Source organism: Genypterus blacodes, unplaced genomic scaffold (assembly GCF_046128005.1).
Source record: "Genypterus blacodes isolate CSIRO-AG114 ecotype Tasmania unplaced genomic scaffold, CSIRO-AGI_Gbla_v1 ptg000022l_1, whole genome shotgun sequence".
Classification (NCBI taxonomy): Eukaryota; Metazoa; Chordata; class Actinopteri; order Ophidiiformes; family Ophidiidae; genus Genypterus; species Genypterus blacodes.
The window spans coordinates 5,786,674-5,923,049 of record NW_027466835.1 but is presented as its reverse complement, the minus strand read 5'-3'; the positions used below and the strand labels follow the sequence as shown (position 1 = coordinate 5,923,049).

Sequence of the window (136,376 nt, the reverse complement as noted above, 5' to 3'; positions counted from 1 at the left end):
GGCCTGGAGAAGTTGGATGACTTCCTGGATGCTGTGGAGAGGCTGGCCGTCACCTCGCTGCATGTGGTCACAGAGATGAACCAGGTGGTCAAGCTGCCCCAAGAGATCAGCATTCAACATGTGCAGGACGTCATTACAGCTGCTCGCCTGGTCTGCCCGCTCCTCCTGCAGTTTAAGAGGGATGCAAAGGTTTTCTTCAAACCCAGCCTTCACAACGTGGAAGTGCTGAATTATCAACTGGACAAATACATACACACAACCCAGATGATTTGTGAGAAGATGGAGAAAAGGTAACTTGCCAGTTAGTGACACTCTACTTTTATGTGTACATCATAATGACAATTTCTGTTTTTTTGGTTCTCTTGTAGCTCTGTCACTCACAACTCTTCCCAGAAGATTCAAACAACAGAGGTTGAGCTCAATGAAGATTTGTCAGAAGAGGACATACAAACGATGCAGAGTCACATCAACCAACTTGTTAAAATCAGGTAATATGAGGATACATTGTGCAAAAAATAATTGTCAATAATAACACTTTTCGTAATCCTGCAAAACAAAAAACAACTCACAACTCACATATGAGAATATCCTCTTGACTTCTTATAACCTCATTTGTTCTTTTTTTTTTGGTCTTCTTCAGGATGGATGAGCACTTTAGGTTGGTGTTCTTGTTCCAGGAAGTCTCCTGTACCGGCTTCATCAAAGAGTTCAGTGAGCGACAGCCCACAATGCAGCAGTTTATGAAGGAGGTAGAGGAGAACGCCGTTCAGCTGGACAACATGAAGAAGGGGGCAAAGATCTCCAGTGTGGCTGGCAGCTCAGTGGGGGCAGTTGCAGGTGTGCTTTCCATTATTGGCTTGACATTGATTCCTGTAACAGCTGGCGTGTCTCTCGCTCTGACATTGACTGGTGTTACCATGGGAATTACCAGCGGAGTCAACAGCGCAGTCACAGCAGCCACAGAGATCGGAGTCAATATGAAGCATCAAAAGAAAGCCAATGAAGTTCTCCAGAGCTTCATGAAGGATGTGGATGTTCTTCAGAATTGTCTGGAGGAGGTGTCCAATCATATCATCAATACAACTGGAAAGGGCACCGATTCCATTGTTGATGCTGCTTCTGCTGTTAGGATGTTGAAAAAAGAAGAGGTGATGGCAAGGGCCATGAAGTTGGCAGTCCAGGAAGGTAAAGCCTTCCGTAACGTGTCCAAGGTGGCCTCAGACATCCCAGATGTTGGACGGGTAGTAGCCAAAGGGCCACTTGCTCTCACCAGGTCAGCACGAGCAGGTTTCATTGCCCTCAATGCTCTCTTCCTCGGCATGGACATCTTCTTCATCTGTAAAGACAGCATCAGTCTGGCCAAAGGCTGTGGGAGTGAAGTGTCGCAGTTCCTCAGAGCCAGAGCTGCACTTTGGCATTCAGAGATGGACTCATGGCAGAAGATCCATGACTCCCTGTGTGAAGGCCTGCTGACATCAGAGAAGAACCAAATTGTCCTGGAGAAACCATTTTATGCAGAGGTGAGAGAAATGAAGAAAAGTAAAGAAAGAATCTGGCTGATGAAATTTTGGTCTTTTAGATTCCCAAAGAAAAGCAGTACGAAACACTAAAAGTCTTTACTGATTTTGCCCCCTGGTTTTCTTATTGAATAATTTGCTGCTTGTCTGTAAATCCCTCAGTGTGTGTGTTTGACCACATGAGACGTCTCTGTAGCTCTTATACAGAGCTGATTGATTTTGCTTTCCTGCTACATTTGTACCATTACATTACATTAAGAGCATTTGGCAGATCCAAAGCGACTTACATTACAATACATTACCATTACCACCCTTCACAGAGGGGGGAGCAATTGAGGGTTTGGTGCCTTGCCCAGGGGCACCTCGGCAGGGACTCGAACCGGCGACCCTCCAGTTCACAAGCGGAAGCTCTACCCACTGATCCACCGCTTCCCCATTGTGCCTCCTCAATATGTACCATAACGCTTGTTATAAAATAAATACACAGGGTTAATTTGTCTGTTTTGTCTTTATGTGTGCTGGGTCTTTGAGTCGGTAGGTTAGGGAAGGAGTCACATTCATGGCCATTTAGGTTGATTGCGATCAGGGCCAAAGTTAAACCACAGTTACACCTATAAACAGCACCCATTACCTTTTCAAATGTTTAATTTTTTAATAGAGAATAAAACAATTAATTCCACCCTAAACTCTATATCCCTCCACATAACCAGTAAAGGGTTTCTTAGTAATAAGGTTAGATAACAGATTATCATTTTTTAACTCTGACCTCAAAGTTGCAATCCTGATCGTGTCCCTTTAACTGGTGTGTTCATGTTTCAAGTATCCCTGTTGAGGGCAACATAGAACGCTGCTGCCAGGAGGTGTGACATTAAATACAAATTTAAAGTTGAAAGTCCAAACCTCTGTCCAGCCGATTAAAGGCCTGTACCAATCACAACTCGGGGTTTAAGCTCAGGTCTGATTTTTCGATCTCACCTCTGTTTGCACACTATTGCCACGGTAACTTTAGCTTGACCTTCTCTGGGGTCTTTGTCCTTTTTGTTCTCTTTTTTTAACCTGAATCACAAGTAATATGGAACGGATCGTTGACTACATCTGCAGATACAAGAACAACAATTTTCTTACTGCCACTTCTGCTGAGCACATCGATTCACTTGAGACCTTCCATGTGCGTGACAGTGACATCTTTGTCGTCACTTATCCAAAATCAGGTAAGCGAGTCAAATATTCAGCCTTGATGACTGAACTAATGCATTTTTGTTCGTTGGATCAGACTCTGGATGATGCTATGGTGATGTGTCAGAATTTAACACTCTTTCTTATCACAGGCAGCGTGTGGACTCAACAGATAGTCATCTTAATCTGTGAGTTAGACGGGGGACACAATGATTATCCCAACAACATGGAGCAAATGCCGTGGCTGGAGTACCCAGAGGGTCGGCTAGATTACTCTCGGCGACCCTCTCCACGGCTCTTCATCTCCCACCTCAGCCCTGCTCTCATGCCTCAGGAACTGAAGGAAAAGAAGGGAAAGGTGACAGGGCATAATTGTTGTTCATGTTTGCTCAGAGATTGCACCAAATTGAGGCTAACACAGACGTTTGTAAAGATAAATGACAATGTTGAGCCATGGAGGCAACCTGTGTGTATTGTTCCATGGGTAATTTCTGCTTGGCTCCCTTCTGGCTTTGACAAGGATCAGGCCTGATAAGTACGCGACAAGTAAACACGAGAGAAAGAGATCATTAAGGATCCCTGTAAATTGTGGCTGCACTTGAGCTTAAATTGCCCATTCATGAGATCAATCTGATTCAGAAGGAATTCTCGCATTTGGAGTTTGGAGTTCAAGGTGCTATGGGCTGATAATTTACTAGTTTACTAATTTACCACTCACAGGTTTTGGACACTGATCCAGTGAGGTTCTAGCTAAAGAGTAAATGCAAGGTAATCAGTGATCAAGGTAAAGTGTGGGCAGGTGATGATCTAAAACAAGGGTGTCAAACTCATTTTAGTTCATGGCCATATTCAGGCCAATTAAAACTCAAGTGGGGAGGAGAAGTACAATCATAGCAAAATAACCTATAAATGGATGTCAATGGACAACTCCAACTTTTCCCTATGTTTTAGTGCAAATGTTTACTTTTATTTAACTATCTTTTTCAAGTAAAACAAATTTTAACAAATAAGAGAAGAAAAAGGTAAAATGTTCAAAGACATTTCCAGAACAAACACGCAGCATTTACTGAAAAGTATCAAGCTGGAAATGAACATAAAAGAGAGATTTGGATACTGCTGTGGAAAGCTGGGGAGAGCAAATCGATCAAGAAGACCAACTTGAGAAGATCGTAAAGAACGGAACGCCGTTCACAGACGGAGATTACATGAAAGAATCATTTACTAAAATATCAGAGAATCTATCCATGGAAATTCACCCTCTTTAAACGCTGATCTGACGCTGATATGTAAATGCTGCATTTAATGGCGGGATGGCGTCACTTCGCGGGACACAAAATCGACATGCGTTGTGGGAAATGTAGGTTACGGACAATGTGCGCTTGTAGCGATTATTTTGCCTTCGCGGGCCACATAAAATCACATGGCGGGCCAGATTCGGGCTTTGAGTTTGACACCTGTGACTGTTGGGGTCAATACAGGTTGCACACAGCATGTGCACAGTGCAGCCACCAGTAATCAGAAACTATACTACACACATTCTAATGTAGATGTGGTTTCCTTGTCAGATCATCTATGTGATGCGGAACCCAAAGGACACCGTCGTCTCATTTTACCACTTCAGTCAAATTTGTGCAGATCTGGAGAATCCCAAAACCTTTGGTGACACCTTGGAGCGCTACCTGGAAGGGAACGGTAAACGACCTCAGCTCCACCTGGATAATCAAAATACACAATCCACTGTGTTATGAAGTTACAAATGGAAATTTAATACTAGTTAATGTTTAGTTTGAGAAACAAACAAAAACAAAAAATATATAAAGATTGATATGCAAAACAGTTTTTGCATCCTTGTACCACTGTGACCAAATGAAGAGACTGTGACTTGAATGTCTTCACAGCCGGTTTCACAGTTGATTTTATGGAAATGCTGAAATGAGGGAATACATTGTCTTTACACAGTTCTAGCAGGACGCTGGTTTGATCACATCAGGGCGTGGAATGACACCAGAGACCAGTACAACATCCTCTTCCTGACGTACGAGGAGATGGTTTTGGTAAGATCTGCATTACAAGATGTCAGATACTTTCAAATCCATTCAGTGCTGTGTATAAAAGGGACATGCTCATCCATCATCCAAACTTGAACTAAATTCAATTGTTTGCTTTTTATGTCTCTTAGGATCTGAGGGCAGCCGTGATTAAGATCTGCAGTTTCTTAGGAAAGAACCTAAGTGAGGCAGCCATCAAGGAAGTTGTTCACAAATCAACATTCAAGATAATGAAGGAAGACAAAAAAGCCAACTATAGGTTTGTGCCTAAAGAGAGGCTAAGTGGAGACTTCTTACGCAAAGGTAAGGCAACCAGTTAGCTGCAGATCCTGTACATAGACACATATTAGACTAAATGGCTTGTTTTCCCTGTGCAGGTAAGATTGGTGACTGGAAGAATGTCTTCAGCGTGGCCCAGAGTGAAAGATTTGATCAAATATTTCAGGAGCGAATGGCTGACATGGATCTCAAGTTCATCTGGGACTCAGCAGAGCAGAAAGAGGAACCATAGATGCTTACAATCATTGTGCCATTCCTAGAAATCCAAAGATCACCTGCAGGGTTTTCTGGAGCTTGTTTAAGGTCTTAGGTGCTGTAGTCCGGGAGGGAATTTCACTGAAAGCTATGCAACAAATAAAATTAATACACATTAGTAACTTTAACAACACTTGTTATTGAAATAGAATACGTATGACATACTTGCACTTTAATTTAAGCAATGATTTGTTATATCCATTATTACTACTAACAAACAGAAAAATCATATTTACCTGCAATAAATAAATGTATGACCTACTGAGAAGATAACATGCAGAAAAGGTGAAACTGGAAATAAACACAATGAGATCATCACTACAAAAACACGTTCCTGTTTAGGACACTCGAACAATTTGTAATGTATAAATAAATAAATATATACAAATAAAATACCACTCTCCTCCTCAGAAAAGCGTTGTGTTGTTGTTAGTTTTTACCTAATACAGGCCAGGTTCAGCTCCTTGGTTGTATTTGTACAGTCTGAACACTCAGATAGTGCTGACACGAGACCACACTTTGATCTCACAGCTGGTTCCGGTCCTGATCATGTTCCTTTTGACTGATATGTTCATGTTCCCAGTAACCCTGCAAGGTGAAGCAATAACATCCTAGTTAAAGTTGAAAGTCCACTTCAATGTCCAGCCGGCTGACTGTCCGTACGAACTTGATCCTGTTTTCTCTGTGCAAATATTCCTAATTTTGTTTTACCTGAATCACAAGTAAAATGGAGCAAATCGATGACTACATCTGCAGATACAAGAACTACAATTTTGTTCTTACCGTGGGTGCTTCTGCTGAGCACATTGATTCACTTGAGACCTTCCATGTGCGTGACAGTGACATCTTTGTCGTCACTTATCCAAAATCAGGTAAGCGAGTCAAAAATTCAGCCTTGACGACAACTCGTGCATTTTTGTCTGTTGGATCGGCTTCTGGATGATTCTGTGGGGACGTGCCAGAACTAAATGTTCTGTCTTATCACAGGCACCGTGTGGACTCAACAGATAGTCATCTTAATCTGCGAGTTAGACGGTGGACTCAATGATTATCCCAACAACATGGAGCAAATGCCGTGGCTGGAGTACCCAGAGGGTCGGCCAGGTTACTCTCTGCGACCCTCTCCACGGCTCTTCAACTCCCACCTCAGCCCTGCTCTCATGCCGCCGGAACTGAAGGAAAAGAAGGGAAAGGTGACCGGGCATGGTTGTTGGTCATGTTTGCCCAGAGATTGCACCACATTGAGGCAAACACAGACGCTTGGAAAGCTAAATGACAATGTTGAGCCGTGGAGGCATCCTGTGTGTTTTGGTCCATGAGTAACTTCTGCTTGGCTTCCTTCTGGTTTAGACACGGATCAGGCCTGATAAGTATGCGACAAGTAAACACCAGAGAAAGAGATAGTTAAGGATTGCTGTAAATTGTGGCTGCACCCAAGTTTAAATTGCCCATTCATGAGATCAATCTGATTCAGAAAGAATTCTCACAATTTGACCTAGAGTTCAAGATGGTGTAGGCTGATGATTTATTAAACGAGTCACAGGTTTTGGACACTGATCCAGTGAGGTTGCAGTTTAAGAGAAAATGCAAGGTCATCAGTGTGGGCAGGTGATCATCTTAATGACTGTTGGGGTCAATTCAGGTTGCACACAGCATTGTGCACAGTGCTGCCACCAGTGGTCAGAAACTATACTACACACATTCTAACGTAGATGTGGTTTCCTTGTCAGATCATCTATGTGATGCGGAACCCAAAGGACACCGTGGTCTCATTTTACCACTTCAGTCAAATTTGTGCAGAGCTGGAGAATCCCAAAACCTTCGGTGACACCTTGGAGCGCTACCTGGAAGGGAACGGTAAACGACCTCAGCTCCACCTGGATAATCAAAATCCACAATCCACAGTGTTATGAAGTTACAAAGGATAATTAAATCGCAGTTAATTTTTAGTTTGGCCAAAAATACTAAAACAGAAATATATAAAGATTGATATTCAAAACAGTTTTTGCATCCTTGTACCACTGTGACCACATGAAGAGACTGTGCCTTGAATGTCTTCACAGCCGGTTTCACAGTTGATTTTAAGGGAATGCTGAAATGAGGGAATACATTGTCTTTACACAGTTCTAGCAGGATGCTGGTTTGATCACATCAGGGTGTGGAATGCCGCCAGAGACCAGTACAACATCCTCTTCCTGACGTACGAGGAGATGGTTTTGGTAAGATCTGCGTTACACAATGTCAGATACTTTAAAATCCATTCAGTGCTGTGTATTAAAGGGACATGCTCATCCATCATCCAAACTTGAGCTAAATTCATTCCATTTGCTTTTTATGTCTCTTAGGATCTGAGGGCAGCCGTGATTAAGATCTGCAGTTTCTTAGGAAAGAACCTAAGTGAGGCAGCCATCAAGGAAGTTGTTCACAAATCATCATTCAAGACGATGAAAGAGGACAGAAAAGCCAACTATAGGTTTGCGCCTAAAGAGAGGCTAAGTGGAGACTTCTTACGCAAAGGTAAGGCAACCAGTTAGCTGCAGATCCTGTACATAGACACATATAAGGTTAAAAAAAATTGTTTTCCCTGTGCAGGTAAGATTGGTGACTGGAAGAATGTCTTTACCGTGGCCCAGAGTGAAAGATTTGATCAAATATTTCAGGAGCAAATGGCTGACATGGATCTCAAGTTCATCTGGGACTCAGCAGAGCAGAAAGAGGAACCATAAATGCTTACAATCATTGTGCCATTCGTAGAAATCCAAAGCTCACCTGCAGGGTTTTCTGGAGCTTGTTTATGGTCTGAGATGCTGTGGTCCGGGGGGAATTTCACTGAAAGCTATGCAACAAATAAAAATAAAAACACGTTAGTAACTTTAACAACACTTGTTATCGAAATAGAATATGTATGACATACTTGCACTGTAATTTAAGCAATGATTAATTCGATCCATGATTACTACTAACAAACGTAAAAATTATACTTACCTGCAAAGGCAATAAATACATGTATGACCCACTGAGAAGAGAACAGGCAGAACGGGAGAAACGGGAGATAAACACAATGAGATCATTACGAAACACGTTCCTGTTTAGGACCCCCGAACAATTTGTAATGTATAAATAAATGAATGAATAAGTATAAATAAAATACCACCCTTCTATTCAAAGGCTGTCAGTTTAGAGTTGTTTTTATTACCTAATCGAGCAACGTTCAGCTCCTCGGTTGTTTATATACAGTATGAACACTCCGATAGCGCCGACACTAGTGTGTACAAACACACGACTTCTAATGAGATTCTTAGTAATAACGTTACATGAAGGATTTTATTTTCACTCTGACCTCACAGCTAGTTCCGGTCATGCTCGTGTTCCTTTTTGCTGATGAATGTTCATTTTCCCAGTCTCCCTGCTGAGGGCAGCGTAGTACGCTGCTGCTGCCAGGAAGTGTGGCAATAAAAACAGATTTTAAGTTGAAAGTGCACTTCACTCTGCAGCCGACTGACGAGTCACAACTCGGAGTTTAAACTCAGCTCTGATTTTTCGTTCTCACCTCTGATTGCACGTTGTCGCGGGACGCTGTCCTTTTTTCTTTCTGCAAATATTCCTAATTTTGTTTTGACTGGATCACAAGTAAAATGGAGCGGATCGATGAGTACATCTGCAGATACAAGAACTACAATTTCGGTTGTTCCACTACTGCTGAGCACATTGATTCACTTGAGACCTTCCATGTGCGTGACAGTGACATCTTTGTCGTCACTTATCCAAAATCAGGTAAACGAGTCAAATTTTCAGCATTGACGACTGAACTCGTGCATTATTGTTCGTTGGATCAGACTCTGGATGATTCTGTGGTGACGTGTCACAATTTAACGCACTTTCTTATCACAGGCACCGTGTGGACTCAACAGATAGTCATCTTAATCTGTGAGTTAGACGGTGGACTCAACGATTACCCCAACAACATGGAGCAAATGCCGTGGCTGGAGTACCCAGAGGGTCGGCCAGATTACTCTCTGCGACCCTCTCCACGGCTCTTCAACTCTCACCTCAGCCCTGCTCTCATGCCGCCGGAACTGAAGGAAAAGAAGGGAAAGGTGACAGAGCATGGTTGTTGTTAATGTTTGCTCAGAGATTGAGCCAAAGATGAACTAATAGAATAGATCCATGGCAAATACTATACTGCAACAACTTCACTATGAATAATGATAAAAAAAAAAAAAAAGAGCCATTACAATCACTTTAGGGGAATAATAAAATAAGAGGAATTATACGAAAACACAAAAAAGTGTAACAAGCAGTGATAAAGGAGAAGAGGAAATGGGTCACATGCTCACAAACTTGTCAAACAAGCACGAATTGTATGTAATTATCAATATGAATATATTCCTCTCCATCCATGAACAGCTTCGTTGTAGTGTCAACACTGATCAGGCCTGGCTTATACACAAGTAAACAGGAGGAAATCTTACTGACTGTTGAGGTTCTTTCAAGGTTGCACATGATATTACGCACAGTGCTGCCACCAGTGGACAGAAGCTATACTACACACATGCTAATGTAGGAACTGTGCTCTGTGCAGTATTAGTAACGTAGCTGTGGTTGCCTTGTCAGATCATCTATGTGATGCGGAACCCAAAGGACAATGTGGTCTCATTTCACCACTTCAGTCAAATTTTTGCAGACTTGGAGAATCCCAGAACCTTTACTGAAACCTTGGAGCGCTACCTGGAAGGGAATGGTAATGACCTCAGCTCCACCTAGATAAGGGAATACACAACCCACTATGTAACTAAGTTTATGGTGGACATTAAGTCCTAGTTAATGTTTAGTTTGGCAGACAAAAAAACCCAATATTGGATTAAAACTGACTAAATGAAAACTCAAATCATCTTATGCAAGTTAGTTCTCTCATCTACTGTATACTTTACATACACACAGTATACTAGTCAAATGTATTCTCATTCTTTTTGGCATGCCAATATATTTTTCACCCAAAGCAATACAATAAGTTACTCAAACAGGGGTGGCCCCATAAATAATGCAGGGTTACAAGTTTAGTGTGGGCATGACCACAGGTTTGAGTCTGCAATGTGTTTGCATGCATGTACCACTGTGACCACACAGAGACCGACTTGTCTTCACAGCCGGTTTCAACATTGATTTTATACTGAAATGAGGGAATACATTGTCATTACACAGTTGGAGCAGGACGCTGGTTTGATCACATCAGGGCGTGGAATGCCACCAGAGACCAGTACAACATCCTCTTTCTGACGTACGAGGAGATGGTTTTGGTAAGATATGCGTTACACAATGTCAGATACTTTAAAAGGGAGATTGTCACCAATAATCCAAATTTGAGCTAAATTCACTTCCATTTGCTTTTTATGTCTCTTAGGATCTGAGGGCAGCCGTGATTAAGATCTGCAGTTTCTTAGGAAAGAACCTAAGTGAGGCAGCCATCAAGGAAGTTGTTCACAAATCAACATTCAAGATAATGAAGGAAGACAAAAAAGCCAACTATAGGTTTGTGCCTAAAGAGAGGCTAAGTGGAGACTTCTTACGCAAAGGTAAGGCAACCAGTTAGCTGCAGATCCTGTACATAGACAAATATTAGGCTAAATGGTTTGTTTTCCCTGTGCAGGTAAGATTGGTGACTGGAAGAATGTCTTCAGCGTGGCCCAGAGTGAAAGATTTGATCAAATATTTCAGGAGCAAATGGCTGACATGGATCTTAAGATCATCTGGGACTCAGCAGAGCAGAAAGAGGAACCATAGATGCTTACAATCATTGTGCCATTCCTAGAAATCCAAAGCTCACCTGCAGGGTTTTCTGGAGCTTGTTTAAGGTCTTAGGTGCTGTGGTCCGGGGGGGAATTTCACTGAAAGCTATGCAACAAATAAAAATAAAAACACATTAGTAACTTTAACAACACTTGTTATTGAAATAGAATATGTATGACATACTTGCACTTTCAGTTAAGCAATGATTTATTATATCCATTATTACTACTAACAAACAGAAAAATCATATTTACCTGCAAAGCCAATAAATACATGTATGACCCACTGAGAAGGGAACAGGTGAAACGGGTGAAACGGGAAATAAACACAATGAGATCATCACTATGAAAACACGTTCCAGTTTAGGACCCTCAAACAATTTGTAATGTATAAATAAATATATACAACTAAAATACCACTCTCCTCCTCAGAAAAGTTTTGTTGTTGTTGTTTTTTACCTAATACAGGCCAGGTTCAGCTCCTTGGTTGTATTTGTACAGTCTGAACACTCAGATAGTGCTGACACGAGACCACACTTTGATCTCACAGCTGGTTCCGGTCCTGATCTTGTTCCTTTTGACTGATATGTTCATGTTCCCAGTAACCCTGCAAGGTGAAGCAATAACATCCTAGTGAAAGTTGAAAGTCCACTTCAATGTCCAGCCGGCTGACTGTCCGTACGAACTTGATCCTGTTTTCTCTCTGCAAATATTCCTAATTTTGTTTTACCTGAATCACAAGTAAAATGGAGCAAATCGATGACTACATCTGCAGATACAAGAACTACAATTTTGTTCTTACCATGGGTGCTTCTGCTGAGCACATTGATTCACTTGAGACCTTCCATATGCGTGACAGTGACATCTTTGTCACTGTCACGCATCCAAAATCAGGTAAGCGAGTCAAAATCAGGTAAGCGAGTCAAAAATTCAGCATTTACGACAACTCGTGCATTTTTGTCTGTTAGATCGGCTTCTGGATGATTCTGTGGGGACGTGCCAGAACTAAATGTTCTGTCTTATCACAGGCACCGTGTGGACTCAACAGATAGTCATCTTAATCTGTGAGTTAGACGGCGGACACAGCGATTATCCCAACAACATGGAGCAAATGCCGTGGCTGGAGTACCCAGAGGGTCGGCCAGGTTACTCTCTGCGACCCTCTCCACGGCTCTTCAACTCCCACCTCAGCCCTGCTCTCATGCCGCAGGAACTGAAGGAAAAGAAGGGAAAGGTGACCGGGCATGGTTGCTGTTCATGTTTGCTCCGAGATTGCACCAAATTGAGGCAAACACAGACGTTTGTAAAGATAATTGACAATGTTGAGCCATGGGGATCAGGCCTGATAAGTACACGACAAGTAAACACGAGAGAAAGAGATCATTAAGGATCCCTGTAAATTGTGGCTGCACTTGAGCTTAAATTGCCCATTCATGAGATCAATCTGATTCAGAAGGAATTCTCGCATTTGGAGTTGGGAGTTCAAGGTGCTATGGGCTGATAATTTACTAGTTTACTTATTTACCACTCACAGGTTTTGGACACTGATCCAGTGAGGTTCTAGCTAAAGAGTAAATGCAAGGTAATCAGTGATCAAGGTAAAGTGTGGGCAGGTGATGATCTAAAACAAGGGTGTCAAACTCATTTTAGTTCATGGCCATATTCAGGCCAATTAAAACTCAAGTGGGGAGGAGAAGTACAATCAAAGCAAAATAACCTATAAATGGATGTAAATGGACAACTCCAACTTTTCCCTTTGTTTTAGTGCAAATGTTTACTTTTATTTAACTATCTTTTTCAAAACATATTATGAACAATCTGAAATTTCTTAAGTAAAACAAGTCCAATTTCAGCAATAAAGTATAATGACAATACAGTATAACAACTTGTCACTCACTTGAGAGAAATAATTATAATGAATAATAATGTGCTTGGTATATGGAGAGAAATTAAAGAAAAATTATAACAAATAAGAGAAGAAAAAGGCACAATGTTCAAAGACATTTCCAGAACAAACACGCAGCATTTACTGAAAAGTACCTTAGCTGAAAATGAACATAAAAGAGAGATTTGGATACTGCTGGGGAGAGCAAATCCATCAAGAAGACCAACTTGAGAAGATCGTAAAGTACGGAAAGCCGTTCACAGATGGAGATTACATGAAAGAATCATTTACTAAAATATCACAGAATCTATCCATGGAAATTCACCGTCGTTAAACGCTGATCTGACGCTGATATGTAAACGCTGCATTTTAGTGGCAGGATGGCGTCACTTCGCAGGACACAAAATCGACATGCGTTGTGGGAAATGTAGGTTATGGACAATGTGCGCTTGTAGACGTTTATTTTGGCGGGCTGGATTCGGGCTTTGAGTTTGACACCTGTGACTGTTGGGGTCAATACAGGTTGCACAAAGCATGTGCACAGTGCAGCCACCAGTAATCAGAAACTATACTACACACATTCTAATGTAACTGTGGTTTCCTTGTCAGATCATCTATGTGATGCGGAACCCAAAGGACACCGTCGTCTCATTTTACCACTTCAGTCAAATTTGTGCAGATCTGGAGAATCCCAAAACCTTTGGTGACACCTTGGAGCGCTATCTGGAAGGGAACGGTAAACGACCTCAGCTCCACCTGGATAATCAAAATACACAATCCACTGTGTTATGAAGTTACAAATGGAAATTTAATCCTAGTTAATTTTTAGTTTGGCCAAAAATACTAAAACAGAAATATATAAAGATTGATATGCAAAACAGTTTTTGCATCCTTGTACCACTGTGACCACATGAAGAGACTGTGACTTGAATGTCTTCACAGCCGGTTTCACAGTTGATTTTATGGAAATGCTGAAATGAGGGAATACATTGTCTTTACACAGTTCTAGCAGGACGCTGGTTTGATCACATCAGGGCGTGGAATGACACCAGAGACCAGTACAACATCCTCTTCCTGACGTACGAGGAGATGGTTTTGGTAAGATCTGCATTACAAGATGTCAGATACTTTCAAATCCATTCAGTGCTGTGTATTAAAGGGAAATGCTCCTCCATCATCCAAACTTGAACTAAATTCAATTGTTTGCTTTTTATGTCTCTTAGGATCTGAGGGCAGCCGTGATTAAGATCTGCAGTTTCTTAGGAAAGAACCTAAGTGAGGCAGCCATCAAGGAAGTTGTTCACAAATCAACATTCAAGATAATGAAGGAAGACAAAAAAGCCAACTATAGGTTTGTGCCTAAAGAAAGGCTAAGTGGAGACTTCTTACGCAAAGGTAAGGCAACCAGTTAGCTGCAGATCCTGTACATAGACAAATATTAGGCTAAATGGCTTGTTTTCCCTGTGCAGGTAAGATTGGTGACTGGAAGAATGTCTTCAGCGTGGCCCAGAGTGAAAGATTTGATCAAATATTTCAGGAGCAAATGGCTGACATGGATCTCAAGTTCATCTGGGACTCAGCAGAGCAGAAAGAGGAACCATAGATGCTTACAATCATTGTGCCATTCCTAGAAATCCAAAGATCACCTGCAGGGTTTTCTGGAGCTTGTTTAAGGTCTTAGGTGCTGTAGTCCGGGAGGGAATTTCACTGAAAGCTATGCAACAAATAAAATTAATACACATTAGTAACTTTAACAACACTTGTTATTGAAATAGAATACGTATGACATACTTGCACTTTAATTTAAGCAATGATTTGTTATATCCATTATTACTACTAACAAACAGAAAAATCATATTTACCTGCAATAAATAAATGTATGACCTACTGAGAAGATAACATGCAGAACAGGTGAAACTGGAAATAAACACAATGAGATCATCACTACAAAAACACGTTCCTGTTTAGGACACTCGAACAATTTGTAATGTATAAATAAATAAATATATACAAATAAAATACCACCCTCCTCCTCAGAAAAGCGTTGTGTTGTTGTTAGTTTTTACCTAATACAGGCCAGGTTCAGCTCCTTGGTTGTATTTGTACAGTCTGAACACTCAGATAGTGCTGACACGAGACCACACTTTGATCTCACAGCTGGTTCCGGTCCTGATCTTGTTCCTTTTGACTGATATGTTCATGTTCCCAGTAACCCTGCAAGGTGAAGCAATAACATCCTAGTGAAAGTTGAAAGTCCACTTCAATGTCCAGCCGGCTGACTGTCCGTACGAACTTGATCCTGTTTTCTCTCTGCAAATATTCCTAATTTTGTTTTACCTGAATCACAAGTAAAATGGAGCAAATCGATGACTACATCTGCAGATACAAGAACTACAATTTTGTTCTTACCGTGGGTGCTTCTGCTGAGCACATTGATTCACTTGAGACCTTCCATGTGCGTGACAGTGACATCTTTGTCGTCACTTATCCAAAATCAGGTAAGCGAGTCAAAAATTCAGCCTTGACGACAACTCGTGCATTTTTGTCTGTTGGATCGGCTTCTGGATGATTCTGTGGGGACGTGCCAGAACTAAATGTTCTGTCTTATCACAGGCACCGTGTGGACTCAACAGATAGTCATCTTAATCTGCGAGTTAGACGGTGGACTCAATGATTATCCCAACAACATGGAGCAAATGCCGTGGCTGGAGTACCCAGAGGGTCGGCCAGGTTACTCTCTGCGACCCTCTCCACGGCTCTTCAACTCCCACCTCAGCCCTGCTCTCATGCCGCCGGAACTGAAGGAAAAGAAGGGAAAGGTGACCGGGCATGGTTGTTGGTCATGTTTGCCCAGAGATTGCACCACATTGAGGCAAACACAGACGCTTGGAAAGCTAAATGACAATGTTGAGCCGTGGAGGCATCCTGTGTGTATTGGTCCATGAGTAACTTCTGCTTGGCTTCCTTCTGGTTTAGACAAGGATCAGGCCTGATAAGTATGCGACAAGTAAACACCAGAGAAAGAGATAATTAAGGATTGCTGTAAATTGTGGCTGCACCCAAGTTTAAATTGCCCATTCATGAGATCAATCTGATTCAGAAAGAATTCTCACAATTTGACCTAGAGTTCAAGATGGTGTAGGCTGATGATTTATTAAACGAGTCACAGGTTTTGGACACTGATCCAGTGAGGTTGCAGTTTAAGAGAAAATGCAAGGTCATCAGTGTGGGCAGGTGATCATCTTAATGACTGTTGGGGTCAATTCAGGTTGCACACAGCATTGTGCACAGTGCTGCCACCAGTGGTCAGAAACTATACTACACACATTCTAACGTAGATGTGGTTTCCTTGTCAGATTATCTATGTGATGCGGAACCCAAAGGACACCGTGGTCTCATTTTACCACTTCAGTCAAATTTGTGCAGAGCTGGAGAATCCCAAAACCTTCGGTGACACCTTGGAGCGCTACCTGGAAGGGAACGGTAAACGACCTCAGCTCCACCTGGATAATCAAAATACACAATCCACAGTGTTATGAAGTTACAAAGGATAATTAAATCGCAGTTAATTTTTAGTTTGGCCAAAAATACTAAAACAGAAATATATAAAGATTGATATTCAAAACAGTTTTTGCATCCTTGTACCACTGTGACCACATGAAGAGACTGTGCCTTGAATGTCTTCACAGCCGGTTTCACAGTTGATTTTAAGGGAATGCTGAAATGAGGGAATACATTGTCTTTACACAGTTCTAGCAGGATGCTGGTTTGATCACATCAGGGTGTGGAATGCCGCCAGAGACCAGTACAACATCCTCTTCCTGACGTACGAGGAGATGGTTTTGGTAAGATCTGCGTTACACAATGTCAGATACTTTAAAATCCATTCAGTGCTGTGTATTAAAGGAACATGCTCATCCATCATCCAAACTTGAGCTAAATTCATTCCATTTGCTTTTTATGTCTCTTAGGATCTGAGGGCAGCCGTGATTAAGATCTGCAGTTTCTTAGGAAAGAACCTAAGTGAGGCAGCCATCAAGGAAGTTGTTCACAAATCATCATTCAAGACGATGAAAGAGGACAGAAAAGCCAACTATAGGTTTGCGCCTAAAGAGAGGCTAAGTGGAGACTTCTTACGCAAAGGTAAGGCAACCAGTTAGCTGCAGATCCTGTACATAGACACATATAAGGTTAAAAAAAATTGTTTTCCCTGTGCAGGTAAGATTGGTGACTGGAAGAATGTCTTTACCGTGGCCCAGAGTGAAAGATTTGATCAAATATTTCAAGAGCGAATGGCTGACATGGATCTCAAGTTCATCTGGGACTCAGCAGAGCAGAAAGAGGAACCATAAATGCTTACAATCATTGTGCCATTCCTAGAAATCCAAAGCTCACCTGCAGGGTTTTCTGGAGCTTGTTTATGGTCTGAGATGCTGTGGTCCGGGGGGAATTTCACTGAAAGCTATGCAACAAATAAAAATAAAAACACGTTAGTAACTTTAACAACACTTGTTATCGAAATAGAATATGTATGACATACTTGCACTGTAATTTAAGCAATGATTAATTCGATCCATGATTACTACTAACAAACGTAAAAATTATACTTACCTGCAAAGGCAATAAATACATGTATGACCTACTGAGAAGAGAACAGGCAGAACGGGAGAAACGGGAGATAACGCAATGAGATCATTACGAAACACGTTCCTGTTTAGGACCCCCGAACAATTTGTAATGTATAAATAAATGAATGAAAAGTATAAATAAAATACCACCCTTCTATTCAAAGGCTGTCAGTTTAGAGTTGTTTTTATTACCTAATCGAGCAACGTTCAGCTCCTCGGTTGTTTATATACAGTATGAACACTCCGATAGCGCCGACACTAGTGTGTACAAACACACGACTTCTAATGAGATTCTTAGTAATAAGGATTTTATTTTCACTCTGACCTCACAGCTAGTTCCGGTCATGCTCGTGTTCCTTTTTGCTGATGAATGTTCATTTTCCCAGTCTCCCTGCTGAGGGCAGCGTAGTACGCTGCTGCTGCCAGGAAGTGTGGCAATAAAAACAGATTTTAAGTTGAAAGTGCACTTCACTCTGCAGCCGACTGACGAGTCACAACTCGGAGTTTAAACTCAGCTCTGATTTTTCGTTCTCACCTCTGATTGCACGTTGTCGCGGGACGCTGTCCTTTTTTCTTTCTGCAAATATTCCTAATTTTGTTTTGACTGGATCACAAGTAAAATGGAGCGGATCGATGAGTACATCTGCAGATACAAGAACTACAATTTCGGTTGTTCCACTACTGCTGAGCACATTGATTCACTTGAGACCTTCCATGTGCGTGACAGTGACATCTTTGTCGTCACTTATCCAAAATCAGGTAAACGAGTCAAATTTTCAGCATTGACGACTGAACTCGTGCATTATTGTTCGTTGGATCAGACTCTGGATGATTCTGTGGTGACGTGTCACAATTTAACGCACTTTCTTATTACAGGCACCGTGTGGACTCAACAGATAGTCATCTTAATTTGTGAGTTAGACGGTGGACTCAACGATTACCCCAACAACATGGAGCAAATGCCGTGGCTGGAGTACCCAGAGGGTCGGCCAGATTACTCTCTGCGACCCTCTCCACGGCTCTTCAACTCTCACCTCAGCCCTGCTCTCATGCCGCCGGAACTGAAGGAAAAGAAGGGAAAGGTGACAGAGCATGGTTGTTGTTAATGTTTGCTCAGAGATTGAGCCAAAGATGAACTAATAGAATAGATCCTGTGGCAAATACTATACTGCAACAACTTCACTATGAATAATGATAAAAAAAAAAAAAAGAGCCATTACAATCACTTTAGGGGAATAATAAAATAAGAGGAATTATACGAAAACACAAAAAAGTGTAACAAGCAGTGATAAAGGAGAAGAGGAAATGGGTCACATGCTCACAAACTTGTCAAACAAGCACGAATTGTATGTAATTATCAATATGAATATATTCCTCTCCATCCATGAACAGCTTCGTTGTAGTGTCAACACTGATCAGGCCTGGCTTATACACAAGTAAACAGGAGGAAATCTTAATGACTGTTGAGGTTCTTTCAAGGTTGCACATGACATTACGCACAGTGCTGCCACCAGTGGACAGAAGCTAAACTACACACATGCTAATGTAGGAACTGTGCTCTGTGCAGTATTAGTAACGTAGCTGTGGTTGCCTTGTCAGATCATCTATGTGATGCGGAACCCAAAGGACAATGTGGTCTCATTTCACCACTTCAGTCAAATTTTTGCAGACTTGGAGAATCCCAGAACCTTTACTGAAACCTTGGAGCGCTACCTGGAAGGGAATGGTAATGACCTCAGCTCCACCTAGATAAGGGAATACACAACCCACTATGTAACTAAGTTTATGGTGGACATTAAGTCCTAGTTAATGTTTAGTTTGGCAGACAAAAAAACCCAATATTGGATTAAAACTGACTAAATGAAAACTCAAATCATCTTATGCAAGTTAGTTCTCTCATCTACTGTATACTTTACATACACACAGTATACTAGTCAAATGTATTCTCATTCTATTTGGCATGCCAATATATTTTTCACCCAAAGCAATACAATAAGTTACTCAAACAGGGGTGGCCCCATAAATAATGCAGGGTTACAAGTTTAGTGTGGGCATGACCACAGGTTTGAGTCTGCAATGTGTTTGCATGCATGTACCACTGTGACCACACAGAGACCGACTTGTCTTCACAGCCGGTTTCAACATTGATTTTATACTGAAATGAGGGAATACATTGTCATTACACAGTTGGAGCAGGACGCTGGTTTGATCACATCAGGGCGTGGAATGCCACCAGAGACCAGTACAACATCCTCTTTCTGACGTACGAGGAGATGGTTTTGGTAAGATATGCGTTACACAATGTCAGATACTTTAAAAGGGAGATTGTCACCAATAATCCAAATTTGAGCTAAATTCACTTCCATTTGCTTTTTATGTCTCTTAGGATCTGAGGGCAGCCGTGATTAAGATCTGCAGTTTCTTAGGAAAGAACCTAAGTGAGGCAGCCATCAAGGAAGTTGTTCACAAATCAACATTCAAGATAATGAAGGAAGACAAAAAAGCCAACTATAGGTTTGTGCCTAAAGAGAGGCTAAGTGGAGACTTCTTACGCAAAGGTAAGGCAACCAGTTAGCTGCAGATCCTGTACATAGACAAATATTAGGCTAAATGGTTTGTTTTCCCTGTGCAGGTAAGATTGGTGACTGGAAGAATGTCTTCACTGTGGCCCAGAGTGAAAGATTTGATCAAATATTTCAGGAGCAAATGGCTGACATGGATCTTAAGATCATCTGGGACTCAGCAGAGCAGAAAGAGGAACCATAGATGCTTACAATCATTGTGCCATTCCTAGAAATCCAAAGCTCACCTGCAGGGTTTTCTGGAGCTTGTTTAAGGTCTTAGGTGCTGTGGTCCGGGGGGGACTGAAAGCTATGCAACAAATAAAAATAAAAACACATTAGTAACTTTAACAACACTTGTTATTGAAATAGAATATGTATGACATACTTGCACTTTCAGTTAAGCAATGATTTATTATATCCATTATTACTACTAACAAACATAAAAATCATATTTACCTGCAAAGCCAATAAATACATGTATGACCCACTGAGAAGAGAACAGGTGAAACGGGTGAAACGGGTGAAACGGGAAATAAACACAATGAGATCATCACTATGAAAACACGTTCCAGTTTAGGACCCTCAAACAATTTGTAATGTATAAATAAATATATACAACTAAAATACCACTCTCCTCCTCAGAAAAGTTTTGTTGTTGTTGTTTTTTACCTAATACAGGCCAGGTTCAGCTCCTTGGTTGTATTTGTACAGTCTGAACACTCAGATAGTGCTGACACGAGACCACACTTTGATCTCACAGCTGGTTCCGGTCCTGATCATGTTCCTTTTGACTGATATGTTCATGTTCCCAGTAACCCTGCAAGGTGAAGCAATAACATCCTAGTGAAAGTTGAAAGTCCACTTCAATGTCCAGCCGGCTGACTGTCCGTACGAACTTGATCCTGTTTTCTCTCTGCAAATATTCCTAATTTTGTTTTACCTGAATCACAAGTAAAATGGAGCAAATCGATGACTACATCTGCAGATACAAGAACTACAATTTTGTTCTTACCATGGGTGCTTCTGCTGAGCACATTGATTCACTTGAGACCTTCCATATGCGTGACAGTGACATCTTTGTCGTCACTTATCCAAAATCAGGTAAGCGAGTCAAATATTCAGCATTGACGACAACTCGTGCATTTTTGTCTGTTGGATCAGATTCTGGATGATTCTGTGGGGACGTGCCAGAACTAAATGTTCTGTCTTATCACAGGCACCGTGTGGACTCAACAGATAGTCATCTTAATCTGTGAGTTAGACGGCGGACACAGCGATTATCCCAACAACATGGAGCAAATGCCGTGGCTGGAGTACCCAGAGGGTCGGCCAGGTTACTCTCTGCGACCCTCTCCACGGCTCTTCAACTCCCACCTCAGCCCTGCTCTCATGCCGCAGGAACTGAAGGAAAAGAAGGGAAAGGTGACCGGGCATGGTTGCTGTTCATGTTTGCCCAGAGATTGCACCAAATTGAGGCAAACACAGACGTTTGTAAAGATAATTGACAATGTTGAGCCATGGGGATCAGGCCTGATAAGTACACGACAAGTAAACACGAGAGAAAGAGATCATTAAGGATCCCTGTAAATTGTGGCTGCACTTGAGCTTAAATTGCCCATTCATGAGATCAATCTGATTCAGAAGGAATTCTCGCATATGGAGTTGGGAGTTCAAGGTGCTATGGGCTGATAATTTACTAGTTTACTTATTTACCACTCACAGGTTTTGGACACTGATCCAGTGAGGTTCTAGCTAAAGAGTAAATGCAAGGTAATCAGTGATCAAGGTAAAGTGTGGGCAGGTGATGATCTAAAACAAGGGTGTCAAACTCATTTTAGTTCATGGCCATATTCAGGCCAATTAAAACTCAAGTGGGGAGGAGAAGTACAATCATAGCAAAATAACCTATAAATGGATGTAAATGGACAACTCCAACTTTTCCCTTTGTTTTAGTGCAAATGTTTACTTTTATTTAACTATCTTTTTCAAAACATATTATGAACAATCTGAAATTTCTTAAGTAAAACAAGTCCAATTTCAGCAATAAAGTATAATGACAATACAGTATAACAACTTGTCACTCACTTGAGAGAAATAATTATAATGAATAATAATGTGCTTGGTATATGGAGAGAAATTAAAGAAAAATTATAACAAATAAGAGAAGAAAAAGGCACAATGTTCAAAGACATTTCCAGAACAAACACGCAGCATTTACTGAAAAGTACCTTAGCTGGAAATGAACATAAAAGAGAGATTTGGATACTGCTGGGGAGAGCAAATCCATCAAGAAGACCAACTTGAGAAGATCGTAAAGTACGGAAAGCCGTTCACAGATGGAGATTACATGAAAGAATCATTTACTAAAATATCACAGAATCTATCCATGGAAATTCACCGTCGTTAAACGCTGATCTGACGCTGATATGTAAATGCTGCATTTTAGTGGCAGGATGGCGTCACTTCGCGGGACACAAAATCGACATGCGTTGTGGGAAATGTAGGTTATGGACAATGTGCGCTTGTAGACGTTTATTTTGGCGGGCTGGATTCGGGCTTTGAGTTTGACACCTGTGACTGTTGGGGTCAATTCAGGTTGCACACAGCATTGTGCACAGTGCTTTTTGGGACACTTCTTCTCAACCGTGTGGCTGTCTTTGCTCAACACTACAGAGAAGTCTTTGTCGACACGTGCAGCCAGCTGGTTTCTCTTCATCCGACCGCGTTAGCACAGGAAAAGCCTGAGATCCCCATGGAGTTGAGAAGGAGATGTAAGGCTGGGGTGAAACATCGACAGAAGAAACGGAGATACAAACCGTGTCTCCCTTTGATCACCATGGGGAACGTAAGATCGCTGGCTAACAAGACGGACGAGTTAGCGGTCTTGGTGAGGACGCAGCGGGTGTATCGCGAGAGCAGTGTATTGTGTTTCACGGAGACATGGCTCCACGAGGACATCCCGGACTCTAACGTGCGTGTCGACGGCTTCCATTCTGTTCGGGCGGACAGGATTCACCGAGAGAGTGGCAAGAGAAAAGGTGGTGGGCTTGCTATTTTCATTAACAACAAATGGTGTAATCCTGGAAATGTCACTGTGAAAGAACGGTTGTGTAGCCCAGACATTGAATTGCTCGCTGTGAGTCTTAGGCCGTATTATTTGCCGCGTGAGTTCTCACATGTTGTCCTGTTGTCTGTTTACATTCCTCCTTCGGCGAGCGCGTCGATTGCGAGTGACATCATCCACTCATCGGTCGCAAGATTCCAAAATCAACACCCGGACGCCTTCATCGCGATATCTGGGGACTTCAACCACTTGTCTCTGGCAGCGACACTTCCCATGTTCAAGCAGTTTGTGGACTGTCCAACCAGAGACAACAAAACACTGGACCTGCTGTACGCCAATGTTAAGGAGGCATACAGCTCCGTGGCCCTTCCACCACCGGGAAGGTCCGACCATAACCTGGTCCATCTGCAGCCCATGTACAAGCCTCTTATCCAGCGTCAGCCTGTGACTACAAGGACAGTGAGGAGATGGTCACGGGAGGCTGAAGAGGCGCTGCAGGGCTGTTTTGAGGTTACCGACTGGGACGTGCTTTGTGACTCGCATGGAGAGGACATTGATGATCTCGCGGACTGTGTAACAGAGTACATCAACAGCTGTGTTGTTCCCACAGAAACTGTATGCTGCTTCCCCAACAACAAACCTTGGGTGACCAGAGACATCATGGCTGTCTTGAATGAGAAGAAGAGAGCCGTCCGGGTCGGGGATAGGGAGGAGATGAAGCGCGTCCAGAGGCTGCCCCCAACAGGGCAAGGACACCTACAGGAGGGGGCTGGAGCGAAAGCTTCAGCAAAACAACCTGAGCGAGGTGTGGAGCGGCATGAAAACCATCACTGGCTACAAGTGGACGGTAGCCAAACAACAGAGGGGGACCAGGTGTGGGCCAACGAGTTGAACCTATTCTTCAATAGATTTGATGAGAGGCCCATTAACCACTCCGCCAGCTCGTCAGCCATCGACACCCCTCAACCCTCCAGCCACGCTGATTCCCCTCCCCCACCATTCCTCCACAACAACACAATACCAGCTATCCTCCCCCTGGCACCACCTCCCCCCACCAACACTGAGACCACTGAGCCCCCGGCCCCCCCAATCATCATCATCAGCCACACCCAGCCTCCCCCCATCAGTATCAGCCACACCCAACCTCCCCCCATCAGTATCAGCCACAACCAGCCTCCCCCCACATCACACAACACTTCTGTCTCCTCCACCACACCAGGCACACCCTTCTTCACAGCAGAGCAGATCAGGAAAGAGCTGTGCAGACTCTGCCCCGGTAAGGCTGCAGGTCCCGACGGAGTCAGCCCAAGGGTCCTGAAAGTATGCGCAGGCCAGCTGTGTGGAGTCCTGCACTATATCTTGGAGTGGAGGCAGTGGCTCAGTGGGTAGTGCTTCCGCCTGGGAACCAGAGGGTCCGAGCCCCTGCCGAGGTGCCCCTGAGCAAGGCACCGAACCCTCAATTGCTCCCCCCTCTGCGAAAGGTGGTAATGTAATGTAAGTCGCTTTGGATAAAAGCGTCTGCCAAATGATCGTAATGTAATGTAATGTATCTTCAACCTAACCCTTAGCTTGGAAAAGGTCCCGGTGCTGTGGAAGACATCCTGCCTGGTTCCAGTCCCGAAGAAGTCACGTCCCAGCACCCTCAACGACTACAGACCTGGCGCTGACGTCCCACCTGATGAAGTCACTGGAGAGTCTGGTACTGTCATTTCTGGAGCAAAGGGCTGACATGGATCTCAAGTTCATCTGGGACTCAGCAGAGCAGAAAGAGGAACCATAGATGCTTACAATCATTGTGCCATTCCTAGAAATCCAAAGATCACCTGCAGGGTTTTCTGGAGCTTGTTTAAGGTCTTAGATGCTGTGGTCCGGGGGGAATTTCACTGAAAGCTATGCAAAAAATAAAAATAAAAACACATTAGTAACTTTAACAACACTTGTTATTGAAATAGAAAATGTATGACATACTTGCACTATAATTTAAGCAATGATTTATTATATCCATTATTACTACTAACAAACTAACAAACAAAAATCATATTTACCTGCAAAGCCAATAAATACATGTATGACCTACTGAAAAGACAACAGGCAGTACGGGTGATAGGGGAAATAAACACAATGAGATCATCATTACGAAACACATTCCTGTTTAGGACCCTGGATCCATTTGTAATGTATGAATAAATAAAGAAGTATAAATAAAAAAACACCCTTCCACTCAGAAAAGCATTTTTTGTTGTCAGTTATTTTTTTTTAACCTTATGTAGGCAACGTTCAGCTTCTCGGTTGTATTTGTACAGTATGAACACTCAGAGTGCTGACATTAGTGTGTACTAACCACAATTACACCTATAAATGCAACCCATTATCTTTTCAAATGTTACATTTTTTAATAAAGAATAAAACATGTCCACCCTAAACTCTATACACCCCACATAACCAGTTAATGGCTTTTTTATGATGTCCAAGTTTGAGATGGATGCAACCATATTGCAGCCTGGATTTGGACCACGGTCTAACTGTTGGTGTCCCCTGCTGTAGATAATGTTCTAATGAAGCTTTCTTAGAAATAAGGTTATATAGCGAATATGTTTTTCACCCTGACCTCAAAGTTGCAAACCTGATTGTGTCCCTTTTACTGGTATGTTCATGTTTTAAGTAACCCTGTTGAGGGCAACATAGTACGCTCCTGCTGCCAGGACGTGTGGCATTAACACAAATTTAAAGTTGAAAGTCCAAACCACTGTCCAGCCGATTAAAGGCCTGTACGAATAACAACTCGGGATTAGCTCAGGTCTGACTTCTCTCCGGGGTCTTTGTCCTTTTTGTTCTCTTTTTTTTTAACCTGAATCACAAGTAATATGGAACGGATCGATGACTACATCTGCAGATACAAGAACCACAATTTTGGTTGTTCCACTACTGCTGAGCACATTGATTCACTTGAGACCTTCCATGTACGTGACAGTGACATCTTTGTCGTCACTTATCCAAAATCAGGTAAGCGAGTCAAATATTCAGCCTTGATGACTGAACTAATGCATTTTTGTTCGTTGGATCAGACTCTGGATGATTCTGTGGTGACGTGTCAGAACATAAAGCTCATTCTTATCACAGGCACCGTGTGGACTCAACAGATAGTCATCTTAATCTGTGAGTTAGACGGTGGACTCAATGATTATCCCAACAACATGGAGCAAATGCCGTGGCTGGAGTACCCAGCGGGTCGGCCAGGTTACTCTCTGCGACCCTCTCCACGGCTCTTCATCTCCCACCTCAGCCCTGCTCTCATGCCGCCGGAACTGAAGGAAAAGAAGGGGAAGGTGACCGGGCATGGTTGTTGTTAATGTTTGCCCAGAGATTGCACCACATTGAGGCAAACACAGACACTTGGAAAGCTAAATGACAATGTTGAGCCGTGGAGGCATCCTGTGTGTATTGGTCCATGAGTAACATCTGCTTGGCTTCCTTCTGGTTTAGACAAGGATCAGGCCTGAAAAGTATGCGACAAGTAAACACCAGAGAAAGAGATAGTTAAGGATTGCTGTAAATTGTGGCTGCACCCAAGTTTAAATTGCCCATTCATGAGATCAATCTGATTCAGAAAGAATTCTCACAATTTGACCTAGAGTTCAAGATGGTGTAGGCTGATGATTTATTAAACGAGTCACAGGTTTTGGACACTGATCCAGTGAGGTTGCAGTTTAAGAGAAAATGCAAGGTCATCAGTGTGGGCAGGTGATCATCTTAATGACTGTTGGGGTCAATTCAGGTTGCACACAGCATTGTGCACAGTGCTGCCACCAGTGGTCAGAAACTATACTACACACATTCTAACGTAGATGTGGTTTCCTTGTCAGATCATCTATGTGATGCGGAACCCAAAGGACACCGTGGTCTCATTTTACCACTTCAGTCAAATTTGTGCAGAGCTGGAGAATCCCAAAACCTTCGGTGACACCTTGGAGCGCTACCTGGAAGGGAACGGTAAACGACCTCAGCTCCACCTGGATAATCAAAATACACAATCCACTGTGTTATGAAGTTGCAAATGATAATTAAATCGCAGTTAATGTTTAGTTTGGCCAAAAATACTAAAACAGAAATATATAAAGATTGATATTCAAAACAGTTTTTGCATCCTTGTACCACTGTGACCACATGAAGAGACTGTGACTTGAATGTCTTCACAGCCGGTTTCACAGTTGATTTTAAGGGAATGCTGAAATGAGGGAATACATTGTCATTACACAGTTGGAGCAGGACGCTGGTTTGATCACATCAGGGCATGGTGTGCCACCAGAGACCAGTACAACATCCTCTTTCTGACGTACGAGGAGATGGTTTTGGTAAGATATGCGTTACACAATATCAGATACTTTAAAATCCATTCAGTGCTGTGTATTAAAGGAACATGCTCATCCATCATCCAAACTTGAGCTAAATTCACTTCCATTTGCTTTTTATGTCTCTTAGGATCTGAGGGCAGCCGTGATTAAGATCTGCAGTTTCTTAGGAAAGAACCTAAGTGAGGCAGCCATCAAGGAAGTTGTTCACAAATCATTATTCAAGACAATGAAAGAGGACAAAAAAGCCAACTATAGGTTTCTGCCTAAAGAAATTCTAAATGGAGACTTCTTACGCAAAGGTAAGGCAACCAGTTAGCTGCAGATCCTGTACATAGACACATATAAGGTTAAAAAAAAATTGTTTTCCCTGTGCAGGTAAGATTGGTGACTGGAAGAATGTCTTTACCGTGGCCCAGAGTGAAAGATTTGATCAAATATTTCAAGAGCGAATGGCTGACATGGATCTCAAGTTCATCTGGGACTCAGCAGAGCAGAAAGAGGAACCATAGATGCTTACAATCATTGTGCCATTCCTATAAATCCAAAGATCACCTGCAGGGTTTTCTGGAGCTTGTTTAAGGTCTTAGGTGCTGTGGTCCGGGGGGAATTTCACTGAAAGCTATGCAACAAATAAAAATAAAAACACATTAGTAACTTTAACAACACTTGTTATCGAAATAGAATATGTTTGACATACTTGCACTGTAATTTAAGCAATGATTAATTCGATCCATGATTACTACTAACAAACGTAAAAATTATACTTACCTGCAAAGGCAATAAATACATGTATGACCTACTGAGAAGAGAACAGGCAGAACGGGAGAAACGGGAGATAAACACAATGAGATCATCACTACGAAACACGTTCCTGTTTAGGACCCTGGATCCATTTGTAATGTATGAATAAATAAAGAAGTATAAATAAAATACCACCCTTCTACTCAGAAAAGTTTTTGTTGTCAGTTTTAAGTTTTTTTTTTTTAACCTTGTATAGGCAACGTTCAGCTTCTCGGTTGTATTTGTACAGTATGAACACTCAGAGTGCTGACATTAGTGTGCACGAACCACAATTACATCTTTAAAAGCAACCCAATTTTCTTTTCAAATGTTACATTTTATAATAGAGAATAAAACAATGAGACAATGAGATCATTACGAAACACGTTCCTGTTTAGGACCCCCGAACAATTTGTAATGTATAAATAAATAAATGAAAAAGTATAAATAAAATACCACCTTCTACTCAAATGCTGTCAGTTTAGAGTTGTTTTTATTACCTAATCGAGCAACGTTCAGCTCCGCGGTTGTTTATATACAGTATGAACACTCGGATAGCGCCGACACTACTGTGTACAAACACACGACTTCTAATGAGATTCTTAGTTATACCGTTACATAAAGGATTTTATTTTCACTCTGACCTCACAGCTAGTTCCGGTCATGCTCGTGTTCCTTTTTGCTGCTGAATGTTCATTTTCCCAGTCTCCCTGCTGAGGGCAGCGTAGTACGCTGCTGCTGCCAGGAAGTGTGGCAATAAAAACAGATTCTAAGGTTGAAAGTGCACTTCACTCTGCAGCCGACTGAGTTTCAACTCAGCTCTGATTTTTCGTTCTCACCTCTGATTGCACGTTGTTGCGGGACGCTGTCCTTTTTTCTTTCTGCAAATATTCCTAATTTTGTTTTAACTGGATCACAGGTAAAATGGAGCGGATCGATGAGTACATCTGCAGATACAAGAACTACAATTTCGGTTGTTCCACTACTACTGAGCACATTGATACCCTTGAGACCTTCCATGTGCGTGACAGTGACATCTTTGTCGTCACTTATCCAAAATCAGGTAAGCGAGTCAAATATTCAGCCTTGATGACTGAACTAATGCGTTATTGTTCTTTGGATCAGATTCTAGATGATGCTATGGTGACGTGTCAGAATTTAACACTCTTTGTCATCACAGGCACCGTGTGGACTCAACAGATAGTCATCTTAATCTGTGAGTTAGACGGTGGACTCAACGATTACCCCAACAACATGGAGCAAATGCCGTGGCTGGAGTACCCAGAGGGTCGGCAAGATTACTCTCTGCGACCCTCTCCACGGCTCTTCAACTCCCACCTCAGCCCTGCTCTCATGCCGCCGGAATTGAAGGAAAAGAAGGGAAAGGTGACAGAGCATGGTTGTTGTTAATGTTTGCTCAGAGATTGAGCCAAAGATGAACTAATAGAATAGATCCATGGCAAATACTATACTGCAACAACTTCACTATGAATAATGATAAAAAAAAAAAAAGAGCCATTACAATCACTTTAGGGGAATAATAAAATAGGAGGAATTATAAGAAAACACAAAAAAGTGTAACAAGCAGTGATAAAGGAGAAGAGGAAATGGGTCACATGCTCACAAACCTGTCAAACAAACATAAATTGTATGTAATTATCAATTTGAATACATTCCTCTCCATCCATGAACAGCTTCGTTGTAGTGTCAACACTGATCAGGCCTGGCTTATACACAAGTAAACAGGAGGAAATCTTAATGACTGTTGAGGTTCTTTCAAGGTTGCACATGACATTACGCACAGTGCTGCCACCAGTGGACAGAAGCTAAACTACACACATGCTAATGTAGGAACTGTGCTCTGTGCAGTATTAGTAACGTAGCTGTGGTTGCCTTGTCAGATCTATGTGATGCGGAACCCAAAGGACAATGTGGTCTCATTTCACCACTTCAGTCAAATTTGTGCAGACTTGGAGAGTCCCAGAACCTTTACTGAAACCTTGGAGCGCTACCTGGAAGGGAATGGTAATGACCTCAGCTCCACCTAGATAAGGGAATACACAACCCACTATGTAACTAAGTTTATGGTGGACATTAAGTCCTAGTTAATGTTTAGTTTGGCAGACAAAAAAACCCAATATTGGATTAAAACTGACTAAATGAAAACTCAAATCATCTTATGCAAGTTAGTTCTCTCATCTACTGTATACTTTACATACACACAGTATACTAGTCAAATGTATACTCATTCTATTTGGCATGCCAATATATTTTTCACCCAAAGCAATACAATAAGTTACTCAAACAGGGGTGGCCCCATAAATAATGCAGTGTTACAAGTTTAGTGTGGGCATGACCACAGGTTTGAGTCTGCAATGTGTTTGCATGCATGTACCACTGTGACCACACAGAGACCGACTTGTCTTCACAGCCGGTTTCAACATTGATTTTATACTGAAACAAGGGAATACATTGTCATTACACAGTTGGAGCAGGACGCTGGTTTGATCACATCAGGGCGTGGTGTGCCACCAGAGACCAGTACAACATCCTCTTTCTGACGTACGAGGAGATGGTTTTGGTAAGATATGCGTTACACAATGTCAGATACTTTAAAAGGGAGATTGTCACCAATAATCCAAATTTGAGCTAAATTCACTTCTATTTGCTTTTTATGTCTCTTAGGATCTGAGGGCAGCCGTGATTAAGATCTGCAGTTTCTTAGGAAACAACCTAAGTGAAGCAGCCATCAAGGAAGTTGTTCACAAATCATCATTCAAGACAATGAAAGAGGACAAAAAAGCCAACTATAGGTTTGTGCCTAAAGAGAGGCTAAGTGGAGACTTCTTACGCAAAGGTAAGGCAACCAGTTAGCTGCAGATCCTGTACATAGACACATATTAGGCTAAATGGTTTGTTTTCCCTGTGCAGGTAAGATTGGTGACTGGAAGAATGTCTTCAGCGTGGCCCAGAGTGAAAGATTTGATCAAATATTTCAAGAGCAAATGGCTGACATGGATCTCAAGTTCATCTGGGACTCAGCAGAGCAGAAAGAGGAACCATAGATGCTTACAATCATTGTGCCATTCCTAGAACTGAAGAAGCGTTTAGGATGAGAGGTGAAACGCCTTCAAACCTTTACCAGTAAGTCCAGTTGCCTGAGATTAACTTTCCTTGTGCTATTACTAGAAATCCAAAGATCACTTGCAGGGTTTTCTCGGTCTTGTATTAGGTCTTAGGTGCTGTGGTCCAGGGGGGGGGGGGGATTTCACTGAAAGCTATGCGACAAATAAAAACACATTAGTAATTTTAACAAGACTTATTGAAATTATGTATGACTTACTTGCACTTTAATTTAAGCAATGATTAACTATCCATGATTACTTCTAATAAACTAATTAAAAAGTATATTGACTTATTAAGGCAATAATTACATATATAGCCTACTCAGTAAAGAACATTAATGATGTGGACCGAGGTGGAACAGAAGTCACCGTTATGCAAGTCCTTTCTGTTTAGGACCCTGGAACACTTTGTATTCTTCAATCTGTCCCAGCTAAATATAAGTAAAATACTACCCTTCTATTCAGAAATGTGTCTTTGTTGAAGTAGTAGTAGTTTTACGTTTTTCCCCTAATAGAAGCTCATCATCTCATCGGTTGGATGCTTTTTAACATGCCTGTTAAGATGTTTTCTGATTTTTTTTTTCCAGATTTGTTAGCGGAAGAAAACAAATAAAATGCAAGTTGAGCAGTCAGTAGCTTTATTGACTGTCAAAAGGACTAATGTTGAGTTTCTTTATATGCTGCAGGCCGCTTTGGTCTCCACGTCTCAATTTTCTTCATCTAGAAGGAGGGAGGACAAAAAAAAAAGTTGTTAGTAAGAGCGGCACCAGAACAGAACAGAACAAGGCCCCTGTGCAGGATGCTACCAAAGCTTCGATAAGCTCACGAGTGGGAAAAAGCAGCAGCTCGCAGTTGAACCTCACCTTCTTCCTCCTCATCCTCCTCATCCTCTTCTTCCTCCTCCTCTTCATCAGAGCTGAATGTCCCGTCAGGCAGGCTGTACACTCGGATCACTTGCTGTTGGGACACCATAAACATCAAATATTAACACATCGTTCCAGCTTTGCAGCGCGGTGCGTTATGGCGCCAGTCCCATGCAGAAGGCGAGCGCTCACCTTGTTGGGGTCCTTTAGGATCAGGTATTTGCCCTCGTCCAGCTTGCGGCAGATATCGATGACGCAGCGGAGGATGCCCCAGGCGTTCTCCATGCTCAGGTTGATCTGGCTGGCAAACTCGTTGGGCTTGAACTGCTGCGTGCCAAGAATGACATGACGAGCGGAGTCCTTTACGTGGTACCGAGATACGTACCTGGAGGTGGGGAGAGAAAGAGGCGTCAGAGGAGTAATACAGAACACTTTAATGCCCACAGAAAGCCTCCATTCAGTCTCATCTCATTCTTAGGGATCGACTTGTTTGCATGCTTAATCTTTCTATTTACTAAAATGTTAAGATTTCCTCATTTTCTTAACTTGTTTTCTGCTCAACTTTACACTATGAAAGACATTTGCTTTGTATTCCCTCGCCTACCAAATGTGGCGAAATGGTCTGTGTATAAAGCCACTTGTGTGTATTCCTCACCCCAGCTTGAGATACTCTGATCCGGCCAGCATGGCACAGCAGGTCCAGCGGGCCAGTTTGTAGCTGTTATTCTTCAGCTCAGTGGCCAGGACGGCTCCCCTCTGAGAGTCCAGCTTCTGACGCCAGTCCACGCCGTTACAATACTGATGAGGGAAAGAGAAGATCAGTAAGACTAAACCGAGTACCGATACAAAACCTGCAGACGGCACGTGTGTGGGTTTAATATTCCCCACGACAGATCTGCGTCCCCTCATCCTCCCTCTTACCCTGGAGTCCCACTCGTTGAGGGTCTTGACGTTAATGAATGACACTTCTCCGTTGGCACCAGTCATTACGCCGTCATGCTCACAGCGGACGATCAGGTCGATGTCCTCCCCAAGCTTCCAGTGACGGTACCTAGAAACAAACAGCAACACATTAACTCAACTGATTAACAGCTTTTATACCAGCATATGGGGTTGAATGATGATGATTCTGTCCATTACATTTACATTACATTACATTACGATCATTTGGCAGACGCTTTTATCCAAAGCGACTTACATTACATTATATTACCACCCTTCGCAGAGGGGGGAGCAATTGAGGGTTCGGTGCCTTGCTCAGGGGCACCTCGGCAGGGACTCGAACCGGCAACCCCCCGGTTCTTAAGCGGAAGCTCTACCCACTCGACTACTGCCCCTGTCCATCAGGGGAGTACAAAAGCATAATCCAGACACACCTTGAAATGTGCCATTTACGGTCACAGTCAAGGTGCAATACTAAAACCAACAAATAGAGGTCAGTGCCAACCTGTAAGCAACAGACGCCACCTCACTCTTGTCCATGTCCTCCTCCACAAATGGATTGTTATTGGGGAACTTGTGGCGCTCTCCACCCTGAGGAAACAAGATGTAGACAATAAATCAATGACCCAGGCCGTGAATATCTGTAGGTTATTCAAGTGTGGTGAAATACATAAGGTTTAGTTTTTATTCTGTAAAACAATAACAGCAGAAATTCATGTGCTCACCATGCGTAAACACTGCTGGCTAAAGTTGTGGTTGATGTATGTGGCCTCCATCGCCAGGTTACGGGGAGAGTTGAAGGAGTTGCCTTCATCCTGGGGTGGCTCGTTTGCCGTTTCACTCACTGTCAGTAAATCTGAGCAAAACAGTTACCAACTTTAGTGCGTTCATTGTTCAACAACATCACGTTATATCCGCAATTTTAATGCGAAATGAAGCAAATAGCGATGTTAAGTTAGGGGTCGATATATCTTACGAAGCCTCACCAAAGTCAGAGTTGTCCCTCTTGTCAAAAAAGAGCTTGTTCCCCACTCTCTGCACAATGATGTCCCAAGAGTTGACAGAACGTGTGCAGCACATCAAGGTGGCCAGGATGGCATCGGTGGCAAACACATTACCCTGAGTCTTTGCCAGCTGGAGAGAGAGAGCAGGCGGTTATATTGGTTGTCAAGCGTCAATCAGACCTGCCTGTCGAAGACGCGACTGTATAACTTGTGTGTACCTTGCGGATGACGGGGTCATCGGTGGTAGTGACCGTGTGGAAGATCCTCTTGATGCTTTTGAGCTGCTTCTCATTGCGGGTGGTGATGCGGTCGAAGGCCTTGTCATAGTACTCCACAGCACCGCAGCACTCACTAGACAAGATGACAAGTTCAAAATGTAATCCCCACTGGATTAAAACCCGATGATTGCTCATGAGGAGGCGGGTGTCTGTGCTTACATGTCAAGAGGGTCGGCCACCTCCATATATCTCATCTTCATCAGTCTGGGGAAGTCCATTTCCTCCTTCACCTCCCAGTCACTCCTAACCTCAACAGATGAATCTCTTGGCTTCAGCTGGGCCACATTGAAAGTGTAGGGTGATCAGTGTAGGGAGGGGGAGATATGCAAACAAGTACATTAGATAATAATTTAAACACTGGGACAAGGTTAAAATCTTAACATGTGCACGAGAACAACAACAACACCTTCTGAACGCCTCAAGTCTTTATAAAGGCAAATTAACGCGTTATACTTCACAAAATCAGTCACTTAATACACACCTGGGATTTCTGGTCCCACTTCTGACGCACACCAAACTGCTTTTGGAACTTCTTCTGCAGGCGCATCCGATCCCTGGAAAGACAAGAGTTAGAAGTTGAGTTAAAGCTACAGCCATTGCAACTTTGCTATTCCTGGACCAAGCTCAGCTGTAACCTCAAATATAAACAAAAAATAGGAACACTGCTCACCTCTCCTTCTGCTTGGCGCTCTTAGGCAGCGTCTGCATGTTGAACTGCGTCAGGTTCCTGCGGTCCTTGTCCCTTCGCAGATTTCGCTGTTAAAACAACACAGACACCAATAAGCTCTTTAAACAAACAGAAACCTTTGAGGCACATGGTGACTTTTCATTTCTAGTGTGGAGTCTTTGCGTGGCTGTGATCGGTGGTACCTGAGCAAATCTCATGCGGTTCCTCTGGTAAGCAGTCTTCTGCGTCTTGGCAGTGTCGACCAGCTGAAAGCTCGTCTCATCCTCCTCGTGAAAGTAGGCATACTGACTGCCGCCTCCAAACTGAGAAGAGTACTTGTCTGAAGACAAAGCAGACAGTGAGAGTTGACAACATTCCATTCACAAGACGCATTGTATTACAATACAACTGCAAATGAAGGTAGATTGGGTTTTCAGCCCATCCAGACTTTCTCACTCACTTGTGTATCTCTTGTCTTGATAAGTTGCACCGGTCCAATCAGCAACCTGACAAGAAACATTAAGATCAGGAAAGTGAAGCAAACTCGATGGTGGAGGTGAGAAATGTTAGAAGAGTGCCGTTAGAGAACACACACCTTTCCCAGGCGGTCTCCTTTGCTGAAAGGCTGGTAGGGCATGTCTTTGAACTTCTCTGGTACAGCACATGGTCCCCATCCAGATGGGTTGTCCTGGATCACAGGAGCGTTGAACTTCGCCATGATCTGAGTTGAGGGTGATAATGACAGAATTATTCACAAGTACATCCAGAAGCAAATATCTCATGTTCAACAAGTTACTTTTCACATTTGCAGGGTCTCAGAGAATGAACAGCACGGTTTTCTCCATCAATGCACTAACATGATAGCCACTGATCAGCTTGCGCAGTGGGCTAGTCATCATTGACCCCTGAACATCCTCTACTGTCCAGGTCTAGTACCTGTTCAGCACAGTACACTTTGTCTGCTCGCGTGTCGATTGACACTTTGTCTTCCTCTTCAGAGAAGAGCAGGCATGGCAAACAGCATTTGTCAGGGGCTCAGAGAAAACCAAGTAACTTTCTTTTGTATTGTTTATTTGGAAAACACAAAACTGCAAGGTCAGATGTACAAGCTACTGTACATTCAATGTTTCTTTCACCAGCGCCAGGCTCTAACGCTACAAAAAATAAATGAGCAACGCCAACAAAAAAAGTGATGTCAACAAGCTAATTACAGGGATGTTATTCAAACTAACAGATTTACAACAATGATGTCACAATACACCACTAAATTGTAGCTCTTATGCTGTTCAGACCTGCAGTTCATAGAAATGTAGATTTTTGTTCATATAGTCGGATTTAACAGCGGATCATAACTTGTAAACAAACGTGCTTGCATACCGTTTGCTAGAATTATCTAGGAATTTAACCCCCAACCTGGAGAGTTCTCTTTGCCTGGACAAAGTCACAGACAACAAACCAAACAAATACGATACACCAGCAGCGTGTGTGTATCATTGCTTTTCTTGCTATTCTCTGGTCGAATTACCAAAGTTTTGTTTCTCAGCAATACATTAAATTTGAGCGAGCACCAAGGCTTTGTCTAGAAAAACAACGTCCCGATGCATCTCATCAGAAGTTGATGTTATTATTATTTATATTCCATTTCCCAAGTGCAGCACATACAGAAACACATGGTGTGTTGATAAACCTAGGATTAGGAGCGTTCATCTTCAGGACATTATTCCATAATTACTTAAAAATGTAATTTGCTATATTTCAGTTGGGTTTGTCTATTAAATCAGTCAATCATTCATTCATTTCTGCATAAAGCAACTCTCATATCATCCGCAGTACCTGGTTGCATGTGTATTGCTGAGAGAAAGTCAGTCTTAAAGGGGAACATTGTACCACATATTGCCTCAGTGCTACGTTGTATGTCGATGATCCTCTTGTTTCGGGCCCAGCCGACATCTGCTTTGTGAGGCGCAGCTAAATAAGGTAACTGCTAGCCAACGTTTACTTTCAGCGTTGCCACCTCATGCTGAGAGGAACATCTAGTTAATATCTACAGAGTATAAGTCCAAATGGCTGGATTTGTAATCAACGATATCGCACAGTAATGAGAGCACGACTACGCCGCTCCCTTTCTCCTCGTCGGTGCTAACGCTAGCAAACCGGCGAGCCTGCCAGGTGGCGGCGCAAGCTAAGCTATGCTACATAGGCGGAATGTTATATACGCTCATACGTGTTCAGCAACGGTTTCTCCACACCAACGATCGAAAACGCGTACTTCTAACACATCTTTACAAATGTAAATGTAACCTTACCGTCAGCGATGAGACACCTTTTGCAGCGGCTGTTTCAGCTACTCGCCCAGAGGTGCAAATCCTTGCGAGAGCCCCGGTGTGAAAGGAAGTGGCGCACTGCCGTAAAGCTGAACGTTGTTCCTGCCGTATTCCATGTGAGGTGGTCATAATGGCGACAACAGTCTACGTGTCGTAAACCTGCCAGCTTTATTGCAAAGGCAGAATGCGGCGCCGATTCTGAGCAAAACTAAACAGATTTTTTTTTTTTTAATTAAGAACTTTTATGAGACAAATACGTATGCTCCCGTACAAAGGGATAACACAACAGTTCAGTACATCTCCTTAATAATGTTTTCACGCCAAAAATGGTTGACTGCAAGCAACCCATTGGAAATCTCCCCTACAAGAAGGGTTGAAACAAACTAGGTAAAACAACAGAATAAAAAGTATTCAAAACAAGACCAACAAATTAAAAGACTGTAACAAAAGCTATCAACAAAGCTATAAACACCAAGAGGATTTGGAGATATGGAATAAACGGACAGGATAGTTTAAACATTTCAGAAGCTTATGTAAACATTAAACCGAGGTTGTGCAAACAACAATGTGCAAGTTGAATAAACTCTAGAATGTGAAGGTGACCAATATTCTGTCTGACCTTAAATCTCTTAGTAAAGGTTGTGTAAACTCTCCTGCCTTCACAGTGTACACAAATAATTGCATATGAAGATATAAACACAACCATAAGGAAAATTGTAATGACACTGTTGCCTCTGCTGACTCAGGTTATCTCAGTGAATAGAACACTTGCACTCCGTCAAATGGTGCAGTGCTAACCACCTCATCTCATCAAATGTCAGGAAAACACTGTTGAACAACACTGCCTGAGCAAAAGATGGCTTGAATATCATTGACTACATACTGCTTGCAGATGAGTCAGCTGGGCAGGTGAGACAGGAAACAGCCAGCTGGGGTGGAGCGAAAGTGAATCCTCATGGCTGGCAGGGTCTGGAATGGCAGGAGATGTTAGTGCAAAGTCAATAAACAGGACATTTAGATAACACATGTGTACAATAGTACGCCCAAAGGTAATGTGCAATACCAATGCACCTATCTGGTCATTACGCCCTGCAATTGGTGGTGGAGTTAGTGTGATGTGCCATATGGATTTATTGATTCTTCACTTATTTATTTAGCGCATTTTAAAGTGTCTAATTAAAACTAAACTCATGAACTGTTTACTATGTTTCTAGAAATCCCTTGTATCCTTTGGTTCCTACCTTTACTGTAAATGTACCTCGGTGGCTGCATGGGATTTTTGCAAGTACTTTAGTGCAGCTAAACTGAGGCCAAAGACAATTTCTCTAAGGGGACAATAAATGTTAATTAATTTCCTGAAGAAAATGTGCTGATTGCTATTGTGTGTGGGCTGGTTGCTACAGTGTTTTGGGCAGTTGCTCTCCCAATAATGACAGGAGAAGAAACAATGAATTCTTGATTGATTATAATTTTATTTAAAAATGTATTTGTGCTTGGTAATGTAAGCGTCTAGCTGTAGTTCTACGAGGGAGACTCGTAGGTCATGTAGAGTCCATCACATTCATTCTATACTCTCTCCAATCAAGTCAGTGTCTGCCAGTTAACCAGCTTAGCCACGTCACCATTCATTCAGCTGCCTGTCCATTCACATGCATGCTCACCTTTTTGCCATTTTCTAACGTTCGTCTCTGCTGCTTTCAGTGTGCCAACAGATGCATTTTCATCCCTCCTCCTCCTCTTCACCGCCACCAGTTTGGTCCCTATACTGCTGTCCGGGGGTAGGCTCCTTGTCCCGCCGTCTACTCTGGCAGGATCTTTGGAGCCATTAAGGATTGAGGACATGCCACAGCTTCCACAAAATGGGGGCTATGCCAAAGAGACCCTTTCTTGTCTTTCACATATATGCCAGTAAACAACTTCAAGTGCAAGTCTCTGAGTCCCTATGGTAGGGCTAGGTTCCATCTCATTCTCCAATGTGCAATCTGTTGACTGGCGCTGTTCCTTGTTCCTTTGAGATGCTTGGTCATCTTCAAGGTCTTCACTGAGGTGCCGATCCAAGCCTTGGATTAGGCGGATCCTGCCCATTGTCCCTCCCATCTCTCTCATTTTCCTTAATTTAGTAACAATAAATGACTTTCAACCTGCCATACCACCACTGTTATGATGATTCACTCTCTCTTTGACAAACTGGTGGAGGTTGAGTCTAAAGGAAAAGAGGAGAGAGAGTGATGTGTTATCACGAGAGCAAATATACATAAATGTGTTCAACAACAAATTTTGTTAATGTATATCTCTCTAATTATCACCCCCATTTTTAATTTTAGACAAGAAACCAGTACGTTGCGTTCTCTTACCACATATTGGTAAAACAGGACGTAAGCGGTTTGCTTTCTCTCCTTATAAACCGATGTACCAGTCGTCTCTGTTACACTGTTATCACTGCAACTTTGCCACCTGTCTGTCTGGACATCTCCATTTTCTGCTGGACAGGCCACATCACAGATATAATGACCTAAGAAATAGGATAACCCTGTTAGAGAGGAAGTCATTTGGATAGAATATGAGAAGTGTCTCCAGCGTGAACCTTACCTGAATCTATGTTACAACCAAAATGGCTGACTACGCTGACTAGCTTGTAATATTTGCGTTCCCCATTTATGGAACTAGTGATCCTTATTGTCCTACTCAGCTTTACTGGGTCATTCACCTTTTGCGGAGTCCAGTATTGTGCTATTCTGAACCGCTTGAGATGAAGGACCAGTACTCTGTAGAGTTAACATAACAAAACAGGAGTTAGGAGAAGGGCTACAGGAAAAAGATGCTCAAATACATGAAGAGGAAATTAGGTGGGATCTTAGGTGAATAGACTCCTACAACCTGGTTCTACCACACTTACACTGTACCACCATACAGTACACACTTTGCTTGACTGAGTCATGGTACTGTAGGTCAATTTCAAATTTCAAATTTCAAGACATTGAGAAGCGTTTTAGACCTACATCACTACAGGCAGGGATTCTATTTGTGATGAAACTGACTTACTTTGGCAACGTTATGGGTGATGACTTCAGAACAGATCTATCAGAGCCACATTTACAGTGATACTCCAACTCTGTCATCTGCAAAAAGAGGACAAGAAATATGACATATATTCTATTATTATTATTATTATTATTATTATTATTATTATTATTATTATTATTAATAATAATAATAATTCTCTATCCTCAATTACGACAAATAACAATGACTATAAAATAAGTCAATAACTTTCAGGTGTCACTTACTTGCATGTGCTGCTGCAGCAGCTGAGCGACTCTATGTTTAGCCTTGATGCTCAAGGACAGATTGTTGTAGTCCTCCTCCTTAATGTTCACGTCACCACACCTACACAGAATGGGACAATGCACATTAAAACAATGCTGATGTCATCATACACCACTAGATGGCACATGGGTCTTTCAACAACTCTATTACTAGAGCACATCTTAGTGCACAAGGATGTATTGATTCCTACTACAACATCTAAGCCTGGTCTGGCCTTTCAATGGTCAAATTTGACAAACACTATTGAATCTGCATTTATTTGTTTATTTGACAGGGATAGTGCACAGTTTCTTAGCTGTACCAGAATAAGATATAAGATAATAATCTGTAGTCTCTGGCCAGGATACCAAGAATGAGATCTGTTAAGAAAATGAACATGGTAGAATGAAAACACAGAATTACAAGACTATACATATTTACTATTCAACAACATTTAGGCACATTAGTTGTTTGCATTTATGCATGAAGTGTACATGATTGGGTTGATTTTAGCCATGGTTTCCTTTGCGTTTGTAGCTTGGTACTGAGCTCCCAAGAGTTTGTTGGTCTTACAGAGAAGATCTGCCTAACTCACTAGATCTGTACTGCGTCACACAGTTGCTCTATCTATCTGTCCTCCCATTATCGTGCAGTGATAAGTACCAACTTAATGTGGGAGGAGCCTGATCATTTATCACTTTGTACACTAAAGTAGCATGAGCAAGGCACACAAAGCTGGTGGAAATGGAACTGAAAAGGAAAAGGAAAAAGAAAAGGACTGCCCGTGTTGAAGACTTGATGAAGTCCATTAAGGATACAATGATAACCATCCCCCGGGGATATTTACAGCTTTAAAGGCCATGGTGCGTATGCAGTATGTATGTGTTTTGCTGTGTATTCTTACCCTTTACAGGTCCTCGTGTTCCTCATTTTAAAAGCAAATTGACTCTCAACAGGACAAATGTAGGTCTCTCCTATCGTGGATGAAACAGATTTCAGTCTTGGAGACAGTGAGCTTAACTGCTCCAGAAAACAAATGAGGAATTCATGGGCATCCTATGATGACAATAGAGGAAAAAACAGAACAAATAATCAATACATGGAGCTCTTTATTAATGAAATCAGTTTGATTGACAATGTATAGTAAACTTGCCTTTTGTCCATTGTCTTTAAACTGCGGAGATTGGGCCGATATTACCGTCTTCAGTTTCGTCAGGGCCTCAATTTTTTTGTGGGTGCTACTTGACTCATGCAGTCTTTTAATGTTCACAAATTCTCTGAAAGGAAATGAGAAAGAGGAAACCTTTTTACCACTTAAGTGATTCAGTATGTCACTCACTATTAAAATGGAAACTGGGTTGATGTGTTGTTAAATACTTACTTCAGTCCAGCTGCAGGAACACAACTCCACACCTTCTCCTGATTAAAAATGTCCATGCAGAAGGCTTTCAGAGCAAGGAGGCTCTGCAGGATGGAGTTCATGTAACAGGTAGATGACAGGTTGGGGAGCCCAAGAGAGAGAAGACCTTCCTGAGGGTTGGTGGTTGTATGGGTCATATGGCTGCCAATAACTTTACCACCACCAATTTTGGGAAGTTTGTCTCCCATCTGGTCCTGTGTGGTGGCCGAAGTAGTTCTATCAGGCTTGGCCTGAGGGTGACCATCCATTCTGGTCAATTGGCCGCCAACTTTATGATCCTGTGTGGTGGCTGGAGTAGTTTTATCAGACCTGGACCGATTTCGACCATCCATTCTGGCAAAAAGGCCCCCAACTTTAAGATCCTGTGTGGTGGCTGGAGAAGATTTATCAGACTTGGGCCGATGGTGACCATCTGTTCTGGCAAATAGGCCTCCAACTTTCAGGTTCTGGGTAGTGGCTGGGGTGGTTTTATCAGGCTTGGCCCGAAGCCCACCACCTGCTTTGGGAGGCTTTTCTCTCACTTTAAGGTCCTGGGTGGTAGCTGGGGTGATTTTATCAGGCGTAGTCTGATGGTGACCATCCCGTCTGGAAGATAGGCTTGCAACTTTAGGGTCCGTGGTGGTGGATGGGGTGGGTGCAAAAGGTTTGGACAGATTGTACCCACCCTTTATTTTAAACAGGTGGCTCACATCAGGTTTATTGGAGCTGCAGGAACAAAAATGACAAGGGCACAATTAATATGTACACTAATATAACAGACAGGATGGTCTAAAAACATAAACTGGTGAAATGTAGGGATGAAATTATCAATTAATTTAATTTAACAACAGCACTTCTTATTCTCTTGCTGTCTGGGAAGATGATGCAGATTAAGTTCAAATATGTATTTGCATTCAATAAAAAAACAATTGAAAAACATAAACATTGAAATCTGAACAATATCAAAAGGAAATCTCATGAACTTACTGCAATCTGTCCTGTATCAGCATTTGTGTGTCATTCCTCCTCCTCATATACATTGTCATGGATGAAGTGGAGGGTTTGGGGTTCCTTTTTTTAGCTGCACAGCTCTGGTAATAAAACAAAAAGGGTCAGAGAGAGTAAGTTAGTTTAACCACTATTCTGCTTATTACAAAGATACATTAAGATACTCCCAGCAAAACTAAATGCTGAACATTAGGGCTTAATTGTATGATTAGATTCAACTTTATTGTCATGGCCCGTCACAAGTACAAGCAACGAAATGCAAAATATATATACACACAATGTATACAGTAAATATAAGGAATTGTAATGTTATTAGTTTCAAACATTCTATCATAAAGTATAATGTATCAAACTGCAGAATCCAGTGTATTAAGGTATTGTCAAAGCATTACATTTACTGTAAAATACCCCCTGTTGTGTTGAGTGTGTCGAACGATTGTGTACATACAGTGAATGTGTCCTTTGCTCAAAGTCTTCAAGTAAGTTTTTTTTTTTACACGTAGGTTGCATGCGTATGATCTGTGTGTCAGTGCCATGTGTCATGTCAGATCACCTATTTTCACCGTTATTTTTATTCTGTAATGTTGCTTTACCGTCCTTTTTTTGTCATAAACTCACATTTCCTCCACAATTGCAGAATGCCCTTCTCAGAAGCGACATGCTGAGTATTTCTCATTCAAACACATATTATAATAAATAAGAAGACACCTAATGAATATAAAGTTTTGACATAGAAACATCTGAATTAATCACCGTCATCATTCTTAATACTCGCGCGCCTATGATGTCATGGGAACACCCAATTACGAACACTAACACACAAATTGCTTTATCTCGTCTCCACCTGATCAAAATCCAGACACCGAGCGTTTTTATTGGCGTTGGTAATTCGCGCATGTCACATACAGAAATCGAGCGCTCCTCCACACAGTGTATGCGCTGACCGGCTGCAGTTCATTAGCTCTATGGGAACGTCACTCGTAACCTTCGTCAACAACTAAGATTCTTTCATTGTTGACGCTGACAGCTTTTTTTTAATCTACAACTATTTGTTATCTTTTACTATTGATTGCTATCAGCCCTGTGACTACGTCAACCCTATGTTCTCCAAATGCTGTATATAATCATTGTCTGTGAAGGTTCTCAGTCCAAGTATCCAAAGAAGGTTTATTCATCATTTCTGACGATTCATCATTTCTGATTTCTGATGGATTCCAGGATTCAGCCGCTATGGAGGATTAAGTCGTTATCAGGGTCGTTGATACTCCTGATTATTCCTCCTGGCTGCTGTATCGATAGTCGTTATTTGTTGCAGTCTACTTTCTGCTGTATTAGTATATCTTATTCTCCCGCCCACTATATGGCACTCAACTAGTTCAGACATCTTTAAATCAACAAAATGTTCAGCATATGTAGGATTTAATACAGGGCTTTACCCTTTCAAATACACTGGAAAAATGGTCACACACCTTTCATGGCATCTGATTGCAAAGCATCTCACCCCATACACCATAGCAACTGCCCTAGCAACATTGCAGCAATTGGCAATAACAGCGTATTTTCTTCAGGAGATTCAATGTAAAGCAACTATATATATTATATATTATATATATATAATATAATATAATTGAAACAGACCGAATCATTTGACAAGTATCATAATCAGTCCACCGGATGGCAATAAAACCCCATTATATGCAGTGTGTCAAGGGGACAAGAAGAGAAGTTAAGTCACACTGCATATTTATTCATTTACATAACTTCCACTTTGATGGACGTGTTGGTTGGAGACCCTGACATTGACCCGACATTCCAATGCTCAATTTCTTTCACGAGTCTCAGTCCAGTCCACAGCTTCTCGCCTCAAGTCAAGGGCAACACAGCATACATACATCAATTGCATAAATTTAAGCTTAATGATTATAATTTACAAGTTCCTCAAGTACACAGAAGTATGTGAGCTGTATGAGTTGGATAAAAGGCAGTGATTATTACGCACTTGCCAGCTACTTTATATGAGTGTGGCTTTGAACTGTTCATTATCTCAAAAGAAGCGGGATCAAATCTCATTATTGTGAGAGGTGCACCCAGGCAGAAGGTTATGTGGAGAGTGCAACACCTCTAAGATCTTCCTCTACTGCATTTATCTAACCATAGAAAGGCCAAGACTGAGGGGAATACAAAGTTAATGGACTTTCCTCCATCCGACTTTATTTACTACTTTGGTTCAGCCTATGTTCTTGCAGCATTCTTCTTCTTCTTCCTCCTCTTCCTCTTCTTCTTCCTCTTCCTCTTCTTATTGGTTTCGCACACATTTTGGCACTCAACTACTTCAGCTTACTTTAATTTAGACACTGCTTTAACACCAAAATATTCTGCATATTCACGTTATTGGAATGAGAATAACTTTGGCGATGATATGCTATATATTGATATATTTAGCATTGTTGCTCTTCAAAAAACCCATTAAAATACATAGGAAAAGGTTTAAAAATTCTTCATGATTTCATCAATGACCTATTCCAAAAAAACAGCCTGAGCAACCACCTCACACACCACCACAAAGTGTCTCTATCACGACCTCATCAAAGATTTCATTGAGTAGTATGACTGTAGTATGATGTCTTGAAGGATGTTAGAATGTGATTGAAATTTCAAACATCCTTCGAGAACTCATTGATGACATCATACCTCATACATCATAGCAACAGTCCTAGCAACCACCTTATACACTTTTCAGCAGTGAGCTACTGCAGCACATTTTGTTCAGGAAATGTATTTCTTGTACATTTACAGAAGCCCATAAACACACCCAGCATAGAAATCAATTACATTAACAGACCATCAAGCCTCAGAGTACTCCATCTAGCCTCAGAGTCCATGTATACTAGTGTGTGCAGCTTTGAGTCATTCACAAGTCAGTGTAATTTAATCAAATCAAGTTTATTTGTTTCGCTAATCGACTTTCCAGGCTCACACAACAATAGTTCCCAAGCTAGATCAAAGCTCTTGAGGAAGGCAAGGGAAAACTCCTTCAAGAACGGCAGATCAAGGAAAGTTTCTCTCCCCTCAAAGAACCAGGTGTGCGACGGGAGGCACTGACAGACCAGCAGGCCGGAATGCAAGATACAGACACTCTTCAAGGGCCCGGTGACAGAAGCATGTTTAAATGGATGAAGAGGCTACCATACGGTGTAGCTTGTGGTATATGTATTCATTAAACACACCTACACACCTACACACACTCACACACATGGTCACAAAAGAGCATTAGATGTATAAATAAGAAGCATCTCGCTGTGTGTGTGCTTAGAAATGTAATTGAGCAGCTCATTTATTGGCAAAACCTGAACTCAGTAGTCCAAACACACTGATCTCCTCTCTGCTCTCACAGGGGAGGTCTTGAGTGGGGTTTAAACTAATCCCTCGGTTCAATTAAGACGTTATGAATGCAACCAAAAGGTCACCACATCTGATTAATATACATAAAGATGACTGGAGTCTCATGCTATATATAGTCTACAAACATCAACACTGGTTGCACATGTCACTGAGGGATCAGCACAGTGATGAATGAAGCTGATATCTAAGCACATCTGGACACTTCAGCCTCAGCTTTACACATCTGCAGTCATTAACTAGATTATAAAGTGTTTCCCTTTGACCTGATAAACCTCTAAACTGAAATAGATCCCACACATCAGAGCAGAATCCTACCAGATGATGAGCAAAGCACCGTCTTCTTGCATCTTTACATGACATTGTGAGAGTGATTTTTGGACCAGCGCTGACAATAGATGGTAAATGTAGCTGTGACTGAGGATATACTGTAAGTAAAACATGTGCCACCGCAGCAAACGTATAGCACCAGTCACAATAAAGTTTTCATGTGTATGACAATGTAAACAATGAAAGAATTTTCTCAAGAAATTTGCAGAATTACACAAAATTTTAGCTTCATATTCATGTTGCTCTGCATGGAAGACAGATATTAAATTGGAAACAATAAGGGAATATTTAGTCAATGTGAGTTATACAACAGATCAAGTTTAGTTCATGAGACATAGAATGTTTATTGGAAACATAATACAGCATAAACGGGTTCATGCTCTCTTCTAGCACATACCAGCTCCACATGTGGATGCAGAATTCCCATAAGGGATTTCCCTGAAGTTCTATTTGGAGAGATGGCATCCTGTCTGTTAGGATGAAAATTAACAACAATGTGGGATTTCAGAGTTCAATGCCGTATCTTGAAAAATACATGAAGTGGTATTTTGCAACAACACTGCGAATTTGGTATGAAAATCTAAATCTAAAACCTTTTTTTAAGATTGTGGATTTAAGGTAATATCAAACTTGATGCTACTTGGGGGCAATTTCTATCTTTAAAATTTTCATTTTCACCCAACCTCAGTTTGATCAAAGAATTGAGATCGCACAATATTAAACATTTACATAAATGGACTTATCTGTTTTTTCCCGTAACAGTTTAACATACTGTTAAAACTATGATCGCTGTGTGTTGAATGTCGAGCTCTTTCCAGCAATCTGGGAGAAAAACACATTTGTTTATTGTGTGTTTATGCTTGAAAGTGACTGAGGTGAGAAAATACTGCCTTTGCAGTTACACAGCATGATTGATCTGTGCAAGTCCAAAGGTCTTTGCGAGAGAATGTAACCAAGTCCAAGACCAAGTCCCTGTGATGGATAATTGAAGACCAGAGAAACTCTGCTAAGAAATAATATAAACAGTTATATACATATATCATGACATTTTGATTCATGGATTTTTTGGGGATAACTAAGACAAAAAGTCAGCACCTTCATTCCAACACCTCCTTTATTTTCTACTCATTAGATTGCTCATAGTGGCACAGATACAAGCTGCAGCAGCACAATGACAAGATGCAGTGGGTAATATACAAACTACACACCAATCTGCAAAGCAAGTACATTCAGTAGAGTTAGGCTGTACATTTTCTCTTGATGGTCTGCAGTGACTTTAAAACTACTTAGTGACAGGAAATGTAAAACATGGCAGTTAATGTTCCACTGGGCAAATGTGCTTCTACTTAAATCAGCCACTAAACATCTTGGTTTGAGCTGCTTGACTCATTTAGCACGAGTAGTGAGGAAATCACTAATATTCACAACAATGCAAAAGCCAAATCTACATTCTGGCTGCAGTGATGACAGGTCATAATTCAAATAACCAAACCATTACTATAATTCTATATTTCTGGTCTATTTGAATGTGATAAATGTGCCAAGGGACAATTTGATCCGTAACAGTGAATGCTTAGCTACAGATCCAAACTGAAAATCACATTTAGATGAAGGAGGGAGCCATTAATGTACAGTAAAAGTGTGTGGGATGTGTTCTTACCGTTGTGTTGCTGCCAAACAAGTGAACAAGCTGTTAACCAAGTCTTGTTCACTTCTGAGTGTTTCCATATTGTCTGTGGGTGTGTGTGCATGTAGGCAGAGAATTGCACTGATTCATAACGACACCGGCAGCAGACCCATCAAATGACTATAAACATCTCCACGCACAGCAAGCACAGGTGGGCTATCGCTGGAGCGAGGCAGAATTCTCACAGACAGTGCAAACCAACCATATTCACACCCTGATACACATGCACAAACACTAGTAAACAACTTAGTCACACAGAGAAGCAAGCAAACCCCTTCTCAGCACTGCTCGCTCTCTATTTTCATCAAACTGTGAGCCCCAGGGGCCTGGCAAATAAAGCATCAGCAAGGCAAATCCCTTTTTAATGTGCTTTTAATGACGGTTTCATAGCCCTCAGTGGATCTTTGAGACATAGCGTGCGTGGGTGTGCAGGCTACCAAACAGCCTTCGAGAGGAACAACACAGCACTGTCGAGCACAGGTTTCCCTGTATTTACAGCCATCTAAATATAGTGTGGTGAGTACTGGAGTGTGCGGTGCAGTAACAATCATGAATGAACACTGAGTAGGTGAACCTATGAGGAACAATGTGGACTTTTAGGGTTTACGTTTACATTTATCAATTTAAGTATCATTTTATTCTTGCTTTTGTGAGACTACAAAATGCCTTATTCAGGTTTATTGCAGCAACTCGTTTGTCCTGTTTTTATATTGTTGTATTGTTTGTGTAATATCACTCTAAGTCATCTTACTTTTAGATCAAGCAAACATTGGCAATAGCTGGATGGATCTGGGTCCATCTGAAACACAGAGATACGTCATCAAAAATATAATTCCCATTAAAACATACATGTAATTACAGTGAATTCAAATATACAAAATAGTACATAAATTCCACTTAATTTGATATATCACTTGGGGTCCAGAAATCTATGTCCTTGAGAGCCTTTGTTTACAGTTTATTTATCTTAGCTGATCATTTATCACATAGGTCATCACAAGAGAAGATGTAATCACGGCGTACCCCAGCTATACCACAAATCCACTGATTAAATATAACAGCGCCCCACAACGCCGCTCCTGTCAGGGCCTGGACATACACTGAACAGGAGCAATATAACATCTGTAACACGTGAAGGCAAACAAATCCTTTCAAATTGAACGCCATATAGTCAAACTTCAGCAAATGATTGTCACATTTAGGAATAAAAGGCTACAAGTACAAAGATCAACACATACTGCGTTATTAAAAGCGAATAAAGGGACTTGTACAAACGGCAATGCATATGTACACTTTATAAACACTCATGCATGCTGTATGTTGTTTCAAACTATAGTGAATCTTTTCTAAGGCCTGCCTGACTGACTGACTGACTTTGTTAATCTTTACAATATATGTATATATATTCTCTCAGGGGCTCCTTGCGTCCGCAGCTGTGGGCTCTGGATTACAGGCAGGCCGCCGTTTGTCATAATACCAAGTTCGTGTCATGTCACTCAAAATGTCCACTCCACGTCTGGCATCACAGGTAACTTATCTCCAGCGATGTGCTCTGTTCCAGCGGCTCCTCTGGCAGGGGTTTGATGCTTCCATTTTTGGCTCCGTTCATTAACAGTGGGACAGCCAGTGTGGACCCATTGACAGGGTCTTTCCCTTTAACGTCTCCAGCTTTGTCCCTCCTGTCCGGCGAGGACATCTCTGTTCTTCCTTTGTCTGAGAACGGAGACTGCGAACTTTGTGGCTGCAAGCTTCCGTTACCAATCTGAGCGATTCTGTAAATCTCTGTCATCTCTGAGATATCCTCCTCTTCGTCCTCCTCTTCATCACGTATTACCCTTCTCAGACTCTCCCTGGGCATCAGCACCCTCCTTCTCTCCTCCTGCTGCTGTCGCTCCATTGGCTCGTGGTTCTCTACCTTCCTTGTGGAGCGGCAGAGGGCTTTACGGAAACCTCTCTTGAAGTTGTCTGACAAGAAGCCATAGACGATGGGGTTTGCACAGCTGTTTGCGTAGCCGAGCACGACCACAAAATAGTAAATGCCCTGGTACTTTGTGGGCAGTGGCACCAGCAGGTTGATGATGTTGAGGCCGTAAAAGGGCAACCAGCAGAAGACAAAAACAGCCACAACAATCACCACCATCCGCGTGACTTTTCTCTCTGACTTCCTTCGTTTGGTAGAGGTTGCGTGGACCTTTTTACCTGAGCTACGGATCTTGAAGACAATAAGCAGGTAACAGAGGCAGATGATAAGAAGTGGGAAGAAGAATCCTACTGTGGAGGTGTAGATGATGAAGGCTGCACGCCAGATGTTAGCTGGCTCGGGCCAGGCGATGTTGCAGGTGCCTCCTGTCTTCTGGATATTGGCGAAGACGACCACTGGCATTACAACTAGAAACGACACCGCCCAAACAGTGCCGTTCACAACTTTGGCCACCTGAGGGCGCCTCCACTTAGAGGAATGGATGGGGTGTACCACGGCCAGGTAGCGGTCGATGCTCATCACGGTCAGGCAGAAGATGCTGGTGAACTGGTTGATGGAGTCCACAGTCATGACCAGACGGCACAAGGAGGGTCCAAATGGCCACGACTGCAGCGAGTTCTGCACGGCCAGGAACGGCAGACTGAGCATGAAGAGCTCGTCAGCTATGGCTAAATTAAGGATGTAGATGTTTGTGACGGACTCTATCTTGGAGTAGTGCAGGACGATGTGAATGACTAATGTGTTGCCACCGAGGCCAATGACGCAGACAATGATATATATGAGTGGGATGAGCACCCCCTCCACACTGGGGCCTGAGGAAACATCTAGCATGCTGGAGTTGGTGCAGTTGTCCAGAGTCTCGTTGAAAATAGAGTCATTCAACATGAGCAGAAACAGAGGAGGGCTGAAGGAGGGGCCCGCCAAGCTGCTGTTCCCCCACATCTCCTCTGTCATCTGCAGGCCGGGGATCGAGTAGTTGTCCATGGATGCGCTCCCTCCGTCTCAACGTCCTTCAGCTCCCGCCCATCTGTCCTGTGGAGAAAAATAAATTAGTTATCGCGCTGAAGAATTCGTTGACCTTTTCCCTGCGGCTTCATTACCGGAGAGACTGTGATGAATAATGAAAAGACATTGTCCATTGTCAAGACATCACTGTAAGAATGTGCCTGTAATGTGCTGCCGGTGCACTAGAAGAGAAGCAGAATAATCTTTACAGGATTTTCACTTTTGTAACCATCACATATACTAAAAATAAAAGACAGCGGGTAAAGATACAAAGACTAAACTTAAGAGTGGCAGAGGCAAATGATGGGGAAATTAGTTTGACAGGAAACAATTAAAGCGAGATGAAGCCCAGTGTGTGTGCAGGCGGACGGGTTTGACTGGGGCTTCTATATTTGGCGCTGTTGATACGCCAAGCAAATTAAACAGCGTGTTCCCATGCACACAGAGGCTAATCATTGACATTTCATTGACAGCAGAGCACTCCGGCTCATACGAGCCCAGCAGAGAGCAGCAGAGAGGGCTCTGACACAAGGGGGTGTGAGTGACGAGAGGGATGACAGGTGGCTTAGAGCAGCTGTACGACAGGACCACACCAGGCAAACATCTGCAGTACGCTGGCCGCTGACGTCCATGAAACCCACACTGGGAACATAAGCAATAGCTTGCACTCTCACCCCCCTATTCACACACCCCCACACACACACACACACACACAGGAGCAGCCTCCACTGGAAAATAAAACCTACTAGAAGTGAGAACAGTGTCTTTAAGCCAACCTTGGTTTACTTCAGGCTTAGATTGGCCCGGCTTAGCCTTGGTGGCCGTGTGAGTGTAGACCAGCAGCTGATTCTCTCTCTCTCTCTGTCTCTCTCTCTGGGCTCGGGTGTTGTTTAACCTTTGCTTTGTTATTATATCCCTACTTTGTAATTTATTCTTCCCCATCTTTGGGACATCTGGCTGTTCAAACAGAGGGAATTTCTCTTTGACTTTCCTCACCTGAGGTTTTTTCTCCTGTAGTGGTTCGTGAACCCTTTGTTTTGCACGCACTTGTTAAGCCCTTTGAGATCCCGAATGGGTTATTGTGCCTTTCAAATGAACTTGACTTGACCGAACTGTACCTTTGTTGCGAGACTGTTTGCAATGGGAGAATTCTTACTCCTGTGATTGTGTCATCAAGGTTTCCCCCCAAACGTTCCATGGTGATAAACAAAAAATTGAGGCTGAGAAATATGAACCATAAAGGTGTGTCTACGTTTGAAGTGTGATACAGATGATACAGCCATAAAAGCAGATAGAGGCTTGTCATTTCATTTCACTCTTCATTAACTGCACTGTGCGCCTGAACCGAAAGAAAAACTGGCGAGCATCGTTTCAAAGAAAATATCGCTGCCCTGAAATGGATTTCTTATTTCTTTACTTTTTCCAGCTTGTTTGATGTTGCTCTCTGAAAATCAAAAGTGAGCCCCGCACAGATGTGGCCAAACTCATTGATAGAGTCTATCGATTGTCCCCTTGGTGAAGGCAGGCAGAAGGTTTTCAGTTTGTTGGCATTCAGGGGGTTCAGTACAAAAGGAAGATTTAAGACGTAACAGCAAGATTTATGTCTTAATGAGACATCTGAGACGTATTACGCGTTAGCACGGTGCTCTGTTCCATTAATCATTTTCCAATATCTTTAATTCCTTGTGATTGTGGACATTTCACATTAAACTTATCAATTTCACCATGGAAACCAGAGACAGCGAGAGAGGGAGAGAAAGAGAAAGAGAGAGAGAGAGAGAGAGAGAGAGAGAGAGAGAGAGAGAGAGAACCGGAGAACTAGAGATCAGCACCATAAATCAAACAGGAGCAAATAACAGCCAAGCACAGCAGGACAGGAGCGGATTCTTCTTCCTCTCCTCCCAGGAAACAATTTGAAAGGAGAAATATCCTGCACATCCATGAACAAGAGATAAAATAATGAAATATATCAACATCAGGCTCAGGCTTTTATTTTTGCTTGGTAATTTTGATCTGTCTGTAGTTTGCATCTCCCTCTGTTATATCTATATTTATATGCGTATATATGTACTGTATGTGACATTTATAGAAATACATCTAATTAACTAATCCTATAGGTCCTGAACTGGCAGAAGCTTAGATTTTGATGAGTTCTTTATCCCCCTGACATGTTGACATCAACGTGTAACACATTTGAATCGACATTTGAAGCCTCCAGTTTGCCTCCATTTTGTTGGTCCTCACAGATCATTTGGACTCATTCGTATCAAATAGGATTTATCATTTAACTACTATCATCTGGGAATTGGTCATTTTTGATGTCACTCATTGAAAGAAACAGACTCTGATGGACACAATCGATAATAAGTAGATGCATTAATGAGCAAAATAATTAATAGTGACAGTCCCAGGGCACACCAGAGTAGCGGGTGTGTGTGTTTTGCACATTAAAGCCTTGAAAGTGTTTCCAAATGGAGCTCATGGTAATCATGATGTGATTTTGGTGGCACTTCAGGTTGAGATAACTAATTAATTAATTCAATCTTTGGTGAGAGTCTAAGCATTATATGCTTTGACAACTGTAACATTCAGGGTGAATCCAGATCATTTCCCTGACAACATCTCATGAAAAGCAGACGGATACACACTGCTTAAAGCTGTAATGTTTCATCAGTCTTTCGTAACAACCCTTTCATCTGCACCATTCATTTTATTTGTCACAACTCATTCAGCCGCATTGACTACACCGGGACCTTTTGCACCTCTCGAGCCTTTTCTAAAGAGGGAAAATCTATTCAGTTGGGAAATTGAGGTTCTGAACTGCTGCTGTGGGGAGGAAATTATGTGATGGAAGTGTCTCCTCATCTGTCCCTTCTCTTTCAGTGACAGAGGAGGAGGAGGAGGAGCCACGTTTGCCCACTTAACAATCTGTCAACCATGTGATTGCGTAAACTACAGTCAAGAGATTTACAATCACAGGGATCAATATCTCTCTGTGATCATCTGTACTGATTGCAACATTAGAGGCTGCGGCTGGTCGGGGGTCACATTCCCAATCACTCAGAATATTTGGTATCACCTGGCAACATAAAAACAAAATAGGCTATCGGTGCTAAAATCGCAGATATATATCTGAAGCTTTTGAAGTCCATCTGAAGTGTTTGATTGGATGTATCAAGCACTTTTGGGGATAGATATGAAGATAATATTCTCAGGTCAAAGGACGTTGCAGATTTAACTTCTTCCAATGCCAATATTAGCTATATTGCATTAAATGAGCTCACGTCTTAAAAAGCAGTGACCGGTGCTGACAAAAACATACACGCCCCAGCTACACACACACGCGCACGCACACACGCGCACGCACGTACACACACATGCACACGCACACGCACACGCACACACACACACACACACACACTACACTACACTCCAGAAGGCGCAATAAAACACAATAAACACTACATCACATCCGTGCTTTGAATCCTCACAGACAGCTTCATTCTGTCAAACAATACAGCTGATATACACGAGAACAGTCATAATCTGAACTAACCAAACAACATGTGAGGACTCTAGACGCTGCAGAAGTACTTTCATGAGTCGGAACAAACGTCCAGCTATCAGGGTTGCTGAAGGTGAAAGCGGCCTTATCTGCAACACAAGTGAGTGACGGTAAATCACTGTTTGTTGTAAGGGATTGAGGGAAAAGGACGAGGCGTTTTCAAAAACATTCACAGAGAGACGTACTTTATTGTGTACAAGTAATTACGTCTTACATCTCAAATACAAATGTGTTCGGGACATGAACGATGACAAACACGCCTCCCTGGATCAGCAACATTCATATTGACGGTTACGGATCCATCATCAAACTCCAACTGTCATTATATTAAACACTTTTTTCACCTTTACGCGTGTAAACAACAGTAATTCCACACCACTGTGGGAGATTTACTGATTGTTGTAAAACAATGACATTTACATTTTGAACATGAACATTTTTGTGCAAACAAAGCCATAATCTGAGTAAATTTAATCTCACACTTGAACAGCCACAATCTCAGGCTTCATTTAAAGCGCTATTATCCAATTTGTGCTTGTATAAAATGAAAACATGTAAGAAGTGTCACTCAAATATGTTTTTTCATCCACACTGGCTTCACATAGATGCAGTCTGTAGCAAATATACTTAAGTTTGTGAGCTTGTTTCATACTATAAAACCTGGTTTTGTGTATTTTGTGTTGTTTTACCGCCACGTCAACATCATGCAACATCAAACCCCCAACAAACTCTCATCATGTTATTAAAAACGTCTCTTTCTTCTAATCAGGATATAAATTGCTGAGCTGAATCTCAGTTATGGATTGAGTAGATTCCTACATATTAGATACACAGAGAATAAAGGCATAAAGGATAGGTAAAGACACAATGTAGTTATCTCACACAGCTCGCTGCATGGACACACATGTGGAGCTGCCGAGCGCTGTGCGGCACTGAGCTGAGCCTCCATCACAAAGGTCAGCCTCTCTGACAGCTGGGCTCAATTGAAAGGTTCGCTCCATTTCAGGGAGGAGCCTTGACCTCCTCACACAGGCCCGCTTCACTGAGGCAGGTTCAGGCGCTTTTCTCTGATAATAGTTTCAATTTTGGTGTGAAGCAAAAATGAAAAGACACAGGGGGTCAAAGTGTGAAGGAGAAAACTCCACTTTCCACAAAACCAATTAAAGTGGAGCCATTGGGATCTCTGGGTTGGAGGCTTGGGTGAGAAGCCGAGTCAGGGTCATGGCAAAGGACGTTGCTCAAGTTGTTTGTACAGCGTATTTACTCAGTTTCTTTTGTATTCTCCCTCTTGAAAGCCCGGACTGAACGTACTGCAGTTTGCAGAGCGTTTTTGCCAAGCACATGCGCACACACACACCCACACACTTGTGGAGCTTTGAGGGGAGCTGAATGGAAAAACATGAAGTTCATTTAAGGGAAATATTGAAACCGTACACAGAGACGCAGATACTGTGAATGATAAGAGGAACTCTTTTGCTTTTCACTTTGAATCCTGAAGGGTAACGCTTGGAGGCTTTTTCTATTTAGCACTCAGGAACCAAGACAAGGAAATAAACACGACATTATCCAAAATCTGCATCCGTTTGTGTGCTTGTTTGATGAGCTGATTGTGTTGAAACTTGGTGCTGAAATGGACAAATCTCACATTGGTACGGGACTAAATCTTTCATTTCCTCTCTCTGTTAGGCTCTAATGATAATATGTTTCATTTATTCATTCTATCCTCAGGTTATTTTGTAAACAATGCAGTCAAAGCTGATTTGAGTGACGCTTTCCGATCATTATACCGTTAATACATTAATGAATCTCTAAATTATTACTTGCCTTGTTTGTTCAGTCCATATGCAAATCAAAGTCGTGGATGCATGTCGCACCATATGCCTGTTTTCAAGAGGCAATCAGACAGTGTTAAATTGTGTCCCATGTTTGATTCAAGCAAACAGCACGACCCTCAAACATCTCTACTCTAGTCTGAAGATAATTTCAATCGTCTGTCATGGCTGCAGGTGATAATATTGTGAAAAAACTTATGAGACTTCAGCTTTTAAAGGCCATAATATCTTACATTGCCCTTGTTTCTATAAATACATGGCATCATTAGAGTTGCCTTCCCTTGTTTCTGTCAGGGTTTCGTGTTGGAGGAAGATTGCTTTTGGCCTGACCTGAGTTTCTGAGGAAATTCTAAGGAAAACTATGAATAATTTAGCATGAAAATGAGAAATATGAGAAATACATCATAAAAAAAGGCTTGAGCTGATCCCAAGTGAAACCACCTACAGTTGTTGACACTTCAGTACGCGTGCCTGCATGTGTGACCACTCTTCCAACCTGCGTGGGAAGAGTTGTTTTAACCCTTAAAAGTGGCATATGTACTTGTTTGTGTGTGGGCACGCTGCTGAAAAACACAGGTGCCACCAAATCTGTTACAGACATTATTCACTGAGAACTCGCCGGCTTTGAATACATCAGGGGCTCATGGCTCAGCATGTTAATCGATGAATATTTAATAATACACCAATGCCATTAATTTCAACCTCCTCTCCACACACAACAGGGTGCGCTCGGCCCTGTGGGCGCTGTGCTGACGCCTTTCCGTAGCTCATGAAGAGCAGAGCGCACCTTCATTTCAGGGATGGGTTAGTCACATCCCAGCAGCCACAGGCACTTAATGAAGGCAATAGATACACTGAGACTGACATCCAATTCTGGATTCAGGTTGAAGCTTTGCTGGCCAGACTCGCTCAAGTGTTTTGTATGGGTTAGATGCCAATCTCACAGAATGAAGGAAAATCCCATCAGAGCGAGGAGAAATAACATCTGTATAATGTTTTCCCTTACTGTTGCTTCAAGAGGACACAGATAATGAAGACAGGGACAGACGCAGTAAGAACGCTCCATCCTGCTTTAAAGTCTGTCTCTAGATAGTCCTTTTCTAAATGCAGCCTCTGGTGTGAAGCCCTGCCTGGCTCTACCTGCTCTCTGCAATTCCAGGCCTTTGAAAAAGCAATTTAGCTTCAAATTAGGCTGCAGCTTGTGCTGATTAACTTGCCACCTGTGGAAACAGTGTGAGTGTGTGTGTCTAATTCACTTTGAGAATTGATGAGGGCAATATATTTGTTACTAGAATGTGAATCTATTTCCTGTGCTGGCAACAAAAAACTAACAGTGTTATTACATTACACAACAAATAAGGGCTGCAACTAATTATACTTCTTCATATTTTTCCCACTTTATCAGTAATAATTACTTGCTAGAATGTCAAAAATGGCTTCTAATTTTGTCTGATAAACCCAAACTAGTCAAATTTTCCGACATCCATCTGCTTCCTAACACATAACAAAATACAATATTATTATTGTATTTGAGAAAATTGAGACAAGTTATTCCCCACGAGTCGGAACATAATTTTGGTTCCCTTCATTGAACAGAACAAACCATATCAAACAGGCATGACAACCCACGTTTCCCATCAACATCTAAGTAATAAATGACTTTAATCGCGCGGGGGGTTTTGTATTTAGAGTTTCACAGGTTTGATTCCCATAATTGCCTGGTATGCTGTTTTTAAATGTGACCTAGGGCAAGACGCTGAAGCGTACACGGTTCATTACAAACCACTTGATGAATAAAGAAATTAAAACCTGGTTTTCTGAACTCGCGTACACACACACACACACACACACACACACACACACACACTTCCTTTCTTTCTATGCCTATCTCTCACTCCCTGACACACACAAACACACCAAAACACATTTGATACAGGTGATAAGTGGCCCTTTTTTGTGCGGAGCTGCGTTCACAGACCCTCGTCACTCTCTCCTGGTACGACATTTGGCATCACCAGAACCACCCGCTGCCCCGCACTCGTCTCAGACACACACGCACACGCACTTCTTTCAACTCACCCGTGTGGCTGATGCACTTTTCTCACACCGAGACTTCCGCCGGTCCGGTCCCACGAAGAGGATTCAGTGGTGAAATAACGCAGCTATGCTTCATGTATCCGTCTCCCTGCTCAGGTTACGTGTGTTTTATGTTATTGTTGGAGTGTGTGTGCGTGTTAGTATGAGTGTGTGTGTGTGTGAGAGAGAGAGAGAGAGTTTTTCCTCTGGCCGATGCTGGACGGTCTGATGCACTGAAAGCCACCAGCAGCATTATAACACTGGTGCTCCCTCAGTCTCTTGCTTGTAACTAGGTAACAGCTCAGCCTGCTGCACGGAGTCAAGTAGGAGGTGTTAAAAATCCTAGCATGGTGTATGCGCGTGTGTGTGCGCGCATGTGTGTATGCTTGTGCCTACAATCGGTCATACACTCTTATCATAAAATGTCAGTTGCAGTGCCATGCAAAAGAATGAAATGACAAGTTAGTAAAAGTAAAGGTAAAATAAAGAGTATAACATAAAGTAAACAATATCAAACAGCAAACCTATAGAAAATGCTGCTTTTGTTTCTCAATCTCTCAATTCATGTCGATGATTGATTTTTCATCAAGGGAGACTAACAGTGAATTGACAAACTGATCCCTCTTCTAAAATGAAATACATTCTAGACCATGTATGTTATTTACCATCTAGTTGATCTATGGAATAAATATTGTTGGATGGCAGAAAGGTGAACAGGTAGAAATCAGTTTCAAGGACGTCTGTGTTCCGGTTAATGGAAGGCAGGTTTGAATAATGGATAACTTTACTTTAACACAACATAAATCCACTCAGACCCATTTTGTTGAAGCCATTGTTCACATCTAACCATTAATTCTTCTTAATAACTTCTTTTCCATCATAGAACGCTCTGTGCTCCGTCTGTGCTCTGTCTCTTTCTGTTCTGTCCCCCTGTGCCTGCATTGTCACCAGTGATTTCATAATTTGGCTCTTGAAAAAGCAATAAAAAAGCTATGAAAATGTAATATGCACATCAAATCTCCATGACACTCCAGACAATCTGCTTCAAATTGTTTTTTAGCACCGCTGATAAATACGCAAAGACAGTTTCTCTCATGTCTTCACCACTGCTGCAGCTTTGTTTCCATAGCAGTGGTTGATTGGTGCCATGGGTCTTATAAAGCAGCTGTGGTTTAAACCCCCCTTCCTTCCCATGTATGCTTTGAATGATGATAGCGGCACTGATCAATAGATCCATATTTGCCCAACCAACACCAACCAACCAACAGACAGTTATCACTCCTTTGCTGCTTTCACCAACTGTGCCATTAATCTGTTCTTTCCTCATAGGCTGCAGTGGAAGCTACAGCCATCGTTAAAATGGCCTTGACAAGAAGGATGATCGGACCATCTGCTGCTCCAAACTGCGTCTGGGCTTGGTCACCTGGTCTGTCACATTCATTCCACATGACCAAAAATTCATCTTACATTCGTATCACAAAAGACATCTATTGAATATGCCTGCTGTTTAAGAGAAGGTGGGCAGAACTAAGCTGAACATACTGGAGTTTCTTCTCATGGATTCAACATGTGCAGTCTGAATAAACAAAAGAAAGGTACATGTATTAAATTGGAAAGTAGAAGATATTGGAAGCCGTCTGATGGCTTTAGTCCTCTTTCAGAATGAAATCAATAGGCGGTTTAGTCTTGTTTCAGCTCGCCTTCAATTGAAGAGAGCGTCCATTCATTGCACCTCGTAGGTTTAATGAAGTGCAATGATCCTTGAAATCCGTCACCTCAATCTTTCAGCAGATGTGGCCTCTTGATTAATGAACCTTGGGCAGCTAATTGTTCTAAATTCAGTGCAGTAAAATGTATTCATATACTTTTTGCTGGGAAACATTTGTTGTCCATCTAAGTATCTAATTGGTGACATTGAAATATACATTTTAAATAGACATAACATTCAATAAAAAGATGTTTTTCACATTCATAACTATAGTGCTTTTACTATTATATTCTCTTGATCATATAGTGCTTTTATGTATAGTGGGAGAGATACAGCAACTCGGGTATTAAGACTCAAACAGCGCAAGAAAGGTCACTGACGGTGCCCACGTTTTTCCTGCCTGCATTCATGCTTACAAATACAATGTGAATAGCTGTAAATAGCAAACTAGTTGCCCTCCAGGAGAAGAAGACAAGCAGCATTACAGAAAGTCAATGAACTGATGAGCTGCATTCTACATCAGGCTAATTGCTGTGCCATAATCTTTGTTTCCACCTCATGTTTATTGGCAGATATAAACTTGTGAGATTAAAGCAGTGTGTTCAAAAAGAGATCGACATGCCAAGAGACGTGGGAGACAATTCGCTCGATGCCAGCGTGTTGACGCGCGGCCCCACGACGTATCGGCATCGTGTCTCAGAGTGGGAGTGGCTGTTTGACTTTTGGCTCTTCAGCAGTTTGTTCGCCATTTCTGAGTAGTTATAGACTTTGATGAGTCAGTGAAGTGAGCGAGAGAGGTGGTGCAAAGAATCTGAATAATGAAATTGATATCCGCTCCATTCTAGCTCATGGGCTTCAAGGCCTTGGCGGACCTGAAGCTGTCCTTCAATGTTTTTGAGTGAACTAAAAAGTAGAGAGTCTAAGTGTTTTAAGTGTTTTAAGTTAAGGAGACAAGCTGTACAAGTAGCCTACACAATAGAGTCTTCCAGTCATGCTCTTCAAACTCTCATTCACGCTGCTGAGGTGAGCACTGAACCACTGCCAGCTCAGCACTAGCAAACCCTGACCCTCTGACGTCTCTAGGAAGGGGTTGACAGAAACGACAAGCTTTTTCCAGTTTTTTCACCTCGCTCAACGTGCTCTCACCAATGAGCTGTGGCGTTAGAGAGATAAACCCCTCTGGCTCCCAGCGAGGGAGGAAAGGCAAACAGAAGTCAGAGCAAATCAAAATGATGAAGCTCCCGCAGGATCACAGACGTGAGGGCCCCGTAAATGTACCTTCACAAACCAACTCAATATGATTTTTCAATTTCACCCAGATGACACCACTTCACGGGAAACCAAACGCAACCCACCTGTATTTCTCCTCAGGTGTCAAGATGATTGTCAGCATTCTTTCTCTTTGACTTTGACTTCGCCTCACTGGATTTTAAGAGACAATCTTGCCTTTGAGTTTGTCACTTATTATGAACAAATAACTTTGCACATCACTGGGGTTAATTTGGGCAATTAAAGGCCAGTCAGTGTCAAACTTATAGGGGGTGTGATGCGTTCATGACAGCCTCACACTGGTTGATTTGATGGATACAGCTTTGATGTAAAAACTATACGTATATCTCGCTTTGTGCAACTTTAAAGAGAATGAATGATAACAGGTTCATCCACCCTCAAGCTTAAACTGCATAGATCCTGCCAGGGAAAATGCATAATTTACCACGGAGATGTAATACATGCATGTCCCCTATAACACATAAAGATTTGTTCCAAATGTCTCTGTGACATAACATGCATCACATCTTCCCGTCTGTATCAGGGTTGTTTCTGTCCAGTCCTGTTCTACACTATCCCGTCCCATTCTGTCCTATTCCATGCCATATTTCCTTTTATTCTTCCTCGACTCCACAAACGGGCATCCTCATACTATCAAAACAATATAAAAGCATGGATCTTATTTGTGTGCTCAGCTGTGGCGGTGGCTTAGTCTGAGTGCTTATCATTTCCCTCTTTAAATGAAAAACTAAAGCAGTTTCCCATGATCCTTTTATTCCCATTGACGTGATCCAGCTGCCAACTCAGATTAGATAAGTGCTCCCTTTTCAGGCCGTCACCTATTTTCGCGAAGGTTTTGAGCCTTTGTTTGATTTCAATCTTTACATGGTTTTTTTTCTTTCAGAGACTTCATCTCCTGGAATGACGTGGAGGCGAAACTGAAAAGACAGTAGATTAAGTATTTACTTATCTGTTAATTACATTTCCATCTCTGCAGGCATTTGTCTCCCTATCTATGTATGTATTATGCATTGGTTGATTTACAGCCTGAATATGAACACACACGCTCCATCGTGTCTCAATACATCTTTTATATGTTTGCGGATTGAACGTCTCGCTCCCTTGTGATCAGCTGTGTTCTGGAGCCTTATTATCCGATCCTCTATATATGTTAAACCATGATATAACGCTTACTGTTAAATAATTGAAACTCCTTATAATGTTCCACCGCAATGTGTTTGCTTTTAAAATGAGGTTTCTTGGAATTGTTTCCCGTTCTTTGGTGCTCTCAGATGCAGCAACCCTTTCATTTGTCTCCAGCGGTGAAGCCTGGAGCATAGAAAAACCCCCCCCATGGACTTCAACCCCTTTTGTTCCATCATACGTGTCCAGGCACATTAATGGACACCCAGTGAAAGGTTTGAGCCCAAACATGCTCTACCTTCTATGTGCACCTCCTTCATTTATGCATGTCTGAATTACATTACATTACATTACGATCATTTGGCAGACGCTTATATCCAAAGCGACTTACATTAAATTACCACCCTTCGCAGAGGGGGGAGCAATTGAGGGTTCGGTGCCTTGCTCAGGGGCACCTCGGCAGGGGCTCGAACCGGCGACCCTCCGGTTCCCAAGCAGAAGCACTACCCACTACCCCCCTCCCTGAATGGAAGATGACGTCACCTTCTCCTCGGATCAAACTAGATCATATTGTTAAAAGACATGACCTTCATTACCACTGCATTCCTCGCCCACAGACCTATTCTGTCTTTCATCCACTAACCAAGGAGCTTTCACAATTCTGGAGCTTCACATAACCTGAATCACTTTTGAATTCTTTGCAGTAAAAAGGGAGAAAGATTCACCAAATGTAACTATAAAATGTTCTTAATGATCTCCAGCCTTAGGGTAGATGTGTGGTGGAAGCCAACGCCAAAGCCCTTCAGCTGCAGTGGCCAGTAGATGCTGGGCTCAAGATAAACAACAGCAATACAATCTAACAAAAAGTCTCAGGCACAGCTCAGTCTTGCTCCATCACTGTGCTTGAACGTAATTCCATCTTAATAGAAATAGCACTTGGTAGAAATATATTGTATACACTGCTCTCTAGGCCACAGATGGCCACTCACCAGACTCCGACAGGACACCATAAAAGGACGATGACCACTCAGAGGTCTGCTGCAGCACTTTGTCAGCAGATAAACCTACTCGAGGGCCCTCATTCACTCGACGGTCCCCATTTACTCCCTTATCTACTGGGTAAAGCACAGTAAAGTCTCAGTGGCGGAAAGGAAAGGAGAAGAGACGGTGAGGGAGTATGAACCTCCTGAACCAGATGGTTGCTCTCCGTCAGCTCCCTGTGAAGCTCCTAAGGTTTTAGGTCCGAAACACTGCAGATTGATCTGAACTCGCTCAAACCTGCACTCTTTCATGATGGGATCAAAGGCTACAGTGATATGCAAAGGCAGCCGGACTGTCCACTTTTGTTGTGTAAACTAAAAGACTTTTTCAGGATACCTACTTATTTTCTATTAGAACTCTATTGGAAATGACATGAATATGCAAGTTAACAGTTAAAGTTTGAATGCAAGTTAACACAGCAGTCCTGAAAATGTATTTATTGTAAAATACTGGAGTGAAATCTTCAAATGTACACCTGACTTTTAGAGATACTGCAGCCCTTTAACACTGCAGTGTAAAAGGGGAATTAACTTTAATACCAGTCAATAAAATGTACATATCTTACGATCTTTTTTCTTGCAGTGCCCAATAGTGACCCCCAAAATCTCTCTTAGCTCAACGCAGATGCTTCCCAAATTCCCAAATGGTGGCGCTGTTGAGCACTGAGAAATTCAAGGGAACACTTGACAATAAGAAACAATTTTAAAAACTCAGATACTTACACAACATCGAGCACGTGAGGCAGCAGACATTTTAAAGGTGTTACTATGAATTATGAATCATTATTTTGATCAGAATAACGATCTGGTAGCTCATACACACCTTTGCTCCACGTTCTTGGTTTGCTTGTTTGTGCAGAAAATGCCAACATGCATTTGGATAAACAAATATGGGAATAGAGCTCTGCATTCAGAATGTTAAATGTGGAATTAAACCGTGTATTATTACAAAATAGATTTGAAATAAAGGTACAAAATATAGTGTAGAGGCCGGCACCGTCTTCTCATTCACGGTACTGAATAATGTCTAATCGTTTAGTCTCAGGAGTAAATGCTAAGTTAAGCGCTTAGACAGTTGTACCATCTATTTTGTAAAGTAGGTTATTGTCTCTATAACAATTTAATATGTGATCCCTGAGCCCCTCGCTGTGTGTCTGTGCCGTCACCGCCGTTGTTGTCGTCATTGTACAGTATCTTCTCAGATCAGCTGACAGCCTCGCTTCTTGACCTTGACCGGTGCTGGACACAGCACTGCTCTGATGGCCTCGTCAAACACCGTCTTCAGTCCTCGCTGTGTCAGGGCCGAGCATTCCAGGTACTTTACCGATTCTGAAAACAATACACACCATTTAGAGTTGCACAGTGTGAACACAGCTGTAATGATACAAACAGACAACGAAGCAACGCAAAGGTTGTGAAGAGGCTACACGAGATCCAGATCACGACCCAAGTTGAGTGACACTGATGGTCTTTGTCCAGATTAGTGAGTGAGTCGCAATTTAATTGGCACTTTGATGATTGAAGCCGGTCCTTTGCTGATCTGAAACCCTCAGGGAACTATCAGCAAAAAATACTCAAACATCCTCATCAGCAGTGTGAGCAGTAGGAGCGATTAGAAAAATGACACAAATGCTTCACTTCCTCTCTCTGCATGTCTGTTGGCAAGAGAGAGAGGGCGGGGGAGAGAGAGAGAGAGAGAGGCAGAGGGGGATGAGAGAGGATATATAATGAAGGCTGTTTCATAACCCTGCATGGTTGACCATTTTTTTCAAAATAATCACAGAGACGTCATTTCCAGCCTTTGCGTTGTGTTCAGTAATGGCCTGCAGCCTTGTCGCTCACCAATCTGGATGCATGTGATTGCCCTATTCCTCATCATTACGCTGAATAGCAATCACTTTAACTGTACTCTGCTTTATCAGAGAGCCTTTGCAGGGAAAGAGGAGTTATTAGTTAGTGGCTGCATGAGCGGTGTGGTTGGTCTGTTTGTTCCACCGTGAAGTCTTGTGTGTAGTGGTGCTGTAGCAAGAAGGAGTAGAGGGGGAATCACTGCAACGTGCATAAGACTCTCTGTGATGTAAATTCCTCTTATCAGGTGAAAGCAGCCTAATAGTTAAGATGGTTCAAATGCAGAAGACAAATCTCCCCCAGTAGGACGAATAAAGTGTCAAATTAACTTCAAACATAAGCGTTATTTCCTTCCTTTTATACGGAAATTCGCTTTCTATGTCTTTATTCATTTTGACAATTGTCATTACTGTCATTGTCATCATTTCTGAACAGGACTTAGTGAGTTCTTCATCGCCCTGAATCCATTGTATTTAAATCCATTCAAAGAAGAGAAGGAGACTGCCAGGAGACTGCAGGAACAATATGATTGAGCCTGCAGCTGTCAGTCAACAGAGTGATGAAGATTGCCTGTGAAGGTGCAGATAGCGGCGGCTGGAGCTCACCTATCTCCTTGGCCAGAGCCAGACCTTGAGGGTACGTAATGGGAGCCAATTTCTTCTCCTTAAGTTTCTCCACCGTCTCTTTCTCATCCCTCAAATCCAGCTTGGTGCCCACGAGGATGATGGGGGTGGAGGGGCAATGGTGCCGCACCTCTGGGTACCACTGGGTGAAAACACGTGTTTTAATATAAACATACATAGAAACAGGGTGTAATTATGGCTCAGGGGTAACTCTCTTTACCATCATACAATGACAAAGACACTACATGCTCTTTTCAGTATATAATTAAATACTATGGTACACAAGCATGGAAACTATAATCATAATCACAGATACACCTCTATATTGTATCTGTCTTGTGTAGTATCGTAGAGTGTATTAGTAGGTTCTGCTCTTGGCCTGTCATGTTCACTGATGATTTTATGTTTTACTGCAGATGAAAAGCATTTGTTCCTCTTTATTACTTTCTTTCAGTTGACTGTGGATTGGATCAATAACTTTGCCATATTAAAGAAATCCTTCACGCTTTCATCCATTGTGTGTCTATTGTGTACTTTGTTCTCTCTGGGTTTTGTTGAGCCACATCACGTTGTTTTCAGAATCTGAATAAATAGGAGCCTTGATGCCAGAAGTTTGATTGATAAGTTCTGAGCCACAGGTAGAACTATTCTATGGGGACATTTGTTATCTTTCCCCACATAGTCCTCCATATTTGTGCCTTTCTGCGTATGATGGTGGAGGCATTTCTGAGATCTGATGGAGTTAAGTCAGGTGACCACCAAGAACATTGTCTCTAAATATTTTCCTTAACTGCCCATATTGTACAGCTCACAGAATCTTGGGGTGCCTCTGACACTTAAAAGAAGGGCATCTGTATGATTCCGTGGACGTCCAGCGCCGATATACGGCCTTGATGAAAGATTTGTCACATGTAAGCTCTTTTCAGGGGGCCCACAATTCTCAGAGGTGAATGGGTTGGGTTACGAACCTTTCAATCAAAACTTGTATAGTATTTTAATCTCAGAAAGAGACAGAAACAGAAGAATAACAAAGTTTGGCAACAATTCAGTCTTAACTTACTCAAACTTTTTCCACCTGAAGTTTTGTTCGCAAGCACAATGCTTCTCCTGCTCTCCCTCGCTCTCTCTCTCATTGTATAACACTCCTTTCATCATCACCAAAATGTGATGCGATGAAGATCAATTATATTCTACATTTCACCACTCAGAGCTTTTCAAAAATTCAAGGTTGAACTTTGTTGAGTCGTCCTGATGAAGGCCCTTACATGAGTCAGTGTCATGGGAGCGATGCTACGGCTGAACAGATCCAAACCCAGTCCTGGGTGATGAAACACTTTCATCCCATCACAAAACAAACAAACAAACTGTTGTGACACATTTAGCATTTAGCCTTTAGCCTTCAGTATTCAGCATTCAGCACCCTGTGGTAATGAGTTCTATAACCCAGGACAAAGCAGAAACTGAGTGTTGATGTGAATTCTGCCCAGGAGGCAAGAAGCTGATGAAGAAAACATTTCAGAATTGTATTGATTGTTCTGGTCTATGGCTTGACTTAAAGAACAGCATAAAGAAATGCGTGATGAGCAGCAAACCTGGATAATCTATGACCAGATTCTCCGATTATAAGCTTCACGTTGTTGTTCTTCCACAGGAGATCGTGGCCTGATGAGACACGTGTGAGGAGAGAAAACTACTGTGCTGATTTTTGAAGATGTTTTTGATCTCAGAAAATAAAGGGGAATCTCATCTTTTTCAATCAAATCAGTTTTTGTCATGATTGCTATTGGTTATCATTTTAAGCTTTGATTCTGCTCTCATCAAGACAATGATTTGATTTTGTTCTTTCAAATAATTCATAAATATTTAAACCTGAATCACATTGAAATCACCATGAATCCAGGTTAGTTTACTCCAACTAACAGCTATAGACGGTGATTATACATGAATTTGCTCTAATTAATAATCATTTGTCTTATATTCGGTAGTCTGATCCATTCTGTCCATGTATCCATCCTATTCTGCAATTTACACACAGGCTATCTTACATCATAGATCTGGATCTGCATCTACATTTAATGGGGTTTTCCAGGCACTCCATTGTTCCTCCATTCCATCTGTATGAGTAACAAACCGACAAACCGGCCAACACACACCGGTGCAAACATGCACAGGTAACACAACGCTGTGATAGCTTGGCCAAACTGGCGTTAGGTTACATTTTGAGTTATAAATAAGGCTTGATCTTTGTATTTCCACGCTGAACAGAAACTGAATTCATTGAACGGCAAGAACAGGTCAGACTGCGTTTCCCATATTGGAACGTGAGAGAGAGAGAAAACACAAAGGAGCTGCGTTCATGAAGTTCCATGAAAATAACTTGTGCCATATTGTACTACACTGCTGTATATTAATTTATCACCCGAAGGTCCTTTTATCACAACAGCGGCATTTGAATTATGTATACCGTGTCACTATGGCTACAGCTTACAATACCGAGACCTTGACAAACAGTGACCTTTGCAGAGCACCGCTTAGAGTCGAGGCAAAACTTTGACATGAAGGAAAGCGTCAGGCTTTTGAATCCAAAGAGAAAGTGAAGACAGCCACCATTGTGGGACGCTAATGACAAATTTGTGCAAGCGGAGGGAATCTAAACAGCACAAATTGGGATGGATTAACAGAGGCCACCTCCGTAATTACCGCTATCGAGAATAATTTCAGCTCTCCTTCATCTATCTTTGTGCACCTGCAGGTAATGGTTATTTCTCGTGAATGGCTCGCTGGCATCGCGACAGCTCGCTTTGGAGGCAATTACCTTTGCTTCGAGGCAAGAAGACCCACATGCTGATCAATGCAAAACGCTGTTAATTCTATTTCAATTGCTTCCAACTAATAATCGCACCGAAGACAGATTTGTAGAGACAATTTGTTCTCCGGTGTGGTGGTGGAACGCCATGAATAAAGGATATTTCAGGAGGATCGGGGCCCTGGGGAGACCACGGGCTGCAGCTGGTCTTATGAAAAGCACTGCTGGTGATTGACAGCAGAAGAACTGGGACTAATTTGACACGAGTGAGCCAGGAGGGATCCAGCAGAGAATGCACCGTCAGGTTTAGTCTCACTGGCTGCTGTCTTCTCGTCTGCGCTGAGAGCATTTCACATATTCCTGACTCGAACAGAGCAGACCAGGTAGCATTAAAGTGAGCTTTTCAACTTGAATAATTTTCTTCCACCCACTGCAGCTGAAGGTGACTTTCACACGTCTCTATTTTGTGGGCAAAGTGAAAGCACAAGTGCGAGTTCAGTAATGTTGCTGAAACCATGACACGGTAAAGGTTAGGGCGTGGTCCCAGTGCACCGCTGCAGAGGCATGTTCCAGGACTAACTCAAGAATGAACACCCTCACTCCACCTATCATTTAGATACTACACTGGGAATTTCAACCCTCTTTAAAGTGTTAAAAGTTACCGGCCTTTGTTTATCTCCGTACAAAACGATTGTAGGGATCAGCTGTCACCATGGATACTGACAGATGATAAGAGTTCAAATATCAACCAAAACAAAGAGAATGTGATTCAGTGAACAGTGAACATTTTTTACTCATTTATTTTAACCGATGCATGAATAGGTTAAAGGAAATTATTTTAAAGACAAACTGGTGAACTATCCATTAGAGCATGGCAAAAGGAAAGATGACAGATGAACTGAGTTGTGTGGTGGGAGAATAAATGAATCGATAAACGACTAAGTGAACAGAGAATCAATGAGTTCCTCCAGCTGTTTCAATTTTTAAAAGCACTAACGAGGGCAGAGCAGAACATACTGTGACGGTGTGTGTGTGAGTGTGTGTGTTCTCTGTCCAGGTCAATACAAAGACAGAACCGAAGCACAGACTGACCTTGGCTCTGACGTTCTCGAAGGACGCAGGGCTCACCAGAGAGAAACAGATGAGGAACACGTCCTGAAGAGAGGAAGAAACAGAGGGGTGAAGAAATGCAACGTCCTAAAGTGTAAATGGGTTTGGCGTATGTGTGTGTGTGTTACCGTCTGAGGGTAGGACAGAGGCCTGAGCCTGTCGTAGTCCTCCTGTCCTGCTGTATCCCATAAACCCAAGTTCACAGGCTTACTGTCCACCATTACATTGGCTGAGTAGTTATCAAAGCTGCAAGAAGAAGCACACATGAATAAAAAGAAGCTTTTGATGATGAAGGTCTGCATTAGGACTCAGCAGCTCTGGCACACACACAATAACATTTTGCAACTTTCATCTTTCTAATGTTCTGATGTAGAATCCATCCATATTCAGACTCCCCCCCCCCCCCCCCGAGTTCTTACTTATATTTAATGCTCTATTTTCAAACTTTTGCAAAACTTTAATGTTAAAAAACAACCTCCACAACTAAACTACTACTTCAGGCAAAAACAGGCATTGTCAGGTACTGTCGGCCACCTACACACTTGTACACGAATGCAAGTGTGTAGGTGGACGAATTCTAGGCTGTGACATGTTGAGGTGAAGGTGAGGTAAAGAGGAAGTGAAAGAGGAACAACAGCTCCTCCGCCACAAAAGCTTTACGACTCTTTGTGATGAGAAACGGACTGAGTTGTCCTCTTCCTCCATTTCAGCGCCCTTCACATCCAGCCTCATGTACATTCTCAGCCTCAGAAATCTGCTCTGTGGTGTGGTGGTGTGTGTGTGTGTGTTGGGGAGCAGCACTGAGACACTCACACTGTAGGGATGTACTCTCCTGGGAAGGCGTTGGTTGTGTAACTGATGAGCAGACATGTCTTCCCCACAGCACTGAAAAGGCCAAGTGAACAGTGAGTTAGTTTAGTTTGTTGTTTGTGTGTCAAACAACACACAAATAACACCTACACACACACACACACACACAGACAGTTCATTGCCGCAGTGGAGTTCACTTTGTTGTCATGATGCCTTCAGGATCCTTTGCTGTGATTGGAAAGCGATCAACAACAAAAGGACATTGATAAGAAAACCTTGACAGATAATAGAATATATTTCTAGTATGTTCTACACCCAAACTGAACATTTTGTGTCAAAGCTCCCGTCACACCTCTCAGAGCTGAGAGTCACATTCCATTCGAGAGGAGAGTGCTGCATGCGCCGACACGAGCTGAGGAATGTTCCGGCGAGGAGTCGTGTAATCCTGCGTGGATTGTTGGGTGCGGGGTTGGAAACTGGCACCTGAGGCGGCATATGTGTGTTGCACTGAGGTGGAATCCGTCTGGTTTAAAGACGCAGCACACACACCGCATACACGCCACACACAATGGAAACACTTTCGGTCGTTGCTGGGCCTTTCTGTTTGTATGTTCTCCTATAAATTCTCTGGCAGATTTGATTTGGTTCCATATCCCCTAAAGGCACAGAAAAGTCTATCTTTGTGTTCTGATCTGATCTTATTGTCCTTACACTTAGAAATATCTGCGAGGGTTCTCAGAGAGCCGACCTTGGCCAGATAATCTTCCTTCTCTAGTTTAAGTATGAAACCTGAGGGAGCTACGTTTTTCTTTGCTCTGTTTCTATCTTATCTTTATAATACTGCTTTACATGCTGGCCATAAGGTAGAAAAACATTACAACACAGAACATTCTTCCGCAAAGATGCCAAGATTATAGACGCAACCTCTGAATGAGTCGGAATGTTTGTGTTTGTTTCATTCATCGCATTCAATGCAACTAATGAATAAATGTCCAAACTTACTACCCTGCAAACACAAAGGCTTGTTTAATGAATTTCAAGACAAGGTCAAGTTAATAAAGTTTGTCTGTGTGTGTGTGTGTGTGTGTGTGTGTACTGTAGTGTAGTACATCCTCCTCCTGTGAATCACACACACATGCTGGTGACTCCCCACAGCTCCTTTACCTCCTACTCTCAACCTGCTTTTCCGGGCTTCTTCTCTCTTTGCTGTCGGCGTCTCAAGCAGAAAGTCAATCCTTACTCTCATGCTGACCACACACGCACACGCACACGCACACGCACACGCACACGCACACACAGACACAGACACACAGACACACAGACACACAGACACATACACACACACACACACACACACACACACACCATCAAGCTTCAGAATAGACACACAGTATAAAGTTTTACGGGACCCAAAGGTTTTTGCAAAATACAAGATAATTTTGCATTTAAATTACAATTACATTTTCCTTCACGTCTTCACAATTGCATTTTTAAAATGCTTGGTTTTTACACAGAGACCTTTAATATTCCAGCACCTTTGTTTTTTTTAACCAAACTCTCGACAGAATTATGACTGAAATGAGAAACCAGACAACATCTGATTACAAAATAACAAGACAAATAATCTGCTGAGCTATAGAGGTGTACACACTCCTATTACAGAGACAAACTATTTCTGTCAGTATCTGTTTTGCAATCATACATATCAATGTTTGAATTCTGATTAGTTCCTGCAAAATATGTCTTTTCTCACATTTTCTTCTCAGCAAAGCAAGAACATGCAGTGAAATAAAGTGAGCAGAAATGTCTGGACGTGTGTGTGTGTGTGTATGTGTGTGTGTGTGTGTTTGTGTGTGTGTGTGTGTGTGTGTGAAATTGTGGCAGTTCCTCACTGCAGGCAGCCGTGGCACAGCTGAAGCAGTGAAGAATCTGTCAGTTTGAACCCAATTAGTCATTTTCTGCGTTCCATTCCTCTCTCTCCACCGCAGTGAGGTGTCTGCTTTTCTACCCACACAGGTGAAGCCTGAATCTCTGAGTCGTCGAGGTTTTACGTCCACTGTCAAACCGATGGCTAACATTACATGCTGCACAGCAGTGGATCCTGCTATAATTTCTGACAAGGTCACTGCCAAGCTTCAAGCTCATTTACTTAAATTAACTTAAAAATAAACTGAATCGAACAGTGGCAGCAGCTGGAGGTAATGATGATGGTCAGCTTCTGTCTGCTATGTAAAAGCTGTTGGTATGTGTGAGAAACCAGCACTTTCACCTTTAGGCTTATCCCTCAACTGATAAACCATAGGACCCTAACCTACATGCTTTTAACGACGCAAATGGGTGATGTCATGTGGTGCAATACCTGCATTGAATCGTGGGGAGGCAGTACAAAGAAGTAAAGAACTGCCATGTTTGTTTACACCGTGTTAAAACTGTATGTGAACAATGTCACTCGGTACCGAAACAGAAGAATGTTGAGGCCGATTCGCTCAGTATGTATTCGTGCACTCAGTACTCCGAGTGCATAAATCAATAAGATTCTGTCGTTCACAGAGTATACATGAGGAGTTGTGTAACCACAGTATGAGGCAAGTCTGCCCTTTGAGGAAGTGCACATGGAGGCAGCACACGCCGACTTAGACTTAGACTACATGCCTGCACCGATCCATTTACAACAATCTGGGCCTTCAGTGCAGAATAATCGAAGTTTCAAAGTGCATATTAACGCACTGCCTGTTTGGGAGATGTCTGACCCAGACACTGACACTTTAGACCAAATGACACACACACACACACATGAAAGGGGAACTGAGATGTCAAAATATAGCCACAATCAGCAACTGACTGAGTCTGAGCAGAACAGGAAGGTTCCATCTGAAACACGAAACCAAGTCGTGGATTTGTATGTAACATTGTCAGCCTGCACAAGGCCATAAAAGGACACACGTGATCCTCTTTTTTCTTCCTTTGAAAGTTTTAATTAAATCACCTCAGTGCCCTGCTTCAGGTGGAAACATGTAAAACGTTGAATAGCCAAGTAAAGATAACTGAAAATACATGTCAAACTAGTCAAATAATCTCCTGTGGTGACTTGTTTTTACGACAAAAAAGCAAAGACGTTCTCTATAATTATAAGCCGTAATAAATAACTCCTGGGCATTCTTTCTATTTGTTTACATTTCCAGAAATGATGGAAAGGAAGAAAAGTTTAATAACACCATTATCAATGGCTCAAAGGCAAAAGACATCAGTGTTTAATACACTGCCCTCCTGCTCTGTAGTCGCCTGGGGTTACTCATTTTGAAGGCGAGTAGCTTGGAAGTTTTACTACCTACAGAATAGTAGGTGGCAATAAAACTATTTGGTCACACAACAAAAAATGCATTAATGTTCATGGGTTGCTGAAAACCGATTGGCCAATAATGACAACTAAGATTTATAATCAAATATTGATTCAGACTGTTCATCTGTAAGCATTTCTTGCACTCAATTCTCAAAACTGCACAACAAACTTAACATTATAACCTGGGAGAAGTTGACGGAAAAAAAAGGGGGAAATAGTGACACCTGTGGTGAAATGAGTGCCTTGCCTGGATGAAGGCCTTTGTAAGACCTGGTTGTTAAATGTTAGCAAACAAAGTTTATACTGGAGCACTTTGTCTTTGTCCAGTCTTTTGGGACAAATGTGTCCCTGTTGAGGAGAGGAAGGAGGACTGATGAGCTCCTAACTTGAGATCAGTGTGTTTAATGAAATGGGACAGAAAATTCAATTGCAGGATAATTGGTTATGGTCCTCTGGAATTGGTTGAGGGTCTTTTAGCCAAAAAATGTAGGAGGTTCTTCTACTGCCACCATCTGGCTACAGTGTATGTTATTATTGCCTAGGCTTGAGTGGGAAGTTGATCATTATCTGAATTCTTTTAGAGAAGTAGAAGAAGAAGAGGAAGAAGAACAATGCTGACTATCACCGCAGGATTGGACGCAAATAGCTCTGAATCTACAGATTAATGTCACCGCGCCGAACATTTGTGAAGCAGAAAAGGCAGATAATAAATATTAAAGCATCTTAAACGTGCACAAACCTGCTCGCTATCGCTCATTGTCTCAATTGGAACAGATCAACCATCTAGTTTGATTACGGTTTCCTGTGTGATTGGGCGTTGGAGGTAGCTGATGAATAACTCAACACAAGCAGGCAGGACAGAATCTGTGCTGGTAGATGGTGAAAAGGTTGTATGTGACAAAGGTAAACACCTTTCTTTACAGCAGAGGTATGTCTGCTTTTACAGGTCAAATAGAAGAAGTCAGCTTCTGGCGAATACGAGCGAATTCTCTCCGTCCACCTCAGGGACAGACTGACATGAGTACCTTTGAACTTACTTTTACTAACTAACTACTGCGAAAAGAGGCAGGGAAACTCACAGTACATAAACATCATAAATACACAACATATATCTGATGTATTGCAGTAACTCACCCATCTCCCACCACCACACATTTGATGGCTTGCATCGTCCAAACTCCTTTGAAGACTCTTAAAAACTTTTCAAAAATCTTGGTCTGATTAACTTTTCGTTTCTGTTGAATTCTTCTGTCAAACACGCAGAAAAAGAGACGAAGCTCAAATAGGCGCTTGTTCCCCTTTCTCTCCTTCGCGTCGCTTCTTGCTTTGCTGCTCTTCTGTCCGTTTTTTGACAGGCGGCAGGAAGTAACTTTTGTTGCCTTCAGGTGCAATCGGAAATACCGCCACGATAACCTGAGCGCGCCAGACTGGCAAAATATCAGGAGGGGAAGCGCAAAGTGATAACGGGATGATTTGGCCCGTCGAGCGGTGAAACATTGTTGAATATATTGCGACTTCTGGCGTTTATTTAAAAGAAATCGTTTTCAAAGGTGAATTTATTAGTTTGCTCAGTGAAAACAGCAACTTCCTACTTTCTGTATCCGTTGACAAAGAGGACTTTATGGTAACGGCACCGGTTTATCCAACATGTCATGAGTAATAGATCAAATTGCCCAGCGCGTCATGGTTTTGCGGCCATACAGGCTCTAATCCAGCCTCCACAGGTGTCATGCAATACCGAGGGGAAATACGCGCGCTTCTTCACGTTACTCTGCACACTAGGTGGGGCTTCATATTTAGAAATGAAAGGAGCTGAAGCAGTTTTGTTGAAGTTAAAGCATATTTGTTCACTCCTGCCTCACTTTCCTTCTTAAATTCAGTTTACAGCCCAATTTCATCCATTAGCTAATTTTATACGACTCGTACCCCGCTTCTTCATTCATGAATTCATTTCTAATACACATTGTGATTGTTAGTAAAAGTAACTGTGGTGATAATAGTAGGAATAGTAGTAACACGGATCAGCTGTACAAGCAGTAATAGCAGTAGCAAAAGTAGTAATGGGAGTAGCAGTTGTTGTAATAGTACATTTAGAAGTTGTTGACTGTGCTACTAGTTCTTGGACTACTAGTACAACCACTAGTCATAGAAATTGATGATCATCAGACAAAGTTAAAGTTAAGGGTTGTGTGGTTGTATATGGGCCAAAAGTAGTACACTTATTGTAGTAGCATTTAGTATTAGTATTGGTTGTTGTAGTAGTAGTAATAGTATTTAAACATGACAAAGTAGTTTGGTCAAGCAGTATATAAGATAAGGCAGTATATAAGATAACAGTAGTAAAAGTGGCAGTATTGGCTGTAGTAGTTTAAATGTATGGTGGACTAAATACCAGAATTATAATTGTCTGAGTTGTGTGTATGAGTTGTACACAATGATTTTTTATTTATTATTATGGTATCACAGGTGTCAGAGTTGGAGCTGCATCGCTCTGACACACACACACACACACACACACACACACACACACACACACACACACACACACACACACACACACACACACACACACACACACACACACACACACAGTCTGTTTCCCGTGCAGCTTCAGTCAACAACATGGCCATCCGCAGAAAAGACAGCTTCCTCTGGGGGAGAGGTACGCTTTTACTTTAACATACTTTAAATATGATTTTCTTTTGGCAAATGTTACTATTTTATATAAGTACGATAATACAGAAGTGTATAATATTGAGAAATACATTTATAGTGATTTTATGATAGGACTCGACCAGTAATGTTATGGATTGTATACAAGCGAAATAAGTCATAGGAGTCATTTTGTCAACATTTACCACAGTGAATTAATTTACAAGACAGGACAGGACGATGAAGTAATTTCAGCTATTTTGGATTGTTTGCTTCAATGCAGTTTTCTATGCACAGCCTACGGTTTCACAGCAATTGGACAGTAGTAGGATATAATTTTTTGTTTGTTCAGCCATTACTACATATCACAAACACATACACTGCCAAATGTGTATTATAGCCACTTTTAATTCCATCTTTCCAACACCATAAAGAATTGATGAATGAAGTCATTGAATTTCTTAGGGATCAGTACAATCGTGAATATTCTTCATATATACTGTGTATCTTGAGATATATATATATAGATAGATAGATAGATAGATAGATAGACAGACAGACAGACAGACAGACAGACAGACAGATAGAGTGGATAGAATAAGTAGCAGAATAGGAAAAATGAACTGACTTTCCTGAACTTCATTACTGTGAACCTCAAGTTAAGTGTTTCATGTCTTGCCCTGTTGCAGCCAAAATGAAGCTGCTTCTGTAAAAAGGAAAAGAGAAGTGATTATTTTCAGTCTTTCCCGTGTTCATTGACACTTCTAACCAGCAGAGGTTAAGCTGATGATGTGAACATGCACCAGTAAAGGAAGTCACCAGCACAATTCACAAAACCTCTGCTGACTAAATTTAGCCACCGTATGAAATATAGTATATATAAATGTTGGTGGCTAGTCACCTCCGTTAATATCTAAATAAATATATATATAAATATCAATGTAATTCTCTGTGTCTCAATACTGACACACGTTTTCTTCTCACAGCTCCACCGCTGCTCACTCCAGCAGATAGGAGGAAGGTTTATTCCTTGAAAACTCAGGGACATGACTTGGAGGACATTGAGGTACATTGCTGAATAACCTCCAAGGTTCTCCATTAAAAACACACACAGCGATCACCTTTCAAATGCGAAGAGCAAATCATTGGAACACTCATGGAACTATCTCATACGTAACATTCCCCACATTCAATGTATACAACACTGCCTTCTTTCTTTACTCTCCTGCTAGAAGCTGAGGTTGGACATTGATAAAGGCATGCCTGCAATCCACAACGCCGATGCAGAAAAGCAGAAGTGAGTTTGAGTGTATTTGAGATAGATTCATCTGAGTCATCGTGGCCTCCCTTTTATTAAGTGACACTTTGATACATGTTACGCTCCTACAATAGACGTAATGCAACAACGACAAAAGCCAATTTATCATTAACTGCTTTAATGCAGTTTGCAGATGATAAATGTTTCCACAGACACTTCTGCTGTTGTAAGCAGCATGTTGACTGGAAAGCCTCCAACTCACACACACATTTATCACCCTACTATTTATCATCTATTTTAATTTGTAATTTTTATATTGACTAATGTAGTTGCATTTAATTCATGAATGTATTTATTTCAATACAATTAGGTTTTTGTCAATGGATGTTAAGATTGTATTTTTTTCTGGCAGTATATAACTTGTTCTTGATATTCTTGATGTCGAATTAAGTTCTAATTAGGGTCAATGAATAAACTTGGCACATTAACTACCTGTGGCAATTTTGTGTGTGAATTTGTAAGTCCAAACTTGGGCTTCCTGTTGCTTTTGTCACCATGACCCAGTATTTGACCAGTTTTACTACCACAAAGTGGCTCAACATCGCTGCAGGCTTAACGCAATACACTGACCCCTGTGCTTGTTAAAATAAACCCCTCCACGATTTGAGCTGTTTGTCTGTTTTGCAGTAAAAAGGATGAGAGAAACAGAAGATTCTTATATGGGAAAAAGAAATTCAACATGGATCCCAAAAAGGTGAGCTAATGATGCAGCCTGCACGAGCAAAACAGACCCAAAAGGATTTTGTGACACGATCGATTCTGTGATCTGAGAGGGTAACAGGTGTCGGAACAATTATACCCAAATGAGATTTTCTGTTCAAACCCAAAAGGGAAATAACCCATTTGGACAGCGGCGTCACTACAAGTGGGTTTGGAATATAAACTACCCACATTGGACCTCAGTTTCCCACCTCCCCCTCATACCACAACATAGAGAGCCAAAGTGTGTAGTCATGGAAGCTATTTGAACAATATCAGACAACATGTGAATTTGACATATAACACAAATATAACAACTAAACCATACATTTTTCACCTGTTACATGTTGAACATGTTACAAACAGTTGAGAGCATTTCTGGGTGTAAATCAGTGTTGTTCCAGGAAAGATACTGAACTGATGTAAGCCAAATAGTTTAGTTTAGTAGGATTTGAGAAAAATAAGAGTTGGGAACACAGCTTTAGTACTCCAATGTACTTTTCCACAAAAAGTTATAGAAAAGTACCTCATTGACAATTCCAGAAACTTGGCATATGCAAACAAGTGAACACCAGACAACACTGTACACACACCATCACTCCAGCTTCAGTCAGGTGTATGTTCACTGTGTAGCAGAACACTCTGGCTGCAGTACTATTTTAATAAGTAAAGGTTAAAGGTATATACGTATTGCGGTTGTATATGCGTGGTACTATCTCAGATCTAATGACTGATGATGACACAGATATAATAATTTATACTTGTTATAGGGGGGGGAAAAAACACATTTTGGGCCTGAAAGTCAAACGCAAGCAGACAGAAGAGATAAACCTTGACACACGAGCGGATGTGGATTTTGAGCGACGTGTCTGATGTGCAGAAGTGCAAACTGTGCAGAGGTAGTGTAACCAAAAAAGATGCAGAGAACGAGCAGCAGCGAGAAAACCCACATCCTGTTCCCTGAAGTGAGGCAGACTAAACTATTATGCCACTTAACCATTGCGGCCTCCATCTCTCTCCTCCTCCTCCTCCCTCTGCTCACCTCCCAAGACCTCCGCTAAATGAAGTCCGTCATGCCTGTGACCGCTCTGCACTCATGGCCGTGGAGACGTTACGAGTGGGTGGATGAGAACTTTAAACACTTCTTGAAGACGTGTTGGTGCTAATGGCACTTTTACGTGGAATTAGTTTGATTGGACTACTCAGCTGAAGCACACACTCCAAATAAATGGTCATATTTCAATGATTTGGCTCTAAAAGCCCTTGAGAGGATAAGAGCATGCCTCATCTGTCGTTGTAGTAATAAATAAAGACGGAGGAAGACTTCAGGGATGATACATGACAAGAATTAATCATCACGCAGAGAATTGGTCATGATATAAAAAAGGTAAAATGTTGCCTTATTAAAACCCCAGTTGCTCTCTTAACTGCTTCATCCTTGTGATCTCTATGAGTCATTTGAGAGAGGTAGAGATCAAAGAGATCAAAAGCTAAAAGATAAGTCATAATATCAGAAAGGTTTCTCTGAATGTTCCAATCCTACCCAAGGAGTCAGATAACTCACATTTTCTCCTGTCCCCCCCCTAATTTGCATGCACCAAAATTGTCACTCTAACGAACCTGATCTTGGTTGCAGGGGATCCGGTACCTGGTTGAACACAAGCTGCTGGAGTGGACGGCAGAGACGGTGGCAGAGTTCCTTTACAAAGAGGAAGGACTGAACAAGAGCGCCATAGGGAATCTCCTGGGAGAGAGGTAAAACACACACACGGTTTAGTGATAACCACTGCTTACAACAATGGCTCAGCAATTGAAGACTTTGGGTTATTCATCTGACCTGTTTTCATGTCACACACAGGGAGGAAAGGCACCTGGAGACACTCAAAGCCTTTGTGGGCCTGCATGAGTTCTCAGACCTGAATCTGGTGCAGGCGCTGAGGTTTGCCTCACATCAGTATCTGAACGGCTCCTTGCCTGCAAGAAACAATGACATTTCACAACATTTTCACCCACTTTCTCTAACGTTCTATAATGTGATTTCGTTCTTTAACTTCCTGTTATCTTCTAGGCAGTTTCTGTGGAGTTTTCGGCTCCCGGGGGAGGCGCAGAAGATTGACAGGATGATGGAGGCTTTTGCAACACGTTACTGCGACTGTAACCCGGGGGTGTTTCAGTCCACAGGTACAAAGAAGGAAACAAACGTTGATGAAATAATCTTACATTATACTGCTGAAGCCGTGGAATGAATGACTGGTGCTAACTGTGGTTTTGTGTTTGCGTTGCGTGTTGCAGACACATGCTACATCTTGTCCTTTGCCATCATTATGCTGAACACCAGCCTGCACAACCCCAACGTAAAAGACAAACCCAGCCTGCAGAGATTTGTGTCCATGAACAAAGGCATCAATAACGGCCAAGACCTCCCGACTGAGCTGCTCAGGGTCAGAACAGCTCACAACATCCCACTCAAACTCCACACAGAAGAGACTCTAGATGCCACACCTTCTTAGTGTCTTTGTTAGGCTGAAGAACAGGACAACCTTGTGCTGTCAACACACTGTGGCTAATGCTCCACTCTTTTCTACTGTGTTTCTTCTAACAGAAACTATACGACAGCATTCGCAACGAGCCATTTAAAATCCCAGAGGATGATGGGAACGATCTAACGCTTACGTTCTTTAATCCTGACAGAGAGGGCTGGCTCCTAAAAATGGGTGAGATGATTGTAAACAAGAGTCCTCGTAATTATCATTAGTGTAAATCCTAAAATGTCCTAAATCAATTTTGTCGCTTTGGCAGGTGGTCGAATTAAAACGTGGAAGAGAAGATGGTTCATTTTGACAGACAACTGCTTGTATTACTTTGAATACACCACCGTGAGTATCTGTTGGATACAGTTATGGAATTACGCAAAATGTCACAACCATACAGTGGACCAACGCTCTTGTGTTACCCTCAGGATAAAGACCCGATAGGGATTATCCCTCTGGAGAACCTGAGTGTGAGGAAGCCACAAGACTCCAGCAAACAGGTAGAGTTTAGACTTTGATTGTCTCATTTCCGTTGGTGTGAGTCGTTGGTGTGAGTCTGCCCTAACATCAGAGGGCCATTCATATAACGATATGTACACAATAATGGTACAGTGTATGTGCGTCTGTGTGTTTGAACAGTTCTGTCTGGAGTTATACAACCCCAAAGGGCAGAAGATTAAGGCCTGTAAAACAGAAAACAAAGGCAGGGTGGTGCAGGGTAAACATCAGTCCTATAAGCTCAGCGCGGCCGGGGCGGACGAACGGGACGACTGGATAGATGCCATCAGGTAAGAGACGCATGTCACTGCAAATGACGTCATGTCCCACATCCTCTGATCAGCATCTGAAACAAATGTGATTATACAGTGCTGACAAAGAAGGGAAGCAAGCAAAACGTCAAATTTTAACCTGCAAATGTTTGGTATATTTATTATCTAACTGACTAAAATGATTAATTGTTGCTTGACAAATCAGTAAGCAAATTCTACTTCAATCTGGTGTTACAAATGAAGGTTGTAGTGTATCAGTGTGGGACATCGATAGACTACAACCTTCATCTTTAATCTGTGCACACTGAGTGAAAACGAATTTACTCTGTGTGTGTGTGGCCAACACAGCTAGATTCAAATGTGTTACATGGAACACCCTGGTTGTTCTGCAGTCTAATTTGCCATAGGTACTTCCAACTAAACAACACTATAGGAATGAGGGAAAACAATGATCCTCTGTAAATAGGACATACAGTATCTCTTCTCTTTGATCGTCACTCATGTGAATTCTAAATCCTAATCTTCTTTTCTCAGGACGAGCATCACAAAAGACCCTTTTTACGACTTGGTGTCTCTACGCAAGAGGAAGGTCACCGGCACCTCATCTTCATAGCCTGAAAGGCGAGACAGGGGGGGAGATGAACTCTGTGCTGGGATCCTGACTGTGGGTGTCGTCGCCCGTTTGCTTTGAAGAAGAAAGCGGTGCCAGGACACGTCAAGACAAAACTTGGCATAGCAGAACAGGGTTTTACAGAAATGAGCAAAACAGGAAACTGGCAACGCTGGAACAAACTCAAATCAAAGACATTTAAGTCATCACTTAACTTCTGCAAACTGCACGCATGCACTACTGCTCCATTCAAGGAGACCCAGACTCACACTGACCCCGCTGTTGAGTCGCATTTCCACTTTGCATATTGGATTTATAAAAAGCCTGAAATGTCAAGAAAAATGGTTAAAATAATAGTTTCACATTGGATTTGGTGACATAAAGGGGCAAACTAAAGATGTTTTCTGACCTTCCTCATCAGCCAAGGTCAGATTTGTGTAAACTTACAGTGCCATTCTGTATTTCTGACAAATTGAAAACGTCTATTAAGCTTGTGATGGATTATTTCACTGTTCAGAAGGTCCTGGCTGCACTAGTGTGTAAAAAGATATAAGCTAAATAGTTTGAAATAAAAAAGGTAACAAATAAGTGAAGGTCTTAAAATGAAGACTGGCAAAACTGTACATAATATTTCAACAAAATTTTATAAATGTTAAATATATTTAATGTCTTTGTATTTATGTGCTAATTAGTTTAAAAATAAACGGGTTTATGATAAAGGTTTTGTGGTCGTTTCTCCAGCAGGTGGTGCTAGATTGTCATCAAAACACAGCCTCCTTCTGGTACTTCTGTTGCAGCGTGATCAGCTTCAGATCGGAGTGTGTGACGTCTTTTCCTGTGCAGTTCCTGTGTGTGAATGTGAGTGTGAGAGAGAGATGCTGTTTACGATAGCTGCACATCTCTTCAGAAGTTTGTGGCGCTTGTGCAGATCAAACACCCAACCATCAAAAAAAAGAGGTCCTATGTGTTTTTTGCGCTATAGAATTTCTCACAATGCATCCAACAAACACAGGAGGGTGTGAGCGTATTGACTCACCTGAGAAAGATAAACCTTAGATTACCTGAGCCTGTATTGACCTGCGACGGTCACATCGAGGGACATACACGGCTTAAAAACAGCTTAGGATAACAATGACTCAATTTACCCTTAAAGACCCCTTTAATAAGGAATTCTCAGAGTGGGAGACTAACAACAGTAAGGGAAGCAGGTGTGGCAGAACTGAAGTTGAAAAAAAAATCAGCCAGGCTCATTCGGACAAAACGGACAAAAATGACTTACTAAAGTTGCACGTCCACACTATGAAGACATAAATGCTTTGTTTGCCAGTAATCATCTGCAACATATCAAAGCACCATTCCAACGGCTTTGTAACTGAGAGCAAGCGGATCCAGGAAGCTGAGGGGGGGGGGGGGGGTTGTGTTTATCTCATGAATGCGTCCCCAACTGCATTCACACCTGGCAATCCAGCGACTCATCGATCCGTGTGAGCCACACAGACATACAGTACGTGACCTCACAGATCAGATTGCATTCTGAGAGCTTTTACATGTAACTCCACGTTTAGCTGGAACACACATCCTGGTACAGATTGCATGTGAATGCGAGGTGTCAATGGGGCCTTTGTCAGCAGATGGGAGCTCATCACTCTGCCAGATTGTTTCGCAATAAGGTGAAGAGGCACGTGTGCCGTGTTTACCGGTTACAAACGCTACAAGGAAGTTCAATAGTGTGAATTGGCTATCAATGATATAACATCAAACCTGTTCCCCGGTTTACATGGGCAGTGAGGGACATGAAGGGGATTTTGCAGGACAGAAAGCTTTTGAGAACCAAGCAGGCATGCTGAAGGCAGACTGAGGAACACCAATGACCTCAAACGACTTCAATCAAGAATCAGATTGCATAACTTCAAGTGTCTTATTCCACACACAGTTCGGGCATCAGAGGCTTGCATCTATAGTGTTATGTTCCATCTTGATGTTTTTAACTCCATGCTACAGCTAAGGTTGTATTTATCCACGCAGACCATTCCATTATTTGCCATTTTCTTTTGTTTTATTCCATTTTTGCTACAAAATGTCAAATATTTCACTGGTGATTCTCAAGGCTTCACATTTTAATCTCTGCCATCACTTCATTAACTGTTCTTTCCTGATGACAGAACAAAAAGTGCAAAATACGTCCTCATGGTCTTAGCGAGGGAAACAACAGAATGTGCTGAGCTTAGAAATGTAACATCCTCACAATAAAACAGGACCACAATCTGTATTGTGCAAGAAGGACGACCTCTGCCAGCACAGACGTCAGTTTACATTATTCACAGCCCTGTACGTACACACACACGCACACATGCACACACTCACACACTCTGATGAACACTTATTCTGTTACCAAAAGGGTCTTTGGTAAGGGGACACTCCAGAGCGAGAGCACAACTGATCACTTTTCCTTTCTCCATAGCAACAAGGATAGCTCACAAGGGGATGATGTCACCCACCGGGTTTATGTTCAAGCATATGAGGGTCAAAATAACTATGTTAAAGAAACACTTCACGTGGAATAATTTAATATAAAAACACTAAAGTAACAAAATGAAATAATGGCAATGTTTTTGATTTGCTTGTAAAGTGGGACGCCGGGCTGGAAATCGCCCTCGCTAGGCCAAAGGCTTCAGCATGTTGGCATGGAGACAGTGGAGGACATTCTCTCACATCAAGCAACATGTCCGATCCCATCAGGTACTGCGAGGGAGAAAATCCAAACTAAATAGGCCGACGATGTATTGAGTTTCCTGGTCCGACAGCGACTGCACTCATTTCACGTTCACCGCCGTTGCCGAGATACGGTAACGCGACACTGTGACTCCGCCGTGCAGTGTGTGTGGAACGGCGAGAAACTCCAAGGGTCACTTCCAGCGTCCTCTTCTTACTCTGCGTTCCTGAACCGACACTGTTCTCTCCGCTCCTTTGTGAAGTCACGACTGGATACAATTCTTCTTCTGCTGTCGCCGCCGGCCTTTGGGTCCTGGTGATGAGAGAAAGAATTTAGATTACAGAGAACGAAGCAAAAGCATCATCGGCAGGGCGGGACGAGCGACATGCAGTACGAGCAAGGTCGCAAAACGTTCAAAACTTTAAATCAAATGAAAGGTTCCTCTGGTGACTGATTAATAATAAAATGAGCTGAATTTATCAAATGGGCGTGGCCTATTCTGACAGATCTGTTTTCAGAGATCTGAACCAACTTGCTTCTGCGGGTCAATCTAAAGAACAAAGCTCACTGCCTAAAGTTACACCAGATTTCAGTGAAATCCTTGATGTAGATTAGCTGTAATAAGAAACAGAAACATGAATGTGCGATCACACACCGTCGTCGTCTGCGGTGTTGATGGTCTGCAGCGACATGCTTCTCTGCGTCAGCTTTGAGGGTTTCCTGGTCTTGAACTTCAGTGCACCTGGCTTCTCAATCGTCTCAAATGAGTCGTCCAGCTCGTTTGCTGCTGTGCCATTAGTCTCTGGCTGGACTTTGGGGGTGGGGGGCGGACTCTGCGGCGTGGCCACGCCTTCCTCTATACAGTCTGCGGCCTGATTGGCTGCCCTGCCTTTCAAGAAGTTCCTAAAAGAGCTACGCTGTTTCTTCAAACCAAAACTCTGGATCCTCTTGGAGTCGTCTTTTCCATCCTCCTCCTCCTCGGCAGGCGAGGAGGATGGAATCTGTGTGCTGACTTGGTCCGGTTTTTCACTGTTGTCCACTTTGGCATTCAGGAGGTTCTTCTGCAAGCCGTTCCGCCCACCGTTCAGCCCACCATTTAGAATGTCTCTTTGAGTGGACAGGTCTTGTAGGGAACCTGTTAGGCCTGTGCTGTTCCCAAAAACCAGAGAGTATTTTGGATTGTGATACTTGTGTGCTGGTATCTTCATGCCGATCTGTCTGGACTCTCCAACAGAGACCTGGAAGCGGGAGGTGGAGGTGGGCAGAGGCTTGATTTGCTCCACCGGTGGCTTCATGACTGGCACAGGAATTGGAGGCTTGGTGATGTTAAACTCCTTGTAGAGATCCACCTGCTCCGACACGGCGTACAACTCCCTGAAGTCGTGGTCGAAGAAGTCCACCACTTGCCCAGACATCACGGTGATCGTGTTCCTGTCCACCCGAGAGGAGCTCCAGGTGAAGCTGGGGGAGAGTTAAGGACAGTTTAGGATATAAAGTAGTGTTGAATGCAAATCAAATGTGTTTAGAAGCTCTGGGTGAAGGAGAGCAACACAATCTAGTCTCCCCCTCACTCTCCTCTGATCCAAATGACCTCCTAAGTAAAATTCAGCTCCACATGAGGTTCAGATTGATACCAGGTGAGTGCAGCTGAGCTATTACAGATCATTCATTGTAGATTTAGCAGTAAATGTGAACGTTAAAGGCTGCTTCCTCATCGCTGTGGTCACTAAAGTGGTTTACTATTGGAGTTCTGGTCAGGTTAGTTGACGTCAGTCACAGATAAGATGAGACGGGAAATGTCTACGATTTGCATTTAGACTTAAGGTATGCAAAAGTCATGTTTGAATGCCGTACCAAAAATAATTTAAGTCATTTCAATATTTTCCCAGAGGTGTTTTTATCCTGACACACAGGCGTGTTTACTCACGCTTGGGTTTTAATCGCTGACATTTTCACTTTGGGGCCTAATATTGTGGCAGCATGGAGGCTCCTGGGGACCAATCTCATCTAAACCACAAATATGTCACGTTTTCACATTTGTATCGTTAAGAGTAGCTATGATTTTCGTAAAAGCGCCTAATAATATGAAACAGGCTAATAATATGAAATAGGCAGGCATGTGATACATCAAATGTTTTCTTGTTGAACAATAATATTGCCAGGCAGTTCAGTTACATTGCATTGTGGGCAATGTGTGACAATTGTCCTTTTTTCTCTTTCATTTCTAATTTGTCCTTTTTTCTCATTCATCATAGTACCTCACTTATTGCACTTCTACTCTAGCTCTAGTTATGCTCTTAGCTGTTGGTTTAGGAAGGATATGCGCTTACGATTTCTTGTGACCTGAAGTTCTTTTATCTACCTTTGTTGAACACACTTAGTGTAAGTCGCTTTGGATAAAAGCGTCTGCTAAATGACCATAATGTAATGTAATGTAATAAAGAGAGCGTCCTTAAAAAGCATTCCAGTTGTGTTTCACCTCATTAAAAGCTTATCAGGTTGTTGGTCTAAGAAATTGCTTTCCTATTGTGCCTCCATTAGTCATCTGACCTCATCTAAAGTTGAGCTTTCAAAATGATAGCAGGTCATTATTTAGTGAATCAAACAAGAAATGACTTTCTGAGCAAATTAGTGTTTGGCTCGTTTCTTTTTAATGTTATTATTTATTATTGATGTTCCTCTACTGTTCTTTTCTGATGGTTAGCACTTGTATTGATCATCTTTACTTTCAGCATTCATGTGTGGCTTTTTAAATTCTTTAACAACCATTTAAAACAAAGAGCCTTATGTTCTTATCAGTAGGAATCTGTTTTCTTACCCGCCACATTCTATTTTCTCACGTTTGTGGGATTAAATCCAGCCTGAACCGGCCTGACTTTACTCTGAAGTGGTGTATTAAAATTTGATGAACGGTGCTCACCTGTAGGACCCAAACATGACCTTCTCTCCGTCCACCAGCATGTATTTGGAGCCCATGGATCCTGGCAGTTTACCAAAGGACAGGGCAAGTCCTGCACCTTTCACCGTCCGCACACGGAGACTCTGTCGAGAAACGCCCACTCCATTACACGTTTCAGTAGGCTTAGCATCACACACACGCCCAAATGAGCCTGAGTCAACTAAATCAACCACAGCTTTCAGACAATCCCACTCTTTCATGTATGAAAGGCTGATTTCAGGAGATGCCAAGTCAAACTGTTGTGTTAGCAGTTTAATGCCAACTTCCACCTTAAATAAAGGGAGAAACCCAAAACCCTTTAGCACACAAGCTGACCGCGTCTGTTTACCTAAAGGGATGAGAAGGAAAAGAGTGAAAGAGCATAGTGAGATGTAAATACAGAGTGGGAGGAGGCTTCCCTCTGCTGTGAAACCAGTGTGTGGTGACATATTGGGTTACAGTCTTTGGATCTGTTCTCAGGATGTATGAATGTTGCATTTCTAAGCAGTGACAGTAACAGAGCCCGGTGCTGTGAAAAGGCCTTTCACTGGTGTTTCAACTGACACCACCACCACTGCCCCGCTGCTCCAGATACACTGGAACACAGCGGCAAAACTCTGCTCACCACAGATAAGGTGAGGCCATTGTGTCCCCGTGGAGATAGGATGACAGAGTTGGTTTAGTGAAATGCTCCACACGCTTATCAAGATGGGAACCGACTGGAACTTCTCAGGCGCTGTGACACTTAGAGCTCCACAGACGCCTGGATTAAAGGGGAACGTGTTCTGCTTGTTCACAGCTATAGAAAAGCATCCGGTAAGACAAACTCTTACATGGACTGTCTGGAGAGCTTAGTTTGTGTTTAGTGTACGTATGTATACGCCTACATTGCCTTAAAACAGACACCATAATCGATGTTACGTAAGTTCTCATTCTAGAATCAAACTGTCTGGCTATCGTCCAATGCGGAGGAAAGTTTTACGGAATGAGGCTCACATAACACATTTTAATTTAGCTCCTTACACACCTGGTTAGACACACCCACAGCACACAGCTACTGGCTTCATGGGTGCTGCCATGCCAGGCATCTCAGGAGGGCAATTTAAAGAGACAGTACCTATAGAGGTACGGAATTGGATTTGATTGGTATGATTTCAATGAGATTCAGGGAAACGTCAGCTACTACGTGACTGCTCACCATAAATGAAACCATGCTGTTGATTTTCAGATGTTTGCTTTAACAAATCGGGAAATCTGATGCATTTCACATAAATGAGCAGTAATGGAAAATGTGCAAAACTATTAGTAAGCTCCTTTAAGAGAATAGAGGTGAGTACTCTGCGTTGATGACTAATCTGATAAATGATTTCATCGGCCTATAGATCCATTAATCCAACATGAAGCTTGCAGCGACCGACACTGTCTGCTCAAGGAGTTAAACCAGCTGATGAGTGAGAAGCTTCTTTCAGTCTGTTCTTTCAGTCACTCTTTGTGTATTGTTCCAGTTCGCCTCCTCCCTCCCCTTTGCGCTCTAGTTCTGTTCGCTGGCCGCTCACCCGCAGATGCACTGCATTAATCTGCAGCCGAGTGCACATGTCCAGGAAGTGTGGAACTCCCCCAGCCTCCAGCACGGCGTAGACTGCCACCCCACGCCGAGACGAGGCGTCCAACAGGTCCTGGAGGATCTGCAGGTCTGTCAGGTGGTCCATGACGATGGCCACCACCTGGGAAAGGAAAGCAAGATGGAGGGGAGGAGGAGGAGGAGGGGGGGGGGGGGGAGTTAACATATCAAATGTTGCTTTGTGACAGCGAACAAGAACGGCCTTTGTAAGTGTTAAGACAGCGCTGCAACAAAGAGAAGCAGACCGTCCCCCGATGCCAAGATTCCAAATATTTGCCCTATTTACCTTAATGAGACTCTGGTGGCTGGAATTTTGACTTGTGGTTTGGTTTGTTTGCAGACATTTAGCTTATAGGCTCAGTGCTCAAGTCTCAGTGACACAACTGACAGAATAAAGCAACAACATCTTCACCTCAGTGCATCTGCTTCTGACATTTGTGGGACAAAAAGTCGATTTTCATGACGATAGCCACGTTACACCTCAATGCATTTCATCCAGCACATGAGCTGAATACATATGGTCCATTTCTTTGTAGTGCCCATGAGGACAAACATTTCTGTGGACCAAATGCCCATATGTCTTTGTGCTTTCATGAGCGAAATGGATATTTGGTTAAGCTGTGAGAATAAACACACACACACAGACACACACACACACACACACACACACACACACACACACACACACACACACACACACACACGTGATGATTTCCGATTATCTGAGCTCCAACCCGTCACAGACAACTGGAGCAGCCGCGACAAACAGCTCGACAACAACATTATGACTAATCCGTCTTTGCTTCCACTCCCACTGAGGCGACAAGCGGTGACACAAAGACCAAACGTCGTTATTGGTGTCACGACATAAACTTTACGCACTTCATTTAACAAAACAATTACGGGTGACACCTCGGCGGAACTTGTTTTTCTGGGTGTTTAAGAGGAGCTGCCCGAAAACCTCTTGGACTCGCTCCACCAACGGCTGTGATCAGCATTCTTGTCAAACTGAAAGTTCATCTCAGACACACATGGATCTGGGTATACAGATCAAACACTCGGTTAGGTGACACATAGAGTGATCAAAGTACCTCCTGTACGGTAGCACATTAAGATTGTTGTTCTATCCTGTTTATTCCTTGTGTTCGTTTTAAAAGACTTGATGACCTTTTTACCAACGCTCATTAAGTTGTTTTGTGACACATGTTCCTAAATGCCAAGCTGGATTTCGTGCTTGGACATGACCTGCTGTACAGCTTTATGTGTGTGGGCAGTTAAAGTAAAGATCACTACATGACAGTTACTGAGAGTTCGGTAAGCAATCATTATGTCATTAAAATAATCGATTGATTACCCTTTCACACAGTATTTAAGAGGTTTTACATTGAACCAAACAATTACCATCTGTCCTATAATGTCGGGACCTATTTGGAACGAAACTCCACCTCCATCTGGGTTCTTTGATTGTGTTTGAGACTGGAGGCTTTCTATGCGAGCATGCATGTCTGGCTCTTTATATCTATATAGGTGCTGGTATATCAGGTATTGGAAGTATTGTCTTAACTCTTTGGCAAGCTTTTGTGGAGTGATGATTTACTTCACCTGACGGGGAGCAATCTCGAACACACGATCAGACAATTAAGCTGTCAAAGCCGTGAGCAGACTACTGTTAACACCTTTGGAAATTATTACGTTAGATTATATCCAGTATCCATGGAAGGCAGTGGGTTTATTCACCCAGAGTGATGCAAAGTTTCGCCGTGCTGTAGACTCAAAAGGCAAATCTGTTCTCCTTGTTCTCGTCAGGATATATATATAAACCCTTTCACCTCGCCCTGCAGCCGAGGCCTCCGGCGTCTCGTGTCCAACTGTTGAAATGTGAACACTCAGCGGTTGAGTTCAGGGTGCATACCTGAGAGGTCAACCAATCAGAGAGCGCGGCGGGGAATGGGAAAGTGTCGTTTGTAAACGCCGCCGCAGGGTGGGGGAGGAAGAACAAGCCTTCATCCTCTATCCTGCAAGTCCTGATGCGATGCTGACATTTAAAAGTGCAACGGCTTGGCCATTATGACTCAGCTTGTTAAAACTTGCATCCAACTCTCCCACCGCTGTTACGTCGACAATTGATGTCGTGGGCTTAGTTAACCCCTTCATATTCACTCGCCTCCATGTACAATCAGTTGGGTGGGATGGCGCCATGATGACTGCTGCTTTCATTACATTTCACTTTGAAGTTGATCCACGATTACAGTTTACACAGGTTTGAAGCTGGTTCGTAGCTGTTCATGATTATCAGATTCCTGTCCAAGTGTAACTAAGCAGCGTTAAATAGTCGATTAATGATACACTTCTACCTCCAGCCTCTTTATCCAAATGACAATACTTAAATTTAATGTGGACCTTAATCCAGAAAAACGCGTACATCTCAGCGATGCATAATTCCTAAATGCATACAATTCATATGTTTTTCATATGTTTTCTTGTTACATTTCCCTTATATAAGGAGCGTCATAGAGCATGTGGAGTTATTTATATAAAGCTACATCAATGTTTTCACCTGAACATTATTATTTCTATTTTTGTCACCATGGTTGTTGATTGCCACACTACCGTGCAGCAAAGTGTTTCTAGTATGCAACATGCGTAAGTAAAGCAGCTCTGCAACGTGACGTCTCGTGCTGTTGAATGAGTTTCAGGTAATAACTCCTCAGTGTCACTTTGATTTGTGAAGCCAAGTGTGTGACTTAGATAATTGGACTTGCTGGAACTTGTTTGTGTGCCTTGTAATTGGTGACGGCAGCCTGCTATGAATCTGCACAGAAATATGTCGGGGTTTTCCTTTAAATGAGCAGTGTTGTGTTCCAGTAGAGTCATTTGACTGATTAACTTTGTCAAGTACTTTTTGTTTATGGTGTAATAAATACTGAATGATAACCTTGTAGATGAGCTTACAATTAGGCCTAAACTGTGCCCCTTGTTAATCCAAATTAGATTTTAATTTGACAACACAAATAACTATGATCCATCTAATGAACTCAGTCAGAAACAAAACACACATAAGAGCAGACATGTAAGCGCTCAGCTTAAGGGACTCTCAGGTGGACCAGGTCACGTGACAACAGGTAACCTATCACTTTGAATATTTTAGAGCCATTGGACAAGTAGGTCAGGGGCTGATAGGCTTTATTGCATTTCCCTGATGTTTACCCTCAGCAGCTCATAATGCTGTTCTGTCTGTGATGTAGGGTGACTCCTGATTGGTAAAAACTGTGTCTTTGTTTGACATTTATACCAATATGTTACATTAAATACAAACTTAATTGAACCAATGTGAGGTCAAAGGATGTCAGGAGGGGAAATGTATTTAGAATTATAAACTAAAATTAAATTGAATTAGGCTTTAAGTGGGGACATTTTGCTCTTCTGGGCATTCAGTTGAGATCATCTCCTAGAGGAGAGCATGTCACATCACTTTTTGTCTGTAATTAAGACTGATTGACTGATTATTTATTGTTATTATCCTTAAATAAATTGGGGAATCCCCCAGAGCGGGAAAACCAACCAGCTTCGAGTTGCCTGGAAGTTTTGGTGAAATTGTAGCCATAAAAAGGTCAGAAAAACAAAGTCAAATAAAATCAATTACACAATGTGATTGGTTTGGGTAAATAGTTGGAATAAACTCGCTGTGTACATTTAAACGTATTCTAAGACGCTACATGAGGAAGATGCACTTCATGGCGCGTCTTCAGTGAGCGCACCTGTCTGTCCTCACATTAGAATAAAGGGGAAAGTACCTTGTGCGCCTCCTGGATGAGCTTCCTCACCACCTCCTTGATGTGCGGCCCTGGCTCTTTGGGCGGGTGCGTGTACACGGACACCCGGGTCACCCCCTTATACACGCTGCTGCCGGACCAGCCGAGGTCCAGAGACGGGACCTCCGTGTCGGACATCTGGGGCCAGTAGGTGGAGTGGACCCCGGAGTCCGCGCTGGACTCCATTGTCTTCTCCTGCTCCCCGGAGTCGGAGTCGCTGTCCGTGTCGTACTCGTGGAAGGTTTTGCGGATCCATTTGACCTCCCTGGCGGAGAGGAAGTCCTTCACGTTGTCCTCCCGGAGCCGCAGCTTGAACGCTCCGTCCCCGTTCCTCAGCAGTTGCTCCAGCGCCGCTCGCTGCTCCTCGCTGTAGTAAAACTCCGGCCTGGTCTCCGGGATCTTCTCGTTGACGTGCCCGTCGTCCATGCAGGCCAGCTGAGACTCCGCCATGGCGGAGTTCGGGTCGGGTTCGGTCCTATTTCTGGTAAATCCCCCGCCGCTGCTCTGAGACGCTTCTCCTCACCTGCGTGTACCTGAGTTTACCTGCGCTCAGGTACGTTAGGCGCTCAGGTGACAGGCAGCAGGGGGCGGAGCCAACGGCAGCGCCGAAGTAAAAGAAATATTAACGACTTCCTAGTACATTTATTTCAAAATAAAAGCCACTTTGACGAACGCTTTGAACCCAGTCCACCGAGATCAGCACATCCAGGCGTGTTCATGTTCAGCGGCCTGCATGAGGAAGCAGCTTTTAGTTTCAGGCCTTTACTGTTTGCCATTGATATTTATTGAATAGTTTTTCAGGCTAAACCTGTATTAGTAGTAGTATTGCTTTATCAAATGTTAATATCCCTGAAGAAAAACACTTTGAATTTTATTTATCCCTCCTCCTGCCTTATTTAAATGCATTCCCTTTGAATTTGTTATTGCTATTTATTTTATTTGTCTTTTAGTTATAATTTACATTATATTTCAATGGCCTACACAAAGCATTTTGTCATTGTGTCTAAAAGGCGCTATACCAATGCCTTTGCCTCTTTTTCTCCTAAAAAGTTGCTTGCTCCCAAATCTTAATTGGATAATCATAATTGATAAATTGAATCAAAATTGTGTGTATCATAACTACCCCCAAAGGAATATTAATCACTTGAGGAAAGGGCACACTAAGGGCACACCAAGTGACTTCTAACGGAGGCTAGCTTCTGTCTTCTGATGTGCACTCGGTTTACGATTAGTTTCAACCGCAGTAGAGACAGTTAAAACTGTAGGCGGTGGACGCGTGCTTTTATTTTGAAGACCCTTGTTCCTTACTTGCGTCCTTATTCTGGTTGGTAACATGCATGCCACTGATGAGGAGTCCTGTTGGCAAACCAGCATACATTAATGCACGCATTTCACATGGCCACTGTTAAAGAATCAGAGTTGATCTGATACCTATAAACATAATCAGGACCAAAGTGCTCTGCCTGCTCACTCTGACGCCGTGTTATAAACACATATTTGACTAGAAATCACTTGTAAAATTAACTTTTATTTCCAGGTCTTTGAGCTGAGAGGAATATCAAATGTTTGTGTTAAGCAAGCGGATGTCCTGATAATATATTGAATAAAAAAAAAACATGCTGTAAAAAAATGAAAGCAGATACTACTGAAATGAATCATGGTTGATTAATTCCCGGCGTGAGCGTTTGTCACTTTTACTGCGTCATAACACAGCACAGTCATTTGTATCATCTGCTGTGGTTAAACACTTTCTGTATGCTGGTTAAACATGCAGCGAGCCTTTGGAGGTTCCTGTAGGTGTGTCTCAGCTCCTTGGTAAATAATGACAACAAAAGTACTAAATGTTCAGGAAGACATGACCAAGCACCATGCTGACTGGCAAAGCAAACATGAATATTATGGCTAACTGACTCACAGTTCTTAAATCTGATGGGTCTGTGTGACAAACAGACACACAGCCCCACATGATATGAGTCACTGCCTGCTCATTGTGTTTGAAATCAAGTTTTCAGGGCCTGCACACCTGACGAGCAGGTCTGCAGAAGTGCTAGGGGACAGTGAATACACTGCCTGGGGACTTTTTCTTCACATGGGTGAGGTGTAGTTGGCCGGGAACAGCCCACAGTCCCCCCGCAGCATCCCTTTCCACCACGCTACGTCTGAACGATCCACCACCTCGATGATGTCGCCGGCGCAGAAGCCGAGCTCGTCGTCTTCTTCCGCTCTGAAGTCGTACAGAGCCTTCACTTGGAGAGTAGCTGCCCTCTGGGGGAGAATCACAGGAAAGCGAACACGAATGAGCGCTGATCTCTACAATTGCACAAAATCTTGTTTGTCCTTGTACAACTTGCATAAATATGATTACTGAGCTCATATGAAGGCAAATGATGCCCAAACGCCAAATTGATTGACTTCCACCTCAATATTACAGCCTTGTGAGTGAGCAATGTATCCGGCTCAGAACATATCAATCAACCCGGACACTATCTACAGTAAATCAGCATGTATCAATTAAGATTTATGGGTCATAAGTAGAAAGGGCAGCGGGCTGACCTGAGGAAGAGGCATGGTTTCAGCCATGCGACGGGGGACGAAGGCCGTGCTGACCGGGCTGCTTCGCCCCGTGTGGCCGATGGTGTGTGCTCGCTCCTCCAGACCGATATGCTTCGCCTAGAAACGCAAAAAAGTAATGATCCAGCTTATAATTAAATCTTTCAGAAACAATTTGCTTTGGTTTCATCATCAAGGTCATGATCACATTTATATTCATTTTGAAGTTTGAGATTTGAAAAATGTATTGTTCTTCTGGAAAAACAAAATGAAATTGCTCTTGTGCAGCTTTTATGTCACATCAAAGCCAAATTGAACAGATAATGTGCATAAAGGACTTTGGCTGTTGTTTTGCAGGCTGCTGCATCTCTGTGCCTCTGTCGTCTTCATTGCTGCATCATACCTTTGCCGCCACTTCCAATGGCAAACAGAGAAACAGATCATATGCAGTATTTCATCCATAGCGATCACACGGAGGTGACATACCAGCTGGTTGTGCGGTTGGTCTGAGGCGCGGCGCGGCGTAGTCGCCATGGCTGCAGCCGTGGTGATTCCGCTGTTGTGCTCAGGCAGACTCCCCCTCTTAGCCTGGGGACAAAAACCAAAGCAGACAGGAAACAAGTTCATGCCACGATATTTGAAGTACATCAGGATGTACAGCAGCGTTTTCAAACTGCAGCACCAACAAGAAGTAACCCTCATGATGTCATTAAAGTGTGAAGTGTCAAATGTGGTGTTTAAAATCAGAGGAGTGCCTCTGTAAAGGCTTTAAACCCTCCAGTGGCCTACCGGCTGGAGCGTGGCGGGGCTTTTGCTGTCCGAGCTGCCGTCGTTGAGGTAGATCTCTCTCGTCTTGAAGATGGAGGTGGTCTTGTAGAATTCCACCAGATTGTTGAGGGAGCTGAACTTCTCCGACCACAGGAAGTACTGACATCTGCTGTCCTTCATCACCTTGAGGTGCTGCACGTCATTCTCGTGCCTGTAATCGAGCAGCCACAAAACACCAGTGACCTCAGTCAGTTTATGGGAAAAATAGTTGCATTCCAGGGTTTCATCCGTTTCCTCGGCTGGATTGTCCTCTGCTGGTCAATGTGCATAACTGCAAGGCCTGTTTATCATGACGGAGACGGTCAGCATTCAAGAACTACCAAAATAATGGAATATAAATGTTCAGTATGAGCATAAATGTAAAAATCTCCCATCATGCAGCAAAATATGAAAGATTCTATGAGACAGAAAGTGAAATTAACCTCAAGCTGGGATGTTTCAATCAGCAACAAAATGGGCGTTAATAAGTTTGAATATATTTGAATGAAGGCAATTCATCATATTATATTATTAAATTCATTCATTCATATATTTATATTTATAAATATTATTTTCTTTCATTTCATTTCACTTCAATCAATAATCCTCTTCAGGCACACACACACACACACACACTCACTTGACAGAGATGGAGAAGTCTCCCGGGGAGCTTTGGCACCCTCGGATCAGAAAGTGTCCCACACCTTTGCTCCTCAGGTGTTCCTCTGCAGTGCTTCGGCTGGCCTTCTCCTGGAACCATCTACACACACCACCGGCCCATACCGTAAACAACCTGACATCACATACACACACACCGACACAGAAGTGCATAGCGCGGAGCTGGGTTTCACCTCGGGTTTTGCATCTCCACGTAGTTTTGTGGTATGTATCCTTCCTGTCCGTTCATCTCTGCTTTAAACCACTCATCTTGCGAGCTTAAAATCTGATACCAAAAACACGGAAAGATCAGTGAGATGTTTAAGCAGAGAAACTATTTCATCTAGACCACATCCAAGCTGTCCTGACCTTAAGTATGTCGCCCTTTTTGAAGCTGAGCTCGTCCTGTGCAGTTGCGTTGAACTCGTATTTTCCTCTGGCCTCCATCGGGGGCAAACTGGAAAGGTGTCAGGGAGAAAGTGACAGAACGATCGTGACCGGGGGGGCGTTTCTGTGTAGAGCGACAGAGACGGAGACAAAGTGAAACAGGTCAGGTTAGATGCCAATGCTCAGCCCTTCAGGATGCGGTCACAGGCCGCTCAGAAATATAAGAGAGCTAAACATTTGGTGAGAAGACGCATGGACGGCTGCTTTGAAATGAGAAGAGCAGTTTAGTGAATACTTCAAGTCATAAGATTAAAGTTTGATTAACTACAGAAGAATCATTCTGTCAAATCTAGAATAATCTACATACTTTTAAAGAGATTCTTTGGATGACATTTTCCTAGAATTTTGCCTTTATTGTCTAGAATCGACAATTTAATCAAGAATTTCTTAACATTTTACATAAAAACTCATTGATCCGCTTCTGTTTAGACTGTGCACACTGAGTGAGAACAGGCCACGTAAGGTACAGTCCAACGAGTTAACAAAACCAGAGTGTTTGGCGTTTCGGCTTCCTACAAAATCGAGTAGGAGTCGAGTATTAAAATAAAGGAGAACGCACAGTAGTCTTAAGTTGATAGTTGTTAGTTGAAGTGCATAACGTGTAACATGGCACATGTGGAAAAAGGAAGTGGAAAATCCTTATTTACACAATGCTTTGACATGACACAGCCGGTGGGATGGCGAGGTCAACACGTCATTTGGGAAAATTTCATTCTCAGATTGAGAGATTCCGGCCAAACATCTGAGGCTGCGGTTAAATGTCTGAACAGCAGCTAGAGCATCTGTCAGGACTCCAATCTCATTATAGAGATCAGCCAGTTTATCCTCTCACAGGCGTAAATAAGTGCTGGGTTCTGTTTGTGGTGAAGCGTGCACACTGAGGGATGTGGTCTCATATAAACTGCTTTCATTCACTTGCGCAGCTGCACTTCGCTATGCAGCCTCACCTCGACTCCAAAACGCTACAATCATCTGTCAATCTACACACAGCCTTTAGTGTAAACTGATGATCCACTAAGTTACTGAATTTAAGTAAATTTGAACTATCTGGTCAGATGGCGAGGGACGCCCGCCAGAATGAATTAAAGGAGCCAACAGACCCTTTCATTCATCTGGAAGAATGATTGAGACACAAATATGAGGGCCAAGATTCATCCAACAGGCCTAGGTGAAGCTATACAGTATTTTTCTGTACTTGCCATGAAATACATTACCATCATATTGGCAGACGCTTTTATCCAAAGCAACTTACATTACATTACATTACATTACCACCCTTCACAGAGGGGGGAGCAATTGAGGGTTCGGTGCCTTGCTCAGGGGCACCTCGGCAGGTGGTGCCCCTGAGCTCGAACCGGAGACCTTCCGGTTCCCAAGCGGAAGCTCTACCCACTGAGCTACTGCCTCCCTAAGAAATTGTTTGATCACAGTGAGTCAGTTTTGTAGCGATAAACCTACAGACGACCTCAGAGGAGATTTAACTCCTTAAACCATCTTAAACCATTCATGTAACAGCAGACTGAGAAACACAGAGCAACATGTTTTGAATTCCATCCGCTCGTTAAGGAACCACTTTCCTTGTTTAACCCTTAACATAAACCCTTTAAGTCCCTTACTCTACTCAACTACTTTCTACTTTAATGTTAAAATTGAAAATGATCAAACTCTGCAATGTGGAGAACGATAAAGTGTCATTTGACGACTGCGCGTGTGAATTTAGGAATAAAGGGGTAAATCAAAGGCTGTTGTAGTCAGACAGGCCGCTCTCATCTGACCAAGACTCCTCTCACCCAGTGACGTCTGGCCTGTGTGTCGGCTACTAAAGTCAACACGATTTATTAATGATTGACAGAAGGCCTTTTCCCTTCAAGTTCCATCTGATAAGAACAAGAGGAGCCGTTGAGCGCGCTGGTCAGCAGCCAGCAGGAAGCGTTGCTGCATTCCGTTAGTGAGTTCAGCTGTGTAAAGTTTGCTCTCAGGTGCAGCAACTAAACAATTCAATCACTAATTGATTAATGGTCAGAATGTGCAACTTTCAAACATCGACAAAAGGTCACAAAATGTATCAAACAAAGTAGAAGCTGTGTTTGTGAGGTTGCGTCGGGTTATTGGTTGGAATATCTGCCTGTGAAGCTGCATCTAATTGCCAATAGAGCATTTCGCTTATTTGTGTTTCTCGCAGCGAGACTTGAGGTGCTGTGCCTGACAGAGCGGGAGGAGACAGAGAGCTGTGATTTAGAGCACTGCTGTGTCTTTAGAAGCGCTGTAGTCAAGAAGTGTGGTGAAGAAAGTCGACCGAACACCTCAGTGCGCTTCCTTCACTGGGAAGATGCAAGGCGAGCAGCATCCAGAGCATATTAGATCTAAAATTGGCTGATTTTCTTATGAAAATCTTTAGCCATCTTTTTTTTAAACTTGAATAAACTTAAACTTTTTTACCGTCACTTATCATTCAGTTCTATTTCACGGCCTCCCCTGACCTACAGTGGCTGCTGAAATACGGGTTTAATTACAAATATAATTAACAAATCATTTGGCACGAATACACAGCTGACTCCTTGTGTCCTTTTCTCTCTTGTTCAAACATGTTGGTGTTCCCATTTTTCCCAGTTCATCCCTTAATTTATGCTCTCGTCTGCTGCATACACAGGTAATACAAAAGTATCGGAAAGTAATTTTTTCACTTTAATATCGTGTTTACATTACAGTACATTTTTAAAGTATTGTTGAGTAAACAGTTCCGTCTGTTCCGTCTTTTATCTGATTGAATTCTGAATGTATTTTCCACTCTTTTTCCACATTTTATGTTCATCAGTGAAAAACGCCAAACAAACCCAGTTCACACACATGAGTGTGTTGACCCCTGTGATGGGTGGTTTCACTCTTTTAGAAAGTGTTGCTTGCAGTTTTGCACACAGTTTCATTGCCATATCTTGATTTCTTTCTGCACTTTCTGCACCTGCATGAAGCCCCAGCAGTTTGGTTTCTTGCCGTCTTTGGTTTCTCTTCTCAAACAAGCAGATTAACGTATTAGAATCTGTCTTGTTTGCTGCTGTGCTCTGAGGCTGTCGATCCCCATGAGCAAATATGTTCTTATACAAGTTATTTTTGCTTGTATAACAACGATCTGTCGTTTAAGCGAAATCTATAAAACCCGACGACAAATCTGCAGATGAATGAACCGACTTCTGACCTCTGACCCTGGTGATCCTTGATTGATAAGTTCTGAATCTAGCAAAGGAAATGATCAAACTCTCTTTCAAAAGATCAAATTCTTTTTCACATTTTTGGGAAGAGGTGAAAGTTTGACGGGACAAATCGGGCCTGTAGGACGTATTAGATCATGAAAACACAACTCACGGACCCTTGGGTGCTGCTGGAACTTACTGGAAGTTATAATCATTTATCTTAAATCACTATAGTTGATGTGAAGCAGAACCTGAGCTACGACAGCTATCATTACTTCTGCAAAACTATTTCAAACTGTAGGCTTCCTTATTTCTCAATCAGGTTCTGGACTTGTGGTTGAGGAAAGACGTTCTTGAAGAGCATAATGACACTCAGACGCAGAAATATACGGCTGCTTACAACCTTTTCGGAAAACACTGTGAATAATCTGACCGTCTCTCTTTCCAACATTAGACTTTGAAAGCACTGGGAGAGCGTAACCATAGCAGCAGCCAAAAACAAACAAAGGAATATAATAAATTGTACACATATATGACACAGAAATGAGTCATGATCTGGGAGAACAATTTAACCTGTGGCCTCTGTGACCAGTTTATGATGACACAAATCATTAAAAAAAACAAGCAGATAAAAGTCTAATTTAGAATTAGAGGCAGCAGACATTGCTTTAACCCATTTGGAATAAAAAGCAGAATTACAGAGACTGAAACCAAAAATAATGTGAGCGAAACAGGACGGTAGAAAAAGAGGAAGAACGCTGAGCTGTGAAAAATCAACAATTTCAGGAGGAAGGGTGAGGCGCCAACTTAGAGATTTATGATGTGATATAAACAAACATTCTTCATCTTACCTCGCCTCCTCTTCAAGCGGCGCAACAGTGCGGAGCTGGTGAGATGTTTGCGCTAAAGTTTGCCTCCTCTTCTCCCAAAGACAGAACACAGCATATTCCACTCATCAATGGTGTTGGTTCTGATGAAGAAGGAGAAGACTGGGATGATGACGATGATGATGATGATGAAGGATAACCTAAATGCTGTGATGAAGGTGAACTCGGTGTTGATCTTCTTCTCTCCAACTTTCTGAACTCCCTCAGCCCCGCGCTCATGCTGCTCCTACCGAGCAACAGCGTCAAGATGATATAAAATCAATAGCTTCCGCCAAGATTTTCATAATAAAAGCTTAAGTTCAAGCGTGGACAAAACCGTGCGTTCGTAACTGCATACAGAAGAGCTTCTCACTGTCTTGTGCCGTGTTGTGATACGTCTATTTAGTTAATTCTACACTTGTGGTACATCTCGTGTCATTATATGCATAAGGACGATTCTGTTTGACCTGCAGAGATGTGCCGCGTACGATAAAAGTTCATGCTCTTAATTTTGAGGCGTGGTTTTTGGTATAATGTTCCGGTCTTTGGTTAACTTGATATACCGTGATCGAGAGCGCTCGCATAATCTGCCTTCCTTCCTCCTGTGTGAACGCCTCATCAGCAGATGACACACACACACACACACACACACACACACACACACACACACACACACACACACACACACATTTAGGCGAAGTAAATCACATTGATTGATCGTGATTACCTCTAATTGATCCCTGATCTGTGGGGAGAACATTTATTAATTCTCTCCTTTCCTTTCCCCTTGAAGACCAAAATCACAAATATTACCTTCAACGTCACAGATGAAGACAGTTTACAAATTCAGTCCTGTGAAAAAGCGTTTAGCTTTTTATTGAGCCGAGAAGAAGCGGAACTATGTCATGGATTGATTGTACACGAGAACAGATAACAGAGAAACAGTCACGGTCTGTTGTTGTGTTAGTTTCACACTGCTCCACAGGCACAATCGTGTTGTCGTCACACAGAAACGCACATTTATGCCAACAACCGATAATTGCTAGAGTAATTGAGTGTAATTGTACATAACAGAAAATCACATTAACTTAAGTGCAAATATGATTTACACGGTGATTAAATATCACTTCGCACAGCAGCAGTGACGCTTAGTGCTGCATGTGGAACAGGAGAAAATATAATGTTTTATGTTGAAATGTCCCCTGTTGACAGCAGTTGTGCATTTGGTTTATACATTAATATCACAGTGCAGTTTAGCTTTAGTTTATTCATATATACCAATAAAAATGTGAAATTGTATTGTAACTTCCATAGACCCTACGACATTCAACAGATTATGAAGTATTGAGGACTTGTATCCAAAATAATAGCAATTTGCAGAGCATTTGCACATTTTCCCTTTCATTTCATTTATTAAGCAGCTGCAATCATCGTTGCACAATGTGAAGACATAACTGAAGTTCCGTCCTTCTCAATTATTATTAACTAAGTAACCAGATAGATTCCAAGAAGCTCTGAGGTAAGAAAACCTGATTCAGAGAAAGAAGAAAACGTGTGTGTGTAGATAGATGTGAAGATAGATGTTCAAATCAGATAAATCCTATCATTAAAACTGTCTAGTGATAAGTAAGCCTGCATTCGTCAACGCCTGATAGAAGAAGGATGCGATTTGCAGAAAGTGTGTAGCTGCAGGTCTGACCTGAATGTTGCTCTGTGCACAGAATGCTGCAGGTGAAGCTCTCACACACACACACACACGCACACACACACACACACACACACACACACACACACACAGACACGCACACACAGCCTGTTTGAGGTAGAAGTGTAGTTTGGGGTTTTGAGTAACACAGAAACGGATGTACATATGCCGTGCGCGTGTGCGTGCGTGCGTGTGTGTGTGTGTGTGTGTGTGTAAAATGGAGGGGCGGGGGTTATTTGCATGTGTATTAACAATGGTGTCGCGATTAGAATATGAACAAACACCACATTGATAAGGTAAAACGTTCCCACCGCCACGAGCTTATAGTGAAGAAATGACTGATAGTATTGAGCAAGAAGCTTCACTCATTCACAAAGTCATTCACAAACGGTGCACTAAAATGTATGACTATGAAAGAGAATGACTATAAGAAAGAGATATGTGGTGAGGCAAGAAAAGTCGGTAGTTTATATATGAATAATGATTGATATTGGTAAACCTTTTTTGTAAATACATTATCAGAATGCGAACGCATTAATTTACAATATCTGTATTGCCACCAGATGGGGCTGTGGGTGCACGAATGCCCAAAACAGTTGGGGTCCTGAAACTCACAGTCTCCATATCAGCTGTTTTGATTCCGTATGAGCTGTTTGGATTCTTCCTCTTTCTTTTTAGTTCTAGTAATCAACAACAGCGACGACAATGCTGTTGTTGTATAAGACGACTATAACTACGCCTATTACATCATTACGACTGTACAGGTAGTGCTGGAAAGAGAGTTACTCCATTGATACTTTACTCTTAACTAATTTACATTTACATCCATTTACGCAAGTACAAATCAATATACATTTGACAACTTTAAAGAACTTTGCTGAACAAGCACAACATAATTAGGATACATTTGTAGATCAAAACCGATCAAGAGGAAAACGTATTAGGAAAGTAAAAGGATAATATGATAAAAGACATACATTCAAAACATACATCGATGTTATTTACACTCAGTAATTCAAATTACAGGGAGCTTTCGCTGATGTTGTTGTAATTTTACTTGACGCCACAAGATGTCACTAAAACACATTTTACTAATAGCGACTTCAGATTTTAGGGGGGCAAATTTGTGCGAGTGTTTAGCCACGCCCCCAGTGACGACGTGTGTAGTAGCGGTTTACAGCAACAGGTTTCCCTTCATTCAGCCTGGCTCAGCCTCTTCTCTCCACGCTTACAGTCAGAACGGCCTATAACATCTTATTATGGACCGGAGAGCTCGTCGATTTTTCCTCCGTCATCTTCCACTCACATGTGAAGAAAGAATCTGTGAAAATGGCTCATTTTCTACATCCGAATCTGGATTTCTGTTTGGATTTTATCCTCAAGAAAACTGATTTGGAAGTTCGAATCGCTTTTTGGGGCTTTCCTCTGAATTGGATGGTAAAATGTAGATTATCTGATTGAGCACTTGTAACATAACTGTCCCAATATTTGTCTATTACAGTGCGTCAGTAGAATAGTCGACGTTCATTTCTTATTTTGGCGACTTTTCTGGATTGGAAGTGGACTCGTGTTTTGAAAATCCCTCTACTCCCCAAAGGTTTTCATCCTCCAAATTGCGAAGAATGTTTGTTTTTCATCGTCTTCACTGTTTAAAAAGTTTTGTCGCGTTGGAGTGAATCGAAAGCCATCATGATTTCGGAGGAGAGAAGCACTCACGTCAATAAACAAACTCTGAGTTTCCCTGTGGGATTATTGATCCGCTCCCCGAAGAAACGCCTCGCCAAGCTGGGGAGGAAACCCAGCAATGGATCCGTACAGTGAGTCTGTATGCAGTATACATATGTAACACACGAGTTTGAGTTGAATAGGATCTCTGGAGTGGAATCATCAATACAACACATTCAGCTAAATAAACAGAGAACCAACAACGAGTTTACCATGATGTATTTCCTGATCGTTATCATAAAGATTTATAATATTACTTCTTGTTAAATGTAAGAATATTCTGTTAATGTCTGTCGTCACTCTGGTTAGGATCCTGATTATTTACTGAGACATATTTACATTTCCCAGTGTGTTTTCAAATCTCCCACTGGATCACTGCAGGGCCTCCTGAAGGGAAACCCAATGAAACCTGCCACACAATGAGTCCGTTAGTAAGCAAACAGAGTATCATAGATTTGCTGTAAGGATGATAACGGCTGTCATACTCCAGTGGTTCTCGATTGTTTGTTGGTCCTGCCTGTGGTACGTTTCCTGTACCTGCAGGGTCACATCGGGGACTCATCCACCCAGTGACCGGTTGCTGGTCCCAGGGAGAACAAACTCAGACAAACTGATTCACTCTCACACCTGCAGACAGTTTAGATTTTCCATTCCACCTTAAAGCTGTTTTTGCCGTGTAGGAGGAAACCACAGAAACCAACACATACTGTACAAGACGAGAACTGACAAACTCCAAACAGAAAAGCTCAAACTGCGTCTCTGTGTGTCTGAACCTGTTTCGCCCTCTCTGTCCCCTCTCAGATCCAACAACTCAGACACCACCGTGCGCTCGTCAGAGAGCGTCAGCGTCCGGCAGCCTGCCAAGAGCAAAATCCGCCGACACAACAACAGGCTCTCCTCTGTGTTCAACCGCAGCCCCAACCTGCGGGACAGTGGGCGCCATGGCCTCGGGCCAGGCAGCAGGAGTACGACCGGCGACCTCCGAGCCTCGGACGACCCGGCTGAGTTGTCCAGTCGAATGTCCGCCCCCGGCATCTTGAAGATCTTTGGCAGCGACATCTGTCAGGGGACCAACTACAAGAGCGTGCTGGCCACCACTCGCTCCAGCTCCAAGGAACTGGTCAAGGAGGCTCTAGAGAGGTAACAGATCATAGTGCAGTAAGAAAAGTTGTGTGACATCTGTGGGAGATGAGTTACAGATGATCTGATGTGATTTGTTTCCTTTGCTGTCCAGGTACTGCCTGGAGAAAGAAGACGCCGGCGACTACGTGCTTTGCGACGTGATTGGCCACACGGGGACGGATAACCAGTGGAAAAGAGAGTGTTTCCGGGTGGTGGGCGACAATGAGAAGCCCCTGGTGCTGCAGTCACTGTGGAAGCCCAAAGAAGGCTTCTCCAGGCGCTTTGAAATCCAACGGCGAGCCAGCGTGGAAGAACAAAGCGCCAAGGACAGAGATACAATCACAGCAGGTACGGCACAGGCTCAGGTCCAGATCCACAGCTGGACTCTTTCTAGTTTGAAAGCACACATCTGAGCCTTGTCAGTGACGTAAACACAACTCAGCGACCCTAAAATCCTTACGCATGGGTAATCAATCACTGGGTCTCTGCCTCGGTGCCATGCAGAGCCTTTATCCTGGCCTCTTACGGCCGGGTAACGGCCCTCATTGTCCGGCTTATCACCGGTTGGAGCGCTGGAGATGGCAGGCGTGTGAGAGAGGTCAGGGGGGTACAAAAGCAGCAGTGAGGGATGGAGGAGGTCAGCGCGGCCCGGCTCTTATCTTTGTTTTATTGCGAGGTCCCATCAGGGCGCTGGGAGGCAGCAGCAGCAGATCTCTCCCCGTCGGGCCTGTGGCTGCCAGAATGCGGCCACTGGTTTGCTTTGTTATTGTTTCTATCAGAGCGAAACTTCCTGCACTCAGGGGACTGTGTGGTCCTGTGGATTTTGGCATGGGGGGCTGTTACGGTTCTTCAACACGCCGGCGTGCCAGCAACAATTTTTTTTAAACAGGAGATCATTTCGAAAGCTCCCATCCAGACAACCCAAGTTCTCATGGTTGCTGCCTCCCGTGTGATCCCACCCTCCTCTCCCTCTCCACTCTCTGCCCTTTCGCTCTGTGGGTTTAAGCAGGGGGTCCGGTCCCTGACACTTTGGCTGAACAATGTGGGAAACGCCCATTTCCACAGCTGATAAGGGGCGGCAGAGCGCTGGGTGTGAAGCCGGGCTCTCTGGACATTCCACGGTGCTTAATGGCTCCAAATGAGCTGAATAGTGTTTGTGTTACGTCAGGCCGGCCCGGGCGGCTGTTAGCATCAGATAGAGGCGACTGCATCTCACCTTCCCCTCCACGTTTCCTCTCTTTCCTCTGGTCATGTTGGGTTTGAATGGGTGCCAGTGGCGGTGAAGCATTATGTCCACGTCCCTTTTGATAAGCACAGAGATTTTAAGGGGGAATTCTGGTTAATGTGACTCCAAGCTGTAAAATACAACATCACATCACACAAGTGAAATAGGAATAGTTTCAGTTTGATCTCCATCTTGGCTGCAGGCAGGCGTTTTCTCAGCGTTAGTTAGATGTTTACAAGCACTTAAAAGTGACACTCCAGCAAAATATGCTCACCGTTGCCTCAGAAAGTGTTTTCCCGTCACATTTTACCTCTTTAAATGTCTGTTTTTTACAAGGTGCTGCCACCATTAGATTACAACAGAGTTCTAATTAGGGAAAGGGACAGTGTCAAATCGTATTATTATATTATAATTATTATAATATTATTATTCTTCGATTAAGGCAATAGATTTATTTATATTCATCTATATTATATTAACTAACCGTCCCTTCATCGTCTCCATGCAGGCATCAATGCTCAGGCTCGCAGGCTGCAGAAGAGCCGCTCCAGAGTGGCGTCCCTGTTTGTGGACGGCAGCGTGGAGGACGCGGACAGTCTGGGGATCTGGAGGAGCCTGAGCGACATGGATCTGTCCGCCATGGGGAAGGAGGCCGGCCGGGTCCAGCGGAGTCCGCTCAGGGAGGATCCCGAGGCCGAGGCGGACAAGGAGGTCCTGCGGTTGGGCATGGAGAAGGAAGAGACGGAGAGCAGCGACGACAACACCACCCAGTACTCCATCCACCCTCCCTTTGACTTCCCCTACTTCCTCCTGCTGCAGGGCTACAGCCACAGACAGGTGGGTGTGATACCTGCAGGAATGTCTCACCTTATGCCACAACTACACACCACTTCAAGAGAAATCACTACCCTACTGTCAATCTAGTCTACAGGAAGTGGGAAGAGGGAATCGCTCAGATAGTCTGTGTCATTCAAACATTATGTGCAAACACAAGCTTGGAGCGGGAGGAAGGAAGCTCGCTGTGGTGCTCAACATGTGGTGCGATGGGAGCAGGTGATCAGCCTCAAGGTTCAGAGGTCACACGGCTGCATTTCAGAGGGGGAAACTGAAACAGAAATGACTCTGAGTTACCACAGGGGGACGAGGTGTCTGTCAGCATGTCCAAGTGACAGAACAGGGACAGTGTGTGTGTGTGAGGCAAAAACAAGATAAGCATGATTGAAGACACGCACTGGAGGATAAACTACACCGAGGCTATTCTTAGAGTAGAAGTAAACTTGGTGGGGTGTGTTTTCGAGTTTGACTCTGAGAAAACAGCTTGGAAAATATCACACCCATCGTGCGTTGACGTCCGCTGCACTTTACGCTGTTTACAGAGCTCATTTCACACGAAACCAGAAAGTCAGGCTGTGGTTTGAGCCCGGCCCATTCCCAGAGACAGGAAGCTCGCTCTCTCTCTCTCTCTCTCTATCTCTCTCTCTCTCTCTATCTCTCTCTCTCTCTCTAGCTGTGTTGTTTGTCCCCTGCCAGTGGAGATCTGCTGACTGTGCAGGACTCTGAGGGCACCGCAGCACGCCGGGCACTGTGGCAGGCTCAATCTTGCGTCGACTTATTTGGCAACAATAGTTCAACTCAAAGCCGAACCAAAGGAGCGACACAGATTCATAGTGTGTGTGTGTGTGTGTGTGTGTGTGTGTGTGTGTGTGTGTGTGGTCTATGCCTTGTTTAGCCATTAAAATCTCTCTCTGACTTCATCTGCTATCAAAAAGAGGACTAATTTCAAATTCTATCCATCATAAATAGACTTTCTGTTGAAGTTGAAACAATAACATCATTTTCACATTTGGATTATGAGAGCATAACATTGGCAGTGATTCTCTATACAGTAAATTTAGCAACAGCAGATGTGTGATATATATAGAGACTATGATCTGTGCACACGTGTATATATAGATGTGCACTACTGTAGGCGTACATGCTGTACATTACAAACATCCTCTCTATGTAAAAATAGGCTTTCTGCATGAGTAATAAGCAGTGTTTGCTGGTGTGTTTGGAGCAGAGCTGCACATATGCGGCACACATGCAAACCCTGAAACCAAAACTATGCAGGTCCGCTCTCCATGAATGTACATCTGTGTACCAAGGAGCAGAGGGGGGGGGGGGGGGGTTCATCCAACTCATCCTGCTGTTGACTTACAAAACCTTACATAAGACAATCAGATCTATCCTACATATAGAGTGCTGAATGAAGCCATAGCATTCATTCAAATCCATCTTCCTGCAGGATTTCGTCATCTACCTGATGAGTGGGACCACCACCATCTTTGGCTGCTGCAGGGAGCACTGTAACGGAGAAGACGAGGAGAGACTGAAGGTGGACATCCTTCTCTTTGCTCCTGATGTGCTGCCCCAACACTGCTGTGTGCGACGCTTGGACTCTACCGGCTCCAGCTCCACGGGGGAGCCCAAAAAAACCCAGACGATGCTGAAGCCCCTCCACGGCGCCCCGGTGACCAGGAATGGATTCATCCTCAAGGACGAGGTGGAGCTGATTCCCGGGGACTTGGTGGGTTTGGGGAAACACTACCTGTTCATGTTTAAGGATCCTACCAGTGGGTCAGGATCCACACAGACGCCTCCTTGGATGACCAAGCTCTGCCCCAACTCTGACACTAAGGGCTCGTCGTCTTGTCTATCGTGCGGCTCCTCCGCTACAATCAAAGGGATGCAGAGGAAGACCTCGCCGCCCCGCTGGAGGGACCTGGAAGGCACGGAGGCTTCGCTGAGCTACGAGCTGGAGCAGGAGGGAAAGGTTCTGTGTCAGATCTTGGACATGTCTAACCCCAGTGGGAACGATCCAAAGCTGACTCCTGCTTTCCTGCTCAGCCTCTGCATCCAGCACTCAGCCGCCACCTTTGAGCTGACACACTTCAGAAAAATGCTGCTCACGATAGCCGGCGAGATCCAGCTCACCATGTGGGTCAGTGTGACACGTCTTTCTTTCTTTCTTCCATCATATTTGTGGCTTGTAGTCTCAGTTAAAGCCTGTGCATTGAGCACTAAGCTCAGGAGAGAAGGAACAGTAATCAAAGGTGCTGTCAGGTTGTGTTTAGGTTTGGATGCTTTCTTAATCTGTGTCTTGTCTTCTCTCTCTCAGGAGAAGACGAAGGAACTTGCAGCACTTCAGCCAGAAATGTGAGTACAACAGCCATGAGCTCAGTTTGTCTCAGAAGTCTCTGACAGGGAGCTGTCAAGGAGGGAAAAGCAGCACCTGCTACACGGTGGCACTTAAAGCCTGCAGCTCGACTGTCTGAACAACAGAGAGCTTAAAGTCTGAGCTGACAAACAGAGAAATGAAAGGCAGGTTGTGCATTTTCCCACACTTACTTCTCCATGAAGTGAAACAAGACAAAGACATGAAATATACTTTGCCAAAGTCAAAGTTGAACAAACTGAAGGAAAAGAGGAAACCTGTTTTACCAAATCACCTGAACGCTGGTTTGCAGAACTTAAAGATTATAATATGTAGAACCAAAGATCTACTGGTTCTGTTGTTATATTGTTATCTTGTTGATTTTAATACATATCTATTTGTTAGTGCTTTTAATGAAACTGTAAACATCCACGCACATCTAGAATCACAAGTTTAATTGTACTAATAATATTAGTACAACAACCATGAATTTAAGTCATATTTGTTCATTTTATTTTGTATATTAGTCTATCAACAAAATAAAATGAACAAATATGACTTAAATTCATGGTTGAACCCAACAAAGTTCAGTTTTGGCAGCCAGAAGGAACTCAATATTGATAATGTTGTCGGACAGTATGTGGGTGGAACCAGAACATATGAGCTGGGTGGTAAAAACGCCTCAGGAAGTCAAAATCTGATGTCATAGCAAAGGAAATACCAAAGGCATGAACAGAGATTTCTATATATGGTCCAATCAAATGTACTGAAATGCTTTTTACTCTTACTTCTGATGGTAACATAAATGCTGTGGCAGGAAGGTCACTCTCACTCTCCTGCAGTTAAACAGACACACTGCTCTTTAAGTGTCAAAAAGAGAGTTAAGTCAAAGAATCATTGAACGTGACCTGGATCATGTCCATGTTTTTCTGACACGCTTTTGCTTCAGGAGCTCCGGTGAGGCGCAGACGGATCAGCTGCAGCTCCTGAGCATGGACGAGCTGATCCCGGGTCTGCAGCCACTGCTACTCTGGATGGGAAACTCCATCGAACTGCTCCACTTCATCCAGCATGAAGTGCCTCAGCTGCTGCCCTGGAGGCAGGAGGAGGAAGGTGGGACACGTGACAGCAGCACCATCTGAAGCTCCAAGGCCACGCTAACATCTGCAGGCGCTTCGGTGTGTCTCTAAGTTCACCTGTGTGTGTTTCCCTCCAGACGTGTTGGACTGTGAGATGTCGTCCACTCGGACAGCCTGTGAGGAAGCCATGACGGTGCTGGAGGAAGTCATCATGTTCACCTTCCAGCAGACCGTCTACTATCTGACCAAGGTTGGCCGCTTCATAAACTTTCAATCTGCTGTTTTAACGAGTGAAAGAAAAGAATTAGATCATGAAATGTCTTTGCCACACACACACACACACACAAGCTGTAACATTGACATAAATACGTAGACCCATCTGCCCTGTGTAAACTGAAAGGTAGAGGGTCTGGAGTTCTGGCTGCGTGTGAAGCAGAAAGTTCAGAAACTGTAATCACCACATTCTGTTTTCGTTAAGCGTATTCCAGTCTGAAAACGCAGAAACACAATGGAAACGGCACCACTGTCCGTCAGGAAAGGCCTGCGAGATAGAGCGAGCGCGTCCTCCTTTCCACTGACTGCAGCGTAAACAGAGCCGATCATGTTTCCCACGGTTACAGCGGTTTGTTGAAGAAAGGAAGCAGAATCGCTGATTTGATAAGAAACAACAGCAGATGCTCCATGAGACTGAGGGTCTCAGAATCTGATGATGTGACAGTTTTCTCAAAGTAGTCAAACTCTAGACGTCCTCAGCCTGGAAACTTTCACAGTGTGTGTCTGGATTTGTGTGACAACAACAGGCTGGTGCCTCCCGTTTTACAGCCTGACGCCACCATGACAGTCTGGATTTATGTGACTTTCCCATGTTAACCGCGGCTCATTAGAGGCCCGACAGTCTATGCACAACGTCTTCAACGTCGGCTGCGGCAGAGAAAGTGAAGCTGCCACACTGAGCAGTGACCGCACGAGGAAGGGAAGAAAGGGAAGGAAGGAAGGAAGCAGGAAGAGTCTGCACTGTTTGGTAGAATTTGGTAGAAGTTTGGCAGATTGTTTGCTATGGAGATTATTTGCCACTTTCAAAGCTTAGCTGTACAGCCCCATGGTAGTTTCCAGCAGTTTATGCGTAGTGAGAGTGGATGGTGATGTATATAGATGTTTAGAGGGACAGGACTGTCTTGAGGGGTCTCTTTCCTGCAGGGGAAGATAAACTGACATGACAGAAACACACAAAAGAGGAAAGGAAGGGAGGAGAAGCTGTGTATTTCTGTTAATTTCCTGTGAGGAACGACCACGGATGCATCACTTCCTCTTCTTTCTTTAAAGTGATACCGATTCACACAATGGTTGTCATGGAAATTACGTCCTTACTAGATCAGTGGCAGTATTTGTTACGTAAATAAACCAGAAACCACAGGAATACATTGTGGGTGTGTTGCTGTGAGAAGTTCTTATAAAATGTCTTGGCCGTGTCTCTCTGTCTGTGAGGTCCGTCCTCTGTCCTCTGTCCTCTGTCCTCGCCTTTGTCCCTGATTGACTGTCCAGCACCTGCAGCTGCTCTGTAATCAGGTGACCGGTTCCTTCAGGCATGCAGGGTTATTGCGGTTTTTATGGTCTCGTCCACATTATCTTAGTCACAGTGTGTGAGCAAGAGTGCGTTGGTGTGTGTGCGCACGTGTCTGTGCGTGTACTTAGCAGGTGATGTCATACAATGGAAACAATGGAAGAACTGTGTCACAAAAAAGGAGCCCGAGCGATAAGAGCCGGATCTGTGGGAGAACTGACAACAAGCTGGCATTCCATGAAAGTGCTGAGAGGTGGCAGAATGGTGTGTTTGTGTGTTTGTGTGTTTGAGAGGGGCAGAGCGGGGCTGCGACATCATGATTTTAGTTGTTTTAGGTTATTTTCTCAGATTTTACAGTGTAATATAGTCGTGTGTGTGTTGTGTTGTCTTGTCAAAGTTTCTAAGACATGAATCCAGTGAGACAAACTCAAAGGTCCTGAAGAGACCCAAACCCCTTACGTTTCAAACTAGACCCTAAAATGAAAATGCAAGCAAGAAACAGAATACTTTGTCCCTCCTGCCGTACAAACATTTGGTGACTGTGCCGATCCACTCTTGTTGTTTTTCTGTTTTCTTCTCTGGCCGTATTTGCAGTTTTGGCACCTATAAAGACTCAAATTGCCGTATGTGATGGGACTCTTTACTGCACTACAGCTGCCCTTTGTACTGGGCAACAAACTTTCCCCCTTGGTTTCCTGTCCACTCTGTGAAAGCCTTCCTCTCTGTGACTCACTGTCATTATGTTCTGCGCACGTAAGCACTAAACTGGACAGAAAGAGAGATGTTTGTGCTCTGGATTCTGGATACAATCTGGAAGCAAAATCTCTGCAAAACATTTAGCACTTTATGTTCTTCGCCCAAGCCTCATCATCCTCTCCCCTCCTTCCACAGAGTATGTACTCGGCGTTGCCTGGTTTACTGGACGGTAACCCGTTTTCGGAGAGCGGCCATCTGAGAGTCCCCGATGGGGTCGACGGCATCCTGGAGGTGCTGAAGGAGGCGCTGAAGCTGCTCACGGCCTTCCAGGTCCACCCCAACATCTCCTCACAGCTCTGCACCTACTTGTTCTTCTTCATCAACGCCTCGCTGTTCAACTCCCTCATGGAAAGAGGTGTGAGCCCAGCGTCTACCCACTCCACGTCACAGCACACACTCCTGTCTAACACTCCTGTCTCACACCCTGGCGGTTTGTCCTCCTCTCATTTCTCTCTCCTTCTCTGACTCATCCGTTGCTCAGGATCACTCGGGGGTTTCTACCAGTGGTCCCGAGGGGTGCAGATCCGGGCCAATCTGGACCTGCTGATGGACTGGATCCAGAGCATTGGTCTGGGCGACGTGGCCACTGAATTCTTCCAGAAGCTTTCAGCTGCCGTCAATCTTCTAGCCACACCCAGAGAAACGCTGCTGCAGGTCAGAGGACATCCGTCTCTCCTTTCCTGTTTGTCTCAGAGCCAGCGGTGTAGCATCGCAAATCATTGGCGGTTTTGCGTCAGTCTGAATGTTTTCATCTTCCTGAAGGTGTCGGTACAACATTAGTCAGGTCTGTTTATGTTTTAGGTGCAAAACTTTCCATCTTTGTGAGAGGTGAACTTGATGTAACCCCTCCTCAGACACAAACGCAGCCGCTCGCTCCCTCCTAGTGCTGACCAATAACGCCATAGAAGTTGATAACACAACATTCTGAGGAAGCTGCTTATTGGTTTATGGCTGTAGCGGCTATAAGAACATAATTATACACGTGAGTTGTTTGCTTTAATCTCCCGGGTACCAAGCACAAGCAGTAACCAGAGATCACATGCGAGGCGGACGTAGAATCAGGCTGCAATTGGTTTGACACTTATGGAATATGTTCTCACTTTAAACCTTAGCATTATTATAATTATTAGCAGTGTCAGCCAAGTGAAAACATAAAGCCAAGAGCTCAAATTACATCTCAAAGAACAAAACAGATCAAACGTGATCATTTGATACTGTTTCATGCTACATACCGTACACTGAAGCATTCACGTCATCCGTACACAAGCCTTTGCTTTTGTACTGGTAGATTACTTACTTTACATTTAATCCCCGCTTTAGAATTATCCTCTCACTCAATGGCGAGCTTGTTTTACCAGAGAAGAAAACTTCAGATCTGACTTGGGTGGTTACGAAACACGACGAGGTGTTCAGAGACATAAAGAGAAACGAACACATGATGGTGAAACGGAACAAAGGTAATAGAAAAGGTCACAGGCAGATTATGTGTACGTGATGGAGTGTTGCGGCCATATGTGGTTGATAAGTTGCCTCACAAGTTCTTATTTGAGCCTTCTTGTGCAGTTACTTTTCACTTTTTTTCCAAGAAGTAACATTTTCCAAGAAGTGAAAGAAGTTGAAACGTCTTGACCATGCAGAACAAAGTTCAGATTGGAGCCTCTGAACCCATGAGCAACGTGATCCTGCTCTGCGTCAGCGCTTTGCGTCACCTTCACCAGCAAAGGGGCTGATTGATCAGTTCTGAGCCTACCTTAAAAGGATCTAACTCTGGCGTCTGGCCTTTCTCCTTCCGTCTTGAAGTACTTCTGTCAATGATGCTGAAAGAAATGTATCCCAATTTGATTGAAGATTGATTGAAGCTCTGTTCTCAGCGATCCAAAAATCTGTTATGATGTAATCATCCGCAAAAAAGCTTCAAGCGTTCAAGCAAGGGTGTAATCTTGGTGATGCAGGCCCATTGTGTGTGATGAAACTTCCATTTTTTATTCCAAAAAATAAAAATATGAATTAAATAAAACAGCTGATTCGAAAGTTTTACCCAAAGCAAATATAGTACAGCCTTACTCCATTCCCTCCTGTCAGGCTCAGAATTTATCAATCGACCCTCCCGTGAGCTCTTGCCTGGGACCCGTTTGCACCACATCACTCGCAGCCGCGGTACCAGCCCGACCCATCTCCCTCCCCGGCCACGGCCGGGCCGCGTCTCGTCTCGCTGGTGGGGTTGGACGGTTGCTAGGAGACCTGTGGTTTGTGTGCCATGAGGTCACTCTGTGGTCAGGGAGATTGAGCACACGCCCTCCACAGATCCTCACTTCTCCCTTTGCAGTCCGGGGCTCGTGGGAATTTAAGTGGCTGGCTGGCACCGCCGGAAAGTTTGTTTCCACCCCAAGACGTCTGCAGTTGAGGACAGACAACATCTGAGGGGATATTTCAGGAGACCAAGCTGTCCGGCCTTTAAACGGCAGACATAACAAACAGGCATTTTTAAAGTTTCTTCTGTTTATAAGCAGTGTTTAAACTCCACCTTCTGCTGAGCTCAGTGTGGCGTCTTTGTCTCAGCAGACGGGCTGGGACCCCATAACGTTTAGCTGGTGGTTTCCATTGTAGACTCAGCAAGCGTCTGGGGGAAAGTCATGTTTCCACCAATTCAACTGAAACCAGATTGAAAGAGTTGTGACGTTTGTGACGTAACAATCAAGTATAAATGTCAGTGATCTTACTGGTAAATGAGTCGACTGTTTACTTATCGCTTAACTGCTTTCTTTACTCATGAAAAAAGATCAAATGCTTGGCAGCTACTGTGAGAAAAACAATCAAACACCATGATAAGGGCTTTTACCATAACCTGAGAGGTAATGAAAAGTTTGCACTTCACACAGAGGTCATAACAAAGATGATGATGTGCTAATTAGTGATACTTGGCTGAACTCCAGCGCTCACACTCAAGCCTTTTATCGCACGGTTTGCAACAAAGACAACACACACCCTGAGCTGTGAGGGGGAGCTGGGGCCGGCCAGATAAAGTGCCGCATTCTGACAGACAAATATTTTCCCAAGAGGCTTTGTGACCACATTTGGCCCCAGGGGGTGAAGCAATTCACCAGATCACAGAAATGCTTTGAGATCCTTGGCATGTAAATAAGAGCGTGGAAGCAAACTTGTTCCCTTATGTGGAAACAAGTTTAGCGTGATGGATGAATTGCGTTTGTTTCAGCCTCTCATTCTGCCGCTGATTACAAAGCGTTCCTCTGCAGCCTGTTGTTAGAGCTGAGCTGTCACTGTTGATGTTGTTTGAGGGATTGTTTTATATTTGTGGTCCAGGCGTCTTGGCGTTCTCTGAGGGCCGAGTTCACCGCGCTGAGGCCCGCTCAGCTTAACCACATGTTGAGGGAGTACAACTCCGGCAAAGCCTTCCCCACCGGATGGATCCCACCGCCGGACGAGGCGGAGGACGCCGCCAGGACGAGTGAGTGACACACGCTTCCTTTCTCTCTGTAGACAGCATATGGAAGCTCTCCTTGCCATGAGAGGACCCCTGTTTTTCCCCTTCCAGCAGGAAATTTATCAACCTTTGGATGAAAATCAAAACTCAATTCAACTTATTTAACTGCTGTACTTAAGTATGTCTGTTTTTAACACACACACGCTCACATGTGTTTGCCTCATGAGCCTTCACACAGACGTTCAGAGTAATCCTGTCCTGTCTGTCCAGTCTCCTACAATCAGCTTCAATCTGGTGTCCACCTCTCCCTTCCTCCCTCTTTCCTTCCATTTGCTTCACTCACATTGATGGCACCCTGCTGAGTAAAATCCCAGACCCTGATCCCCAGAAGCCCTCGTGCCGTTTGTGTACTTATTTGACTGCTGCTAATGAAGAGTTTAAACAGCAGAGTCACGGGATTGAATTTCACCACAGCTTTAACAAAGGTCAGGGTCATTTGTGACGGGTGACAGCAGGTATTTCTCTCCTCCTGCAGCCGACATCCTGGAGAGCTTCGACAACCACCCGCCGCTCATCCTGCCCAGCAGCACCTTTCACCTGGAGCTGGGAAAAGCCATCGTGGATCCGGCTCTGTTTGAGCAGCTCGCCCGCCTGCAAGAGTTCATTCGCCATCTCCCCTGCAGCGAAACCCAAACCGAACCTGATGTGGAGAAACAGGTAACAAAGTCCTGTGCGGACTCCCACAGAGAAACTGGTGGCAGTCAGGAAATGAGAAACTTTGATGTTTTAACATCTGTTATTGATTGACCTTCTATTTCTTCACCTTAGACCCTCAATGAGACGACAAACAGCCAGTCTACGACCTCCACCTCTGTCCCCCAGGATCCTGCCCAGCAGGCGGTCTCTGCCCCCGTTACCTGCCCCTGCCTGAGGGCAGAAACAGGCACTTCCTCCTCTGAGCTCCCTCAGGCCCGGGGGTCTCACGGTGACCTGAGCAGCTGTGAAGCAGAACTAACCCAGAAGCTGAAGAGCCTGGAGCTGCAGAACACCCTCCCAGGACAGGCCGACCTCGGCTACCACAAGAGCCTGGCACTGGACCCGTCCTGCCTGCTCACACCCCCCAACACCCCCCAGGGTATGGATCTGGCTGAGCTGGAGGCTGGCCTGCAGGAAGGAGCTCGCCAGCACAGGAAAGGTAACAGAACAAGCAGAGACCTGCTGCTGATGCACACACAGCACAGCTTCTGGCAGCCTAGTGAAGGTGTTGGTTACATATCAGAGACGCAGCTTAATGTCTTTCTGTACTTACACAAGCCAGAGATGCTTCAATCCAACCAGCACTTTATTACTAAACAATAGATCAGATACCTGGATCTGCGTGGTACTACAGTACACTGAGCACTGTATGTGTTTGATCCATCAATTTGGTCACCTGACAAATAAAATAAGAAAACAATAAAAACACAATCCTATCAAACTTGTTCCCATAGAAATGGGCGGAGGCAGAATTTAGCAGCTGAAAGACATTTAGTGAGTCAGCAGAGGAAGATACCTGAGAGGATGAGAGCCTTTACACTCACAAGAAACCCTGACATGACAACAGCAAAGACACGAGGACCAGAATGACAGCATCTCCTTCATGACAGCCTCATTCACAGCTACACGTGAAGCACACGCAGCAGGTTCTGGTTCTCATGATGAACAGTCCTGGCAGGGAGAACACGCCTGCCAGGCTTCAAAGCCAGCAAGTCCCCTTGTAACTAACTTCAGGAATGAGGTCGCCTGTGCTCGTTCCCCCACAAACCTCATTTACCGCCTCTGAGTGACGGACTCTATTAAGGCAAGAATGTAGTGACTTGACCCTGTGGACCCTCCACATATTTGTCCCTGGCGGTTCCAGGTCCATATTAAGGTGCGCTGAGACATAAAAGGGGTGGCGCGCCTTCTCTGTTCCTCCCTTCATCTCCTACAGACTGGACTGGGAGGTTGAGGAATTTCAAGTAGAAGGCGGGCGAGTTGCTCCCGCAGACCCCCCCCCCCCCCTCGTTGCAAAGGAAAGGAAAGAGTGTTTCCTCTTCGGGCTCTATTGTTTGTGGAAGCCTCAGTCGTGAGGTCATCCGTTGGAGCGTCAGGCAGCGAGTGGGAGAGTCGACTTTCAGTCTCTTCAGATTTAAGAGTCCAAACACCTCTCAGCTCTAATCCAGACTTGGATACATGAGAGTGTGTTTGACCCCCTGCTTGCTTTTGAGCGATCACAGAAAGGGTTTAAGCTTCAGGGCTTTATCTTAATCAGACATCTTTAAGTCTCATTGATCCTTGAAGTGCAGGTTTTTTAATCTGTCAAGTGTAATTTGCTTTAAATCTTTAAAGGAGGCCACCTTGATTGTGGAAAATGTCTTGGAATTACACGTTCAACGGGAACGCTGCAGTGCCTCACCTTGGCCTCCCGTGTGTCCACCTTTGTAGTTTTGTCCGTCAAATGTTATTTTGGAGGGTTGGCTAATCCTTTAATCTGGTTCCAAGAATTACACAGAGGTGGTGATGTCAGGAGAGAAAAGAGCAGTGGCCGATCCGTCATGGGAATTTACAGTTGGGTTGGTGCGTGGAATCTTAATCGGCATCGGCATTGTTCCGAGCAGGTCCTGCGTGGGGGGCAGACAGGCTGCGTGCTATAGCAAAGGCGGGAGTGTGTGTGTGCGTGTGTGTGTGTCAGGGGAGTCTGGGGGGAGAAAGCAGCAGAACAGAAGTTGTCTGGATGGGAACATTTTTTTGGGAATGCTACTATTGCTGCGCTGTTGTTATGACAGGTTGAAGACTGAGGAAGTCCCTGTTACAACACAGCACAGTTCCCACAAGAGGACAGGTCCAGATTCAAAGCAGAGACCTCGTACCTCCATCAAGGCCAAGCAGTCCTGATTGGTCTTGTCAAAATAAGAATGAATACAAACTTTTACCTCGGTCATCAACTCTTCCTTCAACCAATGCTCACCTTTCTGCAAAATCTCAATGAAATGAGTCTGAAAGGTTCTCTTGTACATATATGATGCATTTCATCTGATGTGTATGTGTCTGTGTGTTTGTTTAGCCAATGGATGTGCAGATAAGAAGAGAGAGAATGAGGAAGAAGAAGAGGAGGAGGTGTTCACAGTGGAGATCCACAGAGGGCCTCATGGTCTGGGCCTGGCCCTCGTAGACGGATTGGTAAGCCTTTGATTTAGTTTAAAGTTGTCACACTCATCTACTTTAGTCTGTAATAGTGAAGTTGTGAAGTCTGGCTCTTATTGTGGTCGTTTCCAATCAGCCTTTTATTTTCCTTGTTTCCTTAAACCAGACAAACAGCAGTAAAACCTGATAACGCGCTCAGGTGTCATGGCTGAAAGTTAATCAGATTAAACTGTAAACTGCTGCAATTTCAAGGCAGGATGGACTAAAACACACACAGGCCACACTGCACTACAGCACACACATACACATCCCTGAATCTTATTAATCATTTAGACAAGCAAATATGGAAAAGTCGTTTTTTTTCCTCTAAATTCAAAGCACAGAAGTACAAAAGTAGTGATGCTGCAATAAATCTGTCCAAGCTCCAAAGTTTACACCTCTAAGAATGCAAACACACTATTTTTAATCACAGGAATTTATGCAACAACCTGTGATGCTGGGTTAGTCTCTTGTCTTTGTCTGTGTTAATCCCACACGTTTTCCCTTTGATCTCTGTGTGACACAGTGACAGTAGCTTTCAGCACTCACAGCGCCCTCTGTAGGCCATTCCCATGTACTCGTAGCTGAGCTCTTTCCATTCGTCCTGCAGAAAACTCCACTAAAGATGAGCGGCATCTACGTCAAGTCTCTGGTGCCGGGCTCACCTGCCGCTCAGTGTGACAGACTGAGAGCGGGCGACCGGGTCCTGGCTGTGAACGGCATCAGCCTGGTCGGGATGGAGTATCTCACGTAAGCACAAAGTCAAACGCAGACATCTGCACGATCCGCTCACTGCTTTACATTCTCTCTCCTCATTGGAATCTCTGCTTCCATTTCCACAGAGGCAGGGAGGTGATTCGCTCATCTGGAGACTCGCTCAGATTGCTGGTGGCCAAGATAGATTCCAAAGTGACCAACAAGGCCTCGCCCATGACCAAGTGCTGAAGAAGCAGCTGCGGTGGACTATCAAGTGCAATCGGACAAACTGGAAGACATTATACATTCATCCTTCCTGCTCCGCTCAAAGGTGTTGGATGTCTGTCAGCATTCCCCAAAGGAAGCCGGAAACAATTTCACACAATCTTATTGTGAAAAGCTGTACTATATATAAATATATATATTTACAGAATGAGACAATCAACCAAAGCAGCCAGACTGAATTTCCTTTTGCTCCTCTCTTGTCTGGTGTCATGATCCACTGTGAATGCCATCACACCAAAAAACCCACAGTGGGCAGAGACTGGCAGAGAGCAGTTTGCTTTCTTTCCTGCTGTCGCAGCTTCTTTCCGATCTATAAAAACACAGTGTGGGTCTGGACTCCAAACTCATAAACCACCAGCAAGACAGGGAGGAGAACAAGCGTCTGTGATTTCAGCTTCCGGGGAGAGAAAGTGGCTGTTAAAAAACAAATACACACTTTTCTGTCTAAAAAGCATTGATGAGCTTCAAAACAAACAAAGGTGAAGAAAAGTCTCAAAAGCACAATGAGTTATTTTTAAATTCTTGTGTGAAACAGCAGAAAATGCACAAAGAAGTCCATCATACAGAGTCCTTTTGTCATGAACTCTAAAATATTGACATTATTTAAGTTTAGGGGGATTTGCTAATGGGGTGATACAGTTTCACCTCTACCCTCCAAAATACACAATTCTGTTGGGTCTTGCATTATTTCTTCTATGATTCTAGCAGGATGAAGAAAAACATTTTAAATTCCTTAAGCTAGAATATTTGCACCAGGAGCAAAGTGACTTTATCTCTTTTGCTTCCAGATAAGCGAGCCTCCAAAGCTGAATAAGAGACTCAATCATTATTAATGATGGATTTTCTTTACAGTGTCGTCGTTCATTCATTTCATTGTGGCCTTTAGAGTGACACACAGATCTCTACGTATTCCAAAATCACCACAAGATGAATCCATGTAAAGGAAACACACACATCTGATTCTGTTAGTGTAGAATTTGTCATTCAATCTGTACATTTGAGGTCTTCACACACACACACACATTAGCTGACCTGTGTCACAGCCTTACTGCTAGTAGTTGTGGCCAGTACCTGTCAGCTGTGATGTGATCGTTCTTCTTACGCTGTGTGATCACTATGACCGATGTTTTCATGTATTTAACCGAAGGTTTGAGCAACAAACTCTCTGTTCTTTGAGCTGAATTCTGTCAATCTGTGTTTTTCATCCCTTTACTGCCAAGGTAACAGTGTTAAAGCAGAGCAAGTAACGTTCAAGTAAACACAAGTATTTCATTTTTGTTATATTTATATTGCCTATGGAATAAATACTATTTTGTCTTTGAAAACTTTGCACTCTATTCTCTAACTGTGTGAATGGGCAAATATTTATTACAGTAGTTGAAGTACTCCGTAACATAAGATGAATATGCACTCATGAAAGGTTTTGCAGATACAAGCTTTTGTCATCAATGAAAAAGGTGAAGGATTCAGTTTCCTATTTTAAACTCTTTGTCTAAAATGCATCGTACAACTGAGCTAAAAATTGCTGAGATACAATATTTTTAGGCACTCCAAATATCCAAAATAAGAAACAAGCCAGAAAATATAGTGGAGCAAGAGCAGGAAGTAGCACCAAACAAAAGAATTTCACCTAAACGCAGAGTTTGAGTAAACACGCTCATTTACTTTCCACTTTCTTAGCGTGTGTGTAACACACTGCTGCTGTCCTGTGAATCAGATTTCCAGCTTAAAGTTAAAAAGTCAGTGATGGGTGGAGCAGCAGGAAACATGGGTGTGTCCCGGCACGCTTTAGTGGGCCACCGCATCAGCCGCTGTTTATAGCCGCTGTGGTTTCCACGGGGACAGCGCTTTCCACTACAACACACTGACTCCTCACACAACTCAGGGGTCAGAACCCGAGAGCCAGATTCTAACCACCCTTAATGTGTGATATAAAAACATTAGCACTTACTGCGTAATCACAGTTAAATCCTTGTGAACAGTAAGCAAAGCCTGCAGTAAATGCTTACACATGTCAGAAAATGCTGAGTGTGAGGCTCGCCGCCTGCAGGTTTCTGATATAAATCCTCTTTAAAGACCAAACCCCTGTTATTATTCCCTGCAGTTATTGAGGCTGTGTTTACACTGAGCTTTGATGCTCAAGTCTAGGTTGCTGACAATGTTTATATTTACTCTAGGGTGTGACCCTGATCCAGCAGGAGAGATGATAGACATCACGTTCATCATCTTTGAATGTTGCATGGAACTTCTGGCCATCTGGATTCTTGAACTTGACTCTCAAATTTCCAAACTCAAGACTTGACTTGACATGATGAGAAATGACCCTTAACTTAACTTTGACACTGTGATTGACTTCACTTGAACTTAAGAACACTGGGGAGTAAAATAAATTTAAAAATACAAATATTATCCGAATATTTTTATTGTTTTGTTGATGGTAATATCCGACCAAAATTATGTCAGCTCATTTTTGTTTACAGATAATATAAAATCTTAATCACTTTAACATTGTAATTTTCTCCCTAAATCTTCCCCTTATGAATCCCAGTAATCTGTGTATTATTGTTGAAACATCATCCGCGTGTGTGGATTGCAACTAGAATCATTAGCAGAGGTATTCAATCATGATTACATAACTTAGTTTTATTTTGCTGTCAATTGTTGATTGGGTTGATTTTTTGTTTAGAAAATGTGTTACTGTCACTGTAAGAGACAGATTGGTAAACAGCTCTTTAAGCAGAAACATTATTGTTAATGAATGCATATGAGGACCAGCTGCTCAGAGTCCTGCCATGTAGTTTTGTTTTAAAACAAGTATAACTTACACAGACTTTGGTGTGGAGACTTTGTTGGTGCTTCAAAGAGGCAAAAGATGTCAAGAGATGGGCCGAGCAGATGATGAACGGTGGGGAAGTGGCCACATTTCACAGCGGTAATAATATTCAGACCTAATTTCCACAAATCAAACAGTCATGGGGTTATTTTAGCGATGGTTTGACCCAAAGTAGTGGTCACAGTTGAGGATGGGACAGTCGGCTAAAGGCGGTCTGTAGTCGTAGAAGAGGGTAAACTCTGGCGGCGACTCCTCTGGGCCCCCCAGGAAGCCACACTCCTCTAATGAACTCTCTGGTGCCAGACGGGCCTCCTCAGAAACATCTCTGCTCCGGAAAACCTCCATCTTCCAAGTCTGGATCCCAACCCGGTCCTGGATGATGCTGATCAGACTGAAAACTCTGCTGCTGCTCGACAGAAACACCTCAAAGTTTCCTGGGTGGACTCCAGAGTCAAAGGGGATCAGTCTGACACTCAGATAAACGAACCTGCGGGCAATTTAACTCTGATGTTACATGTCACGGCATCCAGATTGGGATAAATATGATCACATTTCACAGCTGGTTTGGAAGACAAATCCCTCTTTGTGTGGCTCTCTATGTTTTCTTTTGTTCTTGAGGGTCTGAACTGTAACTATAATTACAGGCTGTGAGGCTAAACTTGTCTTAACAGGCTTCGGTATTTTGCCACAACATATTGTATCCATCATTGGAACAACTCTGAAATTTCTGTAACTTTTAATATGGACCTTTTGACTTAAGCGGTCAACTCTAGCTAAGTGCTCCGAGGCTTTGTTATGCTTCTGCTTTTGTCCATGTTGTTGTCAGCACAGACGCACACCCAGGGGAACTGCAGTGCTTCAATATCTTGGTCATTTGGAGTTTGTAAGCAAGGTTGCAGCAGGTTGCACTGGGCAGGTTTTACTGTGGTGTTGTTACACAAAACAGTTCACCCGAGTAAAGAATGTAGAACAAACAGCGCAGTTGTCCTACGAGCTAAAAGCGAAGCGAGCTGAAGGTCGAGGTGAGGGCTCCCTTGTTTACATAGCTGTTAGTTTATCCTGAGCGTGTAAGTGGGGTTACATGAAGTGTGAGTTACTGCTGATAGCCGAGCGTCAGCGTGTCAGAAATAACTCGGTTAGCCTCAGGCGAGGAATTCTGGTGGCAGCAATTTGTGGCTGGATGTCAACACCACTCCGTTTGTCAAGAGTTGCACACGTCTCCCAATTCAGACGCATTTAGGGAAACTGGTTTGTGCTCGGGACAAATGTAATGACCGTCTGGGTCTGTGGTAGATTTACTTTACATGATGTGAAAACAAGCTCCTGCTCATTCCATTCACTCTAAATAAAAGTGAAGGAGTCATCAAGTTAGCTCCCTCATTCCCCAACATTGCTGTTTGTTTGGCTCTACATTATACTGAGTTTTAACCAACATTTACAAGATATTAGATCAAATTCTTGAGTAAACATACCTGTTCTCCAAACCGTAGACACCTGCCGTCTTAACATCTCTGCTTCCTTTTCTAACGTCCTCATCAAATTTCTGACTGTCCAGATCTTTGGTTTCACTCAGACTTTGGATACAAAACAGAAAAGCAAAGAATCAGTGAAAGAAAATGCGAGACACTTAGAGAATAATGTATATTTCACCTTAGCTGACGTAACTGTCCGCTGAAGTCTGTATACTTGATCATATCGTTGGTGGTCTTCAGCAGCTGAGTCAGCATGTGGAGCTGAAACTGCTGACACGGGACATTCAAGTCCATCAGACCTGCCAGCAGTGACACAGGAGTCAATCAAATACACTCTGGTGGTTGATATTAATATTCTGAGTCAAAGGTCGCGATGGATTTTTGGACAGAAATTCAGTATTTTTAAGATTTGACTAAATTCAATTTTAGTAACGCTTCGGCCCAGGCTTAAAAACTGAACTAGCTACCACTTGTCCAACAATATCAAAAGACATATCCATGATCTGGCGCCATACGGGACTATAATGGAACCGTCCTCAGTGCATCAGCTGCTTTCTTGTCTGTCATAATTTTAGCCAAATCTTTGTCAGCTTGGAGAATGAGAACGTTAACAATGGAATGTGGCTTTTCTTTGTCTCAGGAATGAGTTGTGACACAGTTTACGAGGCCTCTGGTACTTCGCTCCACAAACATTCTTTAGTCCTAGTTGGACATGATTTGTGTTGGGACAGATTTTGGTTGAAAGAGTTATTGGTTTTACCGGTAACAGCTGGCAGAGTGCAAGAGGCAAAAAGCTCCAGTTTACATGCATGTCTTCCCTGTGTGTGTGTGTGTGTGTGTGTGTGTGTGTGTGTGTGTGTGTGTGTGTGTGTGTGTGTGTGTGTGTGTGTGTGTGTGTGTGTGTGTGTGTGTGTGTGTGTGTGTGTGTGTGTGTGTGTGTCTGTACCTTTCCGTGGTTGGTTTGGTTCATAGGTTTTCTTACTAAACATATCAAAATGTGATCTCAGTCTGCACCTCCTGCAGGTCTGAATGCTTAATTTAAAAACTGAGAGCTCCATTACCTCAAACTTTCAAAGGGGTTAATGTTTCCTTCAGTACCAATTTACTCTGTGTGTGAAGTCTGAAGGACAAAAGGAACATTGTCCTGGTTTTGTTTCCCAGAGCCAGCTGCCTGTTATCTGCGAGGGGGACGAGAGAGACACACAGAGCTGTCCAGGAAATGAGCCGCTGCCTGTATTATCAAAAGTCTGAGTCACAGTGGATACTTCAGTGTAACCGCTCTGTGGCATTTATACAATACTGACTCATATCTCTTTCTGATCTCTTTCTCTTCAATATTATCCTTACATGACATTCAGGAGCTGGGATGGCCAGTGAGGGCTTCAGTGATAAATGAGAGTTTTCAGTTGGAGCTGAAGTCATTCAGAGTGAATTATACTGTAATCCTCCCAAATACCAAAACTGTTTCCAGCGGAGAGAGAGAGCGAGAGAGTTTCCCAGGAGGTGGATTACCCGGCTCCGCATCCCTCAGGTGGACTGATCCGCTCCTGTCTGTGTCGCAGAGGCTGAGCCGTTTCTCCACCTGATCCTGATTTGCAGTAAACCACTGGATCATCTCGGCCAGGAAACTCTGCAGCTCCGGCCTGCTGGACCGGAGAGCTGGATGGGCGTCATCCATGGACTGGAACAGATATGATCATTAAGTGGATTGTGTGTGTATGGGTCAACTAACAAATGCATTGTTTTCTTATTTACGTATTGAGCATTTCTAATCTCAGAATTTTACATACTCACATCACAACATATCTGAAATGAAATATCTATTATTCCTTTACTTCCTTTACCTTTACTCAGTATTTATTTTGCTCCTGCTGCACTTCAATCAATCAACCAAAACCAACCGTATGTGCGTCACACACATTTCTCTGCTCCTCTTTCTTGACCTTTGGCGCTCTTTGCTTTTTCTTCTTCATGTTGTCCTGTGAATCGTCTCACGCAGGAGGAGGAGGAGGAGGAGGAGGAGGAGGAGGAGGAGGAGGAAGGAAGCAGCACTCCACTCTGTGTTTACAGGAGATCGCTGCTGTCAGTCACTCAGAAGATAACGACACACCAGAGAATGTCGGGATGTTTCCACTAAGCTACAGCTTAATGTATCAGATTTAAACTGACTAAATATTTTCTTAGGTTCACTTTCCCAGGATATGTGCAGATTTCCAAACAGCTGAATTTACACATTCAATGTCTTGTGTAAGAATGTATGTAATGATTATGAAAGACATGTGGAAATCATTTGGATTAATGGGGGGATTTTAGGTCATACACTGGCTGAAGTATTGTACTCTACTTTTACCTTCACACCAGTATTTTTGCAGGAATATTGCAGTTTTTGCTCCAATACATGAATCTGTCAGCTGTAGTTACTTGCCACGTTTTCCATCCGCCCTTTTTCCTTTTCGCCCTCTTTGCTTTCCGATGTAATCGTTTCATTCTTTAATTTTTGCTCTTATTTGCTTCCTTCTTTTGGCCCTTCATTGTTTCCTTCCTTATTTCTTTCCTTCAGCCCTCTCCTTCTCTCCTTATTTCCTTCCTTTCATTCTTTAGCAGAGCCTTGTTTGTCAGATTCGGGGGATTTTGCTCATTATCTTATATTAAATAATTAACACCCTGAAAGGAGTGCTTTCTATTATTGAAATCGTTTTCAGCTAAAATTGGTTTCATTCGACTTCTTATTTGATCTAATTAAGGTTTTAGGGGTCCTGTGTTTTATAGTGCTGTTAAATTAGTCATTTTCAGCAACAGATAGAAGTTACGCCACTGCCCAGTGACAAAGGAAAGAAAAGCCATGATGGTTTTGCGATGGCTCATCCTTCCTTTTCACCCTGAACAATGAGAGCAGGAAGCAACATCACGGTGACCAATCAAACGCCACAAGAGTGAGTGTTGTCACTGGCTACTACGCCTTCTTCAAGCCCAGTCCCAGTCCAGGTTCCGGGCACTGGTCCCAGTCAAGGTCCCAGTATATCTGGGAATTTAATTCCTGAGATCAAGCCCTGCCTTCAGACACAGACAGGAAATCCCGTCTGGAGACGAAGGTGTGCGGAGGAACCACTCGCTTTGACTTGGAGCAGAGCCAGCCTGGATCCTCCGACTGTGACGGTTTGACTTACAGGGGAGGCGATGAGAGAGGTCAAGGAATAAATGAGGTGGAGACAGTTTCACTTAGTCGCTCCCCTGCATCTACATACTTCTGATGCTAGTCATCCATGTCTCCCGTTGGTGAAGTACCCTGAAGTAATCTGAAAAGCCCTCTGAGGATCAAAATCAAACGAAAGGAGCCTGGATGACCTCGATCAAGGAAGAGCTCGATACCTCAGAGAGAATTGTGTCACACACAATGAGGTTTCTTGGTGGTTTTATGAACACAGCAGCTTTTCACTTCAAGGTTCTTCTGTACTGTGTGTGCTTGAGGAATTACATTTAAAATCAAAATTTCAGGTTTTCTTTATCTAGGATCCTTGGTTTGACCTTTAACCATTTAACCTCTTCCCTTCTTGCTGCAGTAACGATACAGAAACTGAGTGAAAACAGGCCATTTTAGTTACATGCATGATATGGTATTCAAACTAGTCTGTACCAAAACAGTAACACAGAGACGCTTCCTTTTTCTATCCTGCAACATGTCATTGTTCACATTAACCTTGGTTACAGCGCCCTCTGTAGGCAATACAGTGGCATTATCGTCATTTAACTGCTTCAGATGTATTAATCCGGTTAATGATGTTCTTTATTTCAGTGCTCAAACATTTATTATTAAGATTTGGGTGAAATGTGAATTAAAGTATTTTAAAGGGTAAAACATTTTATTTCATTTAGAAAGACCTTGTAAATTATTATGTGATCCTTAGTTTGCACATCTGATTGACCATATAGTTTAAGTGTCTTGCCCTCAAATCTGGCAAAATATAGATTATCTAATTAAAGCAGTGGTTCTCAAAGTGAGGGGCGCGATCCTGCTGCCCGGAAATATTCTAAATAATCTAAAAGCGAAAACGTGTTGTCTGTGATTTGTCCGGTTTTGCGCGCTGGGGAACGTCCGTTGCCGGCACACTTGCTGGTGAAAATCACGGACAACACGTTTTTGCTTTTAGATTATTTCCGGCCACCGGGACCACCGTCCGAAACCACCAGTGGGTCAGGCCATGGGTCAGGCGATATTTAACCCGGCACCAGTTTTGCGCGCTTGGGCGCAAAAATGTATGATCTATAAAAGGGGGGCGCGAAAGAAACATCGTGATTGCAATTCATGTATAATTTGTAATAATCTGTAATGCGACTTGATGCTGAAACTACAGATTGTTTCAATGTTTGTGTTGTCTAATCTTTCATCATTTTACAATAACATAGCTCCGGTGCAGACTGTACCTTAACCATAATCAATATCATCATAAAATGCGAAAAATAGAAACAAACATCAACAAATATATCATTGTTTCATTAGGACCAAAATCTCCTAACTAATAATGAAATCTAACGCCTGTTGTGGACTGAATTGTCACACTAAGATCGAAGCAGAGGAAGGACTTTCCATCATATCTGATCAATGATCAATAAATGTGAGATCAGATCTGACATTACAAAACAAAACCCAACCATCATTAAAATTAAAACATGACTTACATTAGATTAGCATTCAGGCTGCAGCTCTCCTCTGTTCTCAGGTTAGATTGTGGAAACGTTCTTTCTTCTCTTGTTGTGTGTCTGCTGCTCAGTGAATTTGTTGATTGGTTGCCAGGGGAACACATGCTGTCATTCATAGGAAGACTGACCAATGAAAAAGTGAAAAGGCCCAGTACACGGCCCAGGGGATTACCAAAGATTCACTGCACAAGTTCCTTTTGAGCTCAAACAAAAACATAGTTTGTCACAGTTCAGATCCTGCACTGAAAATCACATTCCTACTGTTTGTGTATTTGTCAAGTTTGCCACTAGGTGTCAGTATTTACAGCGTGAATCAGACATCATCACTTTGAGGTGGGTTTTCAATCATGGGCCTGGAACCATTTTTGATCCATTTGGAGGGAAACTATCATCCATCATCCTCGTCATTCTTGGTTTGTTACAGTTGTTTGTTGACAATTTTTTAGTAAAAATCATTTGACGACAAAGGCGTCTAAAGTGCAACCAATGCACCGACAGAACGTGGCTCACGGGGCTCATCCATGCATGTCAACATCAAGCAATGTGATTGGTTGGATAGCAGATGTTTACAACCCAAATGTTGACACCACACAGTTCTGAAAGTAGAGAAGTGAGAAGTGAAACTTTGAGACGTTTCCTTCACATATACTCATAAATATTCAAATCAATACACATCCACACAAATCAGCCTCAAACCTCAAGGAACATGGAAAAATACACAAGAGCAACACAGAGTAAAACCACAATCTGGGTTATTATGAACACTCTCAACATTCCCATTCCCATGTTTGATATCAGGGACCTGAATGTGAGATGAGGCGTCAGACTTCACCCTGATGGTGCGTGTGTGAGAACCAAAACTAAACCAGAACATCTGTATCCGTTTCATCACAGAGAGGGAGAGAAACATTTCAGTTTCAGGGGAGGTTTGTGATTTTACTGCAGCGGAACAGAAACGCTGATCTGTACGGAGCCCAAAACGGTGACATGGTGAAGAGGTTGGATCAATTTATTGGTTTGGCTCAGAAATCAATCCAAAGTATCACATTCTGAATGAACGTCTAACCAGGGATATTGATTAGTTGAATAGGTTTATATAGGTCATACATTAGCTTCCATGATGCTTACAAATACGTAGAAACAAACAATCTGGATTCATTTCACACCCGGGTCGCTGTTATTTACCACAACATAATGATGCTACAATCTATTAGCCTAGTTTTTACGTAATTCCCATGAATTATTTGTAGATATTATGCTAATCATTTGCATTCGTTTACATAATGCAGCTTATTACTTTCTTGTTTGTGCTCTATTTTTCCTTCCCTTTTCATGCTGCAATGACACAGTTTCCTCAGAGTGATGAGAACATTTGATCTCCTCTTCTCATCTTATCTGGTTTTGTTTTGTTTCTTCTCGTCGTCCTCCTCTCCTCTATTCTATTCACTCTGCTTTGCCTTTGTCCTCTCCTTGTCTCATCTCCTTCCCATCTCCTCTCCTCGTCTCATTTCCTTCCCATCTCCTCTCCTCGTCTCATTTCCTTCCCGTCTCCTCTCCTCGTCTCATCTCCTTTCTGTCTCCTCTCCTTTTTCTCTCCCTCTTCATTGTTATTGTCATGTTCAAGTTGTATTACTGATGCTGTGTTTACATTGAATTCATATCCAAACATTTGTCCACTTTGACTATTCTTAGAGGGACATTAACCCTGACCAGCCTCTAGCCCCGCCCCCTCTGTATGCATTCTGCTGTGATGCTGGTTTGCATTCAGCAGCTGTGTTCAGTTGTTCTGTTGTTTGCTGCTTCAGCCCCAGTGAAGCATTGTTGTCGTCAGCCTGGCTCTCGGTGGGCGTTTCCTGTCCCCGCGTGGCTGGGCTGGTGAACGAGCTGATCGGTGGCAGCCGGAGCCGGACTCCTCATCACGAGTCAGGATGACAGCACATTCCCTCAGCACTCCTCCTGCACTGCCTGCAGAATCAAATCATCACTTTGTCTCTGCCTGGAGAATCACTCAAAGACTTGAAAAGCTGATGCCAACACCCAAAGACACAAATCCTTTCCTCCGCCGTCCCAAAACTTCTTCTCCAGCAAGATTTACTAACATCATACATGAGGTTGAAGGGTCCCAGGCAACACCTTCTCATGTTTACAAAGAGCAGCCAGCACATTCATAATCACTGCGCCTCCTGCAGTTCACAGAGTCTTGCACATCTCTGGAACTTGTGATTATCATTTAGCTGAAATGACTGCAGCTGACTTCAAACTGCTTCCACTGAAATATTACAGCTCTCCTCCTTATTTGTCAGGCTCAGAACTTAAACTCAGCTCTCAAAATAAACGTTAGTCAGCCGTGAAACCCCTCTGACAGTGTCTTTGGAGCATTTTGCCTCTGATGTTAGTTTGCTTCAGCTTATTGAGCATCTGGTGTGTCTAATGAGCTCATTATATTTCTGCAAAAATTATTGACTGTAGCTCCGTAGCAGCAGGGACAAAACCCATAATTAATTTGGACAGTGAGCATAATCACAGCATTGGTATTCATTCTCTTGCCTCAGACTGCTGTGATACTGAAGTCACTCACAGAGATGGATGAGATGTTTGTTTTCAGAGGCCTCAACTGCAGCAGCTCCACTTTCCCTTCCCTTTGAAGTGATCAGTCGATTGATCGAGTAGGTTGATGTTTGAAGCTGCGCACAGCAACTCGGCATGTTGATCTCAAATGGCTGAGAGATGAAACTGAACATTTGCAACTTCATAGCCTAGAAATCCTTCAGCCTGCCCTAAGCTTGTGGCGAATCACATTCACATTCGTATTCACACACACTCGGAGAGTTATGCAAGCAGCACATTGCCAATACTGGAAGAAATCTGACATTCATATGGAAAACGCTAATGCACAGGCTGCATTAGACTTGGTGAGACCTGGAATGGTTCAGAACAAGACAGAACATATCCATGAAACTGCGGACTGATGAGGAGCTAGAGAACCTTCTGTCTGTTTACGTGCAGGAAGAGCTATAGTGCTGTTCATGATGCAAAGTAGTCCTGAGAGAGTCTGAAGAAATTAAAGATGGTAATAACTGTTGCGGCGTTGTGATCTGTGTTGTTCTGGAAACAAAATCTAGGCCTCAGTCGTTCATCTCATCTTATCTCATTTCTCTCATGAATCATTGATGGTCTTTTCTTCTCAGGCCTGCAGACAGTTTGCCTCCACGCAGACGCCCAAGCTGCTTTAGCATTGACAGGCAAAGAGATCGACTGCAGCTTCCTGAACATGATCTCTCCCCGTCTGTTCCAGGCTTAAAAAAAGATGACTTTCAAAACATTCTTCAGAAAAGTTCAAAGGGAACTTTGTTTTCTGTCTTTCCATCTACATACATAAATAAATAAGATGTGCATAAAGGGCAGAAGGCGTTTTTTCATCCCCTGGCTTTGATTCGACAGCAGTGTCTGGCTCTGAGCTGTGAAGCTCCTCGGCTAATGGCTGCAGACCCCAGCTGGGGGGTTTAAGGGAATAAACTATAATGTGATGACAAGACACCACCGAGCAGGCACAGCGTGAATGTAATCAGCCTGCATGTTGAGATTTGAGAGCACAAAAGGACAGATTTGCATTGGCGCTCCTGAAGGGGGCTGGGGGGTGAGGCGGGGCCGGGAGGGGGTCACTGAAATGTCATTTCTGCTGGAAGCTGTGAGTCAAAGAATGGAAGATACTTAAATAAAATGAAATGTGGTCTTCTACCTTTGTTATCAGCTAACAGTGTCTTCATATTAACTTCCTCTATGCTGCACCACCATCAGATTTGCTGTGAAACCATCCCAACAGTTTCTAAAAGCACAGATGTTTATGTGTGTTTGTGAAAAATTCAGATTTCTTTTAGCAAAGTCAAATTCAGAAATTCAGTTTTACATATTTCTGCCTGCTTGTCAGATTCCTTGAAAACTCCAGCAACACTGAACCTCTTTCTCTGATTATTTACCTTAAACCATCTTTAGGCTTCAGATCTCCTTCTGGCTGCTTCATCACTGGAGATTCAGTGTGTCTGTTGGCTCAGACCATATCGACCCAAACTAAATATTTCACAGATAGATTAATGGTTAGAATTGATTCTCTGTAAGGAGAAATAAATCAAACACAAGTGTGCAAAGTTCTTCACTCAATAAGAGCAAAGAATCACCTTAGAGGCTCAATTTGATTCAAACTTTTCACTTAGAGACAAATGTATTATTCATGATGATGACTCATGATGATGACGATCCTCTGCACACAGCTGGGCCGCAGCAGATATGTCAGGTTTGCACACCGGCTGTGACCTAAATGCCCTCAGGCCACAAGCAGCAGGTGGCACACACACACACACACACACACACACACACAC

The 136,376-nt window shown here is 43.0% G+C and overlaps 17 protein-coding genes and 4 long non-coding RNA genes across 34 annotated transcripts in view; 11 read left to right on the top strand and 10 right to left on the bottom strand.

The window, feature by feature from the left end:
* The window catches only part of LOC142992502 (uncharacterized), a 3,231-nt gene extending 1,265 nt beyond the window's left edge, over nt 1-1,966 (top strand). Inside the window, exons 2-4 of the mRNA XM_076142973.1 lie at nt 1-290; nt 369-488; nt 641-1,966. The exon at nt 1-290 is cut by the window's left edge and continues 301 nt beyond it. Of these exons, the coding sequence (XP_075999088.1) occupies nt 1-290; nt 369-488; nt 641-1,610 (1,380 nt within the window). The 3' untranslated portion in view covers nt 1,611-1,966. The remainder of the gene's footprint in view (nt 291-368; nt 489-640) is intronic.
* LOC142992517 (uncharacterized) overlaps nt 1-6,195 on the bottom strand; it is a 9,634-nt gene extending 3,439 nt beyond the window's left edge. For 3 of the 8 annotated variants that reach the window (XR_012961042.1, XR_012961040.1, XR_012961045.1), the window contains exons 1-5: nt 6,059-6,195; nt 5,716-5,863; nt 5,261-5,536; nt 577-1,469; nt 1-165 (exon numbers count right to left, since the gene is read on the bottom strand). The exon at nt 1-165 is cut by the window's left edge and continues 67 nt beyond it. This is a non-coding gene — a long non-coding RNA (uncharacterized LOC142992517). Of the gene's footprint in view, nt 166-569; nt 1,470-5,260; nt 5,537-5,715; nt 5,864-6,058 lie in introns of all 8 variants that reach the window. The other 5 variants (XR_012961044.1, XR_012961047.1, XR_012961043.1 and 2 more) reach the window with 5 other exon arrangements.
* Nucleotides 2,444-5,758, top strand: LOC142992512 (amine sulfotransferase-like). 2 transcript variants are annotated; one of them, XM_076142983.1, is made up of 6 exons: nt 2,444-2,728; nt 2,846-3,051; nt 4,259-4,385; nt 4,653-4,747; nt 4,873-5,044; nt 5,187-5,758. In XM_076142983.1, exons 1-6 carry the CDS (start codon nt 2,590-2,592, stop codon nt 5,198-5,200), a joined length of 753 nt encoding a protein of 250 aa, XP_075999098.1. In that variant the 5' UTR covers nt 2,444-2,589; the 3' UTR covers nt 5,201-5,758. The 2 variants fall into 2 exon arrangements, with proteins under 2 accessions (XP_075999098.1, XP_075999097.1); XM_076142982.1 differs by having other exon boundaries at nt 2,453-2,728; nt 5,119-5,758.
* LOC142992505 (amine sulfotransferase-like) lies at nt 5,967-8,442 on the top strand. Its single transcript, XM_076142975.1, has 6 exons — nt 5,967-6,147; nt 6,263-6,468; nt 7,006-7,132; nt 7,400-7,494; nt 7,621-7,792; nt 7,868-8,442. The coding sequence occupies exons 1-6, from the start codon at nt 6,003-6,005 to the stop codon at nt 7,999-8,001; spliced, it is 879 nt and encodes a 292-aa protein (XP_075999090.1). The 5' UTR covers nt 5,967-6,002; the 3' UTR covers nt 8,002-8,442.
* Nucleotides 8,443-8,629: 187 nt separating this feature from the next.
* Nucleotides 8,630-11,306, top strand: LOC142992509 (amine sulfotransferase-like). The gene is made up of 6 exons (XM_076142980.1): nt 8,630-9,049; nt 9,167-9,372; nt 9,890-10,016; nt 10,478-10,572; nt 10,677-10,848; nt 10,923-11,306. The coding sequence occupies exons 1-6, from the start codon at nt 8,911-8,913 to the stop codon at nt 11,054-11,056; spliced, it is 873 nt and encodes a 290-aa protein (XP_075999095.1). The 5' UTR covers nt 8,630-8,910; the 3' UTR covers nt 11,057-11,306.
* LOC142992519 (uncharacterized) lies at nt 10,924-11,933 on the bottom strand. Its single transcript, XR_012961051.1, has 3 exons — nt 11,864-11,933; nt 11,521-11,668; nt 10,924-11,167 (listed from the first exon to the last, which is right to left on the bottom strand). It is a non-coding gene; the product is annotated as an uncharacterized LOC142992519 (long non-coding RNA).
* A 122-nt stretch (nt 11,934-12,055) lies between these two features.
* Nucleotides 12,056-14,567, top strand: LOC142992513 (amine sulfotransferase-like). The gene is made up of 5 exons (XM_076142984.1): nt 12,056-12,295; nt 13,556-13,682; nt 13,950-14,044; nt 14,170-14,341; nt 14,416-14,567. The coding sequence occupies exons 1-5, from the start codon at nt 12,071-12,073 to the stop codon at nt 14,547-14,549; spliced, it is 753 nt and encodes a 250-aa protein (XP_075999099.1). The 5' UTR covers nt 12,056-12,070; the 3' UTR covers nt 14,550-14,567.
* On the bottom strand, nt 12,869-15,492 carry LOC142992518 (uncharacterized). Of its 3 annotated transcripts, none has more exons than XR_012961050.1 (4): nt 15,356-15,492; nt 15,013-15,160; nt 14,593-14,660; nt 12,869-13,702 (listed from the first exon to the last, which is right to left on the bottom strand). It is a non-coding gene; the product is annotated as an uncharacterized LOC142992518 (long non-coding RNA). The 3 variants fall into 3 exon arrangements; XR_012961049.1 differs by lacking the exon at nt 12,869-13,702 and adding an exon at nt 14,809-14,833 and having other exon boundaries at nt 14,170-14,660; XR_012961048.1 differs by lacking the exon at nt 12,869-13,702 and having other exon boundaries at nt 14,170-14,660.
* LOC142992506 (amine sulfotransferase-like) lies at nt 15,193-17,452 on the top strand. The gene is made up of 6 exons (XM_076142976.1): nt 15,193-15,444; nt 15,560-15,765; nt 16,303-16,429; nt 16,697-16,791; nt 16,918-17,089; nt 17,165-17,452. The coding sequence occupies exons 1-6, from the start codon at nt 15,300-15,302 to the stop codon at nt 17,296-17,298; spliced, it is 879 nt and encodes a 292-aa protein (XP_075999091.1). The 5' UTR covers nt 15,193-15,299; the 3' UTR covers nt 17,299-17,452.
* A 113-nt stretch (nt 17,453-17,565) lies between these two features.
* LOC142992516 (uncharacterized) lies at nt 17,566-21,461 on the bottom strand. Of its 2 annotated transcripts, none has more exons than XR_012961038.1 (3): nt 21,151-21,461; nt 20,808-20,955; nt 17,566-17,588 (listed from the first exon to the last, which is right to left on the bottom strand). It is a non-coding gene; the product is annotated as an uncharacterized LOC142992516 (long non-coding RNA). The 2 variants fall into 2 exon arrangements; XR_012961039.1 differs by having other exon boundaries at nt 17,570-17,585.
* On the top strand, nt 17,940-20,659 carry LOC142992511 (amine sulfotransferase-like). The gene is made up of 6 exons (XM_076142981.1): nt 17,940-18,333; nt 18,451-18,656; nt 19,174-19,300; nt 19,762-19,856; nt 19,961-20,132; nt 20,207-20,659. The coding sequence occupies exons 1-6, from the start codon at nt 18,195-18,197 to the stop codon at nt 20,338-20,340; spliced, it is 873 nt and encodes a 290-aa protein (XP_075999096.1). The 5' UTR covers nt 17,940-18,194; the 3' UTR covers nt 20,341-20,659.
* On the top strand, nt 20,988-28,408 carry LOC142992507 (amine sulfotransferase-like). 2 transcript variants are annotated; one of them, XM_076142978.1, is made up of 6 exons: nt 20,988-21,239; nt 21,355-21,560; nt 27,066-27,192; nt 27,460-27,554; nt 27,682-27,853; nt 27,930-28,408. In XM_076142978.1, exons 1-6 carry the CDS (start codon nt 21,095-21,097, stop codon nt 28,061-28,063), a joined length of 879 nt encoding a protein of 292 aa, XP_075999093.1. In that variant the 5' UTR covers nt 20,988-21,094; the 3' UTR covers nt 28,064-28,408. The 2 variants fall into 2 exon arrangements, with proteins under 2 accessions (XP_075999093.1, XP_075999094.1); XM_076142979.1 differs by lacking the exons at nt 20,988-21,239; nt 21,355-21,560 and adding exons at nt 26,027-26,205; nt 26,323-26,528.
* A 725-nt stretch (nt 28,409-29,133) lies between these two features.
* Nucleotides 29,134-31,927, top strand: LOC142992515 (amine sulfotransferase-like). The gene is made up of 6 exons (XM_076142985.1): nt 29,134-29,397; nt 29,515-29,720; nt 30,236-30,359; nt 30,821-30,915; nt 31,020-31,191; nt 31,266-31,927. The coding sequence occupies exons 1-6, from the start codon at nt 29,259-29,261 to the stop codon at nt 31,397-31,399; spliced, it is 870 nt and encodes a 289-aa protein (XP_075999100.1). The 5' UTR covers nt 29,134-29,258; the 3' UTR covers nt 31,400-31,927.
* A 147-nt stretch (nt 31,928-32,074) lies between these two features.
* On the bottom strand, nt 32,075-37,630 carry eif3d (eukaryotic translation initiation factor 3, subunit D). The gene is made up of 16 exons (XM_076142971.1): nt 37,520-37,630; nt 35,809-35,934; nt 35,674-35,719; nt 35,417-35,553; nt 35,217-35,302; nt 35,028-35,100; nt 34,706-34,821; nt 34,487-34,619; nt 34,251-34,398; nt 33,990-34,120; nt 33,770-33,855; nt 33,244-33,373; nt 32,978-33,120; nt 32,515-32,707; nt 32,323-32,416; nt 32,075-32,179 (listed from the first exon to the last, which is right to left on the bottom strand). Exons 2-16 carry the CDS (start codon nt 35,929-35,931, stop codon nt 32,166-32,168), a joined length of 1,653 nt encoding a protein of 550 aa, XP_075999086.1. The 5' UTR covers nt 35,932-35,934; nt 37,520-37,630; the 3' UTR covers nt 32,075-32,165.
* An 11,539-nt stretch (nt 37,631-49,169) lies between these two features.
* sstr3 (somatostatin receptor 3) lies at nt 49,170-51,686 on the bottom strand. Its single transcript, XM_076142987.1, has one exon. It carries the CDS (start codon nt 51,629-51,631, stop codon nt 50,189-50,191), a length of 1,443 nt encoding a protein of 480 aa, XP_075999102.1. The 5' UTR covers nt 51,632-51,686; the 3' UTR covers nt 49,170-50,188.
* A 13,022-nt stretch (nt 51,687-64,708) lies between these two features.
* On the bottom strand, nt 64,709-76,193 carry rac2 (Rac family small GTPase 2). 2 transcript variants are annotated; one of them, XM_076142903.1, is made up of 6 exons: nt 75,957-76,193; nt 71,486-71,557; nt 70,801-70,918; nt 70,655-70,717; nt 66,735-66,898; nt 64,709-65,614 (listed from the first exon to the last, which is right to left on the bottom strand). In XM_076142903.1, the coding sequence occupies exons 1-6, from the start codon at nt 75,989-75,991 to the stop codon at nt 65,554-65,556; spliced, it is 513 nt and encodes a 170-aa protein (XP_075999018.1). In that variant the 5' UTR covers nt 75,992-76,193; the 3' UTR covers nt 64,709-65,553. The 2 variants fall into 2 exon arrangements, with proteins under 2 accessions (XP_075999018.1, XP_075999017.1); XM_076142902.1 differs by having other exon boundaries at nt 66,739-66,898; nt 75,957-76,188.
* Nucleotides 76,194-77,354: 1,161 nt separating this feature from the next.
* On the top strand, nt 77,355-84,134 carry LOC142992653 (cytohesin-2-like). The gene is made up of 13 exons (XM_076143155.1): nt 77,355-77,484; nt 78,461-78,540; nt 78,707-78,771; nt 79,420-79,486; nt 81,128-81,246; nt 81,350-81,430; nt 81,560-81,672; nt 81,784-81,932; nt 82,094-82,205; nt 82,291-82,367; nt 82,451-82,522; nt 82,662-82,810; nt 83,327-84,134. Exons 1-13 carry the CDS (start codon nt 77,445-77,447, stop codon nt 83,403-83,405), a joined length of 1,203 nt encoding a protein of 400 aa, XP_075999270.1. The 5' UTR covers nt 77,355-77,444; the 3' UTR covers nt 83,406-84,134.
* A 1,281-nt stretch (nt 84,135-85,415) lies between these two features.
* On the bottom strand, nt 85,416-95,881 carry fam83fa (family with sequence similarity 83 member Fa). The gene is made up of 5 exons (XM_076142941.1): nt 94,469-95,881; nt 90,610-90,777; nt 89,036-89,157; nt 86,771-87,576; nt 85,416-86,427 (listed from the first exon to the last, which is right to left on the bottom strand). The coding sequence occupies exons 1-5, from the start codon at nt 94,934-94,936 to the stop codon at nt 86,378-86,380; spliced, it is 1,614 nt and encodes a 537-aa protein (XP_075999056.1). The 5' UTR covers nt 94,937-95,881; the 3' UTR covers nt 85,416-86,377.
* Nucleotides 95,882-95,994: 113 nt separating this feature from the next.
* On the bottom strand, nt 95,995-103,278 carry grap2a (GRB2 related adaptor protein 2a). Its single transcript, XM_076142942.1, has 8 exons — nt 102,987-103,278; nt 98,870-99,011; nt 98,695-98,786; nt 98,484-98,603; nt 97,826-98,015; nt 97,523-97,624; nt 97,040-97,156; nt 95,995-96,751 (listed from the first exon to the last, which is right to left on the bottom strand). Exons 2-8 carry the CDS (start codon nt 98,945-98,947, stop codon nt 96,572-96,574), a joined length of 879 nt encoding a protein of 292 aa, XP_075999057.1. The 5' UTR covers nt 98,948-99,011; nt 102,987-103,278; the 3' UTR covers nt 95,995-96,571.
* A 2,633-nt stretch (nt 103,279-105,911) lies between these two features.
* On the top strand, nt 105,912-124,316 carry radil2a (Ras association and DIL domains 2a). Its single transcript, XM_076143035.1, has 16 exons — nt 105,912-106,523; nt 107,233-107,571; nt 107,666-107,901; nt 109,287-109,615; nt 111,066-111,761; nt 111,939-111,976; nt 112,924-113,087; nt 113,191-113,303; nt 115,506-115,725; nt 115,852-116,024; nt 118,692-118,836; nt 119,348-119,529; nt 119,641-120,007; nt 121,898-122,013; nt 122,627-122,766; nt 122,859-124,316. Exons 1-16 carry the CDS (start codon nt 106,396-106,398, stop codon nt 122,959-122,961), a joined length of 3,489 nt encoding a protein of 1,162 aa, XP_075999150.1. The 5' UTR covers nt 105,912-106,395; the 3' UTR covers nt 122,962-124,316.
* Nucleotides 124,317-125,412: 1,096 nt separating this feature from the next.
* Nucleotides 125,413-132,103, bottom strand: LOC142992630 (uncharacterized). Its single transcript, XM_076143118.1, has 5 exons — nt 131,980-132,103; nt 128,815-129,360; nt 127,481-127,601; nt 127,303-127,404; nt 125,413-126,317 (listed from the first exon to the last, which is right to left on the bottom strand). Exons 2-5 carry the CDS (start codon nt 128,978-128,980, stop codon nt 125,981-125,983), a joined length of 726 nt encoding a protein of 241 aa, XP_075999233.1. The 5' UTR covers nt 128,981-129,360; nt 131,980-132,103; the 3' UTR covers nt 125,413-125,980.
* Between the last annotated feature and the right edge of the window lie 4,273 nt (nt 132,104-136,376).

Excerpts from the sequence above, each read along its gene's own strand:
- LOC142992653 (XM_076143155.1), top strand. The coding sequence starts at position 77,445 with ATGGCCATCCGCAGAAAAGACAGCTTCCTCTGGGGGAGAG. Across the intron at positions 81,247-81,349 it reads GGGAATCTCCTGGGAGAGAG|GGAGGAAAGGCACCTGGAGA; the intron begins GTAAAACACACA and ends TGTCACACACAG. Across the intron at positions 82,206-82,290 it reads GGGCTGGCTCCTAAAAATGG|GTGGTCGAATTAAAACGTGG; the intron begins GTGAGATGATTG and ends TCGCTTTGGCAG.
- LOC142992513 (XM_076142984.1), top strand. The coding sequence starts at position 12,071 with ATGTTCTGTCTTATCACAGGCACCGTGTGGACTCAACAGATAGTCATC. Across the intron at positions 12,296-13,555 it reads TGAAGGAAAAGAAGGGAAAG|ATCATCTATGTGATGCGGAA; the intron begins GTGACCGGGCAT and ends TTTCCTTGTCAG. Across the intron at positions 14,045-14,169 it reads CGTACGAGGAGATGGTTTTG|GATCTGAGGGCAGCCGTGAT; the intron begins GTAAGATCTGCA and ends TATGTCTCTTAG.
- grap2a (XM_076142942.1), bottom strand. The coding sequence starts at position 98,947 with ATGGAGGCCAGAGGAAAATACGAGTTCAACGCAACTGCACAGGACGAG. Across the intron at positions 98,016-98,483 it reads GACTTCTCCATCTCTGTCAA|GCACGAGAATGACGTGCAGC; the intron begins GTGAGTGTGTGT and ends GCTCGATTACAG. Across the intron at positions 96,752-97,039 it reads AAACCATGCCTCTTCCTCAG|AGGGCAGCTACTCTCCAAGT; the intron begins GTCAGCCCGCTG and ends ATTCTCCCCCAG.
- LOC142992511 (XM_076142981.1), top strand. The coding sequence starts at position 18,195 with ATGGAGCGGATCGATGAGTACATCTGCAGATACAAGAACTACAATTTC. Across the intron at positions 18,657-19,173 it reads TGAAGGAAAAGAAGGGAAAG|ATCATCTATGTGATGCGGAA; the intron begins GTGACAGAGCAT and ends TTGCCTTGTCAG. Across the intron at positions 19,857-19,960 it reads CGTACGAGGAGATGGTTTTG|GATCTGAGGGCAGCCGTGAT; the intron begins GTAAGATATGCG and ends TATGTCTCTTAG.
- LOC142992515 (XM_076142985.1), top strand. The coding sequence starts at position 29,259 with ATGGAGCGGATCGATGAGTACATCTGCAGATACAAGAACTACAATTTC. Across the intron at positions 30,360-30,820 it reads GCGCTACCTGGAAGGGAATG|TTGGAGCAGGACGCTGGTTT; the intron begins GTAATGACCTCA and ends GTCATTACACAG. Across the intron at positions 30,916-31,019 it reads CGTACGAGGAGATGGTTTTG|GATCTGAGGGCAGCCGTGAT; the intron begins GTAAGATATGCG and ends TATGTCTCTTAG.
- rac2 (XM_076142902.1), bottom strand. The coding sequence starts at position 75,991 with ATGCAAGCCATCAAATGTGTGGTGGTGGGAGATGG. Across the intron at positions 70,919-71,485 it reads GGAGAGTACATCCCTACAGT|CTTTGATAACTACTCAGCCA; the intron begins GTGAGTGTCTCA and ends TTCTTCTTGCAG. Across the intron at positions 65,615-66,738 it reads GGCTCTGGCCAAGGAGATAG|AATCGGTAAAGTACCTGGAA; the intron begins GTGAGCTCCAGC and ends TATTGTTTTCAG.
- LOC142992507 (XM_076142978.1), top strand. The coding sequence starts at position 21,095 with ATGGAGCAAATCGATGACTACATCTGCAGATACAAGAACTACAATTTT. Across the intron at positions 21,561-27,065 it reads TGAAGGAAAAGAAGGGAAAG|ATCATCTATGTGATGCGGAA; the intron begins GTGACCGGGCAT and ends TTTCCTTGTCAG. Across the intron at positions 27,193-27,459 it reads GCGCTACCTGGAAGGGAACG|TTGGAGCAGGACGCTGGTTT; the intron begins GTAAACGACCTC and ends GTCATTACACAG.
- fam83fa (XM_076142941.1), bottom strand. The coding sequence starts at position 94,936 with ATGGCGGAGTCTCAGCTGGCCTGCATGGACGACGGGCACGTCAACGAG. Across the intron at positions 89,158-90,609 it reads TTAATGCAGTGCATCTGCGG|AGTCTCCGTGTGCGGACGGT; the intron begins GTGAGCGGCCAG and ends GTTTCTCGACAG. Across the intron at positions 86,428-86,770 it reads CAACACCGCAGACGACGACG|GACCCAAAGGCCGGCGGCGA; the intron begins GTGTGTGATCGC and ends TCTCATCACCAG.
- radil2a (XM_076143035.1), top strand. The coding sequence starts at position 106,396 with ATGATTTCGGAGGAGAGAAGCACTCACGTCAATAAACAAACTCTGAGT. Across the intron at positions 113,088-113,190 it reads CTGGAGGCAGGAGGAGGAAG|ACGTGTTGGACTGTGAGATG; the intron begins GTGGGACACGTG and ends GTTTCCCTCCAG. Across the intron at positions 120,008-121,897 it reads AGCTCGCCAGCACAGGAAAG|CCAATGGATGTGCAGATAAG; the intron begins GTAACAGAACAA and ends GTGTTTGTTTAG.
- sstr3 (XM_076142987.1), bottom strand. The coding sequence starts at position 51,631 with ATGGACAACTACTCGATCCCCGGCCTGCAGATGACAGAGGAGATGTGG.
- LOC142992505 (XM_076142975.1), top strand. The coding sequence starts at position 6,003 with ATGGAGCAAATCGATGACTACATCTGCAGATACAAGAACTACAATTTT. Across the intron at positions 6,469-7,005 it reads TGAAGGAAAAGAAGGGAAAG|ATCATCTATGTGATGCGGAA; the intron begins GTGACCGGGCAT and ends TTTCCTTGTCAG. Across the intron at positions 7,495-7,620 it reads CGTACGAGGAGATGGTTTTG|GATCTGAGGGCAGCCGTGAT; the intron begins GTAAGATCTGCG and ends TATGTCTCTTAG.
- eif3d (XM_076142971.1), bottom strand. The coding sequence starts at position 35,931 with ATGGCGAAGTTCAACGCTCCTGTGATCCAGGACAACCCATCTGGATGG. Across the intron at positions 33,374-33,769 it reads GTGGCGTCTGTTGCTTACAG|GTACCGTCACTGGAAGCTTG; the intron begins GTTGGCACTGAC and ends GTTTGTTTCTAG. Across the intron at positions 32,708-32,977 it reads TCAGAGTATCTCAAGCTGGG|GTACGTATCTCGGTACCACG; the intron begins GTGAGGAATACA and ends CCCCACCTCCAG.
- LOC142992512 (XM_076142982.1), top strand. The coding sequence starts at position 2,590 with ATGGAACGGATCGTTGACTACATCTGCAGATACAAGAACAACAATTTT. Across the intron at positions 4,748-4,872 it reads CGTACGAGGAGATGGTTTTG|GATCTGAGGGCAGCCGTGAT; the intron begins GTAAGATCTGCA and ends TATGTCTCTTAG. Across the intron at positions 5,045-5,118 it reads TGGAGACTTCTTACGCAAAG|GTAAGATTGGTGACTGGAAG; the intron begins GTAAGGCAACCA and ends TTCCCTGTGCAG.
- LOC142992506 (XM_076142976.1), top strand. The coding sequence starts at position 15,300 with ATGGAGCAAATCGATGACTACATCTGCAGATACAAGAACTACAATTTT. Across the intron at positions 16,792-16,917 it reads CGTACGAGGAGATGGTTTTG|GATCTGAGGGCAGCCGTGAT; the intron begins GTAAGATCTGCG and ends TATGTCTCTTAG. Across the intron at positions 17,090-17,164 it reads TGGAGACTTCTTACGCAAAG|GTAAGATTGGTGACTGGAAG; the intron begins GTAAGGCAACCA and ends TTCCCTGTGCAG.
- LOC142992630 (XM_076143118.1), bottom strand. The coding sequence starts at position 128,980 with ATGGATGACGCCCATCCAGCTCTCCGGTCCAGCAGGCCGGAGCTGCAG. Across the intron at positions 127,602-128,814 it reads CCTGAGGGATGCGGAGCCGG|GTCTGATGGACTTGAATGTC; the intron begins GTAATCCACCTC and ends CACTGCTGGCAG. Across the intron at positions 126,318-127,302 it reads GTCTACGGTTTGGAGAACAG|GTTCGTTTATCTGAGTGTCA; the intron begins GTATGTTTACTC and ends AATTGCCCGCAG.
- LOC142992509 (XM_076142980.1), top strand. The coding sequence starts at position 8,911 with ATGGAGCGGATCGATGAGTACATCTGCAGATACAAGAACTACAATTTC. Across the intron at positions 10,017-10,477 it reads GCGCTACCTGGAAGGGAATG|TTGGAGCAGGACGCTGGTTT; the intron begins GTAATGACCTCA and ends GTCATTACACAG. Across the intron at positions 10,849-10,922 it reads TGGAGACTTCTTACGCAAAG|GTAAGATTGGTGACTGGAAG; the intron begins GTAAGGCAACCA and ends TTCCCTGTGCAG.